General features: G+C 50.9%; 3 protein-coding genes and 2 pseudogenes across 22 annotated transcripts; 3 read left to right on the forward strand and 2 right to left on the reverse strand.

The window, feature by feature from the left end:
• Window positions 1–4607: 4607 nt before the first annotated feature.
• On the forward strand, window positions 4608–7859 carry LOC130680040 (olfactory receptor 7C2-like; annotated as a pseudogene).
• A 20715-nt stretch (window positions 7860–28574) lies between these two features.
• On the forward strand, window positions 28575–37045 carry LOC130680035 (ral guanine nucleotide dissociation stimulator-like). 4 transcript variants are annotated; one of them, XM_057489987.1, is made up of 14 exons: window positions 28575–29205; window positions 30193–30359; window positions 30499–30712; window positions 30951–31108; window positions 31249–31441; window positions 31664–31749; window positions 31889–32265; window positions 33009–33224; window positions 33562–33665; window positions 34131–34200; window positions 34930–34995; window positions 35339–35740; window positions 35849–35953; window positions 36324–37045. In XM_057489987.1, the coding sequence occupies exons 1-14, from the start codon at window positions 29075–29077 to the stop codon at window positions 36555–36557; spliced, it is 2523 nt and encodes an 840-aa protein (XP_057345970.1). In that variant the 5' UTR covers window positions 28575–29074; the 3' UTR covers window positions 36558–37045. The 4 variants fall into 4 exon arrangements, with proteins under 4 accessions (XP_057345970.1, XP_057345972.1, XP_057345969.1 ...); XM_057489989.1 differs by lacking the exon at window positions 28575–29205 and having other exon boundaries at window positions 29471–30359; window positions 35339–35410; window positions 35619–35740; window positions 36324–36459; XM_057489986.1 differs by lacking the exon at window positions 28575–29205 and having other exon boundaries at window positions 29471–30359.
• Window positions 37046–53371: 16326 nt separating this feature from the next.
• LOC118917624 (ral guanine nucleotide dissociation stimulator-like 2) lies at window positions 53372–119102 on the forward strand. Of its 15 annotated transcripts, none has more exons than XM_057490001.1 (5): window positions 53429–54047; window positions 113078–113416; window positions 117707–117828; window positions 117937–118040; window positions 118405–119102. In XM_057490001.1, exons 2-5 carry the CDS (start codon window positions 113216–113218, stop codon window positions 118542–118544), a joined length of 567 nt encoding a protein of 188 aa, XP_057345984.1. In that variant the 5' UTR covers window positions 53429–54047; window positions 113078–113215; the 3' UTR covers window positions 118545–119102. The 15 variants fall into 15 exon arrangements, 6 of the variants coding, with proteins under 6 accessions (XP_057345984.1, XP_057345986.1, XP_057345987.1 ...); XR_008993050.1 differs by lacking the exons at window positions 113078–113416; window positions 117707–117828; window positions 117937–118040; window positions 118405–119102 and adding exons at window positions 75122–75270; window positions 76692–76837; window positions 78437–78656; window positions 79398–80828 and having other exon boundaries at window positions 53552–54047; XR_008993046.1 differs by lacking the exons at window positions 113078–113416; window positions 117707–117828; window positions 117937–118040; window positions 118405–119102 and adding exons at window positions 58769–58890; window positions 76692–76837; window positions 78437–78656; window positions 79398–80828 and having other exon boundaries at window positions 53557–54047.
• On the reverse strand, window positions 69263–77429 carry LOC130680036 (ral guanine nucleotide dissociation stimulator-like). 3 transcript variants are annotated; one of them, XM_057489991.1, is made up of 14 exons: window positions 77103–77429; window positions 75949–76115; window positions 75596–75809; window positions 75200–75357; window positions 74867–75059; window positions 74559–74644; window positions 74043–74419; window positions 73084–73299; window positions 72643–72746; window positions 72108–72177; window positions 71313–71378; window positions 70568–70969; window positions 70355–70459; window positions 69263–69984 (listed from the first exon to the last, which is right to left on the reverse strand). In XM_057489991.1, the coding sequence occupies exons 1-14, from the start codon at window positions 77231–77233 to the stop codon at window positions 69751–69753; spliced, it is 2523 nt and encodes an 840-aa protein (XP_057345974.1). In that variant the 5' UTR covers window positions 77234–77429; the 3' UTR covers window positions 69263–69750. The 3 variants fall into 3 exon arrangements, with proteins under 3 accessions (XP_057345974.1, XP_057345973.1, XP_057345975.1); XM_057489992.1 differs by lacking the exon at window positions 77103–77429 and having other exon boundaries at window positions 69849–69984; window positions 70568–70689; window positions 70898–70969; window positions 75949–76295; XM_057489990.1 differs by lacking the exon at window positions 77103–77429 and having other exon boundaries at window positions 75949–76295.
• Window positions 103832–111051, reverse strand: LOC130680039 (vomeronasal type-1 receptor 90-like; annotated as a pseudogene).
• Window positions 119103–121896: the final 2794 nt, after the last annotated feature.

The raw sequence follows: 121896 nt of genomic DNA on the forward strand, positions 1-121896 counted from the left end.
ACAGTGATCCAGTTTCATTCTCTTACATGTAGCTGTCCAGTTTTGCCAGCACCATCTGTTGAAGATGCCAGCATACATCTCTTCAACATAGTATGTCCATGGCTCCTTTATCAAATATTAATTGACCATATATGTTTGGGTTAATGTCTGGAGTCTCTAATCTGTTCCACTGGTCTGTGGCTCTGTTCTTGTGCCAGTACCAAATTGTCTTGATTACTATGGCTTTGTAGAAGAGCTTGAAGTTGGGGAGTGAGATTCCCCCACTTGATTCTTCTTTCTCAGGATTGCTTTGGCTATTTGGGATCTTTGGTGTTTCCATATGAATGTTTGAACTATTTGTTCCCGTTCGTTGAAGAATGTTGCTGGTAATTTGATAGGGATTGCATCAAATCTGTATATCGCTTTGGGCAGGATGGCCATTTTGACGATATTAATTCTTCCTAGCCACAAGCATGGGATGAGTTTCCATTTGTTACTGTCCCCTTTAATTTCTCTTAAGAGTGACTTGTAGTTTTCAGGGTATACGTCTTTCACTTCTTTGGTTAGGTTTATTCATAGATATTTTATTCTTTTTGATGCAATTGTGAATGGAGTTGTTTTCCTGATTTCTCTTTCTATTGGTTCATTGTTAGTGTATAGGAAAGTCACAGATTTCTGTGTGTTAATTTTGTATCCTGCAACTTTGCTGTATTCTGATATCAGTTCTAGTAGTTTTGGAGTGGAGTCTTTAGGGTTTTTTATGTACAATATCACGTCATCTGCAAATAGTGACAGTTTAACTTCTTCTTTACCAATCTGGATTTCTTGTATTTCTTTGTTTTGTCTGATTGCCGTGGCTTGGACCTCCAGTACTATGTTAAATAACAGTGGGGAGGGTGGGCATCCCTGTCTTGTTCCCGATCTCAGAGGAAAAGCTTTCAGCTTCTTGCTGTTCAGTATGATGTTGGCTGTGGGTTTATCATATATGGCCTTTATTATGTTGAGGTACTTGCCCTCTGTACCTATTTTGCTGAGAGTTTTTATTATGAATGGATGTTGAATTTTGTCGAATGTTTCTTCAGCATCTATGGAGATGATCATGTGGTTTTTGTCCTTCTTTTTGTTGATGTGGTGGATGATGTTGATGGATTTTTGAATGTTGTACCATCCTTGCATCCCTGGGATGATTCGTACTTGGTCATGGTGTATGATCCTTTTGATATATTTTTGATAGATGTCTATTAGGTCCATCTGTTCTAGTGTGTTGTTTAGTGCCTCCATGTCGTTACTTATTTTCTGTCCAGTGGATCTATCCTTTGGGGTGAGTGGCGTGTTGAACTCTCCTAAAATGAATGCATTGCATTCTATTTCCCCCTTTAGTTGTGTTAGTATTTCTTGCACATATGCTGGTGCTCCTGTGTTGGGTGCATATATATTTAGAATGGTTATATCCTCTTGTTGGACTGAGCCCTTTATCATTATGTAGTGTCCTTCTTTATCTCTTGTTACTTTCTTTGTTTTGAAGTCTATTTTGTCTGATAGTAGTACTGTAACCCCTGCTTTCTTCTCTCTGTTGTTTGCCTGAAATATGTTTTTCCATCCCTTGACTTTTAGTCCACGCATGTCTTTGGGTTTGAGGTGAGTTTCTTGTAAGCAGCATATAGATGGGTCTTGCTTTTTTATCCATTCTATTACTCTGTGTCTTTTGATTGGTGCATTCAGTCCATTTACATTTAGGGTGACTACTGAAAGATATGTACTTATTGCCATTGCAGGCTTTAGATTCGTGGTTACCAAAGGTTCAAGGTTAGCCTCTTTAGTATCTTACTGCCTAACTTAGGTCGTTTATTGAGCTGTTATATACACTGTCTGGGGATTCTTTTCTTCTCTCCCTTCTTATTCCTCCTCCTCCATTCTTCATATGTTGGTTGTTTTATTCTGTGCTCTTTCATGTTTCCTTTAACTGCTTTTAGTGGGTAGTTGATTTTATTTTTTGCCTTTAGTTAGTATTTGGTTGGTCTGCTTTCTTTGCTGTGATTTTATTTTCTCTGGTGACATCTGTTTAGTCTTAGGAGTGCTCCCGTCTAGAACAGTCCCTCTAAAATACCCTGTAGAGGTGGTTTGTGGGAGGCAAATTTCCTCACTTTTGCCTGTCTGGGAATTGTTTAATCTCTCCTTCAAATTTAAATGACAGTCATGCTGGATACAGTATCCTTGGTTCAAGGTCGTTCTGTTTCATTGCATTAAATATATCATGCCATTCTCTTCTGGCCTGTAAGGTTTCTGTTGAGAATTCTGATGACAGCCTGGTGGGTTTTCCTTTATAGGTGACCTTTTTCTCTCTAGCTGCCTTTAAAACTCTTTCCTTGTCCTTGATCTTTGCCATTTTAATTATTATGTGTCTTGGTGTTGTCCTCCTTGTGTCCTTTCTCTTGGGAGTTCTGTGTATTTCCGTGGTCTGTTCAATTATTTCCTCCCCCAGTTTCGGGAAGTTTTCGGCAATTATTTCTTAAAAGACACTTTCTATCCCTTTTTCTCTCTTCTTCTTCCTCTGGTACCCCTATAATATGGATATTGTTCCTTTTGGATTGGTCCCACAGTTCTCTTAGTATTGTTTCATTCCTGGAGATCCTTTTATCTCTCTCTGTGTCAGCTTCTATGCGTTCCTGTTCTCTGGTTTCTATTCCATCAATGGCCTCTTGCATCTTATCCATTCTGCTTATAAATCCTCCAGAGTTTGTTTCACTTCTGTAATCTCCTTCCGGACGTCTGTAATCTCCCTCCGGCGTGTGTAATCTCCCTCCGGACTTCATCCCTTAGCTCTTGTATATCTCTCTGCATCTCCGTCAGCATGTTTATGATTTTTATTTTGAATCCTTTTTCAGGAGGACTGGTTAGGTCTGTCTCCTTCTCACGTGTTGACTCTGTTACCTTGGTCTGCCTGAAATTTTGCCTTTTCATGGCGATAGAGATAGTTTGCAGAGCTGGCACGAATGACAGCTGGAAGAAGTTTCCTTCTTGTTGGTTTGTGGCCTTCCTCTCCTGGGAGAACAGCGACCTCTAGTGGCTTGTGCTGGACAGCTGCGCACAGATAGGGCTTCTGATTCCTGCCCTGCTGCTATGGAGTTTATCTCTGCTGTTGCTGTGGCCTGACTCGGGCAGCTGCTCCGATATGGTGGAGCCGCATTGGAAGGGGAGCGGCCAGGAGGCTATTTATCTCTGTGAGGGGCCTCCGTGCTCCCTGCTGCCTAGGGGGTTAGAGTGCCCAGAGTTCCCCAGATTCCCTGCTGCTGGACTAAGTGTCCCAGGACGCTTCCGTCCGGCTGTGGGGTCCCTGTCCCTTTAAGACTTCCAAAAAGCACTCGCTTTTCTTTGTCCCCAGGGCGCCAGCCTCAGGGACCTGCTCACAGGTCTTACTGTCCTGTTTCCCTAGTATCCAGGACCCCACGCACGCACTGTGTCTGCGCTCTGGTGCAGATGGCTAGGGCTGGGTGCTTAGCAATCCTGGGCTCACTCTCACTCCCCACTCCGACTCCTCTCCTCCCGCCCGGAGCTGGGGTGAGGGGCCTCGGGTCCCCCCGGGCTGGGGCTTGTATCTTACCCCCTTCGTGAGGCGCTGGGTTCTCGCAGGTGTGGATGTGGTCTGGATGTTGTCCTGTGTCTTCTGGTCTCTCTTCTAGGAAGAGTTGTCTTTGTTATATTTTCATAAATATATGTGGTTTTGGGAGGAGATTTCCACTGCTCTACTCACACCGCCATCTTACGTGATTGCCCATTTATTATCCTTTTTATATTTCTTTTATGAATCTGTATATCGTACGCCTTCTCCTTATTAACACATCAGTGTTTCTAGGATTTATAATTAAGGCTTTATAGGTTAAAGAAATTGACTTTTGTCAGTCAAATAGATCATTTTGTGCTTTCTCATTTTCTGCATGGCACATTTTCTCATTAGAAACTCTAGGACACTACATTTAGAAATTCAATTTTGCTTATATTTACATAGGAACATTGATAATGATGTAATGGAAATCATGATTAATAGTAATATTGGTCGGGGGTTGTTTTTAGCAGAAGAAGCACCCAAAGTCCAGAGGACCTAAGATAAAGAAATAACGGAAAGGCAGCACAAGGAAAGAACCTCTCAGTGATTGCAAGACCTGCCCAGAATTAGGGAATTGCCAATTCAATGAGCACTGAGCAGAAAGTCCAAGCGTAGCCATCTGGGGTGCTGCAAAACAGATGATCAGCTCCAGAGCAGCACTCCTCAAAGTGTGTGTGCATCAGAATTCCCAGGGGGGCCTGTTAAAGCACAGGGTGTTTGCTGCATACCCAGAGTATCCGATTCAGTAGGTCAGGTGGGCCTGAAAATACACATTTCTAACAGGTTCCCAGCAATGCTGACGATCCTGACCACACTCTGACAACTACTAAACTTAGACACAGTTTTTCCAGGTAGCAACAGTAACCCCAGTTTGTCAACAGAGAGAGCCAATCATTCACCAAAATGAATGACTGCATGATCTCCCTGCTCTTAGATAAAGATATTTCTGTCATTCTAGGGAATGTCTATTTGGAGTGAATTTTGTGTTGCTTTTTTTCCTCCTTCTGGGCAAACCCCAAAACCCATGGAAAGCGGAAACCAAACAGGTGTTGGAAACTTTCTCCTCCTGGGATTCACAGAGTGAAGACCCACCGCCTGTCCTCTTTGGGCTGTTCTTGTCCATGTACGTGGTCACGGTCACCGGGAACCTGCTCATCATTCTGGCTGTCAGCTCAGACCCCCGCCTGCACACACCCATGTACTTCTTCCTCTCCAGCCTGTCCTTTGCAGACATCTGCTTCAGCTCCACCACCGTCCCCAAGGTGCTGCTGAACAACCAGACCCAGAGCAAAATCATCACCTATGCAGGATGCATCAGCCAGATTTTTTTTTCATTGTGTTTGGGTGCCTAGACAATTTACTTCTGACCTTGATGGCCTATGACCAGTTTGTGGCCATCTGTCACCCCCTGCACTACACAGTCATCATGAGCCCCTGACTCTGTGGACTGCTGGCTCTGGGGTCCTGGATCATCAGCGTCATAGGCTCCCTGCTTGAGACGTTAGCACTTTTGAGGCTGTCCTTCTGCACAAACATGGAAATCCCACACTTCTGTGATCTTCCTGAAGTCCTGAAGTGCGCCTGTTCAGATACCCTCGTCAATAACATAGTGGTGTACTTAGTGATTATTGTTCTAGCTGTTTTTCCTCTCTCTGGGATCATCTTTTCTTATTCTCAGATTTTCTCCTCCATCCTGAGAATTTCATCAGCTGGGGGCAAGTTCAAAGCCTTTTCTGCCTGTGGGTCTCACCTGTCCATGTTCTCCGTGTTCTATGGCGCAGGTCTTGGGGTCTACCTCAGTTCTGCAGCGGCTTCCTCCTCTAGGGCAAAGCTGGTGGCCTCAGTGATGTACACTATGGTCACCCCCATGCTGAACCCCTTCCTCTACAGTCTGAGCAACAGGGATGTGAAGGGGGCCCTGGGGAGACTCCTCAGCAGGGTAGCACCTCTCAGCAACGGGGGCTTCGCAGGACGCTCATGAGTAGCTGTGTGCCCAATGCTGAGGACCAGAAATCCTGGCTTCCTTTGTCCAGTGTTTTTATTTTTATCTAATTTTACACATTTTAAAGTAAAGCTCTCCTTGGGTCCTCCCTGACTTGTTTTTCTTGAGGCTGTGTCTTGGATTCTGTCTTTCACTTTGTAACTGGTCAGCTTACCCTCATATGAGTAGAATCTGGTATTTTCTCAGTTATCTTCAGTAATGGTTTGAGTTTCTTAAAGAATCAGTCAAATCTCATGTACTTAATATATATCCTTATCGCGTTCACTCCTTGTGGCGGTGACGACAGCGATATGTACACAGACCTGGTTCACTTCAGTTCTTTATTGTTGCTCGGAAGGTCGGGAGAAGGTGAGTGAGAAGAAGTAACAGCCGGAGGGAGCGAGTGAGAGGAAGAATGAGAGGAGAGATAGAGACAGAGAGAGTGAGAGAGAGAGAGAGTGAGAGTGCTTCTCTTTCCTGCTTATGCCTTATATAAAGGAAGCTGGCCTATGGTGATCAAGATCATGCGTGACCTTTAAGCTGATTGTTAGCATGCCTTCTGCATGAGTTGAGCACGAGCGCGGAAGCATGGGGCAAGCCTATAGGAGCAACTTCCTTATGCTAATGCCACCAAACCAGGCAGGGTGGCGCCCAGGAAGTGGGCACCATCTTAGGGCATTGGTCAGCTACAGTGGAAGGGCGGTGTTCAGCCATAGTGGGACTCAGCCTCGGCCGTAGGCCGTCCCCTACATCTCCCCCTTTTTTGTTTTTTAACACAATGAGGCTCGGGGACCGTGCCTGTCTTAGTTTGTCAGGGAGGCGCAGCATCCTTACCTGTCATAGGGCAACAGACAGCTAAGGTCTGCGCCCTGTCTTAGGTTGGTATGCGTACCTCCTGATCTTACCCGTCTTTGACTACTGGTCCAACATATTGTGCTACACCCTAGGGGAGATGCCTTCTTCTATAGCTGCCATGGCCTGCACCAGAGCCATCCGCACTTTCCGATGTTGCCGTTGCATGGAACAGAACACCCATGCCTGACCAGGCTTTGGTGGCATTTAGCACGGCTTCAGCAAGCTGAGCTACAGACAGCGCCTCTACCTTTTGGGGACTAACATTCAACATTTCTAGCCGTAGCTGAGTGGTGAGCACGTCAAACTCACTGGACCAATTGGTGGATAACATCTTTCCTAATTCCCTGGACAGATTGGCAGCTTTAGAGAGGTTATGAAAAGGAATGCCAGCAACACATAGAGCTGTCAAAGGGCAGATATGGGAGATTAAGTGTTCTATAGGTAGAGAAAAAGGCGGGAAAGGTATGTGCAGTTTCAGTCACCGGGAGTGGTAGAGGCCAAGCCTTCACCAGACCCCATAGTTCTCTGGGTTCCGCTATCGCCTGCTGAAGGATCAGTAGCAGGATGAGCATCAGTGCGGTCGGCATCTCGCACTTCCGGTTCTGGTCTTGCCACTCTCCGTGTCAGGTGTTCAGGCACCCAGATGGGATTGTTTCGGTCCTGTGGGAAAACACAAACAGAGCCTCGGTTCCAGATTAACACTGGATCCGGGCCTTTCCATGATCCAATACATCCTTCCACATAACTGCGGGCATGTCTTTAGGCCTGGAACGGCGATTATGCCGCTCTGCTGCACTGTGGCCATCTTTGTCCAATGTCAAAAAATTTAAAATGAATAATATGATGTTAAGTTTGTCTCTGGGGGATCTGAAGTCTGCCCCTATTCCCCCTTTTTGTTTATAGAGAGCATTTTTAAGGGTCAGGTTGGCGCGCTCTACCACGCCTTGCCCTTGAGGGTTATAGGGAATGCCCGTGGTGTGGGTGATATCCATTGTTTTTAAAAAGGTGAGGCGCGATTGGGATGTATATGCTGGTCCATTGTCAGTTTTTAAATGTTTGGGCTTTCCCCAGGCCGAAAATGCCTGGAGGCAGTGAGATATGACATCTCTAGATTTTTCTCCTGTATGGCAAGAGGCAAAAATGATGCCTGAGCAGGTGTCTACAGACACATGGACATATTTCATCTTACCGAATTCTGGAATATGGGTAACATCCATTTCCAAATCTGATTGGGGAGTAGCCCCTTTGGATTAACTCCTTCTGAGATGGAGGGTAGGAATGTGACACACCATTTGCAACTAACTACTATGGCTCTTGCTTGGTCTCTAGTAATATTACATTTTAGGCGAAGAGTATGTGCATTGACATGGAATTGTTTGTGAAATTGAGCAGCTTGTTCTACAGGGTCAAATAGAGCTAAGATGTTAAACTCACGGGTCAGGGCATCGGCATGTCTGTTTCCCTCAGCAATGGGTCCTGGGAGGGAAGTGTGGGCTCTTACATGTCCAATAAAGAAAGGTGTTGATCGATCCCAGATCAGTTGTTGTAGCTTTCTAAAAATACTGGCAACAGGGGAAGACTGGCTAATATAACTTACATTCTCTAAGATGGACACAGCATTCACTACATACTATCTGCTAAAAGGTTAAAAGGTTCCTGTGAGAAAAGTGTAAAGGCTTGTGCTACAGCCAACAGCTCTGTTTGTTGGGCTGAAGTGGTTGGAAAACTGAATGTCCAAGATTGGTCACCAGTGACCACAGTTCCGATGCCATTCTTTGACCCATCAGTGAACACCACCTTAGCCTTGGGTATGGGATTACATCTTGTGTTTTTAGGAAAGATGACGGGATTAGAGAGGCAGAACTGTAGCCAAGGATGTTTTGGGTAGTGGTTGTCAAAGGAAGCATTGGTGATGGTGTAAGCAACAGCCCACGCATCACAGCATGCAGTAAGACATTCAATCTGCTCAGCAGTATAAGGCGTTATTATTATGTTTGGGGGAATCCCAAATGTTTTTATAGCTGTCCTGATTTCCTTGATGATCAAATCAGCTATACTCTGAGGATACCATCTTAATGTTTTTCTTGGAGAGTGGGCCAGATATACCCAGAGAATTGGCCCTTCCTGCCAAAGTACCCCTGTTGGGCTATTATTACTGGGTATCACTATAAGGAATAGCAATTTGCCATAGTCTATTCTATCTACCTGGGCAAGCTGCAAGCGGGATTGGACTAGGCTCAAGGCTTCCTTGGCTTGCTTACTGAGAGAGCGCGGAGATGATAAATCAGAATCACCCTTCAGTGTCTCATATAATGGACTGAGCTCTTCATCTGTAAGCTTTAGGAATGGCCTTACCCAATTTATATCTCCAAGTAGTTTTTGAAAATCATTAAGGGTTTTTAATTGATCTGTTCTTATGGTTATTTTTAATGGCCTAGCAATAGTATCTTCCAATTTAATTCCTAAATACTGTTTGGTGCAAGTTGCCTGTATTTTCTCTGGTGCTAGTTCCAGGCCCCATATCTTAAAGTGTGCTTGCAAGAAGCAGAGGGCTTCTTCTACTTTACTATTCTTTTCATGACATAAGAGACTATCATCCATATAATGATAGATAATTACATCAGAGAACTTTTTTCTAACTTCTGCCAGGGCCTCATGCACATACAACTGGCACATAGTAGGGCTATTTGCCATGCCTTGTGGCAACACTTTCCACTCATACCGCTCATCTGGGCAATCGTGGTTGATGGCTGGTACAGTGAAGGCAAACTTTTTACAGTCCTCAGAATGAAGGGGGATGGAAAAGAAACAATCTTTGATATCTATTACAATGGTCTTCCAATCTTTTGGCAGGGCCATAGGCAACGGTAAAGCTAATTGTACTGATCCCATGAGAATCATCTGTTTATTTACAGCTCTTAGATCATGCAGCAATCTCCATTTTCCTGATTTCTTTCTTATGACAAATATGGGTGTATTCCATGGGGAAGTAGAACTTTGAAGATGCCCTGCGGCAATTTGCTCTTGCACTAATGTGTGGGCTGCTTCCCTTTTCTCTTTAGTAAGGGGCCACTGAGGAACCCACACGGGCTCCTCTGATCGCCATAATTTCAGGCAATCTCGCTTTAAATGACCCATCTGCTTGCAATAGAAGCATGCCCCGGGAGGGGTAGCCCTGCTGCGCGCATTTTGCAGTCCCTGAGTTATGGCTGCAGCCATTACCTGCCCTTGCACTACAGTGTCATTGATGTCCTTGCAAACATTGATGTAGGTATTTAACTCTTTATTTTTCCAAGGCCTGATAGCCTCTTTACACCACTTATTTGCTTGCTCATAGGCCAACTGTTTTACTAGGGGCATGGCTGTGTCAGCATCTCCAAATATACGGCCTGCGGTTTGCATCAGTGTCGCCAAGAAGTCTGCATAAGGCTCATTCGGTCCTTGGAGTACTTTAGATAATTGACCCTGTAAATCACCAGTGCCCTGGAGTGTTTTCCAGGCCTTGACAGCTGCTGTAGCTATTTGCATATACACTGCAGGCGGGTAATTTATCTGATTATGCTGTCCTAAGTAAGGTCCTGTGCCCATTAGCATCTCTAGGTTCCACTGATTGTTCCCTGCAGCAGCGTTGCGCTGGGCAGTGTCTTGTGAAAGCTCTGCCCACGCAGTTTTGAATAGCAGGTACTGACCTCCAGTAAGGCATGCTCTGGCTACATTAGCCCAATCATCTGGTGTTAGATTCTGAGTGGCTAATGACTCCACTATGGCCACAGTGAACGCTGCTTGCACTCCATAGGTGGTGGCAGCTTCCTTTAGGCTTTTAACAAGCTTAAAATCTAGGGCTTGATGGTATCTTTGCTGGGTGTTTGGATCTTCTATTACTGGGAAGGCTGCATTCCCCTCCATGGTTAGCCATTCCCTCAATCTATTCTTGCCCAATTGTTCTTGGCACCCCTGGCCACCACAACATGAGTAACTCTGGTAAAGGGGTGGCTCTGCTTTATAGGTTGGAGAGCAAAATGGATAATTTGGGGCGGTTGGCACAATCTCTTCTACCTTACTGCTCTTATTGGGGAGAGGGGCCGAACTAGTCTCTCCTTCCTCTCTGCTTATTCTCAGTTGGCTCAGTGAGGGGTACAATGTGGGCCGATGTCCTCTCTGAGCAGCCCTAGCCTCTAACTCTTCTCCTGATAATTCTTGGTCCTCTTCCTCATCAGAGGACCCCCCCCCCCCCGTGTCAGAGGCTCTTTCTTCTTTCAAGAACCTCCTCTCCTTCCCTTATGGCTTATCACTAATTTACATTCGTCGCTATACTGCGAACTTTCCTTGCTTTGTCGCTATTCTGCGAACTTTCCTTGCTTTGTCGCTATCCCGCGAACTTTCACTGGCGCCCTTTTCATAACATTTTTGACAAAACAAAACAGTACAACAAAGAACACTATGACGGACAGACAAAACAAATCCCCATCACAGCCGCTTGCTATCTCCTTTCCTACTTCTACTTTCGCTTTGCTCGTTGGTCCACTCACCCTTCTCCTCTGAGGCGCCTTCCCGAGCGATCCTTCCGAATGGGGTCCACAGGTACTGCTTCAGGGTAAGAAGCTCTATGGCGTCCGCATCCGTCAGTTTCTCCTCTGGGTGGCTGGAGAAAAATTCCCGGGTTTCGGCACCAGATATCGCGTTCACTCCTTGTGGCGGTGACAACAGCGATACGTACACAGACCTGGTTCACTTCAGTTCTTTATTGTTGCTCGGAAGGTCGGGAGAAGGTGAGTGAGAAGAAGCAACAGCTGGAGGGAGCGAGTGAGAGGAAGAATGAGAGGAGAGAGAGAGACAGAGAGAGTGAGAGAGAGAGAGAGTGAGAGTGCTTCTCTTTCCTGCTTACGCCTTATATAAAGGAGGCTGGCCTATGGTGATCAAGATCATGCGTGACCTTTAAGCTGATTGTTAGCATGCCTTCTGCATGAGTTGAGCACGAGCGCGGAAGCATGGGGCAAGCCTATAGGAGCAACTTCCTTATGCTAATGCCACCAAACCAGGAACGGTGGCGCCCAGGAAGCGGGCACCATCTTAGGGCATTGGTCAGCTACAGTGGAAGGGCGGTGTTCAGCCATAGTGGGACTCAGCCTCGGCCGTAGGCCGTCCCCTACATATCCTTGAAGTGATAGGATATGCACCTATTTTGGAAATGTTTCAAACTCATATTCAGGTAGGTTTTCTGAGGTTATGTGAATGAAATCAACTCAAAAGATTTGCCACTTTAAAAAAATCTGGTTCATGTTTCTTTCGGTCATATCCAACTTAATGAATTTCTCTACTCATCCACCATATGGAGTCCTTGAATTTCAGAACTGTATCTTATACATCTTTGAAACTGCAGTGCCTAATATATTTCTTAGGAAGGAGTTTATACTCAGTGAATATTTGTTGAGTGGCATGAGAAATAGATGGGCGCGTGGAAAAAGACAGAATCAGTCCTAGAAAAATGCAAGTGCATTAATTTAATAAAAGCTTTTGAGCTGGAAGGGAGATTCAGTTATTGATATTGATAAAAAAAGAGTAACAGCACCCAGTATGTGCCACCACTGTTTAAGCATTTAGACACATCTTCTCATGTGATATTCCAATAACATTTTTATGTGATTAGCATCATTTCCTCCTTGTAACAAATGAGGAAGTAAGAACTTACCGTATTTAGGTAAGTAAATCAAGGTCACAGATGTGGCAAAGAGGCTGAAACCTGGAACCATCTAAACCAGACAACTCTAAGGCATCATGTTATATTGCTTCTTAAAATAATAGTTCAACCTCTAAGGAAGGAGGAGTCCTCAAATATAAAAATGCTCATTTCCGGAAGTCAGCTCCCCAGTGCAGCACGCAATGTTTTGTCTCTGGAGGCTGCAGCATCAGCAATAAGTCAAACTCTAGAGTAAGATTTGGTAAGGTGTCTTTAATGTTTTAATTTACTTTCCTTGGATTATTACAGGGGTGAGCACATTTTCATGCTGATATGTTTACTTATATTTCTTATTTCTAAATTTCTGTTTATATCCTTTGATCATTTAACATCTTGGGTATTTTTATTCTAGTGGGTTTTTAAGAACCTTTCATATGTCTACATTTTATGCTTTGTAATACCCAATGTGTTCTAGATATTTTCCCTAGCTATATATACTTGTATTTTATTTTATTTATGGTTTTATCTACAGGTCTTTAACATACTCGAATATATCGATTATGTTCTCAGTTCTATCCCTTTATTTTTATTCCATCTAGATTTATGCTCAGAGGGTTGATCTATACTTTCTTCTAGGAGTCTCCTATATCATTTCTTGGACTTCATTTTATTATGGTCATTGGCATTAGGATAGAAATTTAGGAATAACTCATTGCCTCAGCATCATTCACTTCAAAACATCATTTATTTCCTTGTGGATTTGATGCCCTTTTCATAATAGCAGAACTTCTTCTTTTACTGAATTTATTGATTACTATTCTACTGCATTCATATATTTATTTATATTTAAGCCAATTTCACAATGTTTAATAAACACAGCTTTCCTACACATTTTAAATAAAGAGGTAGTAAAATCTCCCCTCTTTATTCTTCATTTTCAAAACTCTCTGCCCAGTTATTGTTTGTGGAAAACATGTCTAAGTTGCCATCCCAATATTCATTCTGTTTTTCCCTAACGGCGGAATGAAGATTTGACAGGGGTGGCAATACACCCAGATCAAAACATCAGTGCAGGGGCGATCATGCGTCTTGGTTTGTTACAGTTGCATTAACCGATTATCACACACAGCGGCTTAAAAGAACTCAAATATTTCATCTTACAGTTTTGGAGATTAGAAGCTCAAATACATCTCAATGGGATGAAATGAAGATGTCTGTAGGGCTGGGTTCCTCTCTAGAGAGTCTAAGGAGTAACCCATTTTCTTGCTTTTTCCAGCTTCTAGGGGCTCACGGCCCCTCTCCTATTGGAAGCCAGCAATGGCTAATTGCATCTTTTTTGTATCAGCTCACTCCAACGCTTATTTCTGCGTCCTTCTTCCACATTTAAGCATCCTTGTAATTACACTGGGCTCACCGATCCAGGATAATCTCTGTTTTAAAATCAGATGATTAGCAACCTTAATTCCACCTACAGCTTTAATTCCTGTTTTTCATGTAGCCTGATACAGTCACAGGTTCCAAGGACTAGGACACAGATGTCTTTGGGGAGGTGTGACACTACTTTGTCCCAACAGATGTAGGTTGAATCTGTTAGGTGGAGCTCCTAGGAAAACATGCATTTTCCTAATGAAAAAAAAAATAGGTTCACAAACATGATGTTAAACAAAAGAAGCCAAAAACACACACAAATACATGTTGTATGACTCTATTTATGTAAAATTCAGAAGTGGCAAAAAATGTTATCTATACTACTAGAATTCTAGATCGCAATTATGTTGGGGGTGAGGATAGGGACTGGAATTAAGCACAAAGGAAGGTTCTCAGGTCTGGACATGTTCTGTTTCTTGGTCTGGGTTCTGGTGAGAGAATATTCAATAAGTGAAAATCCATTGAGGTTTTAATATGGCCCTTTTTTCATCTATAGGTTATACTTCATTAAAAGGTAGGTTTTTGTTGACTCTAGACCTGTGATGTGAGGACAAATAAAGCATTAATGTGTTTAAGCCACTCCTTTGGTCCAGATTTCTGTTACTTGGGGCTGAATGCCATTCCTAACTGGAAACATTGTTCATGATGCATTTTAGAATCTATGTAATATGTGTTAGAAAAAGCATAAAACCTAAATGTGATTTATTCCCACCAGGAGGTTTACACATTTTAACAATAAGGTATTAACAAAGGGCCACGTGGTGGAAAATCTGCCAGGAAGCTGCTCAGGCTGAGATTGGGGATGAGGGGGGAATTGGTAAGGGCCTGGGTATACCTGTTTGAGTTTTTTTAAACCTACCAATGAAATTAAGACAAATGCAAGAGAAGGCCCAACGGGGATATAACTGGCTTAGGCGATGTCCAAGAATGAACGTGAACCCTGTAGTACTCAGCCAATGAGGAACCAGGGGAAGGACTCGTGTACTAGGGAATAAATTACTTGACACCAACGGCCTCAGGGGCGCCTGCTCACCAGACACCTGATCCTGCAAGAGCATCATCAAAGCCTTACTCCACTGTTCTCTTTGTCTCCGTGTCCACTTACTGAGTTTGGACCAGTGAATGTGTTTCTCACAATATGTCCTGTCATAAAAAAGCTGGTGAGTCATTTGCATAGTAAAGCCTGGGGACCACGTCTAACTGACCCAAGAATAAATAAAGCCAGAATGACTCAGAGGCAATAGAGGCCAAAATATATGGGTTGAAGACCAACTGTGTCCCTCCTTCCTGTGTGACTTTGCTGAGTTGCTTAAGCTCTCTGGGCCTGTACCCTGACCTATAAAATAAGGTTAACAGAAATAATAGGTTCTCATTGGGCCACTGTCTATTAAGGAAAAATGCATGCAGAGCACTAAGAACAATGATACTGTACAGGACTTTTAATGCTTTATTGATAAGCCTGGGGATGTAGATCAGAGAGTAAGAGTGAAACAGAAAGTTTAAAGGCATAAATCCAAAGTATCTGGAAAATTTAGATAACTTTTTTTGTGTGTTGGGATGTAGTTTAGTAATAAATTTACTCGCCAGTTAAACTACAGTGTCTTCTTTTACAAAAACACTTATTTGTGCCTGTGGAAGGAGCACCCATTTTTCAGTCTCCCTAAAGGAACTGACTTTTTTCATCCTTGAGTGCACATGGATTTGAGCTCCCAAAATCTCAGTCAGCCACTTAGGGACCCAAGGACCTAGCCAAATAGAAATTCTGACTTTTTTCACTATCTCCAAAACAAGGAGCCACTTTTCCTGAGTCATGTATAAGTCTGGACTTTATCATCAACTTCTCTAAGTTAAATGTGACCCCTGAAGGGGTCATACAGGGACAGCAGCTTTGGGGTCTGAGTCAATCACACCCATGCCCTCGAGGAAACCCTCAGTTTCACTTCAATCATAGACATGAGGTCAAATGAAGAAATGAGCCCTACACTCTGGGACAGGGCACAACCACCTAGTCCATCAAAGAGATTAGAGTGAATCTCTAATTCTACGGAATTAGGAATCTCTAATTCCTTCCCACTCCTAACACTACTAAAATGTTGCCATTGTCCCAAAGACAGTATCCCTTAGAATGGTGCCATCCAATCTAATGTAGCAGCAATTGGCCACATATGACTATAGAAATCTAAAATAATAAACAACAAATCAGTGTTTAAAAAATTCAGTTAGTTATTCTAGCTACATCAAGTAGTCAATAAGCCACATGTGGTTAGTGACTACCATAGTCGACAGCGCAGAGAACATTTCCATCATCTCATTGTAAAAAGTCCAATCAGTGAGCATGACCTTAGAAGAATATTGCCTTTTCATATAATACTCTTCAGCAATGTCCCATTGAGACCATCAGGTATGTTGATAGCAAATTTCTTCTACATCAGTTCAAAATTGCAATTGGATGCATATAGCAAAAACCAGACTACAATGGCTTAATCCAAAAGGTTTTTTTCTTTTCTCATGAAACATGGGTTCTGGAGCTAAGCAGTTTAAGATTGGCCCTCAAGTACTCAGGATCCTTCCACTTTTTTGCTTTTACTATCCTTAGCCTGGGTCTCCCACACTCACGGCCAAAAAATGGCTCCTGCTCTTGCAGCCATTGCAACTGCATCCCAGGAAGGCAGAATGGAGAAATGAAATAGTGCATCTTGTCCAGCTTTGAATTCTTGTATCTGCATCCTTTGCCTGAGGGATTTCTCTGATGGCAGAAGTCTTCTCTGCCCACACGCATAGAAAAATAATTTCCCAGGAGTCACTCCTTATCCAAGGACTCGACAGGACAGCAGATGGTGTATAAATACCTTGCTCATGGGGTGGGATAACTCTGAAGCATATCTAGTACACCAGTTCCCAGAATTCCCCAGCAGGAACCCCAGTTGACCATGATGGTAACTGGCTTGGTAAACACCCTTTCTGGCTGACCTTCCTGGCCTGACTCGCTTCTCCACTTCCTGGGACCACAGAAATCTTCATCTTAACCAGACTGAACTGAGTTCTATGTAATGGTTTGAATGAGCCATGTAATGGTTTGAATTGCCACCCACACAAAAGATATGCCTACATGGATCCTGGGAATGTGACCTTGTTTAAAAAAGATTGCCTTTGCAGAACTAATGAAGTTTGGGATCTTGAGATGATATTGTTATGGATTACCTGGGTGGGCCCTAAATCCATCCAGGTAAGATTAAGATACAGAAGAGAAGATGCAAATAAGAGAAAGCATGAGAAGTAAGGCAGACTTTGGAGGGATGAGGTCACAAGCTGAGAGATTCCTGGAGCCCCAGAGGCTGGAAGGGGCAAGGAAAGTGTAAGATAAATTTTAGCCGAAATAAGCAGGCGAAGAGAGGCAACAAAGGGCCAGGTAGTTTATTTGAATGCAACTCCCAGGTGATGTTCTGTGGTCTGGGTATTACAGGCTGGGGAAGTCACACCCGACCAGGGAGGTGGGGGCTTATAAGGGATTAGGAGGGGAGGAGTGGGCAAGCTATCCTAGGGGGCGTGGAGAGGTATGATTGGCTAAAGGTGACATACTAGACAACTAGAAACTTTCTTTCCTTCCAAGAGGGAGGAGGCTGACATCCGGGTCTTGTTGGCACATCAGAAGGATGGAATTCAGGAAGAGCTGTCCCCTTCCCATATAAGGCACGGACCTTGGGGTCTGGTCTGTTCTCCCCCTATGGCATCTCTCTCTTCTGTTTGCATGCCCTTGTTTCTCCTTCCTCCAGCCTAACACTAAGTTCATTCTTTGACTCTGCAAACAAGAACCCGGGTATCAGTTTCAGAGGTGTTCAAGGTGCTGGTGTGTTACCAGAACTTTCTTCAGACCCTGGAGGGAGACTGTGGGTGTGCAGTTGCTCAGGCTCGGCTGAGCAACAGAGAGACCTGATCCATGCATGGATCGCCGGCCTCGCAGGCAGCTCGGGGCCTCCAGAGAACAGGGCCTTTTCGGGGAGAGGGCTTCAGCAGGTGGTTCCTGGTGGCTGTGTGGTGAGGCAGGGCTGGGATGGGCTCCCCCAGCTGGGGTGGGCTGGAGGAAGAGCCACCACCTCCCCCTTGGCGGTCCTGGGCTGGGAGAGAATTGTGTCGGCTGTGCTTTGGGGAGCCCAGCCACTGGGCTGCCTGTGGCCTGGGGTGGCCACCTGCCGTCAATAAAGTTTTATTGGGATGCGGCTCAGTGGTTATGGCAGGACAGCCTCCCTTTGCAGAGAAGGCTTTCTAGACCCAAGCACTAGAACGTTCCCCCCTTGCTGTCTTCAGTTGGAGAGCTTGTAGGACCCGCTGGATGTCTTGTAGAAGGGCACGGAGTTTATGTGCCTGGCTGTGGAGTTGATGCCTGACCTCCGCTGAGCGTGGAGGGCCCCGGTGCCGGATGCCTCCCCTTTGTAACGAATCGGGGGCGCCTGCAGCCTCCCGTGCACCCTGTGGTTTCAGGGCCTTTGCAGACTCTTGCCCAATCCCTTGGTTACGGTGGGAGCTTCTAATGTGTGTGCAGAGATCACAAGCTGCACTGGCCGCTGAGTGCATTTTCTAGGCCTTGATCTTACAGATTCTCTCCTGGGCGTGTGGACAGCCACCTTCTCCCGTGTCCTCATGTGGTCGTCCCTCTGTACCACTGGGCAGCAGGGAGCACGGTGTCCCTAGAGGCTGGGTGCAGCCTTCCGGGAGGTTCTGCCACATTGTGTGGCTGTGGGTTCAGGGCCCAGGCCTTACTGTGGGGTCCACCCAGGAATGCCCCCGCGGGTGTGCGAAGGGACCCTGTGCCTCCGTGTTGCGGCTGGCCTCAGGATGCCAGGAGACCCCCGGCCAGCGCTCTGTGCAGGGGCCCGGGGTCTAATGGTACCTGGCCTTCACCTACCCCCACGAGTTCTGGGTGTCCCGGGCGCGGCGAGGCAATCCTGACATGTGAGGCTATGCATTTCTGCTGGTGCCGCGTCTCTGAGATGCCCCTGGGTCGGGCCACCCAGTGGGCTCGTCCCCTGAATGCAGGGTGCTCCTGAGGCTCCTGCACTGCGGCCACCAGCTCCCTGCCCTTCTCCTGCACGAGTTTCGCCATGGAAAGGCCAACGGGGAGCCCACGTGGGCCCTGCTACTCACAGCCCTCATCTGCAAGGCTGGCATTCTCATCGCCTCCCTGGACAGCGTGGCCCCCATCCTCTCCGTGTGTGGCCACGGGTGCGGCAGGAGATGGGGGATGTGAGGCACCTGCTCTGTGGGTTGGCCTGTAAGGGCACACAGGGATGGACACGGGGCCAGGTGTGGGACACGGTCATCCATGGGATGGTGACGTGGCCAAGAGGGAGGGTGCTTCCTGGGACATGGAGGGCAGGGGACCCGGCATACTGGAGCCTGGGCCTGCCCGCCCCCCGCCCCCCCGCCATGCTGTGCCTGATGCCCTCAGGTTTTTCCTCACGTGCTACATGTTTGTGAACCTGGCCTGCATAATGTAGACCCTGCTGCATGCACCCAACTGGCGGCCACGCTTTAAGTACTACCACTGGTAAGCACGTGGGGTGGCCCAGCGGTCCCTGCTTGTCCTCTGGGGCATGAACCTCAGCCAAGCCACTGGTCATCACCTGGGATGTCCAGGCGTCTGAGCTGTGCGGCCTTGGGCTGCTGGGCTCCTGCCTCAGCGCGTCAGCCATCCCGGCAGACACGGGGAACCAGTGTGTGTGGCGTGCAGGGGTGCTGAGCGCACTGGGGGAGGAGGGGGTGGCTGTGGAGCCCGGGGCCCGGTCGGAGGCCGTGTGGCCAAACCATCAGTGACCCTGATGGTTTACTGGGCCTTCATAACGGATTATTTGGAACTGCTGGCTGGCACTCTGGGCCTAAAGTTGGCTTTCGTCTAATGCAGTAAATCGTCCCCAGTGTGAAGAGCCTAACCTGAGCATAACTGTTAACTCTCACACGCCAACTGAGAAAACCGAGGGGCCCGTGTGCACACTTAGGACTTCCCAACAGCTCCGTCGCCCTGGATGGGGAGCCGGGGTCTGGGAGGCACAGAAGCGTGTCGCAGTCATTTCCCAGCATAGACACTTAACAGTGGACTCATCCATGCCCAGAGAGAAGACAGGGTGGGGAGCCCCCATGCCAGGGCACGTGTGTGAGATGCAGCTCAGGCTTCCTTGATCCTCTTTGTGTGGAAACCCCATGCGTAACTATCGATGTCTTTGTCTCATTACGTAAGTCTCTGAAAGATAATCAACTGTTTAAAACCAAAATGTTACCAGTGGGCTTGCTGCCTATGACCCATTCATTGCAAGTGAAACATGTGACACCAGAGCTGGGGGAGCGGGGTACAAGTGCGCAGAGGACATACGGTGGGATCGTTAAAAACATTCAGAAACAGAGAACCAGGAAAGAGCAAATGGAACAAACAGAAAACAAACACAAGCTGACAGACTTAAACAATGCAACATCACATTCAATGTAAATGGTCTAAACACCCAAACAAAAGGCAGGAATGGTTAAATTGGATAAAAAAGCAAGACCCTATGCTATGCTGTCTAAAAGAAACATACTTTAAACACAGAGACCCAAACAGGTTAAGTGGAAAAGATCTACGATGTTTGTTGATGCAAAGAAGGCTGGAAAGGCGGTTTTGACACTTGAGTCAGAGCAGAATATCACCAGGATAAATAAAGGTCATTTGTGACTTTAAGAGACTCACCCAACCTCATGCTTATGCTCCCCCAGCAGAGCCTTTGACCAAGACCAGCACTGAGGATGGGGAGGGGTCCCTCGGAGCTGGTGGGAGCTGGGGAGCAGGCATGCCTGCAGGCTCTCACCTTCCCAGTGGACTGGATGCCTCTGATGACGCACAGATACACGATCGCCCAGCAGGCGGCCAAGTGGCCCAGCAGCCGCCGTGGGACGGAGCCGCTGTCGCTGATGTCGGCCGTGACGTTCAGAGCCTGCCGGTCCCAGAAGTAGCTCATGGTACTGCTGCCCCGGCACAGGACCACAAGCCCTGGGACCAGAGGGGCCTGTCAGGGGCTGGCTACGCAGTTCATGCGGGACCGGAGCCCCACCAACCTCCAGCAGGAAGTGCAGGCTGCAGGTAACCTGCACTGGGGCTGCCAGAGCACTGGGCACAGCTGGGGATCCAGTGCCCCTGCTGCCCAGGGTGTCCAGCCGTGGCCCATGGGGCCTCGCCATCCAAGCACGCAGGGCTTTCTCGTTCAGAATGTGCCAACACTAGCTGGGACCAGCCCAAGGCAGGAGGGAAACTGGGCTGACACCGCTCCACCAGTGAACTGCCGAGCTGACGACTTCCACATCACAAAGATGTCCCCAGATCGAGCCCTCAGCTGGGGTCTGGGCCCAAAGACCCCGTGCGGTGAGGTGGCAATCCCACCTGCTCCCCTCATGGGGGTGAGGGCCCTGGTGCTGTGCTGTGGACAGCGGGGTCCCCGCGGGCCCCTGCGCCTGCAGTGGGTGCAGAGTGGGTTTCAGGTGTGCTCTCTGGGGAGCCCTCAGGGGCTCCGGTGCCCGGCGATGCCCTGGTCTTACCTGTGTGGGTGAGGTCCAGCAGGCAGGAGCTCTAGGACAGGGGGTTCTGGGAGTTGCTGAGGAATTACCACGGCACCCAACTCAGGACCATGTTGTAGGACAGGCTGATTTGGAAGGACGTGGTGAGGCAGCCCAGCCCTGCGGTCCAGCCACAGCTCCTGCTCAGCACCTGCCCACCTGCAGGCCGTCCCATGCACAGGCACCATTCCCGCCCCCCAGGGCGCCCCGGGGGCTCCCGCCGCCCGCCCCTCCAGCCTGCATCCACAGGGCGAGCCCACTGGGCCCTTCCTGGCTGGGCACAGCCCTTCTCTCCCCGGGGCTTCTAGCGTGTTTCAGGTGGGGCTTCTGGACCACAGTGGACCCGCCTGGAGGGGAGGCGTCATGTCACAGGCCCAACGGTGGCACACGGACCCCTGTACTTCAGCCTTCACCTCAAGGGCACGGGGTGTGTGTGTGTGCGCGCGGGGGGGCAGGTCTGCTCTCATCAGGGACTCCCCCAATGCGCCACGTGTGCACAGGCCCAGGGCAGTTCAGGACATCTGGCTGCTCCATTGGGCTGGGCCCCTTGCCACCCCTCCTATGCCAAGTGTACCCCACGCAGTACCCTGCTCCCACGTCCTTGCCCTCCTGGGAGAGGCCTCCTCAGAGTGTGGCCAGGTCAGCTCCCACTGGGATGCTGCCGCGTGGGTCTCCCTGCACGTCTGCGTTAGGCACCCCGTAGGTCTGCAGGCTCAAAACCACCAAATGTGTGCCGATGAGACAAGCAGGCAGACACCACCCCCGGACCTGCAACCCCAGCAACTCCCCCTCCAGGCCTGAGCAGCTGTGCGCAGGGCTCCAGGGACCTGTATACCAACTCCACCCAGGTAGGGTGAGATGGCTGTCCACACCCCGATGCTGGCCCTCCGCAGGCGCTGGCCGAAGGCAAGCTCAATGTGGAAGAGGGGGATCCCCTTGAGGGCCAAGGCGAAAAGGTAGGGGACGAGGAAGGGCCCTGCACAGACACAGAGGCCAGGCGTGGGCCCCGGAGAGGGGGACGGGCAGTGTTGGGCACCTCATTTGCCACTGTAGGGTCACTCGGCCATGTCCCAGCTCACGGCTCCAGGCTCCATGCACCAGCCCCGTGGGCTCTGCGGGCCTGTGAGCCCGCCAGGCGGGGACCTGGGCTTTGTTCAGAGTGGTATGTTGGGGTCCCCGAGCCTGGCTGGGACTTTCCCTTTGGCACCTCCCGTACCGTGTGTGGGTGTGGGGGGTGGACACCCATGGCACCTGAGGGACCAGGGCTCCCCAGCCCCCAGGGGGAGCTGCCCTGACAGGCTCCACGGAGCGGATGGTAGAGCGGATGAGGTCGATGGGGAAGGACCCCACCCAGCAAGCTGGGGGCATAAGTAGCCGGGAAGAAAGAGTGCTGGGCCCCAGGGAGCCACAGGGTGAGTGGGGACCAGGCTACCTGAGCCCGCAGGCCCAGTGTGATGGGACCGCAGCCTCTCAGCCAGGCCTGCAGGAAGACGCCATTGTCTGCACCCCGTGGGGCTACACACCATCTCCCGCTGTCACGAGAACTGAGCCCCTGGCAGCCATGGGCTGTGTCCCTGGGCTGCACCCTGACTGGGAGCCGCTTGCCTTCCCTCCGTGAGGAGCCTCCAACCCCTTGGCCCCGCAGACTCTGGGCGTCTGCATGTTGGCACCTGGATGCTCCAGGGCCGGTGGCTGCCCTTCCCCACCTGTGCACCAAGTCCGGGACGCGTGGTCCCCTGAGCTGCGGTGCTGCCGGTCAGTGCCATGGTGCCCCTCCCAGCTCCCGGCTGAGGCGGTGTGGGGCCGGCCAGCCTTTGCCACCAACCACAGGTGCCCAGAATGGCTTGCCAGCCTCTCTGTTTTTTTATGTCACCATCAGATGTCCTGACACTGACTGGGACCCTGGAGAAGGCAGGTGGCCACTGAGCCCTTGGCCCACTCTGACTTGTGCAGAGGACTCCAGGCCAGCATTTGGGGTGAAACTGTGCCTATTGGTCATTTCTGTATCAGCCAGGGGGCATTGAAGGGCAAGGTCACATTCCGGGGAGCCTCTGCCCCGGAGGTGTGGGAGCCCCAGGGACGGCCAGGGCACCTGTGGGCTGGGGCTTGGAGGTGGGGATGTGAACGAAGCCCAGGTCATGCCAGGGAACTCCTGGTGGAAAGGAGCCATCCCCAAGGCTGGGGGCCAGGACCCAGGTGGAGGCGTCCTCCCTCCGCCCCCCCCCCACCTCCACCTGCACTGTGGGGTCTCACACAGGTGTGCGGACCTCCAGCCACCTTGGGCTTTGGGCACACACCTGCCATGTGGTGAGGACAGTCACAGGGGACTGCACAGGCCTTGGAAATGGGCACCCAGCCATCGGGCAGGGATTTGGGTCCCAGCAGTTTGATCCACTGTCTAGACTAGGCTATGAGCTTCAGGCCCGCTGGGCCCCTTGGCCCCATGGACCCCATGTTCTGTGGGGAGGGCAGGCCTGGAGCCCATGGGCCAGGGACTCCCCAAAGGGAAAGGTCCAAGAGAAGGGAGTCTGCCTCTGTAGCTGAACCTGCCGTGTTTTGGGGAGAAGAGAACGAAGCGTTTCTGTGACCCCAAGATTAGAGCCGCAAGGTCGGGACCCTCAGTCTGCATGTCAGGCACACGCCTTACCCGATGCTGTGTGCAAAGCAACACCACACACCAAACGGGTCGTGGGCTGGCGGCTGGCGCCAGAGGAGCGGGGCCGTGTGACTAGAGGTTGGAACTTTCTCCCCAGGAGGGGAGAGGGTCTGATTCTGAGCTAATCACCAGTGGCCAGAACTTAACCCATCGTGCCTACAGGACAGAACTTCCATAAAAACCTTTAACTCGGAGGCCTGGGAGCTGCGGGGCGGTAGGCGCTTGGAGGTTCCTGGAGGGCGGTGCGGGAGAAGGCACAGGAGCCCCCCACCCCTCAGCTCACCCTGCCCACCTCGTTCGTCTGGCTGCTCCTGGGTCGCATCCTCTCTGAAACCCAGTGATCGTTAAGTCAAGAGCCTTCTTGAGTCTGCGAGTCAATCTAGCAAATTTTTGAACCAGGGGTGGGGATCACGGAATCCTGAGTTTCCAGCCAAGCTGGGCAATTGTGAGTGACCTGGGAACCCAGGAGCTGAGACTGGCACGTGGGGATAGGGGTATGGGGCTGTGCCCTTCACCTTTGCGCTGAGTTCACGTAGACAGCGCCAGAACCGGGACGGACCATAGGACGCGCCCTTTGCACCCGGAGATCAGGAGGCTGGGTGGGTGTGCCAACGACCTCACGCATTCGGTGTCAGAGCCCCAAGGGCTGGTCCTTCCTTTAGCACCACGCAGGTGTGACCAAATCTGCCTGTTTTGCATGTAGCTTGTCTACTGGAGACTGACAGGTCGCTGGCACTGTTCACAGTTGCTGCGAGGTGAGCCAAGGGCCCCCCGCCCCCAGCACGGTGGGTGTCGAGCACAGTGGCGGTGCGCATCAACGTCTGCCCAGGACAGAGCCTGGGGTTGCTCAGGGTAAGCAGAATAAATATGCTGAGATCTCTGTGGAGGGCATCAGCAGAGGACAGCAGTGAACACCTGGGCAGGAGAGCCGGACATGCTCCCTGTGGACTGGACGGCTCAACGTTGTCACGGTGGAACTCCTTCCCAAATCAGCCTAGAAATCCAAGGCCCTACCACTGAGACCCTTAGGGTCTTTAACGGGAAATGACAACCTAGCTGACGGTCATATGGAAACGTAACTGCCAATAACATTAAGAGGAGCATGAGCTAAAGGACAGACTGGGCACCAAGGCTTATCCTAAAGCTACAGGAATTAATACAATGCAGCCTTCAGGACAAAGAATTCATGGATCCCAGCAGATGCATGCACCCTGGTGGGGTGGAGCTGGCGGACCACATACTGAGTGACCCCTGCGTTGCCACGGCCCCGCGGCGGGTGCTTCCTGGGCTGAACCACAGCCAGTGTTTGAAGATCCTTCCACCTCCTGCTTGTGGGCTTAGTGCATCCCTTTGGCTCAAAGGCCCAAGAGTGGTGGGGGCCCTGGGGATGAGGGGAGGGGACCCAGGGGTGAGGGGCGGGGACCCAGGGGTGAGGGGCGGGGGCCCTGGGGTGAGGGGTGGGGCCCCGGGGATGAGGGATGATGGGCCCCGGGGGTGAGGGGTGGGGCCCCGGGGATGAGGGATGATGGGTCCTGGGGGTGAGGGGTGGGGCCGTGGGGGTGAGGGATGATGGGTCCTGGGGTGAGGGGTGATGGGCCCTGGGGTGAGGGGCAGGGACCCAGGGGGTGACAGGTGATGGGCCCTGGGTTCTCCCTGTGTAACTCCAGGGAGGGGAGATCCCAGGGCAAAATACCTTTGAAAGCGAAATCAGGCAAAGGGAGAAATAATGTTTAAAGGTCATTTATTGCCTACCAGCAGTCGCCCTGCATCTCTCTCTCCTGCTGCAGTAGAAGAGAGCGAATACTCCCACCAAGCTCTCTGGTCCAGATAAACCCTCCCTCGCCCACGTAATTACCCACTGACGTGGAGACGGACTACTTCTCTCCACCCCTTGGAAACACCTGTTGATACGGAGAAGCACTAAAGCCAGGTCAAGAGATTCTGGAAATATTGCAATTCCACACCCTGTCTGTGGAACACGCGTCTATGGCTTCCCTTTATGTACTTAATTAAATTTTGTTACTTTTTCTCCTGTTAGTCTGTCTCATGTCAATTTGTTTCTTAGACCAGCTAAGGGAACCTCGAGGAACTGAAGAAATTCTTCCTCCCACCACCAGTCAAGTAGCTATGTTTACTCAGGGCTGAACCAGGACCTCTCTCTTTTTGTTAAAAGGACCAGGATGGTGTGGAGAAAATGGAAATTACAGCCAGGATCCTTGCCCGGGTGTCACCCATTGTAGACCTGAAGTGCCTGTTTGCATGTCTATGGGATGTTTACCGAGAGGCTGGTCAGTCTTGGGAGTGTTAGGCAGAAAAATAGATATGAGCGGGATGAGAGACAATTAAGGCCAGTAAAGTTCACTAAACAGGGGACTCAAAAAAGCATCCTGTCCCAGGGGACTGAGGAGGAGCAGAAAAGAAAAACACAAAGCTAGTGAATCGGCGCAGGAATGTCTGCTTGGACCCTTGCAAGCTGCTGCTTCATGTGTCTGCACCCCAGCCCCTCTCCCACGATTTCCCCTCGAAAAGCCCTGACCGCTTGTGTGTCCGGAGGACGGTGGTTCTGCAAGGCAGGAGCCTGCCGCTCCCTCGTTTGCTAGCAAATCAATAAACTATTCTTTCCTTTCCTCAAAACCTTGTCACTGTCTTTTGTGATTTGACCTCAGGGACAAGGACTGGGTTTCGGTACCAGGAGCGGTCCCCCGACCAAGTGCCCGCACTGCCGCTCCCTCGGTGTCAGGGCCCAAGGCCGAGCTGCCCTGGAGGAACGCAGAGCTCCTGCCTTCCTCCTCGCTAGCCACAGGGGACTGTGCCGGCAAGGAATTCGTGCTGTATGGTAGCTCGAGCACAAGCCTCTAGGATTCCATCTAAAGTACACACTGAAAGCAGTAACGCCTTCCAGGAGAGAGTACAGAAACCGGTGTCGCCACCAAGGACTTGGAAGATGTCGGGGTGGTGATCTCCACATACCCTTGTTGAAGTCACTCATTTGGCCTACTCGGAAAACAGATGAATCTTGGAGATGCCAGTGCATGATGGTCACCGTAATCAGAGTGGCTCAGATTGCCGTTACTGCTGCACATGGGGCTTCATCACTTGATCCCCAAGCTGCCAGTGTGTAAGTATTGGTCAGGAAAATGCTCTTTGTTCTCTTCCTGTGAGTAAAGACCAGCAGGGCAGTTAGCTTTCAGCCGGCAAGGAGAGAAAACTATCTCAGAGGCATATCAGACCTCCAGACTTAGGTTGTCACTTAGTCAGAAGGAACCTTCGTCTCCTTTTCCTTCCAGAAGACATCACACTGGCCCATCACATTGATGGTATTATGCTGATTGGACGCAGTGATCAGGAAGTACAACTCCTGTGTCACCCGAGGAGCCCCGAGGTAACACAGGGCAGCCCAGAGCGGGCCACTCCAGGGCCAGGCCACAAGTGTGACCCACCTGGACTGACCTATCAAGCATATTGATAAAACAGTCACGTGTCAAAAGGTGGGAAATAAATCCAACAAAAATTCAGGGGCCTTTCTTTCGTCTTAGAGAAGTTTCTACAAGTCTATCATGTGGGCATGCTAAGCTCTCCCTTGTAAGGTGATGAATAAGGTGCTGTATCCGGCCCCTCTTCCCGCCCACATACACAAAATGCACAGCGGCCTGGTGGACCACCTCGGATTTCAGAGGCAGCAGAGACCTCATTTCCAGTGGGCTACTCTGAGCCATTTACTGATTGGTCTGAAAAGCACCTAGTTTGAGAGCAACCTGGACCTCTGGAAGGTGGAAGGCAGTAGAGGGCAACACCTGGATCTCCTCTCATTGCCACCCCTTCAAGGTGCACACCTGAAAACGGCCTAGCGTGAGACGGACCTGCCCAAGATCACAAGGCCCGGACCCCGGCCTGACCTGCGTGGTGGTCCACGCTCCATGCCAAGCCTGGCTGGCATTCTTCCGTCTCTGAGTCCGTGCGACACACACACGTGACACCAGCCGCCAGGAGCTGGAGGTGTCATCCATGTATCCCTGGGGATGTCCTTAGGGAGGAATATCTGGCGTGACCCTCCCTGTGCAGGTTGGGATGTTGGGCAGCTCCTGGGAGGTGCCGTGGCCTCAGCAGGACAGGGAACTGGTGAGAAAAAGAGGCCTGAGCTCAGCTCTTGTCTCCTCAGAGCTGGGACCCCAGTGACATTGCCAGAGAGCGTGGGGAGGGCTCTGGTGGAGATGTGTGTACTCTTGCATGGCAAGGGCCAGGAGGGGGGGCAGTCAGCAGCCCAGAGGGGCACGTGGGCGTGTCTGAATGCAGGGAGGGGCCCTTGAAGAAGTGATGTCTCTGATGACACGCCCAGTAGAACCTGAATTGTGACCCGGACGGAACCCAGCTCCTGGTCGCAGACCCCAGTCCTGCTCACTTGACCGGAGGTGCTCGACAGAGCAACATGTGGTCTTGTTGTGTGGAGCCTTCTGAAGGCGAGGAAGACAGGGGGGCATCTGAGAGTGAGAGTCCTGCTTCCTGTGGGCATTGGCTCAGTGACCTCTTTCAATGCTTCTGTCCGTGTCTCCAGGGGGAGTCCGAGGTAACACAGTGCAGCCCAGAGCGGGCCACTCCAGGGCCAGGTCACTGTGTGACCCATCCCCGGCTGACCTTCCCCGTGGCCCCTAATGTGTCTGCGGTGGGCGTGGGGAGGAGGGGGTCCGTTCTAGGGTGGGAGCATGTTGTGAGGTGGTGGCCCCCTGGTGGGGCAGTCAGTGTCACAGCTCTGGTCTCATCATTCAGGACATGGAGGTGAGTGTTGGGACCAGGTATTTCCACCCACATGTTAATCCTGAGCCCAGGGGTGTCCTCCTCTTCCCTGAGGGACTGGATGTCTACGCAGATGGCCCTGTGGGCCTTATCTCCGGTCAAGTTTGGGGCCCACACTGCCCCCTGCGGGGAGGTCCAGGCATCCCCGGGTGCCTCCTCCCCAGCTACCAGGTGCTGGCTTTGCAGAGCTCCACCCTAGGGAGCGTGGAGGAGCTGGTGGATGGATTCACCTACTCCATCTCCCTGGACCTGGGGCAGGCTGTCTACACCCCAGGACCCCGTTCCACACCTGGCAACCGGCCAGGGCCCTCCCTCGAGAGTGGCCAACAGGACCACTCCAGAGGGCCTGGAACGTTGTTCCCGGGGGCACCCCGTGCCTCTCCTTGCTCGCACCCCAGGGGGCTGGGGGCTCTCAGGTGAGCCACAAACCTCCCTCGTCCTGGTGGTTCCTGGGTTTCCCACTGACTATATCCCTGCTGCCCCCCTCAGCGAGAAGCTGAGCTAACTCTCTTTCGGAGTGAGCTCAACATGAGCAGGGTTCCCCAGATGGACGTGTGTATGCAGACAAGGCGCACAGCATGGGAGGAACGAGCTCCAAACACCAGCCGGAGCACTCCCGAGGACGCTGACCAGCCGACCACGGACCAGCGGCTCCCCCGGTGAGCACCCACCCCCCTCCTCGGCACAGTCGGGCCTCTGCCCACAGCCCGCGGTGTGTCTTGCGTGTCCCCACGTGTCTGAGCCTCAGCGTGCTCCTCTGACGGGCAGGGTGGCTGGCGATCAGCCTGTTAGGGTGCCCATGGGGAACACGGGAGGAGCCTTAGAGGGGCTCCGCTGGCGCCCGGCACTGTAAAGGATTGCCAGCCAAGCTGGGCCACTTCGGGGCTTACTTCTCTGTACCCAATGAAAAGCCTTTGGCCTCACCCGTCAGTGGCCTGGAGCCTGGCTCATTTGGAAAAGCACATGGAAAGCAGCCTTTGGAACGGAGGCTCGCGATTCCCTGTGGCTGGGCCCGGTCCTTGTCCTCGCCGTGGCCACATGAGGGACCTCTGGGGGCAGCAGAGGGGTACCTGGGAAGGTTCGGGAAGGACTTCCTTCAGCAACAATAGGTATGCAGCACCCACTTTGTGCAGACCCTTTGGGGACACTTAGCATAACTGAATGAAGGAAGCAGACACAGTACTGGAACCCTGTCCCGGGCCGAGTAGGGTAGTCACTTCAGGCGTCATCCGCAGGTCACAGCCAGGGAGCGACACGGACGATGCCATCGTGTCCTGCTTCCGTAAATGGGGGTATTTCTCCTGGACACAGGATGCGCAATCGTTCACTGGGTCCAGAGGGGAGCGCTGCCCGTCTCACAGAATGGGGGAGGGGGAAGGAGGAGTTTGGGGCTTGGGGCAGGAGGAACCCAGCAGAGCCCAGCGGTCATCCATCTTCAGATTCCCATGGGCGGACTGATGACTTGGGACTTCCTATTCGGGAGGATGGGAGAGGATGGGGTCCCAGGACAGACACGCAGGGTCAGGCAGGGGGAGGGACAGGTGTCTGGACAGGCAGGGGAGTGCACAGCGGCCAGGCCCACACAAGGGTGGGCCGGGAGGGCAGTGCGGCTGGAAAGACCAGGCTTCTCACTCTGCCACCCCCAGGCCGTACTCCAGCCCCGTGGAAATAAAGTTAAACCACTATATCGAGAAGCAAGGGAGGGAGGTCCACGTGATCAATGGCGGACGGCGTTCATTCCCCGAGAAGGGCCAAGTCCTCCACCACTTGGTCCAGGAGGAGCACCTGGGGCCCACGGTGGCGGTGCTGGAAGGTGAGGGGCTGCAGCCAGGGGACCGTCTAGGGTGGGCTTCCCGGACTGGGGTTCCCTTCAAGGCACTGAGGGCTCTTCTGTCATTGTAAGGCGCGGGGAATCAGCCCCGGGGTGACCCTTTCTCTGTGTCCCGCTCCAGACCCACGGCAGAGGCAGCTGGCTCCAGAGACACGGGGAGGGCCAGCTTCGTGGCTAGAGCCCATCCAGGAGCTCCCTGAGACCCCTGTTCTGGAGATACGGCCGGTGACACCTGCCTCAGCCCCTGCAGAGCTGGAGGATGTCCCAGCAGTGGCCTCAGCCTCAGAGCCAGGCCCCGAGCTGGAGCCCTATGAGCACACAGCAGAGCCCAACAGGTCACTCATCTTCGGATTCCCATGGGCGAACTGACGACTGGGGACTTCCTGTTCGGGAGGATGGGAGAGGATGGGGTCCCAGGACAGACACGCCGGTTCAGGAAGGGGGAGGGAGGGACAGGTGCCTGGACAGACAGGGGAGTGCACAGCGGCCAGGCCCACACAAGGGTGGACCCGGAGGGCAGTGTGGCTGGAAAGACCAGGCTTCTCACTCTGCCACCCTCCGGCTTTCCCCCAGCCCCAAGATGGGACAGGCTAGTCGCCTTCGTTTCTGGGATTTAGAGGAGGTGCTCCGCTTCATCTATACCAGTGAGTGCATACCCACCTGTGAGGGCCAAGTCCTCCACCGCTTGGTCCAGGAGGAGCACCTGGGGCCCACGGTGGCAGTGCTGGAAGGTGAGGGGCTGCAGCCAGGGGACCGTCTAGGGTGGGCTTCCCGGACTGGGGTTTTCCTTCAAGGCAGTGAGGGCTCTTCTGTCATTGTAAGGCACGGGGAATCAGCCCCGGGGTGACCCTTTCTCTGTGTCCCGCTCCAGACCCACGGCAGATGCAGCTGGCTCCAGAGACACAGGGAGGGCCAGCTTCGTGGCTAGAGCCCGTCCAGGAGCTCCCTGAGACCCCTGTGCTGGAGCGACGGCCGGTGTCGCCTGCCTCAGCCCCTGCAGTGGCCTCAGCCCCGCTGGCAGGCCCTGAGCTGGAGCCCCATGAGCCCACAGCAGAGCCCAGCAGGTCACTCATCTTTGGATTCCCATGGGGGGGCTGACGACTGGAGACTTCCTATTCGGGAGGATGGGAGAGGATGGGGTCCCAGGACAGACACGCAGGGTCAGGAAGGGGGAGGGGCAGGTGCCGGGACAGGCAGGGGAGTGCACAGCGGCCAGGCCCACACAAGGGTGGACCCGGAGGGCAGTGCGGCTGGAAAGACCAGGCTTCTCACTCTGCCACCCCCAGGCCTTACCCCAGTCGCAGGATGGGACGGGCTAGGCACGTTACCTGGCAGGACGAACAACTGGGGCCCACGGTTTCAGAGCTGGAAGGTGAGGGGCTGCGGCCAGGGGACCGTCTAGGGTGGGCTTCCCGGACTGGGGTTCCCTTCAAGGCAGTGTGGGCTCTTCTGTCATTGTAAGGTGCGGGGAATCAGCCCCGGGGTGACCCTTTCTCTGTGTCCTGCTCCAGACCCACGGCAGAGGCAGCTGGCCCCACAGAGACGGCGAAGGCCGACTCCGCGGATAAAGCTCGTCCAGAGGCCCTATGAGACCCGTGTGCCGAAGCTACGGCCGGTGTCACCTGATTCAGCCCCTGCAGAGCTGGAGGATGTCCAAGCAGTGACCTCAGACATGGACCTTGTCCCGGAGCTGGAGCCCCATGAGCCGTCGGGCTCGGGGCCCATGGCATCTGCAGGAATGGCACCGGTCCTAGTAGAGCCATACCCGGGCCCGGAGCCTGCCCACCCCTGTGCTGCGAGCACCTGGGATGTGACAAGAAAGGAGGAGTGGACCATCCTGGTGTTTCCCTCCCGCCTGGTGGCCGAGCAGCTGACCCTGGCCTTTGCGGTGAGCGGAGCGGGCTCTCAGGGTCGGGGGTGGGCCTGCCCTGTGTCACGGTCTGCCGCCGACCTCCTGCCCCTGACGTGGACTCCTGTGATCTCGGCCCACGTTCCAACTTCCCCCCGGACTCACCATGTGCCACGAGAGACTCTCCTCACCCCCAAGCCCTCACTGACTACAGGGGGACAGTAGGGCTGGCACTTAGGGGTCCTTGCAGACCAATGATTTGGAGCGGAGGGAAAGGGGGCAGGGCCTGGTGGGCTGGGAGGGGTGCTCAGGGAGGTGCTGCCAGGGCCTTAGGTCCTCGGGCCATTGGCCTGGCAGGCTTCCATGGCCTCTGCACTTCAGAGGCCGCTGCCATGGATCTGACTGCGTGGGAGACACAGACACCAACAAAGGCCCTGGGTGGAGTTGTTTAGGGTGAAACTGCACCTGAGTGGGCAGCGGGACCCACGGGGTGGCAGAATGGGAGGCAGATGCCCCAGGATGGGCAAGCGTGAGCTGCCTTGGGCGGCAGGGAGGAGGTGAGTGAGGGTGCCTACGAGCAGAGCCCCTCCGCTCCCCACGACTGCGGGGTACTGTGCATCCAGTCCTCGGCGCCTCCTTGGACGGTGTCCGAGGCCTGGACGGCCACGAGGCTCACAGCACGTCCCCACCTGCCTGGGCTCCAGGTCTGACCGGTGACCCTGCCTGGGCACGGGGGCACCAGGGGCACAGCTGGATGACCCTCCCTCCCTTCTGATCCACAGACGCTGTACAGCAGGATAAACTATTCTGAATGCAAGGCCTACCTACAGAAGCAGTCACAGACGGGAGACATTGAGCACCTGGCCCCCACCATGCATAGGGTCCTGAGGGAATTTGACACCTTGGTTGAGTTGGTCACCACCACCTGCCTCAGGACGCCAAGCATGACAGCCCAGGATAGGGCCCGAGTGGTGGAATTCTGGATCCGGGTTGCCAAGGTGAGTCATGGGACAGCCCCCCGGGTCCATCTTGGCATCCTGGTACCTGCTCCCCTCCTTGGCCAGCTCTCAGGATGGGTTCCTACGGTCTGCCCTGCACCGTCCCTGGGCCCCTCCTGCCAGGGATGTGTGGACCTGGACTCGCAGGCCCCAGGGGTGGGACAGCCATCCCTGGCCCCTTCCTTGGGTTGAGCTACAGTCCTCCACCCAGGAGGGCTGCTCAGCAGGTACCAGGCGTGCTGGGCTCCCTGGGTGTCCGTCTCCTTAAGGACAGGAGTTCATGGGGGGATAGAAGCAGAGAAGCAGGCCACGCTCTCAGCTCTGTCTTCCCTCCCAGGAGTGTCTGGCCCTCAGGAATTTCGCGGCACTCCATGCCATTCTCTTGGCCCTGCAGAGTCGTGCCTTAGGTCGCCTGGAAAGGACCTGGGAACATGTTTCCTGGTGGGTAGTCCTGTCTCTGGGACCGGGGTACCTGAGTGGACAGGGACACCCCTATGTCTGGGACTTCCTGGGAGGCGGCAGAGCCTAAGGACAGGGATGGCAGGCTCTTGGGGCCCCCTGTGAGTTAGGACAGGAGTACCCCTGCAGGCATCAGTTTCCTCCAATGTCAGGTGTGGGTTGAAGCCCATTGGAGATCTTGAGCTTATGTTCTGCAGCAAGAGGTCTCTGCCCCAAGGACAGCGACCTTGCCCAAAGCAGATTCGCCCCTGGGAGAACTGGGAATGGAGGCCCTGGGTGGAAACATGGAGCCCTCTCCCCAGGCCACAGATTCCCCAGGGCTCAGGGCCGTGGTGGAAAGCCTCCTGCAGGCTAGTGAACCTTCTAGGATCTCCAGGAAAAGGGGTCGGCCCCAAGACTCTCCACCTGCTGGCCATGTATCTCCCTACTCCTCTCCCCTCCCCTTAGGAAGAGCACCAGGACGTATAAAAACCTGACAAAGAAGGTCAAGTGGGTTACCAGGAAGCATCTCCTCAAGGTAAATGGGGGCTGGAGGTCTGGAAGGGAGGGGTCCTCGGGGCAAGTCTTCTACCGTGCTGTGGCACAACTTTGGGGAGGACTCCAGGTGTGCGGGGTGAGAGGGGGAAGCTGATGGTGAAAGTAGGGTCCCCCAGGCCCCAAGGGCCTCGTCTATCTCCCTCCCTGGCTCCACTTGACTGGGGGCCTGGCATCCAGTGAGGACCCAGAGGACAGGCCCCCGTCAGGGCTGGAGCTGGCCTGGGGTCGGCAGCAGGGGTGGGGCCTGTGGATGAGCAAGGTTGGCTTCTCCCCTGGGACCCCTGAGCTTGTCACTGCCCCTCTGTGACCTCGGGCTCCTCATGTGGACATGGAGGGTTGCCGTCACCCTGGGGTGTGGGCCTCCCTGGTGAGCAGGGTCCAGGGAGCCCAAGACGCGCTTCAGCTTTGTGCCCAGCCCACCTGGTCATGTGAGGGGAGCCGTGCTGATAGCCGGGTGACAGTGAGTGCTCAGGGCACCCTGGGAGGCAGAGGGACCTCCCCTGACCCTCTCAGGGCGGCGGCTGTGGCCCAAGGACCCCCGTGAGTTTGTGTGTGTTGGAGCTGGGGTCGCTCTAGGCTGAGACCCTGCTGGAGGTGGGGACAGCGTAGGTGCCAGGGGGCTCGGGCAAGGCATCCATCCACCACGGTCTGGTTGCGGGAGGCCGCGTGGGAGGGGAGCATGAGCACCCGAGTGTCCTGGACCTTGCAGGAGCTGGACTGTGTATTGAGGGAAAGGCAGCGGGACCGCATGGGACCCGAGGAGAGGAAGAGGAAGGTGAGAGAGGCGTGCCGCGGGTCACGGGCGGTGGGGGCGACCCTGCACCTGCTCCTGGTGCCACCAGTCCTGAGCTGCCAGCATTGGTGTGACCAGAAGGAGGGCGAGAGCAGCTGGGTACAGGGGGAAGTTGGAGGACAGGTGCAAGGCCCACAGGTCCTGGGATTGGCCAAAAGCCAGCCCTGGGAGGGCCCGGGAGGGGAGAGCTGGGCGAAGGGAGGTGGGGAGGCAGCACAGGGTGGTCCAAGGGAGCTGAAGGCTGAGGGTGTGGGGTTCAGGGGAGGCTCTGTGGGCTCCCCTGGGGCAGGCGGGGACTCATCACCTCCTCACCCCGGTGGCACAGGGCATGGTCCCCTACCTCGGACTGTTTCTTGCTGACCTGCCTAAAGAGAAACTCCTGGAGCATAATGAGGACGTGAGTGAGCCCAGAGGGGCACGGGGGGACAGGATGGTGAGCTTTAGGGAGGAGAGAGCCCCCAGTGAGCCTGGACCTCAGCACCGGGCCACCCCTCCGTCCCCCACCTTTCCTGAGAGTGGGTTCCCGTGTGAGCAAAGATCCAGCACCATCCAGTGCCCCACTCCTCACCCCCGCTTGTCTGCATCCTGTCCTTCCTCTGCCCCAGGTCGCTACCCTCCAGGACGAGATCATGGTGCACAAGCACATGGCCGCGGTGTACGACCTGGAGAGGGACGAGCACTTCATGTCCTTTGTCCAGGCTGTGGAGCCCCTGGACGAGGAGCAGAGGTGAGGCCGGCCGGAGTCAGGCGTGGGCTGCAGCTGCCGGCGGGCTCTGGGGGAAGGGACCCCTGACATGTGCCTCCAGGGGCTCACAGGTGTCCCTGTGTCCTGCAGCTACACGCTGTCCTGCCAGCTGGAGCCCCCAGGCCAGAGGGCCGGCAGAAAGGGACTGTTACAGTTCCTCAGGTCCCACGTTTAAACGTCCTGGGCCAGGGCCAGGTGAGTTTCTGGGCTGGGGCGATCGGCAGGGGGGTGGGCTGCTCGCTCCTCAGCCTCAGGGAAGCTTCGGGCCATGCTGGGTGTGGGGGCGTCCTAAAGACCGGTGCGGCTGGGGTCCCAGCTCCACGGCCGACCAGTCCTGTCAGACTGAAGGGTGGTTCCCCGCCCCCTCTGGGACCCAGCCTCCTCCTCTGTGAGTAGGTGACGCTCAGGAGCCTTCCCGTGACAGGGACCCCCCGGGTGCTGGTGATGGACAGGACCCTCCACACAGGGCCCGGAGCCCAGAGGGCAGTGGGGACGGGGTGGAAGCAGGATAATGGGGGGAACCCGGGATAACCTGCCTCTTCTGCTCACCCGCGTGGCCCTGTAGCTGCTGTCATCGGGCCCGCGGCCCTGCTGGTGTCCTGGCTGCATGTGGAGGAGAGCTGCTTCCCCTTCGGGCAGGCGGCGCTTGGCGCCCCAGGACCCCAGTCTGTTTGCTGCTCCTCCTCCTCCCGCTGCTCATCCTGAGCCTCTGCTGGGGCAGCTGCTCTGGCACCTCCTCCGTCGGCCGACTTCGGCATCTCCCCACGCTGCCGCTGCCTCCTCAAGGGCCTGTACGTAGCCACTGCCAACCTGGCCGCCTTCGTGCTGTGTCCTACCCTCTGCTCGTGGCCCGCTGGACAAAGGCGAGCCACCCCACCGTGTGGAGGGTTTTCCCCTTTGAGTAGGTGGCCTCCCACCGTGACGCCAACTGCTGCCTGGGTGCCATCAGCCACAGAGTCATGGCCACAACGGTCCAGGAAGAGCTGGGGCCCGTCCTCACCATGGCCAGCCTTTCCCAGGATGGACACAGAGACGGCGCAGTGCTGCATGGGACCACCGCCCCCTGGGTGCCCAGCGGAGGCATCCGAGGCTGCAGGGCCGGCCGGCCGACGCAGGGTCCCGGGACATGCTCCCAGCGGAGCCCCTGTGCAACTCCCTCCCCTCATCCCTGAGAAATAGCCTCCCCAGGCACAGTGTGGTCTCGGTGTTGTGTCTGAGGTTAATGGTTCCTGGGGGTTGGGGTCATCCCTGTGCAGAATGTAATAAATGATGAACGGATTGCCACCACACTGCTCTTTCTTCTCAAAGCTCTGCCCCTCCTGCAGACATCGTGTGCCCCAGCCCACCGCACCCCCAGCCCTCAAACTCTATGACGCAGGGGGGCCCTGACCTCCGCCAGGTTATCCTCCATCCTCAGTCCTCTCCCCGTAAGGTGCTCAGGAAGAGCAGGGCGCTCTAAGCCACAGGCTGGCACACTTTGGCAACACTGGGGAGGGCGGTTCAAACAGAAACTGGACCTTCCTTCCTGACCCCTACAGGTTATGATCAGACACCAAAATCTACTGAATAGACGCCCCGGGGTGTCTCTTCACGTCTTCAACACCACTGCAGATGTCGTAACCCAAGCAGATCCCAGGGCTGCAAGGCACCAGTCTAGCACTGTCCCATTTAATGACACACAGCTGCCCCACACATTCCAAGAAATTCCTTTTCAAAAAATGTTGAACTTGGTCTCAAAGCACCTCCAAGATGTGCACTCCTTCCTTTGGGGGCCTTTCTCTGAGCCCAATTTTTCCATGCTTCACACCTCAGAGCACCCACCAAAGCTCCCAGGTCTCCAGTCCTCCCCCATGGTGCCCCTCAGCCGTCCATCCCCGGGCCAGGCTGGTGTGAGGCCCCTGGTATCCCGCTCCTGGATCCTGGCTGAGCGGCCTGACGTCTGTGACAAAAGGCTGGGGAGGCTGAGCGGAGGCACTTGGCTCTTGACTCTCCCCATAATGCTCTCCCAGGGCTCTCAGGATGTGTTCACCCTCCCAGGAGGGGAGGTCTGGCCTGCAGCGGAGCTGCAGGATCAGCACAAATACCCCCTTGGGGGGCTCCACGCTGGAGACAGTCTCCAGGCCTTATGCTGCAGGTGAAGCCCCAGACTGGGGACTGGAGAAGCGGAAGTGGGCCCTACTGACAGCCTCAGGTGACCGGATGACAGGAGGTAAAATCAGGCCACCCAGGCCACCCTCCTCCTCCTGGCCCTGCCCACAGCACCCTCAGAGCCATCTGCCTGCACGGTGGTCCCAGGGATGACCTCAGGCTCCCCGGCCACATAGGGAAGGAGGTTTGGGCAGAAGGAGGGCAGATGGGCCTCTGGCAGGGCGGTGGCCCAGGTCAGACCTGTCTTCCTGCACGGCCCACCAGCCTCAACCCTAGAGAGATGAACTTCTGGGCCCAGAAACAAAGCAGTAGCCCTGGGAGTGCTGGGTGGTCACTGTGGTCAGAAGTCCGTCCTGCCCCGGTGTGTGCAGGTGCCCAGGGCATGCCAGGCCCTGGACTGCTGCTGCTGGGACACCAGGCTCACACGGCTGCGTGGCCACCCTGACTGTGGGCTGCAATGCACCTGCCCACCCGATGTGTGCTGTGGAGATGGCACGGCCCTCTGGCACCAGGTGCGCGGCTCTGTGCCCAGGCACGGGGCTCTGGGGACTCCCCGTCTTCGGGCTCCTCAGAGAAGCTAATGCTGGATTTCTTGTTCACGGAGTCGAATAACGAACTCCGGAAACACTAAAGGTAGGAGAGCAAGTGCGAGGCTTTTATTTAGAGATGAAGCAGACAGGCAGAGCTCCTGGCTTGCACGTGCCCGGAGGGCTCAAGACAGCCCTGGGTTTCTGCGTCGTCTAGGGGATTTACAGGTGGTTGAGAGACAAAGGGTAGGGATGCAGACCGGCTAAATGGCCCCCAAATGCTTATTTTTGAAGAGACAGTTAATTTCTTATCAGTCTTCCAGATTATTTTGCAGAGTTAACACAAGAAATTTACTGCTCGGATTCTTTCCCAGAACAGCAGCTTCTTGGTTTGCGAGCATATCAATCAAGACTGCCTGTCCTGCTCCCAAGGTGGGCTGAGTCATTGTCCGCTATGTTAAGAAACCCATTTTTTGACTTCTTGGGTTTTAAAATGCAATCTTATCTTGAAGATGGAATCTTTCCTGATTTTACTATGTTGTTTGTGACTGGGCTCACTTGCCATTATGAGTTGCCTAGGATGCAAATCGTTTGATTAGGGCTAGAGGAAGAAAAGCAGCATCTGGGTAAAGTTAAAGAAACTAAGCTGGGCCTTTTAGCAGGCTAAAGTAAATTTTACAATAGTGTCATTTAACTGACACAATGAAGACATGGGCTATGCTGAGGTATTTTCCTTCCTATCTGGGGGATATTCAAACATTTCAGGCCAAGTTACTCCTGGGCTTTTTTAGCTTTCATCAATCTCCCAGAAGAATGCTTGTATTACATTAGAGAATTAATGTGACTGACTTTCCTTAATTGTTTCATGTGGAATTTCAGTAGGGGGTTTTATTCCGGAGGCCTCCCTACTCGGTCTGCACCCACAGTCCCTTCCTCACTACCACTGAGGCTCCGTGGCTTCCCTCCCCAGCTGCTGCCATTCTCTCCTTGTTCTTCCTCCAGGCTCTGTGTTCCCATGCTTGGGGCACCCCTCTCTCCCTGCCCTCCCAGCGGACTCCTTCCCCCATCCCTCCCCTGGCCTGGGAGTCCTGCTGGGAGGGCGTTGTGTCTTTTCCTCGGTTCTTGTCCCTGCCGCAACCAAGAATTGAAGGGCAGGAACACACTAGTGTGGGCTACCTCAGAGAGAGAGGCACACTGAAAGGTTGGCGGTTCCCCCTTTTAAGGATTTCTCAGGAATGTGACAAAGGGCTAGGGGTGTGGACTTGTTAAGTGGTCTCAAGGTGTTTTTCTTTGATGAGACATGAAGTTTCTCATCAGTCCTCTGGGTAATTCTGCAAAATTAGCTTAACACAAGAAATGCACTGCTCGGATGCATGTGGGAGCATATCAATTAAGACTGCCTTCCTTACCTCTAAGGTGGGCTGAGTTATTGTATGTTCGCTAAAGAGTATGTTAAATGTGGATAAAATGGAAGTTCCTGTGTCCAGGATTCTCCCCTGGGCCTAGTCGGCTAGCTCACTACACGTGTTTGGGCAATATGTTGCTATTGACTCTATAGAAAGAGCTTCCACCCAGTGCTCTGGGTGACACGGTGACACGGCTGCGAGGCTGCAGGAGAGCAGAGCAGAGGCTGGAGTGGTGGCAGCGCTGAGGTCAGAGCCCCAGAGGATGGCTGTGTGGGATGGCTGTGTAGGCAGAGTCCCAGAGGACTTGCTGCATGCAGACTCGCTCTGATTGGATGAGATGTTAGTGATTGACCTGCCACTGTGGAAATAAAGTTCGGTATGACCCTTTCACCCCAAGAACATTTTACTGTCATTTCTTTGGTCACATTGAATCCATAGTGAACTTGCCCAGGGTTGAAACCCAGTGGCAGGACATTAAAAATCTTACTTCTTAACTTCCTGGGTTTTAAAATGCAATCTTAGCTTTAAGATAGAATCTTTCTTGTCTTTACTATGTGCTGTTTATGGCTGGGCTAGCTTGCTACATTAACTGTCCAGACCGCAAATTACTTGATTATGGGATGAAGGAGGAAAAACAGCATATAGGTAAAGTTAAAAAAATAAGCTGGGCCTTTTAGCATGCTAAAGTAAATCTTACACATGATTACAAACAATTAGCATAATAAAAACACGGACTATTTTCCTTCACCTGGGGAATATTAACTGATCTCACTGTGCATAATGCTTAACACAGAGTTCTGATAGGGGCTTTCCTTCCATGTAGTCACACACTGCTCTGACTGTAATTATCCTGCCTTGCTTTTTCCAGAGGCCCTCACCCTCACCCTATTGTGTCTAAGCCGAGGGTCCCTGTCTCAAGCTGAGCCTGGGCAGCGACGCAGCCATGGGAGGAGGAGACTTTGCTCGGAGATGGTGAAGATTCAGGCCTCTGCAGAGTCGGGGGGGGCGGGGTGAGGATCTGCGCCTCACCTCTGTCGGCCCCCAAGTTCTCTCCTGATGGCCCCTCTGCGACTGTGCCTGTCTTAGGTTGTTCCTCCCTTGAGGAATCTTACCCGTCTCTGGCTAGCCAGCCATCCTCCGGGGCCAATCAGGGCGAAGTGAGGCATGTGGGTGAGAGAGAGGCGGCATCGGTTTTCTGTCTCCTTGGCTGTTTCTGCCTCCGCGGCCTCCGTGCCCAGTACCTGCTTTAGGGATCCCTTGCCAGCCGGCACGGTCCCAGCTCAGGTAATATATTTTGAGGAACTCAGGCCATTTTTTATAACGTAAGATACTTCTTCCAAAACAGCACAGTAGTGAAGTTTCAGAAAAAATCTGGTTTGAGAAGGAAGGAGAAAGATCACAGAACCAGAAAACAGGAAAAAAGGTGAAAAGATTGGAAAAACCTCAGGGCAAAACGCTGGGCATAGCTGGGAGCTCTCCCCTCCTTCTCTCTTTAACTGAAGTTGTAGGTGATGTTGGGTGCCGAGGGAGGCAGACTTCTGAGGCGGGGGGGTTTTCACCCTCATTTTGGGAGCTGACCGCTGTGTGATGACGTTTGACCAGCTGTGTGGGGAGCCAGCGAGGACCTGTAACAGACACGACCTCGCCCCCAGATAAGCACCGCTGCTGGCATCTAGTTCTTTACCAGTTTAGGAATAAGAAACTATAAATGACAAAAGACTTGCAATTTACAGTGGTTAAAGAGCTGAGGAGAACTTACAATAAGGCAGTGGATATAAGGATATTTGGAAATATCTGTAATGTAAAACACTGAATAAAGTTTAGCATTATTCCTTTGACAGTGCTTTCCAGGTAATTACAGCTGAGATAAATGTAAGCCAAATTAGCCAAATTTTCCCTAATGAGGAGAAAAAATTCCTCTGTCATGTTCCAGGAGGCCTCTGGAAAATAACAGGAGTTACTCAGAGGTAAGAGCACCGTTCTGAATTTGGTGTTGGTGAGACAAGGGACCGTGGGGTTAGGCAGAGTAGGGTGAGGGCCTCCGGAGAAAAAGCAGAGCAAGATCATTACAGTCAGAACAATGTAACAATGTGCATAGGAGTCCCTAGCGAAACTCTGTGATAAGCATTACGCGGTCAGTCACACTAACTCTCTAGGGTAAAGATACCAGAGTAGGAATATAGACATTCTTCAGTGAAATCAGTTCAAGCTCAAAAGGCCAGGAGCAACTCGGCCTGGAATGTCTGAGTGTTCTGCAGATGAAGAAGAGTATCTCAGCATAACCTGTGACTTCTTTGTATCAGTTAGATCATGACACTGTAAAATTTACCTTAGCCTGCAAAAAGGCCCAGCTTATTTGTAACTGTACCTATATGCTGTGTTTCCTTCTCTGATCCTAACCAAGTAATCCGCAACCTGAGCAAAAGATTCATTTAGTAAACAAGCCAGGCTGTAAACATCTCAAAAAGTTAAGAAGTAAGATTCTTAACACACTTTAGCAAACAGGGAACAACCCAGCCCACCTTGCGGGCAGGGCACGTGGTCTTAATTGACATGCTCCCAGAGGGACACTGCTATCCTGAGAAAGAATCACAGCAGCAAATTTCTTCTGTTACTCATCAGAAATGAGCATTCTGGGACCACTCAACAAGTCTGCACCCCTAGCCCTTTACCCCCATTCCTGAAAATCCTCAACTGCGCATACATCCCCTAGACAATGAGCCAACCACGGACTCTCGTGTCCCCCTCCTGGCGTGAGCTAGGAGCTCTCTGTCCAGTCACTTTAACTCTAAATTAAAGCCTCTAACCTTGCTCTCCTACCTTGAGTGTTTGCGAAGTTCATTCTTTGGCTCAGTGAACAAGAACCCCGGCACCAAAGGCACCACGAAAAGGCAGGGACTCATCCTCACTACCCCGCCAGACTGGTCAAAAATTAGATATAGAGCAAAGAAAACTGAGTATGATTACAGTGCTTTCTTAGTACGCAGAACTAACGACCGCAGGAGGCTCGCACTCCCGTGAAAAGCCCGCCAACTGAATCACACCCAGTAAAATAATGAATACCCTCTGTGTGTTCCAGTTGTACTCTTCCTGTCTTCCTCCACCTCTAGTGGAAAGAGCCAAAGCGTGTATTCCCCTATCAGAGGAAACAAAGCAGGAAATTCCACCTAAACTGGAGAATTCAAATCCCCAGGCACAGCCAAGCACGATGTCAAAGGTCACACCCCACATTTGGCCAAACAAAAATACTGTTACTCTATTTGTAGCCCAAATGAGTAACTGTAAAATCCAACAGCTACAAGCCGATGGAAGGTGGAAGGGGCATAAAATCCCAGTGTTTAAGCCGACACAGGCACACGGTCCTAGTGCCGTTCCAGTTCGTCTGCACAATAAACATGCTCTAACACGTCACTACGCTCCTGTCAGCGGCCTGGGCGGCGATGTAAGTGGCGCGGCCCAGCTGGCTGCTAACTCGCTTCAGGCCAGAGTAACAGAATAGCAGCCCGTGGGAACAGGGACACCTCACCGGGAGAGGGGAGCTTTTGTGCAAAAGGCAGGTCACAGATGTGAAAGTTTGCTTCATAAAATTCAATGTCATTTTTTAAAGTGAGTCCCTGAAAGTCCCAGCAAGCCACCCAGAAACAAGCTTAGTAAGGGCCCATGACCCGGGGGGGGGGTCCCCATTTCCAATCCCAGCGTGCATTCACACAGTTAAGGGGCACAAAGAACTCAGGGAAGGAACCTGCGGGTGCATTTCCTTAGATTCTGAAATGCTGTCACACTTCATTTTCTCTCTCAGATTTCATTACTCCTCCTCCCAGACCTCTCGGAATATTTATCTGAAACACAAATGGGGGCGGGCAGTGTGAACGAGGTCTAACTTGGGGCTCCGAATGGCCAATTGCACAAGAATCGACCTCAGCTATGGCTAGCCTAAGGGCCAAAGCCATCAAGGGCTTGTCTTTGTTTAAAGTATCTCCATAATTTCATCACAAAAGAAGTAAGTAGGATTTTTGGATGAATACAGTCAGCATCTGACAGAACCCAAGAACATGTCCTCTATTCAGGGGAATCACATGGCACAATAACCATACGTCTCAGATTTTTTTCCTTAGAACTACAACTTAGAAAGCATGCAAGCTAATGGCAATGAATTCTGAAGCTGACTGACTTCCAACAGGCACCCTCCCGTGGCTTAAGCGGAAAAAAGCATTCAGCGTTAAGGCGGCGTCATCCGTATCAATGTAACATTTTCTCCATTTTACTTTCTATCTCCCTTATCCTCCACCGTTAGCTCAAAATAAACCAGTCACGCTAAGGAATGCATGGCACCAATTTTAATATTCATACTAATTAAGTAGCTTGAAGCTCAACTAAGATGAACAGATGAAGACTATCTACTTCAGAGCTAGATGCCACTGTGAAAAATTCAGACGAGAAAGATCATGAGAGGGGGCAGTCTCTAAAACGGAGGTGACAGGTGGTGCGGGGACCAGCGCTCTAACAGGAGATGTAGAACCTGAAGAATCAAAAGTTAGCATAAGCACAGCCATCTTAAAGGCTCAAACACCATTTTCTAACCTAGAAGGAGAAAAATTACTAGAACTTTGAAAAACAAGTTAGTCAGCCAGTGTTAATTGTAGTGACCTTTAGTTAGCCAACCTCAATCAGTTAAGCTTATCTTGCTAGAACCACCCTAAACATTCCGAAAGTGATTTTATTTAACCAGACCCCCAGGATGAGGCGTCAGCTGAAAATTTATGTGTCTATGAAAAAAAACCACTGTATTGTGACTGTAGAAAATACTGCCCCTTTGAAAATGCTATAAAAACTTCTGGCTTTGTGTGTTCGGGGTCCTTGTTGAGACCCGCTGCGTCGGGCTAACACATGGACCCCAGCTAGCTGGCCTCTGAATAAATTCCTCTTGCTTGTTGCATCAAGAGACGCCTTCCGTGAGTGATTTGGGGCGGCATCCTCCTCTGGGAGAATCCAACAGAGACACCCCCCAACAAACACTACAGTGCGGGCACGGGAATTCTCACAGCTTGTGATAACCATGCTTTAAAGCTTTTGTTTTTAATAATCCAAATTCTGCTTTCTTTTTATTTATTTTTTTAAACTATGTTCTCAGTATAACTGATTATCAAAGGTATCAAAATGACATGCACAGAAATAGAAAGCACCTTAAAGGAACATTCCAGGAACACTGGAATATCATCCACAAGACCACTACAAAGCAGTGTGGTCCCAGCTGGGAAGTGTCCACTCAGAGCCAAGAGAGGCTGTAAGTCACACCAAAACATGCCTAATTACTGGACTTTTTAACCCTAATACGTGTTCTTAGCATTAAGTTTTTTCATTGCCCCAAATAGCTCAGACAAGAACAAAAACAGCAATAAAAACCTTTGGTGACATCTTCTACAACATAAAGCCATGAAATACCGTATTTAAAATCAGCCCTATGCCATAACCTGAAAGCCTGCGTGTTAACAAAAATACATACAATAAATATAAATTTAGACCCCGCATAATTGAATGTTTCCTGAATTCTAAAGGTTCAAGAAACCATTTCAGGGGGAGCCTAGTAAACATAATGTTCTTCATGTAATTGTAGATTAATGATAACAAAAGGGAGGGAGGGAGGGAGGGAGGGAGGGAGGGAGGGAGGGAGGGAGGAAGGAAGGAAGGAAGGAAGGAAGGAATGAAGGAAGGAAGGGCATCAGAGTTAATACCATTACCTTGGTGGTAAGATACAGCTAAATTTAACATAGTGCTCCACTTACTGTTATAAGGCCACAGATTAACTGGTGAATAGCCTTAGTTTCTTCACTTCTAAAATAGGGAAGGATAACAGAGCCAACCTCATAGTATATAATTTAACAGGATTAGCACAATTCCCACTGCACAGCAAATACGCAATAAGTATTACCATGTATCTATTCTAAGTGCTTCCTATCAAACATGAACCCACGAAGGTAAGTTTTTGATGGAGATTATAGGGCCAACCTTAGATAGGCTGGTGAAGACCAGACTCTATTCAATACCCTGGAGATGTTACTTTTGCAAAGGCAATGTGCTATAAAGAATTTTTTTCCTTCTCTTTATTTTTCCAGTCAGCTCACACAATACACTTATTGTTACTGAGAGCCACCAGTAGGAAAGCTCACTGTAATTAAAAGATTGATCTTCTGGAAACAATGCTTAATAACAGGCACAAAAAAGTGTGAGTAATTCTGCATTTTCAAACACTGTCCTCAAGTTAATTTAACCTGAGCTCTTTGTGAATCACCTAGAAAGTCTAGAATCAGTATGTACAGGCTGAAATCAATGGACCAGAGAGAAGAGGAGACAAACTCCAATTGGCCACTTCATTAAGATCAGGGGAGCCTTGTGCAAAAAAAAAACCAGGTGAACAAACATTTTATATGCTCCAGATGAAAACAGTTCAGATTTACAATGGCAATATTTTGTATTTTGTGTGTTCTCTAAAGGAGAAATCTATCTTTACGCATATATATATATATATATATGTGTGTGTGTGTGCTGCAGGTATACTGGGAAAAATACTTGGTATATTGCAAAGACAAAAAATAAAAGTGGTTCTGAGAAAAAAAAAAAACTGCAAAATATTGGCACACCAAATCAAAAAATACATCAAAAAGATCATCCATCATGAACAAGTAGGACTTATTCCAGGGAAGCAAGGATGGTACAGTATTAGAAAATCCATCAACATCATCCACCACATCAACAAAAAGGAGGACAAAAACCACACGATCACGTCCACAGATGCTGAAAAAAACATTTGACAAAATTCAACATCCACTCATGATAAAAACTCTCAACAAAATGAGTATGCAGGGCAAGTACCTCAACATAATAAAGGCCATATATGACAAGCCCACAGCCAACGTCATACTTAACAGCAAGAAGCTGAAAGCTCTTCCTCTGAAATCGGGAACAAGACAGGGATGCCCACTCTCCCCACTGTTATTCAACATAGTACTGGAGGTCCTAGCAACGGCAATCGGTCAAAACAATGAAATACAAGGCATCCAGATTGGTAAAGAACAAGTCAAACCGTCACTATTTGTAGATGACATGATATTGTACATAGAAAAACCCTAAAGACCCCACTCCAAAACTACCAGAACTGATATCTGAATTCAGCAGAGTTGCAGGATACACAATTAATACACAGAAACCTGTTGCTTTCCTAGACACTAATGATGAAGTAGCAGAAAGAGGAATCAGGAAAACAATTCCATTCACAACTGCATCAACAAGAATAAAAATATCTAGGAATAAATCTAACCAAGGAACTGAAAGACCTACCATACCCTGAAAATACAAGATACTCTTAACAGAAATTAAAGAGGACACTAACAAATGGAAACTCATCCATGCTCCTGGCTAGGAGGAATTAGTATTATCAAAATGCCCATCCTGCCTAAAGCAATCTACAGATTCAATGCAATCCCCATCAAAATACCAACAGCATTCTTCAATGAACCGGACACATTTTTATTAGATAAAAAGTACGGGATTTCGTCAGGAATAAGAGCGAAGCATGGATCTCCTACCTTGCGGTGCTGAGCATCGGGGTCCGTGGCACTGACGAAGTTAGAGGCACACATCGAGCGAGTAAAGGAAGTAAAGAGCACCCTTGCCTCACCCAGAGGCTGGGGCGGCCTGGAGAAGCAGTCTGGAAGACAGACAGACAGAAAGAGAGACACTCCTCACGGATACCCAGACGGGCTGTCGGGTTCTGATTCCAGACACGCGGGCCTTTGAGAAGCCACTGAAGCGCATCCTCAGCCTAGGCTCTCGCAGGTGCCCACGGCCTTCCTCAGTCCCTCGCATCCAGGGAGATGCCTCTGAAGGGGAATCCTGGCCTCCACTCAGGTGACTTTCCCAGCTCCCAAGGGAGACGGGGGATTCCACTGAGGGAGACGCAGGGGTACATGTCGCTCGAGACTTTTAGATCGGCAGCCGGGCTAGTCCCATTTAAGTGGCTGACGAGCACCCGATGTTGTGTGCCATAGACGGCTTCCTTCTATAAGGACAGTGAAAGAAAAGGGAGGCTCGGATGCCTATACTCACCTCCGAAGTTATCCCAGACGAGCCCCCCAAAATGATGCACCTTCTCACACCACAAGGGTATGAAACTAGAAATAAATTACGCAAATAAAACGAAAAAGCCTACCACCGCATGGAGGCTTAACAACATGCTCCTAAATAACCAACGGATCAATGACTGAATAAAAACAGAGATCCAGCAATATATGGAGACAAATGACAGCAAGAACTGAACAATGTAAAATCTATGGGACAGAGAAAAGGCGGTGCTAAGAGGGAAGTACATTGCAATACAGGCCTACCTCGGGAAAGAAGAACAATCCCATATGAACAGTCTAAACTCACAACTACCACAACTAGAAAAAGAAGAACAAATGAGGCCCAAAGTCAGCAGGAAGCGGAACATAATAAAGATTGGAGCAGAAATAAATAAAACCGAGAAGAATGAAACAATACAAAGAATCCATGAAAGCAGGAGATGCTTCTTCGAGAAAATAAACAAAATGGATAAACCCCTAGCCGGACTCATCAAGAAAAAAAGAGAGCCTGCACACATAAACAGAATCAGAAATGAGAAAGAAAAAATCACTACAGAAACCACAGAAATACAAAGAATCATGAGAGAATACCATGAAAAATTATATGCTAACACACTGGATAACCTACAAGAAATGGACAACTTTCTAGAAAAATGCAACCCTCCAAGGCTAACCAAGAAAGAACAGAAAATCTGAGCAGACCAATTACTAGCAACAAAATTGAACTGGTAGTCAAAAAAATACCTAAGAAAAAAACACCTGAACCAGATGGCTGCACCGCTGACTTTAATCAAACATGTAGTGAAGATCTAATAGTTATCCTCATTAAACGTTTCCAAAAAGTAGAAGAAGGAATACTTCCAAACCATTCTACGAGGCCAGCATCACCTTAATACCAAAACCAGGCAAAGACAGCACAAAAAAAGAAAATTACAGACCAATATCGCCGAGGAAAATACATGCAAAAATACTCAACAATCCACTTCTAGGAATTTACCCTAAGAATGCAGCAGCCCAGTTTGAAAAAGACAGATGCACCCCTATGTTTACCGCAGCACTATTTACAACAGCCAAGAAATGGAAGCAACCTAAGTGTCCATCCGTAGATGAATGGCTAAAGAAGGTGTGCTACATATACACAATGGAATATTACTCAGCCATAAGAAAAAAACAGATCTTACCATTTGCAACAACATGGATGGAGCTAGAGGGTATTATGCTCAGTGAAATAAGCCAGGGAGAGAAAGACAAGTACCAAATGATTTCACTGATATGTGGAGTATAAGAACAAAGGAAAACTGAAGGAACAAAACAGCAGCAGAGTCACAGAACCCAAGAATGGACTAACAGTTACCAAAGTGAAAGGGACTGGGGAGAATGGGTGGGAAGGCAGGGACAAGGGCGGGGAAAAAGAAAGGGAGCATTACGATTAGCAAGTATAGTGTGTGTGGGGGCACGGGGAGGGCTGTACAACACGGAGAAGAGAAGTAGTGATTTTATAGCATCTTACTATGCTGATGAACAGTGACTGTGAAGGGGTATGTGGGGGGGGACTTGGTGAAGGGGGGAGTCTAGTAAACACAATGCTGCTCCTGTAATTGTAGATTAATCGTACAAAATATAATAATAATATTAATAATAATAAATTTTCAAAAAAGATTATCATTTAAATTTGAAGGAGGGATTACACGATTTCCAGTTAAGCAAAAGCTGAGAGAATTCAGCTCCCACCAACCATCTGTACAGTGTATTTTGCAGGTAGTGCTATAGATGGAAGTGTTCCTAAGATTAAATAGCTGTCACCAGAGGTAATAACAATGGATAGACAAAGAGTACAGAATATGATACCTAATATATAAATATTGAGGAGGAAAAAAAAAACAACCTTTAGATTGTGTTCGTAATAGCATACTTAAGTGAGTTAAGTTAGCTTCTTAGATAGTAAGGAAGGGACCCTTTAACCTTTGGTAACCATGAATCTAAAGCCTGCAATGGCAATAAGTACATACCTATAGAGAATCACCCTAAATGTAAATGGTCTGAATGCACCAATCAAAAGACACAGACTCACTGAATGGATAAAAAAACAAGACCCATCTAGATGCTGCCTACAAGAGACTCACTTCAAACCCAAACACATACACAGACTAAAAGTGAAGGGATGGAAAAAGATATTTCACGCAACTAACGGAGAAAAAAGCAGGGGTTGCAGTACTTGTATTGGACAAAATAGACTTTAAAACAAAGAAAGTCACAAGAGACAAAGAAGGACATGACATAATGATAAAAGGGTCAATTCAACAACAGGATATAACCATTATAAATATATATCACCCCAACACAGGAGCACCTACATACGTGAAACAAATAGAAACAGAATTAAAAGGGGAACTAGAATACAATGCATTTCTCTAGGAGTCTTCAACACTCCAATCACTCCAAGGAACAGATGCACCAGAGAGAAAGTAAGTAAGGAGACAGAGGCACTGAACAACACATTAGAACAGACGGACCTTACAGACATCTACAGAACTCTCCACTCAAAAGCAGGAGGATACTCATTCTTCTCAAGTGCACACGGAACATTTTCAAAAATAGATCATATAGTAGGGCACAAAAAGAGCCTCAGTAAATTGAAAAAGATTGAAATTACACCAACCAACATCTCAGATAACAAGGGTATGAAACTAGAAATAAATTACACAAAGTGACGAAAAAGCCTACAGTCCCGTGGAGGCTTAACAACATGCTCCTAAAGAATCAATGGATCAATGACCAAATAAAAAGAGATCAAGCAATATATGGAAACAAATGACAACAATAATTCAACAACGCAAAATCTGTGGGACGCAGCAAAGGCGGTGTTAAGAGGGAAGTATACTGCAACACAGGTCTACTTAAGGAAAGAACAACAATTCCGTATGAACAGTCTAAACTCACAATTAACTAAACAAGAAAAAGAAGAACAAATGAGGCCTAACGTCAGTAGAAGAAGCGACATAATAAAGATTAGAGCAAAAATAAATAAAATTGAGAAGAATAAAACAACAGAATCAATGAAAGCAGGAGCTGGTTCTTCGAGAAAATTAACAAAATAGATAAACCCCTAGCATCAAGAAAAAAAACAGTCTACGCACATGAACAGAATCAGAAATGAGAAAGGAAAAATCACTACTGACACCACTGAAGAAGAATAGAGAATACTATGGAAAGTTATATAGTAACAAACAGGACAACGTAGAAGAACTGGTCAACTTTCTAGGAAAATGCAACCTTCCAAGGGTGACCCAGGAAGAAACAGAAAATCTGAACAGACCGACGACCAGCAAGGAAACGGAACCGGTAATCCCAAACGACAAGGACGACAGAAGCCTCAGGAAACAGTTGTTAATCCTGGAGGCGCTGCCTTCGGCGGCCTCTCCCCCGCCGCCCCGCCGCGGGTCCCACCCGACCCTCGACTCGCCCGGCCCTCGCCCCCGAGGCCGCCGCCGGAAAACGGCGCACACGGCAAGACGCCCGCCGGCCTCCCCGTCTGCGCGGCACGGCCCGGCCCCTCCGCCTGCGGCCCCGGCACGGGCAGCGGTGGCAGGTCGGCGGCGCGGCCCCAGGCCAGGCCCCGCGAGCCCCCCACCCGCGTCGGCCGCTCCCCGACCCGCGGGCCCCGCGCGGCCCGCCGAGCCCCTCGCACGGCCGCCCCCTCACCGGTCCGCCGCGCCCACAGGCGGAGGCAGTGGTCCACGCGTCCCCTGCAGGCCCCGCGGCCACGTACCTTCCGGCCCGCAGAGCCGTTGCTGTCGCCTTCACCCCTGAAGCGGGCCCCGCTCTGGACGCTCCGCTGCAGTTCCGACGGTGCAAGGCTGGAGGCGGCAGACCTGGACGAGCGCAGGTCCGGCCGGGGCGGCGGGTCCAAGTCCTGGCCGATCGCCGCCCTCCGCGGGCGCGGGAGAGTCGCGAAGGGCCGAGGGCAGCGACGGGGCCCAGCCGGCTCGAGGAGGCGATCCGAGGCTGGGGAACGAGGTCGGTGCAGCCGGGGCCTGCGCGCCGGGAAGAAGGCGCAGCCGAGCACAGCGAAGGTCCACCATCTGGGCTCCGCCGGGCTCGCTGCGCGGACGGGACGGAGGGCGGACCGGAGCACTGACTGAGCCCCGGAAGCAGCTCCTCCTGGCGGCGCTCGCGAACCTACCGACTCTTCAATATGGCGGCTGCAGCGCCTGCAGCTACTACTCAGCGCCGGAGTTTCGTTTTCTGCGCGCGCGCCCAACGGTTACCTCCACCGCGGAACCGCTCCCTCACAGGCCTCGAGTGCCGTCAGTCGGGGGAGGGAGTGAGCCTGACGCCCCACGCTCACTGGCCGCCACGGACTTCATACGGGTGCGGGGCTGCGGGGGACGCTGCACGCTCATTGGTCGCCAGGGCTGTCAGGCGGGGACTTTGATTTTGTTCAAAGTACTTTCTAATTTTTCATGAGTTGACCCACGTGTTATTTTTATTGATTGATTGATTGTGGTGTCATTAATACACAATCACATGAGCAACAATGTGGTTACTAGATTCCCCCCATTATCAAGCCTCCCCACAAACCCCATTACAGTCCATCAGCGTAGTGAGACGCTGTAGAGTCACTACAGGTCGTCTGCGGGTTGTATCGCCCTCCCCGCGCCCACCCTGCATTATTTGTGCTGATCCCGATGCCCCTCATTCCCCTTCTCCCTCCCCACCCACACTCCCCAGTCCCTTTCCATTTGGTAACTGTCAGTCCATTCTTGGGTTCTGTGAGTAGTCCGTTGTTGTTTTGTTCCTTCAGTTTTTCCTTTGATCTTATGCTCCACAGATGAGTGAAATCATTTTCTGGTAGTTGTCTTTCTCCTCCTGGCTTATATCCCTGAGCATAATACCCTCTAGCTCCCGTGCATGTTGTTGCAAATGGTAGGATTCGTTTTCTTCCTATGGCTGAATAATATTCTTTGAGTACATGCACCATCTCTTCTTTATCCATTCATCTACTGATGGACAGTTAGGTTGCTTCCATTTCTTGGCTATTGTAAATAACTCACGTGTCATTAAGTTACTTTATTTTCAAGTGACTGGAGATTTTCTACCTATCTTTCTAAAGGAACAAAACTACAGCGGACTCAAAGAACCCAAGAATGGACTGACAGTTACCGAACGGAAAGGGACTGGGGAGGTGGGTGGGAAGGGAGGGATAAGGGGGGAAACGGGCATTACGATTAGCACACATAATGTAGCGGGGGGACACGAGAAAGGCAGTAAATACAGAAAAGACAAGTAATTACTCTACATCTTACTACCCTGATGGACAGTGACTAATGGGGTGTGTGGGGAGACTTGATAATGGGGAGAATTTGGTAACCACGTTGTTGCCCATGTGACTGTGTATTAATGACACCACAATCAATAAATAAGTAAATAAAAATAACACGTGGGTCATCTCAAGAAAAATTAGAAAGTACATTGAACAAAATGAAAGTCCCGGCCGGACAGCCCTCGCGGCCATTGAGCGTGCAGCGTCCCGCGCGGTCCCGCCCCATCAGAAGGCCGTCGCGGCGAATGAGCGTGGCACGTCAGGCCCAGGCCCTCCCACGACTGACGGCATTCGAGGCCAATGAGGGAGCGGCTCCGCGGAGCAGGTACCCATTGGGCGCGCGCGCAGAAAACGTACCTCCGGCGGCTGCGTAGTAGCTGCAGGCGCCGCGGCCGCCATATTGAAGAATCAGTAGGCTCGCGAGCGCCGCCAGGAGGAGCTGCTCCCTCGGCTCCGTCCGTGGTCCGGTCCGCCGTCCTTCTCCGGGCGCCTCCGGCCCTCCGGCCCTCCGTCTCGTACGCGCAGCGAGCCCGGCGTAGTCCAGATGGTGGACTCGCGCTGTGCTCGGCTTCGCCTTCCTCCCGGAGCGGAGGCGCCGGCGGCACCGACCTCGCCCGTTGGGCTCCTGGCGCCGCACTCCCACTTCGCCAAGGCCTCCGAGAGCCCGGCCGGGAGGAGGCTCCCGCCACCGTGGACCTGCGGCGGAGCGTCCAGAGCGGGCCCCGCTTCAGGGGTGAAGGCGACAGCGACGGCTCTGTGGGCCAGTAGGTACGTGGCCGCGGGGACCCCTGCCTCCGCCTGTGGGCGCGGTGGAGCCGGTGAGGGGGCGCTCGTGCGAGGGCTCGGCGGGCGGCGCGGGGCCCGCGGGGCCGTGGAGCGGCTGACGCGGGTGCTGGGTCCTCGCTGGGCCCGGCTCGGGGCCGCTCCGCCGACCTGCCGCCGCCGCCGGGGCCGGGGCCCCAGGCGGAGGGGCCGGGGCCGCGCAGGCGGGGAGGCCGGCGGACGTCTTGCCGCGTGTGGAGGTTTTCGGCGGCGGCCTCGAGGGCGAGGGCCGGGCGAGCAGAGGGTGAGGCGGGACCCGCGGCGGGGCGACGGGGGAGAGGCCGCCGGAGGCCGCGCCTTCGGAATGAAAAGTGTTCATGTGTGTAGACTCTCTCTTTTTCTTGATAAGTCTGGCTAGGGGTTTACTATTTTATTTATTTTCTCGAAGAACCAGCTCCTGCTTTCATTCTCTCTATTGTTCTATTCTCTATTTTATTTATTTCTGCTCTAAACATTATTATGTCCCTCCTTCTCCTGACTTTGGGCCTCACTTTTTCTTCTTTGTCTAGTTTGGTTAATTGTGAGTTTACACTGTTCATATAGGATTGTTGTTCTTCCCTGAGGTAGGCCTGTGGTGCAATATGCTTCCTTCTTACCACCGCCTTCGCTGAGTCCCACAGATTTTTGCCTTGTTGAATTATTGTTGTTATTTGTTTCCATGTATTGCTTGATCTCTGTTTTTATTTGGTCATTGATCTACTGGTTATTTAGGAGCATGTTGTTAAGCCTCCATGTGATTGTAGGCCATTTCGTCGTCTTTGTGTAATTTATTTCTAGTTTCATACCCTTGTGGTCTGAGAAGCTGGTTGGTACAATTTAAATCTTTTCAAATTTTCTGAGGCTCTTTTTGTGGCCTAGTATATGTTCTATTCTTGAAAATGTTCCGTGTGCACTTGAGAAGAATGTGTATCCTGGTGCTTTTGAGTGGAGAGTTCTGTAGATGTCTAAGGTCCAGCTGTTCTAATGTGTTGTTCAATGCCTCTGTGTCCTTACTTATTTTCTGTCTGGTTGATCTGTTCTTTGGAGTGAGTGGAGTGTTGAAGTCTCCTAAAATGAATGCATGACATTCTATTTCCCCTTTGAATTCTGTTAGTATTTGTCTCACATATGTAGGTGCTCCTGTGTTGGGTGCATAGATATTTATAGTGGTCATATCCTCTCGTTGGATTGACCCCTTTATCTTATGTAATGTCCTTCTTTATCTCTTGTGACTTTCTTTTTTTGAAGTCTATTTTGTCAGATAGTAGTACTGCAACACCTGCTTTTTTCTCCCTGTTGTTTGCATGAAGTATCTTTTTCCATCCCTTTACTTGTAGTCTGTGCATGTCTTCGGGTTTGAGGTGAGTCTCTTGTAAGCAGCATGTAGATGGGTCTTGCTGTTTTATCCATTCTGTTACTCTGTGTCTTCTGGTTGGTGCATTCAGTCCATTTACAATTAGGGTGATTATCAAAAGATACGTGCTTATTGCCGTTGCAGGCTTTCGATTCGTGGTTACCAAAGGTTCAAGGGTAGCTTCTTTACTATCTGACTGTCTAACTTAACTCTTGTTACTATCTGACTGTCTAACTTAACTCTTGTATTAGGCTATTATAAACACAGTCTGATGATTCTTTATTTCTCTCCCTTCTTATTCTTCCTCCATTCTTTATATGGTAGGTGTTCTATTCTGTACTCCTTTGTGTTTCCTTTGACTGCTTTTGTGGATTGTTGATTTTATTTTTTTGCCTTTAGTAAGTATTTGGTTGGTTTGCTTTCTTTGCTGTGATTTTATTTTCTCTGGTGACACCTATTTAGCCTTAGGAGTGCTTCCATCTAGAGCAATCCCTTTAAAATATCCTGTAGAGGTGGTTTGTGGGAGGCAAATTTCCTCACTTTTGCCTGTCTGAGAATTGTTTATTCCCTCCTTCAAATTTAAATGACAGTCATGCTGGATACAGTATTCTTGGGTCAAGGCCCTTCTCTTTCTTTGCATTAAATATATCATGCCATTCTCTTCTGGCCTGTAAGGTTTCTGCTGAGAAGTCTGATGATAGCCTGATGGGTTTTCCTTTGTATGTGGTCTCATTTCTCTCTCTGGCTGCTTTTAAAAGTCTGTCCTTATCCTTGATCTTTGCCATTTTAATTATTATATGTCTTGGTGGTGTCCTCCTTGGGTCCCTTGTGTTTGCAGATCTGTGCACCTCCATGGCCTGAGAAACTATCTCCTTCCCCATATTGGGGAAGTGTTCAGCAATTACTTCCTCAAAGACACTTTCTATCCCTTTCTCTCTCTCCTTCTTCTGGCACTCCTGTAATATGAATATTGTTCTGTTTGGATTGGTCACACAGTTCTCTCAGTATTCTTTCATTCCTAGAGATCCTTTTTTCTCTCTGTGCCTCATCTTGTTTGTATTCCTCTTCCCTAGTTTCTGTTTTCATTTGTCGTCTCCTCCACCGAATCTAATCTGCTTTTAATACCCTACAGTGTGCTCTTCAATGATTAGATCTCCTTCCTAAATTCTTTCCCGAGTTCTTGAATATTTTTCTGTACCTCCATGAGCATGTTTATAGTTTTTATTTTGAAATCTCTTTCAGGAAGATTTATTAATTCAGCCTCAGTCCTTTCTCTGGTGCTGAGATTTTGCTTTGAACCAGGTTCCTTTGACGTTATATATTTGTATGTGGCGCCCTCTAGTGCCCAGAACCTCTTCTCTCTGGAGCTGCTCACCCAGTGGAGGGATGTCCTGGGTCTCAGGGGGAGTGGTGCTGGTGCCCTGTTCCGTGAGATCCGCTGCTTTCTCCAGGTATATGCAGTCTGCTGCAGCCTTGTTTCCCGGTGCTCTTTCAGGACTAGTTGTGTTAATTATATTTTCACATTATATGTGGTTTTGGAGGGGATCTCTGTCTCACGTCTCACACCGCCGTCTTTAATCCAGTCTCAGTTTTGATGCTCCGCCTAGAACTTGGAGTTATGACTTGTCAAATCTGGATGGCTCTGTTGGTTGCAGTTAATTTACTGTCAGGAGAGGAGCTACTATGGTATCTGGGATTTACCTCTCCGCATCAGAGTGAAGAAGTAGTAAGATTCTTAACTTATTCTTTAGCAGATAGACAATAACTCAGCCCACCTTGCGAACTGGGCGGGCAGCCTTGAATGATATGCTCCCTGACCAAGACGCCGGTATCCCAGGGAGAAACCAGAGCACTAAATTTCGTGTGTTAAGTTGATTTTAAATATTCAGGGACCCCTTAACAAGTCCACACCGTTAAGCCTTTATAGGGTCCCCCCAAATCCTCAACTGCCTATAAAAATCCCTAGGCAACGCACAACTATGGGCTCTCTTGACCCCTCCTGGCGCCGCGAGCCAGGAGATCTGTCCTGTCACTGTATCTCTCACTAAAAGCGTCTCCTACGTTGGCTTGGGTGTTCTCTAAGTTCACTCTTCCCCTCCGCAGACAAGAAAAACCCCAGCATCATTTTGGGTGGCTCGTCCGGGATAATGTGGGAGGTGAGTTATCAGCATCGAAGCCTGCCTTTTCTTTCACTGTCTTTATAGAAGCCGTCGGTGGCACACAACATCGGACGCCCGTGAGCCACTTAAGTGGAACTAGCCCGGTTGCATTTTACTAGAAAGTTGTCCATTTCTTCTAGGTTATCCAGTGTGTTAGCATATGATTTTTCATGGTATTCTCTCATAATTCTTTTTATTTCTGTGGTTTCTGTAGTGATTTTTCCTTTTTCATTTCTGATTCTGTTTATGTGTGCAGGCTCTCTTTTTTTCTTGAAGAGTCTGGCTAGAGGTTTATCCATTTTGTATGTTTTCTCGAAGAATCAGCTCCTGCTTTCATGGATTCTTTGTATTGTTTCATTCTTCTCGGTTTTATTTATTTCTGCTCCAATCTTTATTACGTTCCTCCTCCTGCTGACTTTGGGCCTCATTTGTTCTTCTTTTTCTAGTTGTGGTAGTTGTGAGTTTAGACTGTTCATATGGGATTGTTCTTCTTTCCTGAGGTAGGCCTGTATTGCAGTGTACTTCCCTCTCAGCACCGCCCTTTCTCTGTCCCACGGATTTTGTGTTGTTCAGTTATTGCTGTCATTTGTCTCCATATATTGCTGGATCTCTGTTTTTATTCGGTCATTGATCCGTTGGTTATTCAGGAGCATGTTGTTAAGCCTCCATGCGGTGGTGGGCTTTTTCGTTTTATTTGCGTAAATTATTTCTAGTTTCATACCCTTGTGGTGTGAGAAGCTGCGTCGTTTTTGGGGGCTCGTCCGGGATAACTTCGGAGGTGAGTATAGGCATCCGAGCCTGCCTTTTCCTTCACTGTCCTTATAGAAGGAAGCCATCTATGGCACACAACATCGGGCGCTTGTCAGCCACTTAAATAGGACTAGCCCGGCTGCCGATCTCAAAGTCTCGAGTGCCAGGTTCCCCTGCGTCTCCCTCAGTGGATCCCCCGTCTCCCTTGGGAGCCAGGAAAGTCACCTGAGTGGAGGCCAGGATTCCCCTTCAGAGGCATCTCCCTCGATGCGAGGGACTGAGGAAGGCCGTGGTCACCTGCGAGAGTCTAGGCTGAGGCTGCGCTTCATTGGCTTCTCAAAGGCCTGTGTGTCTGGAGTCAGACCCTGACAGCCCGACTGGGTATCCATGAGGAGTGTCTCTCTTTCTGTCTGTCTGTCTTCCAGCCTGCTTCTCCGGGCCGCCCCAGCCTCTGGGTGAGGCAAGGGTGCTCTTTACTTCCTTTACTCGCTCGATGTGTGCCTCTAACTTCGTCAGTGCCACGGACCCCGATGCTCAGCACCGCAAGGTAGGAGATCTACGCTTCGCTCTTATTCCTGATGAAATGCTGCACTTTTTATCTCATAATAATGTGTCCGGTTCGTTGAAGAATGCTGTTGGTATTTTGTTGGGGATTGCATTGAATCTGTAGATTGCTTTAGGCAGGATGGGCATTTTGATAATACTAATTCCTCCTAGCCAGGAGCGTGGATGAGTTTCCATTTGTTAGTGTCCTCTTTAATTTTTGTTAAGAGTATCTTGTAGTTTTCAGGGTATGGTAGGTCTTTCAGTTCCTTGGTTAGGTTTATTCCTAGGTATTTTTATTCTTGTTGATGCAATTGTGAATGGAATTGTTTTTCTGATTTCTCTTTCGGCTACTTCGTTAGTGTATAGGAAAGCAACAGGTTTCTGTGTATGTATTGTGTATCCTGCAACTCTGCTGAATTCAGATACCAGTTCTAGTAGTTTTGGAGTGGGGTCTTTAGGGTTTTTCTATGTTCAATATCATGTCATCTACAAATAGTGACGGTTTGACTTGTTCTTTACCAATCTGGATGCCGTGTATTTCTTTGTTTTGACCGGTTGCCGTGGCTAGGACCTCCAGTACTATGTTGAATAACAGTGGGGAGAGTGGGCATCCCTGTCTTGTTCCCGATCTCAGTGGAAGAGCTTTCAGCTTCTTGCTGTTAAGTATGATGTTGGCTGTGGGCTTGTCATATATGGCCTTTATTATGTTGAGGTACTTGCCCTGCATACTCATTTTGTTGAGAGTTTTTATCATGAGTGGATGTTGAATTTTGTCAAATGTTTTATTCAGCATCTGTGGACGTGATCCTGTGGTTTTTGTCCTCCTTTTTGTTGATGTGGTGGATGATGTTCATGGATTTTCTAATACTGTACCATCCTTGCTTCCCTGGAATAAGTCCTACTTGTTCATGATGGATGATCTTTTTGATGTACTTTTTGATTTGGTGTGCCAATATTTTGCTGTTGTTTTTTTTTTCTCAGAACCACTTTTATTTTTTGTCTTATCAATATACCAAGTGTTTTTCCCAGTATACCTGCAGCACACACACACACATATATATATATATATATATGCGTAAAGATAGATTTTTCCTTTAGAGAACACACAAAATACAAAATATTGCCATTGTAAATCTGAACTGTTTTCATCTGGAGCATATAAAATGTTTGTTCACCTGGTTTTTTTTTTGCACAAGGCTCCCCTGATCTTAATGAAGTGGCCAATTGGAGTTTGTCTCCTCTTCTCTCTGGTCCATTGATTTCAGCCTGTACATACTGATTCTAGACTTTCTAGGTGATTCACAAAGAGCTCAGGTTAAATTAACTTGAGGACAGTGTTTGAAAATGCAGAATTACTCACACTTTTTTGTGCCTGTTATTAAGCATTGTTTCCAGAAGATCAATCTTTTAATTACAGTGAGCTTTCCTACTGGTGGCTCTCAGTAACAATAAGTGTATTGTGTGAGCTGACTGGAAAAATAAAGAGAAGGAAAAAAATTCTTTATAGCACATTGCCTTTGCAAAAGTAACATCTCCAGGGTATTGAATAGAGTCTGGTCTTCACCAGCCTATCTAAGGTTGGCCCTATAATCTCCATCAAAAACTTACCTTCGTGGGTTCATGTTTGATAGGAAGCACTTAGAATAGATACATGGTAATACTTATTGCGTATTTGCTGTGCAGTGGGAATTGTGCTAATCCTGTTAAATTATATACTATGAGGTTGGCTCTGTTATCCTTCCCTATTTTAGAAGTGAAGAAACTAAGGCTATTCACCAGTTAATCTGTGGCCTTATAACAGTAAGTGGAGCACTATGTTAAATTTAGCTGTATCTTACCACCAAGGTAATGGTATTAACTCTGATGCCCTTCCTTCCTTCATTCCTTCCTTCCTTCCTTCCTTCCTTCCTTCCTTCCTCCCTCCCTCCCTCCCTCCCTCCCTCCCTCCCTTTTGTTATCATTAATCTACAATTACATGAAGAACATTATGTTTACTAGGCTCCCCCTGAAATGGTTTCTTGAACCTTTAGAATTCAGGAAACATTCAATTATGCGGGGTCTAAATTTATATTTATTGTATGTATTTTTGTTAACACGCAGGCTTTCAGGTTATGGCATAGGGCTGATTTTAAATACGGTATTTCATGGCTTTATGTTGTAGAAGATGTCACCAAAGGTTTTTATTGCTGTTTTTGTTCTTGTCTGAGCTATTTGGGGCAATGAAAAAACTTAATGCTAAGAACACGTATTAGGGTTAAAAAGTCCAGTAATTAGGCATGTTTTGGTGTGACTTACAGCCTCTCTTGGCTCTGAGTGGACACTTCCCAGCTGGGACCACACTGCTTTGTAGTGGTCTTGTGGATGATATTCCAGTGTTCCTGGAATGTTCCTTTAAGGTGCTTTCTATTTCTGTGCATGTCATTTTGATACCTTTGATAATCAGTTATACTGAGAACATAGTTTAAAAAAATAAATAAAAAGAAAGCAGAATTTGGATTATTAAAAACAAAAGCTTTAAAGCATGGTTATCACAAGCTGTGAGAATTCCCGTGCCCGCACTGTAGTGTTTGTTGGGGGGTGTCTCTGTTGGATTCTCCCAGAGGAGGATGCCGCCCCAAATCACTCACGGAAGGCGTCTCTTGATGCAACAAGCAAGAGGAATTTATTCAGAGGCCAGCTAGCTGGGGTCCATGTGTTAGCCCGACGCAGCGGGTCTCAACAAGGACCCCGAACACACAAAGCCAGAAGTTTTTATAGCATTTTCAAAGGGGCAGTATTTTCTACAGTCACAATACAGTGGTTTTTTTTCATAGACACATAAATTTTCAGCTGACGCCTCATCCTGGGGGTCTGGTTAAATAAAATCACTTTCGGAATGTTTAGGGTGGTTCTAGCAAGATAAGCTTAACTGATTGAGGTTGGCTAACTAAAGGTCACTACAATTAACACTGGCTGACTAACTTGTTTTTCAAAGTTCTAGTAATTTTTCTCCTTCTAGGTTAGAAAATGGTGTTTGAGCCTTTAAGATGGCTGTGCTTATGCTAACTTTTGATTCTTCAGGTTCTACATCTCCTGTTAGAGCGCTGGTCCCCGCACCACCTGTCACCTCCGTTTTAGAGACTGCCCCCTCTCATGATCTTTCTCGTCTGAATTTTTCACAGTGGCATCTAGCTCTGAAGTAGATAGTCTTCATCTGTTCATCTTAGTTGAGCTTCAAGCTACTTAATTAGTATGAATATTAAAATTGGTGCCATGCATTCCTTAGCGTGACTGGTTTATTTTGAGCTAACGGTGGAGGATAAGGGAGATAGAAAGTAAAATGGAGAAAATGTTACATTGATACGGATGACGCCGCCTTAACGCTGAATGCTTTTTTCCGCTTAAGCCACGGGAGGGTGCCTGTTGGAAGTCAGTCAGCTTCAGAATTCATTGCCATTAGCTTGCATGCTTTCTAAGTTGTAGTTCTAAGGAAAAAAATCTGAGACGTATGGTTATTGTGCCATGTGATTCCCCTGAATAGAGGACATGTTCTTGGGTTCTGTCAGATGCTGACTGTATTCATCCAAAAATCCTACTTACTTCTTTTGTGATGAAATTATGGAGATACTTTAAACAAAGACAAGCCCTTGATGGCTTTGGCCCTTAGGCTAGCCATAGCTGAGGTCGATTCTTGTGCAATTGGCCATTCGGAGCCCCAAGTTAGACCTCGTTCACACTGCCCGCCCCCATTTGTGTTTCAGATAAATATTCCGAGAGGTCTGGGAGGAGGAGTAATGAAATCTGAGAGAGAAAATGAAGTGTGACAGCATTTCAGAATCTAAGGAAATGCACCCGCAGGTTCCTTCCCTGAGTTCTTTGTGCCCCTTAACTGTGTGAATGCACGCTGGGATTGGAAATGGGGACCCCCCCCCCGGGTCATGGGCCCTTACTAAGCTTGTTTCTGGGTGGCTTGCTGGGACTTTCAGGGACTCACTTTAAAAAATGACATTGAATTTTATGAAGCAAACTTTCACATCTGTGACCTGCCTTTTGCACAAAAGCTCCCCTCTCCCGGTGAGGTGTCCCTGTTCCCACGGGCTGCTATTCTGTTACTCTGGCCTGAAGCGAGTTAGCAGCCAGCTGGGCCGCGCCACTTACATCGCCGCCCAGGCCGCTGACAGGAGCGTAGTGACGTGTTAGAGCATGTTTATTGTGCAGACGAACTGGAACGGCACTAGGACCGTGTGCCTGTGTCGGCTTAAACACTGGGATTTTATGCCCCTTCCACCTTCCATCAGCTTGTAGCTGTTGGATTTTACAGTTACTCATTTGGGCTACAAATAGAGTAACAGTATTTTTGTTTGGCCAAATGTGGGGTGTGACCTTTGACATCGTGCTTGGCTGTGCCTGGGGATTTGAATTCTCCAGTTTAGGTGGAATTTCCTGCTTTGTTTCCTCTGATAGGGGAATACACGCTTTGGCTCTTTCCACTAGAGGTGGAGGAAGACAGGAAGAGTACAACTGGAACACACAGAGGGTATTCATTATTTTACTGGGTGTGATTCAGTTGGCGGGCTTTTCACGGGAGTGCGAGCCTCCTGCGGTCGTTAGTTCTGCGTACTAAGAAAGCACTGTAATCATACTCAGTTTTCTTTGCTCTATATCTAATTTTTGACCAGTCTGGCGGGGTAGTGAGGATGAGTCCCTGCCTTTTCGTGGTGCCTTTGGTGCCGGGGTTCTTGTTCACTGAGCCAAAGAATGAACTTCGCAAACACTCAAGGTAGGAGAGCAAGGTTAGAGGCTTTAATTTAGAGTTAAAGTGACTGGACAGAGAGCTCCTAGCTCACGCCAGGAGGGGGACACGAGAGTCCGTGGTTGGCTCATTGTCTAGGGGATGTATGCGCAGTTGAGGATTTTCAGGAATGGGGGTAAAGGGCTAGGGGTGCAGACTTGTTGAGTGGTCCCAGAATGCTCATTTCTGATGAGTAACAGAAGAAATTTGCTGCTGTGATTCTTTCTCAGGATAGCAGTGTCCCTCTGGGAGCATGTCAATTAAGACCACGTGCCCTGCCCGCAAGGTGGGCTGGGTTGTTCCCTGTTTGCTAAAGTGTGTTAAGAATCTTACTTCTTAACTTTTTGAGATGTTTACAGCCTGGCTTGTTTACTAAATGAATCTTTTGCTCAGGTTGCGGATTACTTGGTTAGGATCAGAGAAGGAAACACAGCATATAGGTACAGTTACAAATAAGCTGGGCCTTTTTGCAGGCTAAGGTAAATTTTACAGTGTCATGATCTAACTGATACAAAGAAGTCACAGGTTATGCTGAGATACTCTTCTTCATCTGCAGAACACTCAGACATTCCAGGCCGAGTTGCTCCTGGCCTTTTGAGCTTGAACTGATTTCACTGAAGAATGTCTATATTCCTACTCTGGTATCTTTACCCTAGAGAGTTAGTGTGACTGACCGCGTAATGCTTATCACAGAGTTTCGCTAGGGACTCCTATGCACATTGTTACATTGTTCTGACTGTAATGATCTTGCTCTGCTTTTTCTCCGGAGGCCCTCACCCTACTCTGCCTAACCCCACGGTCCCTTGTCTCACCAACACCAAATTCAGAACGGTGCTCTTACCTCTGAGTAACTCCTGTTATTTTCCAGAGGCCTCCTGGAACATGACAGAGGAATTTTTTCTCCTCATTAGGGAAAATTTGGCTAATTTGGCTTACATTTATCTCAGCTGTAATTACCTGGAAAGCACTGTCAAAGGAATAATGCTAAACTTTATTCAGTGTTTTACATTACAGATATTTCCAAATATCCTTATATCCACTGCCTTATTGTAAGTTCTCCTCAGCTCTTTAACCACTGTAAATTGCAAGTCTTTTGTCATTTATAGTTTCTTATTCCTAAACTGGTAAAGAACTAGATGCCAGCAGCGGTGCTTATCTGGGGGCGAGGTCGTGTCTGTTACAGGTCCTCGCTGGCTCCCCACACAGCTGGTCAAACGTCATCACACAGCGGTCAGCTCCCAAAATGAGGGTGAAAACCCCCCCGCCTCAGAAGTCTGCCTCCCTCGGCACCCAACATCACCTACAACTTCAGTTAAAGAGAGAAGGAGGGGAGAGCTCCCAGCTATGCCCAGCGTTTTGCCCTGAGGTTTTTCCAATCTTTTCACCTTTTTTCCTGTTTTCTGGTTCTGTGATCTTTCTCCTTCCTTCTCAAACCAGATTTTTTCTGAAACTTCACTACTGTGCTGTTTTGGAAGAAGTATCTTACGTTATAAAAAATGGCCTGAGTTCCTCAAAATATATTACCTGAGCTGGGACCGTGCCGGCTGGCAAGGGATCCCTAAAGCAGGTACTGGGCACGGAGGCCGCGGAGGCAGAAACAGCCAAGGAGACAGAAAACCGATGCCGCCTCTCTCTCACCCACATGCCTCACTTCGCCCTGATTGGCCCCGGAGGATGGCTGGCTAGCCAGAGACGGGTAAGATTCCTCAAGGGAGGAACAACCTAAGACAGGCACAGTCGCAGAGGGGCCATCAGGAGAGAACTTGGGGGCCGACAGAGGTGAGGCGCAGATCCTCACCCCGCCCCCCCCGACTCTGCAGAGGCCTGAATCTTCACCATCTCCGAGCAAAGTCTCCTCCTCCCATGGCTGCGTCGCTGCCCAGGCTCAGCTTGAGACAGGGACCCTCGGCTTAGACACAATAGGGTGAGGGTGAGGGCCTCTGGAAAAAGCAAGGCAGGATAATTACAGTCAGAGCAGTGTGTGACTACATGGAAGGAAAGCCCCTATCAGAACTCTGTGTTAAGCATTATGCACAGTGAGATCAGTTAATATTCCCCAGGTGAAGGAAAATAGTCCGTGTTTTTATTATGCTAATTGTTTGTAATCATGTGTAAGATTTACTTTAGCATGCTAAAAGGCCCAGCTTATTTTTTTAACTTTACCTATATGCTGTTTTTCCTCCTTCATCCCATAATCAAGTAATTTGCGGTCTGGACAGTTAATGTAGCAAGCTAGCCCAGCCATAAACAGCACATAGTAAAGACAAGAAAGATTCTATCTTAAAGCTAAGATTGCATTTTAAAACCCAGGAAGTTAAGAAGTAAGATTTTTAATGTCCTGCCACTGGGTTTCAACCCTGGGCAAGTTCACTATGGATTCAATGTGACCAAAGAAATGACAGTAAAATGTTCTTGGGGTGAAAGGGTCATACCGAACTTTATTTCCACAGTGGCAGGTCAATCACTAACATCTCATCCAATCAGAGCGAGTCTGCATGCAGCAAGTCCTCTGGGACTCTGCCTACACAGCCATCCCACACAGCCATCCTCTGGGGCTCTGACCTCAGCGCTGCCACCACTCCAGCCTCTGCTCTGCTCTCCTGCAGCCTCGCAGCCGTGTCACCGTGTCACCCAGAGCACTGGGTGGAAGCTCTTTCTATAGAGTCAATAGCAACATATTGCCCAAACACGTGTAGTGAGCTAGCCGACTAGGCCCAGGGGAGAATCCTGGACACAGGAACTTCCATTTTATCCACATTTAACATACTCTTTAGCGAACATACAATAACTCAGCCCACCTTAGAGGTAAGGAAGGCAGTCTTAATTGATATGCTCCCACATGCATCCGAGCAGTGCATTTCTTGTGTTAAGCTAATTTTGCAGAATTACCCAGAGGACTGATGAGAAACTTCATGTCTCATCAAAGAAAAACACCTTGAGACCACTTAACAAGTCCACACCCCTAGCCCTTTGTCACATTCCTGAGAAATCCTTAAAAGGGGGAACCGCCAACCTTTCAGTGTGCCTCTCTCTCTGAGGTAGCCCACACTAGTGTGTTCCTGCCCTTCAATTCTTGGTTGCGGCAGGGACAAGAACCGAGGAAAAGACACAACGCCCTCCCAGCAGGACTCCCAGGCCAGGGGAGGGATGGGGGAAGGAGTCCGCTGGGAGGGCAGGGAGAGAGGGGTGCCCCAAGCATGGGAACACAGAGCCTGGAGGAAGAACAAGGAGAGAATGGCAGCAGCTGGGGAGGGAAGCCACGGAGCCTCAGTGGTAGTGAGGAAGGGACTGTGGGTGCAGACCGAGTAGGGAGGCCTCCGGAATAAAACCCCCTACTGAAATTCCACATGAAACAATTAAGGAAAGTCAGTCACATTAATTCTCTAATGTAATACAAGCATTCTTCTGGGAGATTGATGAAAGCTAAAAAAGCCCAGGAGTAACTTGGCCTGAAATGTTTGAATATCCCCCAGATAGGAAGGAAAATACCTCAGCATAGCCCATGTCTTCATTGTGTCAGTTAAATGACACTATTGTAAAATTTACTTTAGCCTGCTAAAAGGCCCAGCTTAGTTTCTTTAACTTTACCCAGATGCTGCTTTTCTTCCTCTAGCCCTAATCAAACGATTTGCATCCTAGGCAACTCATAATGGCAAGTGAGCCCAGTCACAAACAACATAGCAAAATCAGGAAAGATTCCATCTTCAAGATAAGATTGCATTTTAAAACCCAAGAAGTCAAAAAATGGGTTTCTTAACATAGCGGACAATGACTCAGCCCACCTTGGGAGCAGGACAGGCAGTCTTGATTGATATGCTCGCAAACCAAGAAGCTGCTGTTCTGGGAAAGAATCCGAGCAGTAAATTTCTTGTGTTAACTCTGCAAAATAATCTGGAAGACTGATAAGAAATTAACTGTCTCTTCAAAAATAAGCATTTGGGGGCCATTTAGCCGGTCTGCATCCCTACCCTTTGTCTCTCAACCACCTGTAAATCCCCTAGACGACGCAGAAACCCAGGGCTGTCTTGAGCCCTCCGGGCACGTGCAAGCCAGGAGCTCTGCCTGCCTGCTTCATCTCTAAATAAAAGCCTCGCACTTGCTCTCCTACCTTTAGTGTTTCCGGAGTTCGTTATTCGACTCCGTGAACAAGAAATCCAGCATTAGCTTCTCTGAGGAGCCCGAAGACGGGGAGTCCCCAGAGCCCCGTGCCTGGGCACAGAGCCGCGCACCTGGTGCCAGAGGGCCGTGCCATCTCCACAGCACACATCGGGTGGGCAGGTGCATTGCAGCCCACAGTCAGGGTGGCCACGCAGCCGTGTGAGCCTGGTGTCCCAGCAGCAGCAGTCCAGGGCCTGGCATGCCCTGGGCACCTGCACACACCGGGGCAGGACGGACTGCTGACCACAGTGACCACCCAGCACTCCCAGGGCTACTGCTTTGTTTCTGGGCCCAGAAGTTCATCTCTCTAGGGTTGAGGCTGGTGGGCCGTGCAGGAAGACAGGTCTGACCTGGGCCACCGCCCTGCCAGAGGCCCATCTGCCCTCCTTCTGCCCAAACCTCCTTCCCTATGTGGCCGGGGAGCCTGAGGTCATCCCTGGGACCACCGTGCAGGCAGATGGCTCTGAGGGTGCTGTGGGCAGGGCCAGGAGGAGGAGGGTGGCCTGGGTGTCCTGATTTTACCTCCTGTCATCTGGTCACCTGAGGCTGTCAGTAGGGCCCACTTCCGCTTCTCCAGTCCCCAGTCTGGGGCTTCACCTGCAGCATAAGGCCTGGAGACTGTCTCCAGCGTGGAGCCCCCCAAGGGGGTATTTGTGCTGATCCTGCAGCTCCGCTGCAGGCCAGACCTCCCCTCCTGGGAGGGTGAACACATCCTGAGAGCCCTGGGAGAGCATTATGGGGAGAGTCAAGAGCCAAGTGCCTCCGCTCAGCCTCCCCAGCCTTTTGTCACAGACGTCAGGCCGCTCAGCCAGGATCCAGGAGCGGGATACCAGGGGCCTCACACCAGCCTGGCCCGGGGATGGACGGCTGAGGGGCACCATGGGGGAGGACTGGAGACCTGGGAGCTTTGGTGGGTGCTCTGAGGTGTGAAGCATGGAAAAATTGGGCTCAGAGAAAGGCCCCCAAAGGAAGGAGTGCACATCTTGGAGGTGCTTTGAGACCAAGTTCAACATTTTTTGAAAAGGAATTTCTTGGAATGTGTGGGGCAGCTGTGTGTCATTAAATGGGACAGTGCTAGACTGGTGCCTTGCAGCCCTGGGATCTGCTTGGGTTACGACATCTGCAGTGGTGTTGAAGACGTGAAGAGACACCCCGGGGCGTCTATTCAGTAGATTTTGGTGTCTGATCATAACCTGTAGGGGTCAGGAAGGAAGGTCCAGTTTCTGTTTGAACCGCCCTCCCCAGTGTTGCCAAAGTGTGCCAGCCTGTGGCTTAGAGCGCCCTGCTCTTCCTGAGCACCTTACGGGGAGAGGACTGAGGATGGAGGATAACCTGGCGGAGGTCAGGGCCCCCCTGCGTCATAGAGTTTGAGGGCTGGGGGTGCGGTGGGCTGGGGCACACGATGTCTGCAGGAGGGGCAGAGCTTTGAGAAGAAAGAGCAGTGTGGTGGCAATCCGTTCATCATTTATTACATTCTGCACAGGGATGACCCCAACCCCCAGGAACCATTAACCTCAGACACAACACCGAGACCACACTGTGCCTGGGGAGGCTATTTCTCAGGGATGAGGGGAGGGAGTTGCACAGGGGCTCCGCTGGGAGCATGTCCCGGGACCCTGCGTCGGCCGGCCGGCCCTGCAGCCTCGGATGCCTCCGCTGGGCACCCAGGGGGCGGTGGTCCCATGCAGCACTGCGCCGTCTCTGTGTCCATCCTGGGAAAGGCTGGCCATGGTGAGGACGGGCCCCAGCTCTTCCTGGACCGTTGTGGCCATGACTCTGTGGCTGATGGCACCCAGGCAGCAGTTGGCGTCACGGTGGGAGGCCACCTACTCAAAGGGGAAAACCCTCCACACGGTGGGGTGGCTCGCCTTTGTCCAGCGGGCCACGAGCAGAGGGTAGGACACAGCACGAAGGCGGCCAGGTTGGCAGTGGCTACGTACAGGCCCTTGAGGAGGCAGCGGCAGCGTGGGGAGATGCCGAAGTCGGCCGACGGAGGAGGTGCCAGAGCAGCTGCCCCAGCAGAGGCTCAGGATGAGCAGCGGGAGGAGGAGGAGCAGCAAACAGACTGGGGTCCTGGGGCGCCAAGCGCCGCCTGCCCGAAGGGGAAGCAGCTCTCCTCCACATGCAGCCAGGACACCAGCAGGGCCGCGGGCCCGATGACAGCAGCTACAGGGCCACGCGGGTGAGCAGAAGAGGCAGGTTATCCCGGGTTCCCCCCATTATCCTGCTTCCACCCCGTCCCCACTGCCCTCTGGGCTCCGGGCCCTGTGTGGAGGGTCCTGTCCATCACCAGCACCCGGGGGGTCCCTGTCACGGGAAGGCTCCTGAGCGTCACCTACTCACAGAGGAGGAGGCTGGGTCCCAGAGGGGGCGGGGAACCACCCTTCAGTCTGACAGGACTGGTCGGCCGTGGAGCTGGGACCCCAGCCGCACCGGTCTTTAGGACGCCCCCACACCCAGCATGGCCCGAAGCTTCCCTGAGGCTGAGGAGCGAGCAGCCCACCCCCCTGCCGATCGCCCCAGCCCAGAAACTCACCTGGCCCTGGCCCAGGACGTTTAAACGTGGGACCTGAGGAACTGTAACAGTCCCTTTCTGCCGGCCCTCTGGCCTGGGGGCTCCAGCTGGCAGGACAGCGTGTAGCTGCAGGACACAGGGACACCTGTGAGCCCCTGGAGGCACATGTCAGGGGTCCCTTCCCCCAGAGCCCGCCGGCAGCTGCAGCCCACGCCTGACTCCGGCCGGCCTCACCTCTGCTCCTCGTCCAGGGGCTCCACAGCCTGGACAAAGGACATGAAGTGCTCGTCCCTCTCCAGGTCGTACACCGCGGCCATGTGCTTGTGCACCATGATCTCGTCCTGGAGGGTAGCGACCTGGGGCAGAGGAAGGACAGGATGCAGACAAGCGGGGGTGAGGAGTGGGGCACTGGATGGTGCTGGATCTTTGCTCACACGGGAACCCACTCTCAGGAAAGGTGGGGGACGGAGGGGTGGCCCGGTGCTGAGGTCCAGGCTCACTGGGGGCTCTCTCCTCCCTAAAGCTCACCATCCTGTCCCCCCGTGCCCCTCTGGGCTCACTCACGTCCTCATTATGCTCCAGGAGTTTCTCTTTAGGCAGGTCAGCAAGAAACAGTCCGAGGTAGGGGACCATGCCCTGTGCCACCGGGGTGAGGAGGTGATGAGTCCCCGCCTGCCCCAGGGGAGCCCACAGAGCCTCCCCTGAACCCCACACCCTCAGCCTTCAGCTCCCTTGGACCACCCTGTGCTGCCTCCCCACCTCCCTTCGCCCAGCTCTCCCCTCCCGGGCCCTCCCAGGGCTGGCTTTTGGCCAATCCCAGGACCTGTGGGCCTTGCACCTGTCCTCCAACTTCCCCCTGTACCCAGCTGCTCTCGCCCTCCTTCTGGTCACACCAATGCTGGCAGCTCAGGACTGGTGGCACCAGGAGCAGGTGCAGGGTCGCCCCCACCGCCCGTGACCTGCGGCACGCCTCTCTCACCTTCCTCTTCCTCTCCTCGGGTCCCATGCGGTCCCGCTGCCTTTCCCTCAATACACAGTCCAGCTCCTGCAAGGTCCAGGACACTCGGGTGCTCATGCTCCCCTCCCACGCGGCCTCCCGCAACCAGACCGTGGTGGATGGATGCCTTGCCCGAGCCCCCTGGCACCTACGCTGTCCCCACCTCCAGCAGGCTCTCAGCCTAGAGCGACCCCAGCTCCAACACACACAAACTCACGGGGGTCCTTGGGCCACAGCCGCCGCCCTGAGAGGGTCAGGGGAGGTCCCTCTGCCTCCCAGGGTGCCCTGAGCACTCACTGTCACCCGGCTATCAGCACGGCTCCCCTCACATGACCAGGTGGGCTGGGCACAAAGCTGAAGCGCGTCTTGGGCTCCCTGGACCCTGCTCACCAGGGAGGCCCACACCCCAGGGTGACGGCAACCCTCCATGTCCACATGAGGAGCCCGAGGTCACAGAGGGGCAGTGACAAGCTCAGGGGTCCCAGGGGAGAAGCCAACCTTGCTCATCCACAGGCCCCACCCCTGCTGCCGACCCCAGGCCAGCTCCAGCCCTGACGGGGGCCTGTCCTCTGGGTCCTCACTGGATGCCAGGCCCCCAGTCAACTGGAGCCAGGGAGGGAGATAGACGAGGCCCTTGGGGCCTGGGGGACCCTACTTTCACCATCAGCTTCCCCCTCTCACCCCGCACACCTGGAGTCCTCCCCAAAGTTGTGCCACAGCACGGTAGAAGACTTGCCCCGAGGACCCCTCCCTTCCAGACCTCCAGCCCCCATTTACCTTGAGGAGATGCTTCCTGGTAACCCACTTGACCTTCTTTGTCAGGTTTTTATACGTCCTGGTGCTCTTCCTAAGGGGAGGGGAGAGGAGTAGGGAGATACATGGCCAGCAGGTGGAGAGTCTTGGGGCCGACCCCTTTTCCTGGAGATCCTAGAAGGTCCACTAGCCTGCAGGAGGCTTTCCACCACGGCCCTGAGCCCTGGGGAATCTGTGGCCTGGGGAGAGGGCTCCACGTTTCCACCCAGGGCCTCCATTCCCAGTTCTCCCAGGGGCGAATCTGCTTTGGGCAAGGTCGCTGTCCTTGGGGCAGAGACCTCTTGCTGCAGAACATAAGCTCAAGATCTCCAATGGGCTTCAACCCACACCTGACATTGGAGGAAACTGATGCCTGCAGGGGTACTCCTGTCCTAACTCACAGGGGGCCCCAAGAGCCTGCCATCCCTGTCCTTAGGCTCTGCCGCCTCCCAGGAAGTCCCAGACATAGGGGTGTCCCTGTCCACTCAGGTACCCCGGTCCCAGAGACAGGACTACCCACCAGGAAACATGTTCCCAGGTCCTTTCCAGGCGACCTAAGGCACGACTCTGCAGGGCCAAGAGAATGGCATGGAGTGCCGCGAAATTCCTGAGGGCCAGACACTCCTGGGAGGGAAGACAGAGCTGAGAGCGTGGCCTGCTTCTCTGCTTCTATCCCCCCATGAACTCCTGTCCTTAAGGAGACGGACACCCAGGGAGCCCAGCACGCCTGGTACCTGCTGAGCAGCCCTCCTGGGTGGAGGACTGTAGCTCAACCCAAGGAAGGGGCCAGGGATGGCTGTCCCACCCCTGGGGCCTGCGAGTCCAGGTCCACACATCCCTGGCAGGAGGGGCCCAGGGACGGTGCAGGGCAGACCGTAGGAACCCATCCTGAGAGCTGGCCAAGGAGGGGAGCAGGTACCAGGATGCCAAGATGGACCCGGGGGGCTGTCCCATGACTCACCTTGGCAACCCGGATCCAGAATTCCACCACTCGGGCCCTATCCTGGGCTGTCATGCTTGGCGTCCTGAGGCAGGTGGTGGTGACCAACTCAACCAAGGTGTCAAATTCCCTCAGGACCCTATGCATGGTGGGGGCCAGGTGCTCAATGTCTCCCGTCTGTGACTGCTTCTGTAGGTAGGCCTTGCATTCAGAATAGTTTATCCTGCTGTACAGCGTCTGTGGATCAGAAGGGAGGGAGGGTCATCCAGCTGTGCCCCTGGTGCCCCCGTGCCCAGGCAGGGTCACCGGTCAGACCTGGAGCCCAGGCAGGTGGGGACGTGCTGTGAGCCTCGTGGCCGTCCAGGCCTCGGACACCGTCCAAGGAGGCGCCGAGGACTGGATGCACAGTACCCCGCAGTCGTGGGGAGCGGAGGGGCTCTGCTCGTAGGCACCCTCACTCACCTCCTCCCTGCCGCCCAAGGCAGCTCACGCTTGCCCATCCTGGGGCATCTGCCTCCCATTCTGCCACCCCGTGGGTCCCGCTGCCCACTCAGGTGCAGTTTCACCCTAAACAACTCCACCCAGGGCCTTTGTTGGTGTCTGTGTCTCCCACGCAGTCAGATCCATGGCAGCGGCCTCTGAAGTGCAGAGGCCATGGAAGCCTGCCAGGCCAATGGCCCGAGGACCTAAGGCCCTGGCAGCACCTCCCTGAGCACCCCTCCCAGCCCACCAGGCCCTGCCCCCTTTCCCTCCGCTCCAAATCATTGGTCTGCAAGGACCCCTAAGTGCCAGCCCTACTGTCCCCCTGTAGTCAGTGAGGGCTTGGGGGTGAGGAGAGTCTCTCGTGGCACATGGTGAGTCCGGGGGGAAGTTGGAACGTGGGCCGAGATCACAGGAGTCCACGTCAGGGGCAGGAGGTCGGCGGCAGACCGTGACACAGGGCAGGCCCACCCCCGACCCTGAGAGCCCGCTCCGCTCACCGCAAAGGCCAGGGTCAGCTGCTCGGCCACCAGGCGGGAGGGAAACACCAGGATGGTCCACTCCTCCTTTCTTGTCACATCCCAGGTGCTCGCAGCACAGGGGTGGGCAGGCTCCGGGCCCGGGTATGGCTCTACTAGGACCGGTGCCATTCCTGCAGATGCCATGGGCCCCGAGCCCGACGGCTCATGGGGCTCCAGCTCCGGGACAAGGTCCATGTCTGAGGTCACTGCTTGGACATCCTCCAGCTCTGCAGGGGCTGAATCAGGTGACACCGGCCGTAGCTTCGGCACACGGGTCTCATAGGGCCTCTGGACGAGCTTTATCCGCGGAGTCGGCCTTCGCCGTCTCTGTGGGGCCAGCTGCCTCTGCCGTGGGTCTGGAGCAGGACACAGAGAAAGGGTCACCCCGGGGCTGATTCCCCGCACCTTACAATGACAGAAGAGCCCACACTGCCTTGAAGGGAACCCCAGTCCGGGAAGCCCACCCTAGACGGTCCCCTGGCCGCAGCCCCTCACCTTCCAGCTCTGAAACCGTGGGCCCCAGTTGTTCGTCCTGCCAGGTAACGTGCCTAGCCCGTCCCATCCTGCGACTGGGGTAAGGCCTGGGGGTGGCAGAGTGAGAAGCCTGGTCTTTCCAGCCGCACTGCCCTCCGGGTCCACCCTTGTGTGGGCCTGGCCGCTGTGCACTCCCCTGCCTGTCCCGGCACCTGCCCCTCCCCCTTCCTGACCCTGCGTGTCTGTCCTGGGACCCCATCCTCTCCCATCCTCCCGAATAGGAAGTCTCCAGTCGTCAGCCCCCCCATGGGAATCCAAAGATGAGTGACCTGCTGGGCTCTGCTGTGGGCTCATGGGGCTCCAGCTCAGGGCCTGCCAGCGGGGCTGAGGCCACTGCAGGGGCTGAGGCAGGCGACACCGGCCGTCGCTCCAGCACAGGGGTCTCAGGGAGCTCCTGGACGGGCTCTAGCCACGAAGCTGGCCCTCCCTGTGTCTCTGGAGCCAGCTGCATCTGCCGTGGGTCTGGAGCGGGACACAGAGAAAGGGTCACCCCGGGGCTGATTCCCCGTGCCTTACAATGACAGAAGAGCCCTCACTGCCTTGAAGGAAAACCCCAGTCCGGGAAGCCCACCCTAGACGGTCCCCTGGCTGCAGCCCCTCACCTTCCAGCACTGCCACCGTGGGCCCCAGGTGCTCCTCCTGGACCAAGCGGTGGAGGACTTGGCCCTCACAGGTGGGTATGCACTCACTGGTATAGATGAAGCGGAGCACCTCCTCTAAATCCCAGAAACGAAGGCGACTAGCCTGTCCCATCTTGGGGCTGGGGGAAAGCCGGAGGGTGGCAGAGTGAGAAGCCTGGTCTTTCCAGCCACACTGCCCTCCGGGTCCACCCTTGTGTGGGCCTGGCCGCTGTGCACTCCCCTGTCTGTCCAGGCACCTGTCCCTCCCTCCCCCTTCCTGAACCGGCGTGTCTGTCCTGGGACCCCATCCTCTCCCATCCTCCCGAACAGGAAGTCCCCAGTCGTCAGTTCGCCCATGGGAATCCGAAGATGAGTGACCTGTTGGGCTCTGCTGTGTGCTCATAGGGCTCCAGCTCGGGGCCTGGCTCTGAGGCTGAGGCCACTGCTGGGACATCCTCCAGCTCTGCAGGGGCTGAGGCAGGTGTCACCGGCCGTATCTCCAGAACAGGGGTCTCAGGGAGCTCCTGGATGGGCTCTAGCCACGAAGCTGGCCCTCCCCGTGTCTCTGGAGCCAGCTGCCTCTGCCGTGGGTCTGGAGCGGGACACAGAGAAAGGGTCACCCCGGGGCTGATTCCCCGCGCCTTACAATGACAGAAGAGCCCTCAGTGCCTTGAAGGGAACCCCAGTCCGGGAAGCCCACCCTAGACGGTCCCCTGGCTGCAGCCCCTCACCTTCCAGCACCGCCACCGTGGGCCCCAGGTGCTCCTCCTGGACCAAGTGGTGGAGGACTTGGCCCTTCTCGGGGAATGAACGCCGTCCGCCATTGATCACGTGGACCTCCCTCCCTTGCTTCTCGATATAGTGGTTTAACTTTATTTCCACGGGGCTGGAGTACGGCCTGGGGGTGGCAGAGTGAGAAGCCTGGTCTTTCCAGCCGCACTGCCCTCCCGGCCCACCCTTGTGTGGGCCTGGCCGCTGTGCACTCCTCTGCCTGTCCAGACACCTGTCCCTCCCCCTGCCTGGCCCTGCGTGTCTGTCCTGGGACCCCATCCTCTCCCATCCTCCCGAATAGGAAGTCCCAAGTCATCAGTCCGCCCATGGGAATCTGAAGATGGATGACCGCTGGGCTCTGCTGGGTTCCTCCTGCCCCAAGCCCCAAACTCCTCCTTCCCCCTCCCCCATTCTGTGAGACGGGCAGCGCTCCCCTCTGGACCCAGTGAACGATTGCGCATCCTGTGTCCAGGAGAAATACCCCCATTTACGGAAGCAGGACACGATGGCATCGTCCGTGTCGCTCCCTGGCTGTGACCTGCGGATGACGCCTGAAGTGACTACCCTACTCGGCCCGGGACAGGGTTCCAGTACTGTGTCTGCTTCCTTCATTCAGTTATGCTAAGTGTCCCCAAAGGGTCTGCACAAAGTGGGTGCTGCATACCTATTGTTGCTGAAGGAAGTCCTTCCCGAACCTTCCCAGGTACCCCTCTGCTGCCCCCAGAGGTCCCTCATGTGGCCACGGCGAGGACAAGGACCGGGCCCAGCCACAGGGAATCGCGAGCCTCCGTTCCAAAGGCTGCTTTCCATGTGCTTTTCCAAATGAGCCAGGCTCCAGGCCACTGACGGGTGAGGCCAAAGGCTTTTCATTGGGTACAGAGAAGTAAGCCCCGAAGTGGCCCAGCTTGGCTGGCAATCCTTTACAGTGCCGGGCGCCAGCGGAGCCCCTCTAAGGCTCCTCCCGTGTTCCCCATGGGCACCCTAACAGGCTGATCGCCAGCCACCCTGCCCGTCAGAGGAGCACGCTGAGGCTCAGACACGTGGGGACACGCAAGACACACCGCGGGCTGTGGGCAGAGGCCCGACTGTGCCGAGGAGGGGGGTGGGTGCTCACCGGGGGAGCCGCTGGTCCGTGGTCGGCTGGTCAGCGTCCTCGGGAGTGCTCCGGCTGGTGTTTGGAGCTCGTTCCTCCCATGCTGTGCGCCTTGTCTGCATACACACGTCCATCTGGGGAACCCTGCTCATGTTGAGCTCACTCCGAAAGAGAGTTAGCTCAGCTTCTCGCTGAGGGGGGCAGCAGGGATATAGTCAGTGGGAAACCCAGGAACCACCAGGACGAGGGAGGTTTGTGGCTCACCTGAGAGCCCCCAGCCCCCTGGGGTGCGAGCAAGGAGAGGCACGGGGTGCCCCCGGGAACAACGTTCCAGGCCCTCTGGAGTGGTCCTGTTGGCCACTCTCGAGGGAGGGCCCTGGCCGGTTGCCAGGTGTGGAACGGGGTCCTGGGGTGTAGACAGCCTGCCCCAGGTCCAGGGAGATGGAGTAGGTGAATCCATCCACCAGCTCCTCCACGCTCCCTAGGGTGGAGCTCTGCAAAGCCAGCACCTGGTAGCTGGGGAGGAGGCACCCGGGGATGCCTGGACCTCCCCGCAGGGGGCAGTGTGGGCCCCAAACTTGACCGGAGATAAGGCCCACAGGGCCATCTGCGTAGACATCCAGTCCCTCAGGGAAGAGGAGGACACCCCTGGGCTCAGGATTAACATGTGGGTGGAAATACCTGGTCCCAACACTCACCTCCATGTCCTGAATGATGAGACCAGAGCTGTGACACTGACTGCCCCACCAGGGGGCCACCACCTCACAACATGCTCCCACCCTAGAACGGACCCCCTCCTCCCCACGCCCACCGCAGACACATTAGGGGCCACGGGGAAGGTCAGCCGGGGATGGGTCACACAGTGACCTGGCCCTGGAGTGGCCCGCTCTGGGCTGCACTGTGTTACCTCGGACTCCCCCTGGAGACACGGACAGAAGCATTGAAAGAGGTCACTGAGCCAATGCCCACAGGAAGCAGGACTCTCACTCTCAGATGCCCCCCTGTCTTCCTCGCCTTCAGAAGGCTCCACACAACAAGACCACATGTTGCTCTGTCGAGCACCTCCGGTCAAGTGAGCAGGACTGGGGTCTGCGACCAGGAGCTGGGTTCCGTCCGGGTCACAATTCAGGTTCTACTGGGCGTGTCATCAGAGACATCACTTCTTCAAGGGCCCCTCCCTGCATTCAGACACGCCCACGTGCCCCTCTGGGCTGCTGACTGCCCCCCCTCCTGGCCCTTGCCATGCAAGAGTACACACATCTCCACCAGAGCCCTCCCCACGCTCTCTGGCAATGTCACTGGGGTCCCAGCTCTGAGGAGACAAGAGCTGAGCTCAGGCCTCTTTTTCTCACCAGTTCCCTGTCCTGCTGAGGCCACGGCACCTCCCAGGAGCTGCCCAACATCCCAACCTGCACAGGGAGGGTCACGCCAGATATTCCTCCCTAAGGACATCCCCAGGGATACATGGATGACACCTCCAGCTCCTGGCGGCTGGTGTCACGTGTGTGTGTCGCACGGACTCAGAGACGGAAGAATGCCAGCCAGGCTTGGCATGGAGCGTGGACCACCACGCAGGTCAGGCCGGGGTCCGGGCCTTGTGATCTTGGGCAGGTCCGTCTCACGCTAGGCCGTTTTCAGGTGTGCACCTTGAAGGGGTGGCAATGAGAGGAGATCCAGGTGTTGCCCTCTACTGCCTTCCACCTTCCAGAGGTCCAGGTTGCTCTCAAACTAGGTGCTTTTCAGACCAATCAGTAAATGGCTCAGAGTAGCCCACTGGAAATGAGGTCTCTGCTGCCTCTGAAATCCGAGGTGGTCCACCAGGCCGCTGTGCATTTTGTGTATGTGGGCGGGAAGAGGGGCCGGATACAGCACCTTATTCATCACCTTACAAGGGAGAGCTTAGCATGCCCACATGATAGACTTGTAGAAACTTCTCTAAGACGAAAGAAAGGCCCCTGAATTTTTGTTGGATTTATTTCCCACCTTTTGACACGTGACTGTTTTATCAATATGCTTGATAGGTCAGTCCAGGTGGGTCACACTTGTGGCCTGGCCCTGGAGTGGCCCGCTCTGGGCTGCCCTGTGTTACCTCGGGGCTCCTCGGGTGACACAGGAGTTGTACTTCCTGATCACTGCGTCCAATCAGCATAATACCATCAATGTGATGGGCCAGTGTGATGTCTTCTGGAAGGAAAAGGAGACGAAGGTTCCTTCTGACTAAGTGACAACCTAAGTCTGGAGGTCTGATATGCCTCTGAGATAGTTTTCTCTCCTTGCCGGCTGAAAGCTAACTGCCCTGCTGGTCTTTACTCACAGGAAGAGAACAAAGAGCATTTTCCTGACCAATACTTACACACTGGCAGCTTGGGGATCAAGTGATGAAGCCCCATGTGCAGCAGTAACGGCAATCTGAGCCACTCTGATTACGGTGACCATCATGCACTGGCATCTCCAAGATTCATCTGTTTTCCGAGTAGGCCAAATGAGTGACTTCAACAAGGGTATGTGGAGATCACCACCCCGACATCTTCCAAGTCCTTGGTGGCGACACCGGTTTCTGTACTCTCTCCTGGAAGGCGTTACTGCTTTCAGTGTGTACTTTAGATGGAATCCTAGAGGCTTGTGCTCGAGCTACCATACAGCACGAATTCCTTGCCGGCACAGTCCCCTGTGGCTAGCGAGGAGGAAGGCAGGAGCTCTGCGTTCCTCCAGGGCAGCTCGGCCTTGGGCCCTGACACCGAGGGAGCGGCAGTGCGGGCACTTGGTCGGGGGACCGCTCCTGGTACCGAAACCCAGTCCTTGTCCCTGAGGTCAAATCACAAAAGACAGTGACAAGGTTTTGAGGAAAGGAAAGAATAGTTTATTGATTTGCTAGCAAACGAGGGAGCGGCAGGCTCCTGCCTTGCAGAACCACCGTCCTCCGGACACACAAGCGGTCAGGGCTTTTCGAGGGGAAATCGTGGGAGAGGGGCTGGGGTGCAGACACATGAAGCAGCAGCTTGCAAGGGTCCAAGCAGACATTCCTGCGCCGATTCACTAGCTTTGTGTTTTTCTTTTCTGCTCCTCCTCAGTCCCCTGGGACAGGATGCTTTTTTGAGTCCCCTGTTTAGTGAACTTTACTGGCCTTAATTGTCTCTCATCCCGCTCATATCTATTTTTCTGCCTAACACTCCCAAGACTGACCAGCCTCTCGGTAAACATCCCATAGACATGCAAACAGGCACTTCAGGTCTACAATGGGTGACACCCGGGCAAGGATCCTGGCTGTAATTTCCATTTTCTCCACACCATCCTGGTCCTTTTAACAAAAAGAGAGAGGTCCTGGTTCAGCCCTGAGTAAACATAGCTACTTGACTGGTGGTGGGAGGAAGAATTTCTTCAGTTCCTCGAGGTTCCCTTAGCTGGTCTAAGAAACAAATTGACATGAGACAGATGAACAGGAGAAAAAGTAACAAAATTTAATTAAGTACATAAAGGGAAGCCATAGACGCGTGTTCCACAGACAGGGTGTGGAATTGCAATATTTCCAGAATCTCTTGACCTGGCTTTAGTGCTTCTCCGTATCAACAGGTGTTTCCAAGGGGTGGAGAGAAGTAGTCCGTCTCCACGTCAGTGGGTAATTACGTGGGCGAGGGAGGGTTTATCTGGACCAGAGAGCTTGGTGGGAGTATTCGCTCTCTTCTACTGCAGCAGGAGAGAGAGATGCAGGGCGACTGCTGGTAGGCAATAAATGACCTTTAAACATTATTTCTCCCTTTGCCTGATTTCGCTTTCAAAGGTATTTTGCCCTGGGATCTCCCCTCCCTGGAGTTACACAGGGAGAACCCAGGGCCCATCACCTGTCACCCCCTGGGTCCCTGCCCCTCACCCCAGGGCCCATCACCCCTCACCCCAGGACCCATCATCCCTCACCCCCACGGCCCCACCCCTCACCCCCAGGACCCATCATCCCTCATCCCCGGGGCCCCACCCCTCACCCCCGGGGCCCATCATCCCTCATCCCCGGGGCCCCACCCCTCACCCCAGGGCCCCCGCCCCTCACCCCTGGGTCCCCGCCCCTCACCCCTGGGTCCCCTCCCCTCATCCCCAGGGCCCCCACCACTCTTGGGCCTTTGAGCCAAAGGGATGCACTAAGCCCACAAGCAGGAGGTGGAAGGATCTTCAAACACTGGCTGTGGTTCAGCCCAGGAAGCACCCGCCGCGGGGCCGTGGCAACGCAGGGGTCACTCAGTATGTGGTCCGCCAGCTCCACCCCACCAGGGTGCATGCATCTGCTGGGATCCATGAATTCTTTGTCCTGAAGGCTGCATTGTATTAATTCCTGTAGCTTTAGGATAAGCCTTGGTGCCCAGTCTGTCCTTTAGCTCATGCTCCTCTTAATGTTATTGGCAGTTACGTTTCCATATGACCGTCAGCTAGGTTGTCATTTCCCGTTAAAGACCCTAAGGGTCTCAGTGGTAGGGCCTTGGATTTCTAGGCTGATTTGGGAAGGAGTTCCACCGTGACAACGTTGAGCCGTCCAGTCCACAGGGAGCATGTCCGGCTCTCCTGCCCAGGTGTTCACTGCTGTCCTCTGCTGATGCCCTCCACAGAGATCTCAGCATATTTATTCTGCTTACCCTGAGCAACCCCAGGCTCTGTCCTGGGCAGACGTTGATGCGCACCGCCACTGTGCTCGACACCCACCGTGCTGGAGACGGGCGGGGGGCCCTTGGCTCACCTCGCAGCAACTGTGAACAGTGCCAGCGACCTGTCAGTCTCCAGTAGACAAGCTACATGCAAAACAGGCAGATTTGGTCACACCTGCGTGGTGCTAAAGGAAGGACCAGCCCTTGGGGCTCTGACACCGAATGCGTGAGGTCGTTGGCACACCCACCCAGCCTCCTGATCTCCGGGTGCAAAGGGCGCGTCCTATGGTCCGTCCCGGTTCTGGCGCTGTCTACGTGAACTCAGCGCAAAGGTGAAGGGCACAGCCCCATACCCCTATCCCCACGTGCCAGTCTCAGCTCCTGGGTTCCCAGGTCACTCACAATTGCCCAGCTTGGCTGGAAACTCAGGATTCCGTGATCCCCACCCCTGGTTCAAAAATTTGCTAGATTGACTCGCAGACTCAAGAAGGCTCTTGACTTAACGATCACCGGGTTTCAGAGAGGATGCGACCCAGGAGCAGCCAGACGAACGAGGTGGGCAGGGTGAGCTGAGGGGTGGGGGGCTCCTGTGCCTTCTCCCGCACCGCCCTCCAGGAACCTCCAAGCGCCTACCGCCCCGCAGCTCCCAGGCCTCCGAGTTAAAGGTTTTTATGGAAGTTCTGTCCTGTAGGCACGATGGGTTAAGTTCTGGCCACTGGTGATTAGCTCAGAATCAGACCCTCTCCCCTCCTGGGGAGAAAGTTCCAACCTCTAGTCACACGGCCCCGCTCCTCTGGCGCCAGCCGCCAGCCCACGACCCGTTTGGTGTGTGGTGTTGCTTTGCACACGGCATCGGGTAAGGCGTGTGCCTGACATGCAGACTGAGGGTCCCGACCTTGCGGCTCTAATCTTGGGGTCACAGAAACGCTTCGTTCTCTTCTCCCCAAAACACGGCAGGTTCAGCTACAGAGGCAGACTCCCTTCTCTTGGACCTTTCCCTTTGGGGAGTCCCTGGCCCATGGGCTCCAGGCCTGCCCTCCCCACAGAACATGGGGTCCATGGGGCCAAGGGGCCCAGCGGGCCTGAAGCTCATAGCCTAGTCTAGACAGTGGATCAAACTGCTGGGACCCAAATCCCTGCCCGATGGCTGGGTGCCCATTTCCAAGGCCTGTGCAGTCCCCTGTGACTGTCCTCACCACATGGCAGGTGTGTGCCCAAAGCCCAAGGTGGCTGGAGGTCCGCACACCTGTGTGAGACCCCACAGTGCAGGTGGAGGTGGGGGGGGGCGGAGGGAGGACGCCTCCACCTGGGTCCTGGCCCCCAGCCTTGGGGATGGCTCCTTTCCACCAGGAGTTCCCTGGCATGACCTGGGCTTCGTTCACATCCCCACCTCCAAGCCCCAGCCCACAGGTGCCCTGGCCGTCCCTGGGGCTCCCACACCTCCGGGGCAGAGGCTCCCCGGAATGTGACCTTGCCCTTCAATGCCCCCTGGCTGATACAGAAATGACCAATAGGCACAGTTTCACCCCAAATGCTGGCCTGGAGTCCTCTGCACAAGTCAGAGTGGGCCAAGGGCTCAGTGGCCACCTGCCTTCTCCAGGGTCCCAGTCAGTGTCAGGACATCTGATGGTGACATAAAAAAACAGAGAGGCTGGCAAGCCATTCTGGGCACCTGTGGTTGGTGGCAAAGGCTGGCCGGCCCCACACCGCCTCAGCCGGGAGCTGGGAGGGGCACCATGGCACTGACCGGCAGCACCGCAGCTCAGGGGACCACGCGTCCCGGACTTGGTGCACAGGTGGGGAAGGGCAGCCACCGGCCCTGGAGCATCCAGGTGCCAACATGCAGACGCCCAGAGTCTGCGGGGCCAAGGGGTTGGAGGCTCCTCACGGAGGGAAGGCAAGCGGCTCCCGGTCAGGGTGCAGCCCAGGGACACAGCCCATGGCTGCCAGGGGCTCAGTTCTCGTGACAGCGGGAGATGGTGTGTAGCCCCACGGGGTGCAGACAATGGCGTCTTCCTGCAGGCCTGGCTGAGAGGCTGCGGTCCCATCACACTGGGCCTGCGGGCTCAGGTAGCCTGGTCCCCACTCACCCTGTGGCTCCCTGGGGCCCAGCACTCTTTCTTCCCGGCTACTTATGCCCCCAGCTTGCTGGGTGGGGACCTTCCCCATGGACCTCATCCGCTCTACCATCCGCTCCGTGGAGCCTGTCAGGGCAGCTCCCCCTGGGGGCTGGGGAGCCCTGGTCCCTCAGGTGCCATGGGTGTCCACCCCCCACACCCACACACGGTACGGGAGGTGCCAAAGGGAAAGTCCCAGCCAGGCTCGGGGACCCCAACATACCACTCTGAACAAAGCCCAGGTCCCCGCCTGGCGGGCTCACAGGCCCGCAGAGCCCACGGGGCTGGTGCATGGAGCCTGGAGCCGTGAGCTGGGACATGGCCGAGTGACCCTACAGTGGCAAATGAGGTGCCCAACACTGCCCGTCCCCCTCTCCGGGGCCCACGCCTGGCCTCTGTGTCTGTGCAGGGCCCTTCCTCGTCCCCTACCTTTTCGCCTTGGCCCTCAAGGGGATCCCCCTCTTCCACATTGAGCTTGCCTTCGGCCAGCGCCTGCGGAGGGCCAGCATCGGGGTGTGGACAGCCATCTCACCCTACCTGGGTGGAGTTGGTATACAGGTCCCTGGAGCCCTGCGCACAGCTGCTCAGGCCTGGAGGGGGAGTTGCTGGGGTTGCAGGTCCGGGGGTGGTGTCTGCCTGCTTGTCTCATCGGCACACATTTGGTGGTTTTGAGCCTGTAGACCTACGGGGTGCCTGACGCAGACGTGCAGGGAGACCCACGCGGCAGCATCCCAGTGGGAGCTGACCTGGCCACACTCTGAGGAGGCCTCTCCCAGGAGGGCAAGGACGTGGGAGCAGGGTACTGCGTGGGGTACACTTGGCATAGGAGGGGTGGCAAGGGGCCCAGCCCAATGGAGCAGCCAGATGTCCTGAACTGCCCTGGGCCTGTGCACACGTGGCGCATTGGGGGAGTCCCTGATGAGAGCAGACCTGCCCCCCTGCGCGCACACACACACACCCCGTGCCCTTGAGGTGAAGGCTGAAGTACAGGGGTCCGTGTGCCACCGTTGGGCCTGTGACATGACGCCTCCCCTCCAGGCGGGTCCACTGTGGTCCAGAAGCCCCACCTGAAACACGCTAGAAGCCCCGGGGAGAGAAGGGCTGTGCCCAGCCAGGAAGGGCCCAGTGGGCTCGCCCTGTGGATGCAGGCTGGAGGGGCAGGCGGCGGGAGCCCCCGGGGCGCCCTGGGGGGCGGGAATGGTGCCTGTGCATGGGACGGCCTGCAGGTGGGCAGGTGCTGAGCAGGAGCTGTGGCTGGACCGCAGGGCTGGGCTGCCTCACCACGTCCTTCCAAATCAGCCTGTCCTACAACATGGTCCTGAGTTGGGTGCCGTGGTAATTCCTCAGCAACTCCCAGAACCCCCTGTCCTAGAGCTCCTGCCTGCTGGACCTCACCCACACAGGTAAGACCAGGGCATCGCCGGGCACCGGAGCCCCTGAGGGCTCCCCAGAGAGCACACCTGAAACCCACTCTGCACCCACTGCAGGCGCAGGGGCCCGCGGGGACCCCGCTGTCCACAGCACAGCACCAGGGCCCTCACCCCCATGAGGGGAGCAGGTGGGATTGCCACCTCACCGCACGGGGTCTTTGGGCCCAGACCCCAGCTGAGGGCTCGATCTGGGGACATCTTTGTGATGTGGAAGTCGTCAGCTCGGCAGTTCACTGGTGGAGCGGTGTCAGCCCAGTTTCCCTCCTGCCTTGGGCTGGTCCCAGCTAGTGTTGGCACATTCTGAACGAGAAAGCCCTGCGTGCTTGGATGGCGAGGCCCCATGGGCCATGGCTGGACACCCTGGGCAGCAGGGGCACTGGATCCCCAGCTGTGCCCAGTGCTCTGGCAGCCCCAGTGCAGGTTACCTGCAGCCTGCACTTCCTGCTGGAGGTTGGTGGGGCTCCGGTCCCGCATGAACTGCGTAGCCAGCCCCTGACAGGCCCCTCTGGTCCCAGGGCTTGTGGTCCTGTGCCGGGGCAGCAGTACCATGAGCTACTTCTGGGACCGGCAGGCTCTGAACGTCACGGCCGACATCAGCGACAGCGGCTCCGTCCCACGGCGGCTGCTGGGCCACTTGGCCGCCTGCTGGGCGATCGTGTATCTGTGCGTCATCAGAGGCATCCAGTCCACTGGGAAGGTGAGAGCCTGCAGGCATGCCTGCTCCCCAGCTCCCACCAGCTCCGAGGGACCCCTCCCCATCCTCAGTGCTGGTCTTGGTCAAAGGCTCTGCTGGGGGAGCATAAGCATGAGGTTGGGTGAGTCTCTTAAAGTCACAAATGACCTTTATTTATCCTGGTGATATTCTGCTCTGACTCAAGTGTCAAAACCGCCTTTCCAGCCTTCTTTGCATCAACAAACATCGTAGATCTTTTCCACTTAACCTGTTTGGGTCTCTGTGTTTAAAGTATGTTTCTTTTAGACAGCATAGCATAGGGTCTTGCTTTTTTATCCAATTTAACCATTCCTGCCTTTTGTTTGGGTGTTTAGACCATTTACATTGAATGTGATGTTGCATTGTTTAAGTCTGTCAGCTTGTGTTTGTTTTCTGTTTGTTCCATTTGCTCTTTCCTGGTTCTCTGTTTCTGAATGTTTTTAACGATCCCACCGTATGTCCTCTGCGCACTTGTACCCCGCTCCCCCAGCTCTGGTGTCACATGTTTCACTTGCAATGAATGGGTCATAGGCAGCAAGCCCACTGGTAACATTTTGGTTTTAAACAGTTGATTATCTTTCAGAGACTTACGTAATGAGACAAAGACATCGATAGTTACGCATGGGGTTTCCACACAAAGAGGATCAAGGAAGCCTGAGCTGCATCTCACACACGTGCCCTGGCATGGGGGCTCCCCACCCTGTCTTCTCTCTGGGCATGGATGAGTCCACTGTTAAGTGTCTATGCTGGGAAATGACTGCGACACGCTTCTGTGCCTCCCAGACCCCGGCTCCCCATCCAGGGCGACGGAGCTGTTGGGAAGTCCTAAGTGTGCACACGGGCCCCTCGGTTTTCTCAGTTGGCGTGTGAGAGTTAACAGTTATGCTCAGGTTAGGCTCTTCACACTGGGGACGATTTACTGCATTAGACGAAAGCCAACTTTAGGCCCAGAGTGCCAGCCAGCAGTTCCAAATAATCCGTTATGAAGGCCCAGTAAACCATCAGGGTCACTGATGGTTTGGCCACACGGCCTCCGACCGGGCCCCGGGCTCCACAGCCACCCCCTCCTCCCCCAGTGCGCTCAGCACCCCTGCACGCCACACACACTGGTTCCCCGTGTCTGCCGGGATGGCTGACGCGCTGAGGCAGGAGCCCAGCAGCCCAAGGCCGCACAGCTCAGACGCCTGGACATCCCAGGTGATGACCAGTGGCTTGGCTGAGGTTCATGCCCCAGAGGACAAGCAGGGACCGCTGGGCCACCCCACGTGCTTACCAGTGGTAGTACTTAAAGCGTGGCCGCCAGTTGGGTGCATGCAGCAGGGTCTACATTATGCAGGCCAGGTTCACAAACATGTAGCACGTGAGGAAAAACCTGAGGGCATCAGGCACAGCATGGCGGGGGGGCGGGGGGCGGGCAGGCCCAGGCTCCAGTATGCCGGGTCCCCTGCCCTCCATGTCCCAGGAAGCACCCTCCCTCTTGGCCACGTCACCATCCCATGGATGACCGTGTCCCACACCTGGCCCCGTGTCCATCCCTGTGTGCCCTTACAGGCCAACCCACAGAGCAGGTGCCTCACATCCCCCATCTCCTGCCGCACCCGTGGCCACACACGGAGAGGATGGGGGCCACGCTGTCCAGGGAGGCGATGAGAATGCCAGCCTTGCAGATGAGGGCTGTGAGTAGCAGGGCCCACGTGGGCTCCCCGTTGGCCTTTCCATGGCGAAACTCGTGCAGGAGAAGGGCAGGGAGCTGGTGGCCGCAGTGCAGGAGCCTCAGGAGCACCCTGCATTCAGGGGACGAGCCCACTGGGTGGCCCGACCCAGGGGCATCTCAGAGACGCGGCACCAGCAGAAATGCATAGCCTCACATGTCAGGATTGCCTCGCCGCGCCCGGGACACCCAGAACTCGTGGGGGTAGGTGAAGGCCAGGTACCATTAGACCCCGGGCCCCTGCACAGAGCGCTGGCCGGGGGTCTCCTGGCATCCTGAGGCCAGCCGCAACACGGAGGCACAGGGTCCCTTCGCACACCCGCGGGGGCATTCCTGGGTGGACCCCACAGTAAGGCCTGGGCCCTGAACCCACAGCCACACAATGTGGCAGAACCTCCCGGAAGGCTGCACCCAGCCTCTAGGGACACCGTGCTCCCTGCTGCCCAGTGGTACAGAGGGACGACCACATGAGGACACGGGAGAAGGTGGCTGTCCACACGCCCAGGAGAGAATCTGTAAGATCAAGGCCTAGAAAATGCACTCAGCGGCCAGTGCAGCTTGTGATCTCTGCACACACATTAGAAGCTCCCACCGTAACCAAGGGATTGGGCAAGAGTCTGCAAAGGCCCTGAAACCACAGGGTGCACGGGAGGCTGCAGGCGCCCCCGATTCGTTACAAAGGGGAGGCATCCGGCACCGGGGCCCTCCACGCTCAGCGGAGGTCAGGCATCAACTCCACAGCCAGGCACATAAACTCCGTGCCCTTCTACAAGACATCCAGCGGGTCCTACAAGCTCTCCAACTGAAGACAGCAAGGGGGGAACGTTCTAGTGCTTGGGTCTAGAAAGCCTTCTCTGCAAAGGGAGGCTCTCCTGCCATAACCACTGAGCCGCATCCCGATAAAACTTTATTGACGGCAGGTGGCCACCCCAGGCCACAGGCAGCCCAGTGGCTGGGCTCCCCAAAGCACAGCCGACACAATTCTCTCCCAGCCCAGGACCGCCAAGGGGGAGGTGGTGGCTCTTCCTCCAGCCCACCCCAGCTGGGGGAGCCCATCCCAGCCCTGCCTCACCACACAGCCACCAGGAACCACCTGCTGAAGCCCCCTCCCCGAAAAGGCCCTGTTCTCTGGAGGCCCCGAGCTGCCTGCGAGGCCGGCGATCCATGCATGGATCAGGTCTCTCTGTTGCTCAGCCGAGCCTGAGCAACTGCACACCCACAGTCTCCCTCCAGGGTCTGAAGAAAGTTCTGGTAACACACCAGCACCTTGAACACCTCTGAAACTGATGCCTGGGTTCTTCTTTGCAGAGTCAAAGAATGAACTTAGCAAACATGCAAAGTAGGAGAGCCAGAGAGAGGTTTTTATTTAGAGATACAGTGAGAAGACAGAGCTCCTGGCTCACGCCAGGAGGGGACAAGAGAGTCTGTGGTGGTGCGTTGTCTAGGGGGTTTACAGTCAGTTGAGGATTTTCAGGAATGTGGCTAAGGGCTTGGGGTGCAGACTTGTACCAACCGCCCTGCCCCCAAGGTGGGCTGGGTTGTTGTCTGTTTGCTACGGCTGTTTGTAGTTGGGATACAGTGAAGTCACAGGTTATGATGAGATACCCTTTTTTATTTGTGGAACACTGTGGGTAAAAGTATAACATTTCCAGAATATCTCGCCTGACTTTAGTACATCTGCAGATCAATAGGCATTCAGAGGTGGCAAGAAGTATGGCTTTAGTGCTTTTGCATCACTCCTCAGGGGTGGAGAGAGAATCTCTATATGAATGGGTAATTACCTGGGCAGGAGGGCTTATCTGTACCTGAGAGGTTAGGGTGGGGGGCGGGTACTGCTGCTGCTGGAGCAGGAGAGAGAGATGAGCCAGACTGCAGTTTTGTAAGCAATAAATGAGTTTTAAAGTTTCTCTCCCCCTTTGCTGATTTCGGTTTTTAGAGGTATTTTGCCCCTGGATTTCCTTTCCCGTACTTCCAAACACTCAAACATTCCAGGCCAAGTTGCTGCTGGCCTTTTGAGCTTTAACTGATCTCACTAAAGATGTCTATATTCCTAGTCTGGTACCTTTACCCTAGAGAATTAATGTGACCTTGACTTTGCATAATGCTTAACAGAGTTTCCATAGGGACTTCTTTGCACATTGTTAACATTGTTCTGTCTGTAATTATCTTTCTTTGCTTTTTCCAGAGGCCCTCACCCTGCTCTGACTACACCCAACTCCCTGTTTCATTCCCCCATCTACAGAAGGAGACCCTAACTGCTTCTAGGGGAAGGGGGCCAACAACCGCTCTGGCTACTTCACGGTGAGAGGGGGCGCAGTAAGGGGTGCAGTTAGGTTTCCATCAGTGGTCAGTGAGAGGGCATCAGAAAGTGGGTGCTTCTATCTTGGTTTCCATTTCTATTACTATTTGCAGTTTTATGGCTTCTAGGCAAGACAGAACAAATTGTGTTAATAGGTTAAGTAGTGTTAGGCAGAAAAATCGATGGGTGGAAAGAGAAAAAGGCCAGGAAAGTCCACTAAAAAGACCCCAAATTAATCAATTGAAACTCAAAAAGCCAGGAGCAACTTGGCCTGGAATGTTTGAATATTCCCCAGGTGAAGGAGGATCCCTCAGCACAGCCCATGTCTTCATTGGGTTCATCATACAGGCCCAGCTTTTCTTTTTTTTTTTCATAAAATTAAGATTTTTTTTTTGAGAGGGTGTCTCTCATATTTATTGATCAAATGGTTGTTAATAAAATTCTGTATAGGGGACTCAATACACAATCATTAATCAACCCCAAGCCTATTTCTCAACAGTCTCCAATCTTCTGAAGCATAACGAACAAGTTCTTACATGGTGAACAAGTTCTTACATAGTGAATAAGTTCTTACATGGTGAACAGTGCAAGGGCAGTCATCACAGAAACTTTCGGTTTTGCTCATGCATCATGAACTATAAACAATCAAGTCAGATACGATTATTTGTTTGATTTTTATACTTGATTTACATGTGAATCCCACATTTCTCCCTTATTATTATTATTATTTTTTTTTTTTTACTAAAATGCTGAAGTGGTAGGTAGATGCAAGATAAAGGTAGAAAACATAGTTTACTGCTGTAAAAGGGCAAATGTAGATGATCAGGTCTGGCCTATTGACTAAGTATTAATCCAAGCTAGACAAGGGCAACAAAACATCCACGGATGCAGAAGATTTCTCTCAAAACAGGGGGGTGAGGTTCTAAGCCTCACCTCTGTTGATCCCCAATTTCTCACCTGATGGCCCCCCTGCGACTGTGCCTGTCTTAGGTTGTTCCTCCCTTGAGGAATCTTACCCGTCTCTGGCTAACCAGTCATCTTCCGGGGCCATACAGGGAAATGTGAGGTTGGTAAGTGAGAGAGAAGCAATATTGTTTGAAAAGGTTAGCTTTTTACTTCTTTGCAGATTTATGCCCTGTGGCTTCTATGCCCAGCATTTGTCTTGAGGTATCTTTACCACTTGGAAGAATTATGATACTCGGTAATTTCAATATGAGGCACGAATTCTACTTAAGGGTTGTAATTAGGAAGAAGAAAAGCTATAGAACTAGCAGACGGAAGAAAACATGGGAAGATTGATTATTTCTTTGACATATCTTCTTGTAGAGTAACATAGCATGTATAGGTTTTAAACTACTAATTAAATTGCGTACACACATTAACATAATAGGAATAGAGCTACATAACCAAAGCATACCTGTAATTACCAGCCATCTCCAGTGAAACCAAGAAAACCAGTTAGGCACCCTAGGCATTTGTGAAAACTTATCAATGATATGATGGATATTGTCTAACTGAATTTGAATAGTTTGAGAAAAATCAGACAAATTAAAACAACACATTCCTGGGAACTGTTCACATCCCATATGTTCTTTTAACAGTAGATAGTCTGTACTTGCAAGATTTTGGAGCACTGCAACTTGCACTTTTCCTAATTCTTGGTTGAGTTGCAACAGTATACATCCAGTCAAATTTGTTGTTTTACTGTGTGCACAGGCCAGCTTAGATATCTCCTTCATTCCAATGGCAAGTCCAGGAACCAGTGGGATGAATGCAGTTACAACTGCAACAGTGACAGGATCTTTGCTGAAATTTTTTGATGATCATCTTCTGGAATGACTCTTCCAGAGGAAGTTGATGTTGGAAGTTCTTCATATCGTATCTTAATTCGTTTTCTGGGTAGCCAAATTAGACTTTGATCCTCTGTATAAAAACAAACAAACCCTTTACCCACACTTTCATATGACCTTCATACCATTGTGAAGAACCTATTGAAGACCACCACACAGGAACTGCTTTTTTTTTTTTAAGAGAAAGGAATATTATCAGAAAAATGTACTCCCATAGCTGATCATCTGACACCCTTAAAAAGATCAAAATTAAGGATATGTAAAGCATGCATTAATCGTTGATTTGCAGTTAGTTTTATCCTATCAGGGAGAAATCCCCCCCTTTTCTTTCTTTTTTTTTGTTATCATTAATCTACAATTACATGAAGAATATTATGTTTACTAGGCTCTCCCCTACACCAAGTGCCCCCCACAAACCCCATTACAGTCACTGTCCGTCAGCACAGCAAAATGTTGTAGAATCACTACTTGTCTTCTCTGTGTTGCACAACCCTCCCCTTTCTCCCACCGCCCCATTATGCATGCTAATCATAATACCCTCTTTCTTCTTCCCCCCCCTTATCCCTCCCTACCCACCCATCCTCCTCAGTCCCTTTCCCTTTGGTAACTGTTAGTCCATTCATGGGTTCTTTGATTCTGCTGCTGTTTTGTTCCTTCAGTTTTTCCTTTGTTCTTATACTCCACAGATGAGTGAAATCATTTGGTATTTGTCTTTCTCCACTTGGCTTATTTCACTGAGCATAATACTCTCTAGCTCCATCCATGTTGTTGCCAATGGTAGGATTTATTTTCTTCTTATGGCTGAATAATATTCCATTGTGTATATGTACCACATCTTCTTTATCCATTCATCTACTGATGGACACTTCGGTTGCTTCCAATTCTTGGCTATTGTAAATAGTGCTGCAGTAAACATAGGGGTGCATATGTCTTTTTCAAACTGGGCTGCTGAATTCTTAGGGTAAATTCCTAGGAGTGGAATTCCTGGGTCAAGTGATAAGTCTATTTTGAGCATTTCGAGGAACCTCCATACTGCTTTCCACAATGGTTGAACTAGTTTACATTCCCACCAGCAGTGTACGAGGGTTCCCCTTTCTCCACAACCTCGCCAACATTTGTTGTTGTTTGTCTTCTGGATGGTAGCCATCCTTACTGGTGTGAGGTGATATCTCATTGTGGTTTTAATTTGCATTTCTCTGATAACTAGCGATGTGGAGCATCTTTTCATGTCTGTTGGCCATTTGAATTTCTTTTTTGGAGAACTGTCTGTTCAGTTCCTCTGCCCATTTTTTAATTGGATTATTTGGTTTTTGTTTGTTGAGGTGTGTGAGCCCTTTATATATTTTGTATGTCAAGCCTTTATCGGATCTGTCATTTACAAATATATTCTCCCATACTGTAGGGTATGTTTTTGTTCTATTGATGGTGTCTTTTGCTGTACAGAAGCTTTTCAGCTTAATATAGTCCCACTTGTTCATTTTTGCTTTTGTTTTCCTTGCCCGGGGAGATATGTTCAAGAAGAGGTCACTCATGTTTATGTCTAAGAGATTTTTGCCTATGTTTTTTTTCTAAGGGTTTTATGGTTTCATGACTTACATTCAGGTCTTTGATCCATTTCGAATTTACTTTTGTGTATGGGGTTAAACAATGGTCCAGTTTCATTCTCTTACATGTAGCTGTCCAGTTTTGCCAGCGCTATCTGTTGAAGATGCCAGCATACATCTGTTCAACACTGTATGTCCATGGCTCCTTTATCAAATATTAATTGACCGTATATGTTTGGGTTAATGTCTGGAGTCTCTAATCTGTTCCACTGGTCTGTGGCTCTGTTCTTTTGCCAGTACCAAATTGTCTTGATTACTATGGCTTTGTAGTAGAGCTTGAAGTTGGGGAGTGAGATCCCCCCTACCTTATTCTTCTTTCTCAGGGTTGCTTTAGATATTCGGGGTCTTTGGTGTTTCCATATGAATTTTTGAACTATTTGTTCCAGTTCGTTGAAGAATGTTGCTGGTAATTTGATAGGTATTGCATCAAATCTGTATATTGCTTTGGGCAGGATGGCCATTTTGACGATACTAATTCTTCCTAGCCAGGAGCATGGGATGGCTTTCCATTTGTTAGTGTCCCCTTTAATTTCTCTTAAGAGTGACTTGTAGTTTTCAGGGTATAGGTCTTTCACTTCTTTGGTTAGGTTTATACCTAGGTATTTTATTCTTTTTGATGCAATTGTGAATGCATTTGTTTTCCTGATTTCTCTTTCTATTGGTTCATTGTTAGTGTATAGGAAAGCCACAGATTTCTGTGTGTTAATTTTGTATCTTGCAACTTTGCTGTATTCCAATATCGGTTCTAGTAGGTTTGGAGTGGAGTCTTTAGGGTTTTTTATGTACAATATCATGTCATCTGCAAATAGTGACAGTTTAACTTCTTCTTTAGCAATCTGGATTCCTTGTATTTCTTTGTTTTGTCTAATTGCTGTGGCTAGGACCTCCAGTACTATGTTAAATAACAGTGGGGAGGGTGGGCATCCCTGTCTTGTTCCCGATCTCAGAGGAAAAGCTTTCAGCTTCTCGTCATTCAGTATGATGTTGGCTGTGGGTTTATCATATATGGCCTTTATTATGTTGAGGTACTTGCCCTCTATACCCATTTTGCTGAGAGTTTTTATCATGAATGGATGTTGAATTTTGTCCAATGCTTTTTCAGCATCTATGGAGATGATCATGTGGTTTTTGTCCTTCTTTTTGTTGATGTGGTGGATGATGTTGATGGATTTTCGAATGTTGTACCATCCTTGCATCCCTGGGATGATTCCCACTTGGTCATGGTGTATGATCCTTTTGATGTATTTTTGAATTCAGTTTGCTAATATTTTATTGAGTATTTTTGCATCTACATTCATCAGGGATATTGGTCTGTAATTTTCTTTTTTGGCGGAGTCTTTGCCTGGTTTTGGTATTAGGGTGATGTTGGCTTCATAGAATGTGTTTGGAAGTATTCCCTCCTCTTCTATTTTTTGGAAAACATTAAGAAGAATGGGTATTATGTCTTCTCTGTATGTCTGATAAAATTCCAAGGTAAATCCGTGTGGCCCAGGGGTTTTGTTCTTGGGTAGTTTTTTTTATTACCGTTTCAATTTCTTTGCTCGTAATTGGTTTGTTTAACTTTTGTGTTTCTTCCTCGGTCAGTCTTGGAAGGTTCTATTTTTCTAGGAAGTTGTCCATTTCTTCTAGGTTTTCCAGCTTTTTAGCATATAGGTTTTCATAGTAGTCTGTAATAATTCTTTGTATTTCTGTGGAGTCTGTCGTGATTTTTCCATTCTCATTTCTGATTCTGTTGATGTGTGTTGATTCTCTTTTTCTCTTAATAAGTTTGGCTAGAGGCTTATCTATTTTGTTTATTTTCTCAGAGAACCAGCTCTTGGTTTCATTGATTTTTCCTATTGTTTTATTCTTCTCAATTTTGTTTATTTCTTCTCTGATCTTTATTATGTCCCTCCTTCTGCTGACTTTAGGCCTCATTTGTTCTTCTTTTTCCAGTTTCGATAATTGTGATGTTAGACTATTCATTTGGGATTGTTCTTCCTTCCTCAAGCGTGCCTGGATTGCTATATACTTTCCTCTTAGGACTGCTTTTGCTGCGTCCCACAGAAATTGGGGCTTTGTGGTGTTGTTGTCATTTGTTTCCATATATTCCTTGATCTATATTTTAATTTGTTTGTTGATCCATTGATTATTTAGGAGCATGTTGTCAAGCCTCCATGTGTTTGTGAGCCTTTTTGTTTTCTTTGTAGAATTTATTTCTAGTTTTATACCTTTGTGGTCTGAAAAGTTGGTTGGTAGAATTTCAATCTTTTGGAATTTACTGAGGCTCTTTTTGTAACCTAGTATGTGGTCTATTCTGGAGAATGTTCCATGTGCACTTGAGAAGAATGTATATCCTGTTGCTTTTGGATGTAGAGTTCTATAGATGTCTATTAGGTCCATCTGTTCTAGTGTGTTGTTCAGTGCCTCCGTGTCCTTACTAATTTTCTGTCCAGTGGATCTATCCTTTGGGGTGAGTGGCGTGTTGAAGTCTCCTAAAATGAATGCATTGCATTCTATTTCCCCCTTTAGTTCTGTTAGTATTTGTTTCACATATGCTGGTGCTCCTGTGTTGTGTGCATATATATTTAGAATGGTTATATCCTCTTGTTGGACTGATCCCTTTATCATTATGTAATGTCCTTCTTTATCTCTTGTTACTTTCTTTGTTTTGAAGTCTATTTTGTCTGATACTAGTACTGCAACCCTTTCTTTCTTCTCTCTGTTGTTTGCATGAAATATCTTTTTCCATCCCTTGACTTTTAGTCTGTGCGTGTCTTTGGGTTTGAGGTGAGTTTCTTGTAAGCAGAATATAGATGGGTCTTGCTTTTTTATCCATTCTATTACTCTGTGTCTTTTGATTGGTGCATTCAGTCCATTTACATTTAGGGTGACTATTGAAAGATATGTACTTACTGCCATTACAGGCTTTAGATTCGTGGTTACCAAAAGTTCAAGGTTAGCTTATTTAGTATCTTACTGCCTAACTTAGCTCGCTTATTGAGCTGTTATATACACCGTCTGGAGATTCTTTTCTTCTCTCCCTTCTTATTTCTCCTCTCCCATTCTTTATATGTTGGTTGTTTTATTCTGTACTCTTTCATGTTTCCTTTAACTGCTTTTAGTGGGTAGTTGATTTTATTTTTTGCCTTTAGTTAGTATTTGGTTGGTCTGCTTTCTTTGCTGTGATTTTATTTTCTCTGGTGACATCTGTTTAGTCTTTGGAGTTCTCCCGTCTAGAATAGTCCCTCTAGAATACCCTGTAGAGGTGGTTTGTGGGAGGCAAATTCTCTCAACTTTTGCTTGTCTGGGAATTGTTTAATCCCTCCTTCATATTTAAATGATAATCGTGCTGGATACAGTATCCTTGGTTCAAGGCCCTTTTGTTTCATTGCATTAAATATATCATGCCATTCTCTTCTGGCCTGTAAGGTTTCTGTTGAGAAGTCTGATAATAACCTGATGCGTTTTCCTTTATAGGTGACCTTTTTCTTCTCTCTAGCTGCCTTTAAAACTCTGTCCTTGTCCTTGATCTTTGCCATTGTAATTATTATGTGTCTTGATGTTGTCCTCCTTGGGTCCTTTCTGTTGGGAGTTCTGTGTACTTCCGTGGTCTGATCAATTATTTCGTCCCCCAGTTTGGGGAAGTTTTCAGCAATTATTTCTTCAAAGACACTTTCTATCCCTTTTCTCTCTCTTCTTTTTCTGGTACCCCTATAATGCAGATATTGTTCCTTTTAGATTGGTTACACAGTTCTCTTAATATTGTTTCATTCCTGGAGATCCTTTTATCTCTCTCTGTGTCAGCTTCTATGTGTTCCTGTTTTCTGGTTTCTATTCCATCAATGGTCTCTTGCATCTTATCCATTCTGCTTATAAATCCTTCCAGAGTTTGTTTCACTTCTGTAATCTCCTTCCGGACGTCTGTAATCTCGCTCCGGACTTCATCCCTTAGCTCTTGTATATTTCTCTGCATCTCCGTTAGCATGTTTATGATTTTTATTTTGAATTCTTTTTCAGGAAGACTAGTTATGCCTGTCTCCTTCTCAGGTGTTGACTCTGTGATCTATGTCTGCCTCAGATTTTGCCTTTTCATGGCAATAGAGATAGTTTGCAGAGCTGGCATGAGTGACGGCTGGAAGAACTTCCCTTCTTGTTGGTTTGTGGCCTTCCTCTCCTGGGAGAACAGCATCCTCTAGTGGCTTGTGCTGGGCACCCAGCTTATTTTGTTACCTTTACCTATGTGCTGGTTTTTTTTTCCTTCTGGCCCTAATTAAGTAGTTTGTAACCTAGGCAACTCATTTAGCATGCAAGCCCAGCCTTACACAACATAGTGAAAGGCAGGAAGGATTCCATCTTAAAGATTGTATTTTAATGCCCAGGAAGTTAAAATATCTGCACCCCCAGCTCTTACTCACATTCCTAAACAATCCTCAAAAGGGGGAACCCCCAGCCTTTCAGGCCGCTCCTCTCTCTGAGGTCACCCACACTTTCTAAGTGTGTAACCTTTTTTTTTTTTTTTGGTATCATTAATCTACAATTACATGAGGAACATTATGCCAGGCAAGATATTCTGGAAATGTTACAATTTTACCCACATTTCTCATACCCCTTTGGAAAAGTGTCTATTCACTTCTGCAATTTTTTTTGAAATTTAATTGACTTGACAGTTATGTGCACTACTAAATGCTCACCATATAAGTTGTATTTCCATTTGTCAACATACAAAGAAATTATAATATAAGTGGCTAGATTCCCTATGTTATACTTACATCTCTGTGACTGATTTATTTTATAATTTGAAGTTTCTACCTTTTACCTGCTTGACCCATTTCACTTACCCACCATCCGTCACTTACGGTAAACAACACTCAGTTCTCTGTGTTTGTGAGTTCACCTCTGTTTTGCTTCTTTGTTCTCTTTTTCAGATTCCACATAGAAGTGAAATCATAAAATATTTATCTTTCCCTGTCCAACTTAATTCACTTAGCATAATACCCTGTAGCCTCATTAGTGTTCTCACAAATGACAAAATTTCACTCTTTTTATTATCCAAGTAATATTCTCTTGTGTATGTATGCACATATTCTTTACCCATTGGTCTATAAATGGACACTTAATTGCTTCTATATCTTCAATATTGTAAATAATGTTGCATTAAATGTAGGGGTACATATGTCTTTTCAGATTAGTGATTTTGTGTTCTTTGGATAAATTCCCAGGATCGGAATTGCAGGGTCATATGGTATTTCTATTTTTAGTTATTTTAGAAATCTCCATCTCCTTTCCATACTAGCTGCGCCAATATACATTCCCCAAAACAGGGTACAAGCTTGTTAAAACCTATACATGCTTATGTTACTCTACAAGAAGTTATGTCAAAGAAATAATCAATCTTCCCATGCTTTCTTCCATCTGCTACTTCTATAGCTTTTCTTCTTCTTCCTAATTACAACCCTTTAGTAGAATTCGTGCCTCATATCAAAAATTACCGAGAATCATAATTCTTCCAAGTGGTAAAGATGCCTCAAGACAAGTGCTAGGCCTGGAAGCCACAGGGCATAAATCTGCAAAGAAGTGAAAAGCTAACCTTTTCAAAGAATATTGTTCTCTCTCATTTACCAACTTTACATTTCCCTGTATGGCCCCAGAAGATGGCTGGTTAGCCGGAGACGGGTAAGATTCCTCAAGGGAAGAACAACCTGAGACAGGCACAGTTGCAGGGGGGCCATCAGGTGAGAAATTGGGAATCAACAGAGGTGAGGCTTAGAACCTCACCACCCCCTGTCTTGAGAGAAATCTTCTGCATCTGTGGATGTTCTGTTGCCCTTGTCTAGCTTGGATTAATACTTAGTAAATAGGCCAGACCTGATCATCTACATTTGCCCTCTTACAGCAGTAAACTATGTTTTCTACCTTTATCTTGCATCTACCTACCACTTCAGCATTTTAGTAAAAAAAAAAAAAAAAAAGATACGGGAGAAATGTGGGATTCAAATATAAATAAAGTATAAAAATCAAATGGATAATCATATCTGACTTGATTGTTCATAGTTCATGATGCGTGATCAAAACCAAAAGTTTCTGTGATGACTGCCCTTGCACTGTTCACCATGTAAGAACTTATTCACTATGTAAGAACTTGTTCACCATGTAAGAATTTGTTCATTATGCTTCAGAAGATTGGAGACTGTTGAGAATTAGGCTTGGGGTTGATTAATGATTGTACATTGAGTCCCCTATACAGAATTTTATTGTTGTTAACAACCATTTGATCAATAAATATGAGAGATGCCCTCTCAAACAAAAAAAAACAGGGTACAAGCATTCCCTTTCTCCACATTCTAGCCATGTTTGTTATTTTGATATTAGCCATTCTGACTGGTATAAGGTGATATCTCATTGTGGTTTTGATTAGCATTTCCCTGATTATTATAGAGATGTAGAGCATCTTTTCATGTGCCTGCTGGACATCTGTATATCTTCTTCGGAAAATGTCTGTTCAAGTCCTCTACCAATTTTTTTAATTGAGTTACTTGGTGTTTTTGGTGTTGAGTTATATGAGTTGTTTACATATTTTGGATATTAGCCCTTTATTAGATATGTCATTTGCAAATATATTCTTCCATACAATAGGTTGCCTTTTTGTTTTGTTGATGGTTTCCTTTGTTGTGCAGAAGCTTTTTAGTTTGACGTAGTCTTTCTTGTTTATTTTTGCTTTTGTTTTCCTTGCCTAGGGGAACATATCCAGAAAAAAATTATTCATGCTTATGTTAAAGAGATTTTGCCTGTGTTTTCTTCTAAGAGTTTTATGGTTTCATGTCTTATATTTAGGTCTTCCATCCATTTTGAGTTTACTTTTGAGTATGATGTTAGAAAGTAATCCAGTTTCATTCACTTGCCATTTCCCCAAGACCATTTATTGAAGAGACTGTCTTTTCCCATTGTATATTCTTGACTCCTTAATTGACTGTATATGTGGGAGTTTACTTCTGGGATTTTTATTCTGTTCCACTGGTGTATGTGTCTATTCTTGTGCCAGTCCCATACTGTTTTTATACTGATAGCTCTGTAGTACAGCCTGAAATCAGGGAGCTTAATGCCCCCAGCTGTGTTTTTCTTTCTCAAGATTGCTTTGGCTATTCGGGGTCTCTTGTGGTTCCACACAAATTTCAGAATCATTCACTCTAGTTCGTTGAAAAATGCCATTGGTATTTTGATGGGGATTGCACTGAATCCATGAATTGCTCGGGCAGGATGGCCATTTTGACAATATTCTTTTTGACAAAATTCTTCCTAACCGTGAGTATGGGATAGATTTCTATTTAATTCTGCCTTCAGTTTCTTTCAGCAATGTTTTATAGTTTTCAGAGTATATTTCTTTCACCTCCTAACCAGGTGTATTTCTAGGTTTTTTATTCTATCTGATGCAATTGTAAATAGAATTGTTTTCTTGATTTCTCTTTCTGCTACTCCATTATTAATATATAGGAATTCAGCAGATTTCTGTATGTGGACTTTGTATCCTACGACTTTACCAAATCCATTTATTAGTACTAATAGTCTTTTGGTGGCATCTCTAGGGTACTCTATATATAGTATCATATCATTTGCAAATTGTGACAGTTTTATTTCTTCCTAACAAATTTGGATTCTTTTACCTCTCAAGTCCAGTGAGCATCTTTATAACCATTGTGTTGAACTCTTTATCCAGTAGCTTGCTTAACTCCGCTTCCTGAAGTTTTGTCTTGTTCTGACTTTTGGAGCACATTCTTCTGTCTTCTCTTTTTCTTGACTCTCTTTGCTTGTGCCTATGAATTTAGTCAAAAGGGTTACCTAACCCAGTCTTGAAGGATTCGCCTTGTAGAAGAAGGTCGGGGCAAACTTCATGGCGTGTACCTAACCCAGTCTTGAAGGATTGGCCTTGTAAAAGAAGGTCAGGGCAAAGTTCATGGCATGGTGTTTTTAGCTGACTGGCAGGAGGATGAGTAAGCATGAGATGGGTGTGTTCTGGTGCCAGTACTCCTAGGACTGTGAGACAGTCTGAGGGGCCTGGCCAGAGGGGCTCCTGAGTGGACACCAGTGGTCTGCACTGCAGCAGGAGCTTGTGGGTGGTGGGCTGGAGGCATACTCTGGGGATCTCCTGTGTCAGCACCATGTGGGTCCACACCTGGGGGGGGTATCTCAGGTCAGTGATGAGTGGTTTCGCATTCTGGGGATCTCCAGGATTAGGTTCATGGGGAGCACACTGGTGGATGGCGATAGGTGCAGGGTGGTATGTTCTGGGTATCTTGGCAGAGGCAGGGGTTGCTTCCCAGCGCAAGCAGGGTGAACTTCAACAAGAACTCCCACTGGTGCAAACCTCTCGAACTGATAGTTCTCCAGCAGAGCTGTTTGGGTGAGGGCACAGACTGAGAGGCCACCTAGTCCAATTCTGGAATTGGATTGTGCACCCACACCCTGCTCCTGGCTGTGTATGCCGAGTCAAACAGTGGTGCTCACCAGGACCTTTGATCCCAGAGAGAGTTCCAGCATTTCCCTACACCGAATGTACTTTAAACTACAACTTTTTTTCTCTTCCCAGGGCAGGTGAATTTTGTGCCTGGATCCTTCAGTGACGACCCTCCCGACTACAGGGCGCAGCACTGGGGTTGGGTTCCCACTATTACCACGGCTCTATCTCTCCTGACATTTCCTATACGGTCTCTCTGTCCTTCGTTATATAGAAGATGTTCACTCGGGTGTCAGTTCACCCTCAGGAACAGAGCAAATGACCTGTATTTAGGAGTAGATTCAGCATTTAGGGGGGAGGAGGTAGGTTTAGGTTCTTCCTACACCACTATCTTCCTGCTCCTCTGCCCCTCTGCCCATTTTAAAATTGGATTTTTGGGGGATTCCTATTGAGTTGTATGAGTTCTTTATGTATTTTGGATATTAACTCCTTATCAGACATGTGATTTGTGAATATTTTCTCCCATTTCTTATGTTGCCTCTCTATTTTGTTTAATTTTTCTTTTTGTTGTGAAGGAACATTTTCATTTCATGTAGTCCCACTTATTAATTTTTGTGGTTTTTGCCTGTGCGTTTGGTTTCATATCCAAAAAAAGCATTGCCAAGATGACATCAAGGAACTCTCCTTATGTTTTTGTATATGGATTTTATGGTTTCCGTTCTTAGGTCTAAGCCTGTAGTCATTTTGAGTTAGTTATCGCGAGTGGCACGTGATGAGTCCAATTTTATTCTTCTGCATCCCACCGCATTTTTCTTCTTCCTTGACTTACAACATGGTTTTGTCCCAGTATACCCATCGTTAATCAGACATTCATTTAATTCACATCACCGACTGAACATCATAGTTTACCTTTGTTTACCTTAAATGTGATCAGAATACTTACATTATCTTACATTGGGCAATATCACCTATCAAAAAGCCTATGTTTAAATAAATGTTGAATATCTCATGCAATTTATTGAATACTGTACCAAAAGTGAGAAACAGAACAGTTGTGAGTGTATCGATTGTTTGCTTTTGTGATTGCATGACTGACCCAGGACCTGTGGCTGGCTGCCAGTGCCCTTCCTCATGAGACAGTATCATACCACATTACCACTAGCTCAGGAAAAGATCAAAATTCAAAACTTGAAGTAGTATGGTGTCTACTGCATGCCTATTGCTTTATCACCATCACAAAGTCAAAAAACTAAATTGAACCATTGTAGGTCAGGGATCTGTAGTGGGTAATAGAACCTTACGTGTTCTGGACTGATCCCATGTGTTTTACTCTTTATTTTCCCATATAATATCTTAGCAAGACATGCTTTACAAAAATGTCCATTTACTGAGGGTTTTGATGAGTAGTCATAGCATGCTATATTTTCTATGGATTCAGAATTGCACCTGGTAGTAAATCCTGATACAGAGTCAGAGAGGGGGAATGCATACACAATTGTGGGACTTCCTGGTTCAGTAATTAGTGGACATGACCAGTACCTGACCATGGAGACAGATGATCCTTGATGTATACTTTTATTAATTCTCTAATTGTCAACATTAAAATATTTGAAAAAAATTAAAAATTAAAGAGTAGATGTATTATATAACTCACAACACAATATCTTAAGTTTAAATATTTTTATTTATACCAAGGCCAGAAATGTTTTCAATTGACTTTCTATTTTGTTTATTTTCAAATTCAAAGTATATCCATATGACCTGTTAAAGGTACACATTCATTTAATGTGCTTCCAGATTTACTTTTACTCCTTGGCTGTAAACAAGGGATAGGCTGTCTAATCATCATGCTGTTTCCCACATCATCAGGAGTTTTCCTTGGAGAGCTTTTTTATTATTTCTGGTTGGTTCTCAGAATCATCCCACACTTTTTTGCTAAAATCCTCTATACTTTTGCATCAATAGGCTTGTGATTTCAGGATAGTGTGTCTCCTCATTTGGCATTCCATATATAATTATTTGATCATTGTTCATTTTGGTAGAAGGGTCTTGATTCCATTTAAGCCCTTTACCAGGGTAGCACAAAGGAAGAACTCTGTATCCTGTAACCCCCAAACACTGCTACATGGGGTGGCTGTCTGTCAGTAGCAAGTCAGTTCTTCCTACCCTCATAGACATTAATTTACACCAACAAAATTCTACCTGAATAAGTCAGAGCAATTCTCCCCAAACTCTGTCCAAGCATTTCTCTGCATGGCCCTTGAAAAACACATTCAGGGACTAACTCAAAGGAGCCAGAGAAAAACTGGAACTGAGGCACAAGTTTCCCTCATCCTTTCCCAAAAGAAACAGTGATTCCGTAGGGTCACTTTGTACAACTGGAGGAAGCCACTGTCCATGTAAATCACCTTCTCCTTGGCCTTAATTTGTGGCTAAGGTATCAATCTTCAGAATACCTAACAGAGGAAAGAAAGGCTTCCTGTGGAAAAATGGAATTTAAAAACTCACTCTTTCTCTGTGTTCTCAGAATCATTCCTGATACCAAAAACACAGTCAATATGAATATAATATTCATACATTGCATTCTAAAGAAGATGAAGATTCTTACATAGAGCATTGTGCTTCCCTATTAGTTCAACTGGGTTTTAGTAGGGCTTCTCCTCTACAACAAAGTTTGAGATCAGATCTCCTTTAATGGTATACTATTGTCATGGTCATTTAGAAGAGGATTTCCAATATTGAAACTTTTAGGAAGCTTGCAAAGCCGTACAAAGTAGTACTGATATCCCTCATTAGGGGAGGTCATTGAGAGGATGTGACCTCTGATTTATCAGAGAGCTGGACTCTGGCAATCTGAAGCTCCTCCCCCTCTCTTCTGTCCATGGAATGTGCATTCTGGTCTATTGTGCTCCCAGCAGCTGCCCCAAGGACCTCTCCTTGAGACAGTGATATCGTATTGAGACCATCTGGAGGGTATACATTACTGAACCTTACAGCCTCTATATAAGCATGTAGGATATGGCAGGCAGGTGCGCAGATCTCATCTCAGGCCCTTAAGAAAGGGATCCTGTGTAAGTTCCCTTGCTTATTAAACCATCCACCTATCAATCTGGAGTGGCCTGACCCTTTCTGCAGTCGTTGCATGCACAGCTGAGCTCAGAATGCACCCGGGAACCAGCTGAGGAGCTCGGGTACCAACACGCCATCACAAAGATTCTTCATTAGCCATTTCTCCCTTCCCTTAAAATACTCTGGTGTACTTGTGCCTGTTAGAGGAGCCTTTACCAAGTGACTCCTACAAAACCCCTGATCATGAAATTATGACTGTGGATAATTCAGTATAAGCCCACTTCAGATTTCAACAATTATATAAGAAATATCCAGTCCTGAGATTTTCCCCTCATTTTCATGACCTTGACAGATTTAAGGAGCTCAAATGACCACAGTCAAGTCTGGTCAGCACCTCCCCCTAAGCACGCTCAGGCACTGGATTCCCAGCAGGAACACCCCGCCCAGATGCTGCGCTCTCCTCAGCGTACCGCATCAGGGGGAACGGGAAACCACCTGCACCACCACTAGAGATCGCCTTGATGACTGCAGGAAATACATGCTGTGTAACTCCACACAGCAAAAAGTATTTCCCTTTGAACGGGATTTTACGTGGCGTGATTCCAGGATCCTGTCTACACCTTGCTTCTTTCTGACTCACTCACCAGACTCGGTAAAGGTTGACTATTCCCATTGGATCAGCCATCAGCACACTGGCTGGACATTTGTGGTCTTCCATTTCCACCGCTGCTCCTATGTTTATTTGGCTTTCTACCATAATGAAGACTTTAAACATCCCCTTCATTATTATATCATCATGGACTCACGGCTTCCTATTTTATCCACTGGGTTCCAATCTAGTATTACTGACTTTGATGCTCAGAATGTTCCAGATTTGACCAGCTGGATCCTAACCAATCTGACTGCAGCAGGCCTCCATTAAGTCGTCTGAATTTGGTCCAGGTGGTGTCCAAGAAGGGAGGGTCAGTTATGCCACAGGGATCAAAGTTAATAGGTTTAGCAGAAAGGTCATTTCATATTTTTATGGGACGCTGGGAGCATATTCTATATACCATGATTAGTCATTTTGAAGTCAAAATACTGGCTCATCTTAAAGGAAGTTATCTATCAATGAAGGATTAAATTAAACATTTTCTGTCCTTCCCCCACATGGATTTTAAGACACTGATTATTCTTTTTTCAGTACTGAGCAGCACCAAAGGACTGCTTGTGGCATAGAAGTTGCCCACAAGCAATTGGACACACAGATGAACTGGTTCATCGCTCCACAACGTTCCTGACGAGGTGGAGATAGCACAGTCCACAAAGTACACGACCACAAAGAAACACATGAGTAACAGAATGGCCTGCATGGCCCTGCTCTCCGGGGAGGCTTTCGGAGAAAGCTTGGTGCTGTGAAGATGCCAGGACTGCCTCTGGTGCCTGTACAGGAGCATCACCACGCAGCCGCTCGGGATGCCCATGAGCTCTACAAGGGCAACATCCCGGAAGGTCACAAGGACAAAACATGTGCGCTTTAGGAGGTAGTTCACAGCCACAGAGAGCAGGATTCAGTGACAAACAGAACATCGGCGGAGATCACATTGGGGGTAGAAATAGTGGAGAATATGTAACGTCCACTAATAAACATATTGAAGAGCCATAGGAAGAGAAAGAAATACATGTCTTGACTTGAGGATTTATGTTTGAACTTTGCCAAACAGGAGCTCCTGGGGCTGAGGGTGACGGCCTGGAGGACACTCAGCAGGCATGTGGTGCAAATGGAGAGGCCCCGTATCAACCTGCTCAAGAAGATGACTGCTTTACATTTGATGATATGCCAAAGTTCCTGAGACCCAAAAATATCTGTAGCCATGAGCCCCATGGTTAGGAGCATCACTGTGTGGATCAGGGCCAAGTGACCGACGGTCAGGTCCGTGGGCTTGGCCCTGTGCTTGAGGAGGAACGTGCGGAAGCAGGAGGAAGGTCTTGGCTGAGAACCCAATGCTGACTTTGGAGTAAGAGACATTATAAATACAGACACTACTAAAAATAAATACATATAAATAAATAAATATAAATGAATGAATGAATGAATGCATGAATACAGACACTACTGTAAAGTGTAAACCATCCTGCGTTAAGATGTTACTCCCATTCATCAACTCAATAATGAAATAACAGCCAGTCTGACTTTCTCCCTAAGCACATTTTACTTTGTTATCATTTCTCTGTGGCTTAGTAACAAGGAATCCTGATTAGTTCACATTCATCTGTTCATGTTAAGTGCATATGATACAGTTTGGAAGAAAAATGTCGAAACCCAAGCAAAGAGATCAAGGCCAAGCCAAGGTCATTGTGTCCTAAGTTTTCTTCTCTAAATGGGTTCTGGTGTATCTATTTCCAATGAAAGGAAAAAGAGTATTTTGAATAAAATAGTATATGGAGAAAAATTAATTGCCACAAATTCTCTTTATCCGATTCCCAGTAATTATATTATTACATCCCTGGAGTCAGGAAGGAGAGATCGCTACTGTCACCACTTTGTTTTGTTTACTTTTAATGTAACTGCAGCCTCATTCTCACTGCCTCCAATGTGAAATTTCTCAAATATTAGAGCATATGCTTAAGTGCTAACACCATCAACTGGAAATGTATGATTGAAACTGATACAAGGAAGATCTTCATGAGAAAATACTGTTGGGTATTTTTGTAGAGTATGAGGTTAAACTCTCTATGTAAGAGGATTCTTTGAATAACAACAACCTCATTTCCCCCTGAAGAACTTTAAATTGTTTGTATATTTACTTACTGTCTAAATTAATGAAACAAAATTGAATATGTAAATGAAAATTTAGAATTTAAAAGCATTACCCACCCATCCCCCATGAATGTTAAGTTTTAAAATGCATTTGTAAAGCTTTAGTCTAAAATAGAATATTCATATACTAATATGTATCTTGAGAATTGATGAGGCAAGTTGACAAGTCATGTTTACTCAGAGAAATAAATGGGAACCAAAATTAATTATCTCATACCAAAATATATTAATTTTTGTGAGTCTTCAGAGGAAAGATAAAGATGAAAATTTCCCTATTGTGTTATAAATAAAACACTTCTCTGAGCTTGAGGCTGTTGGCTTATCTGAATTTGAGGCTTCAAATTTGAGGCTTCAAAAAAAATTCACTCACAGGCCAAATTTGCTTCCTTCCATGACCCGCCTAGGATTCTCTCCTACCCACTTATTCTGAATCAGTGGGATAAGGAGACACTTACCCAGAGAGAGGTGTGAGCTGATTTAGTTCATGTAAAAAGAAGCTGCATAGTTTTATGGTAAACACATCATGAGCTCATCTCTTTTGCAAGCCTGTAGCTTCAGTGTCTGCAGAACCTTGGAGTCTGAAGTCGGCATTTTACCTGTCTCCTGTTTTTCATTGTTCTCTCCTATATATGAGGAAGAGTAACATTTTAGCTGAGTTAGATATCACAAATGTTTTCTCCCAGTTTGCCAGTTGTAATTTAACTTCAAGTTTTGGATGTTTCATTTCTATGCAAAAGTTTTTTTTGTTTGTTTGTTCTTGTTAATAATTCCTAGTTTCACTACATTGGGAGCACGGAATGTTTGTACAATTTCTTGTTTTTAGTTCAATAGTTAAATGTACTTAAAATATAATAGTATTTACACTAAGGAATGCCACATCGACCCTTTCAGTTAATCACGAGGCTGCTTGGGCTTCAACTCGATGTTCTGTCCTCCTTAGGAATGCTCTTTCTGGGGCTCCTTCTTATTACAGTCCTCACACGTCTGAATGTCTAGGAGTTTTCATCACACCTTGGATGTTGCATTGAGTTTGGTTGGTGCCTTCGGTGATCTACTTGCAAGGATAAGTTTGTTGGTCATTTACCGCTTAGACTCGGTAAGCCGTTCCTCACTCCCAGGCTCTGTAATTAAGCCTTTCTGATTGGAAACATGGGGTTATCCATTTTCCCTCCTTTTTTCTTGAACTGTTGCAGCTTTTCTTACAACTGATGCTTTATAGAATAACCTTAAAAACGCTCCTTGCATTCTACCACTGATTCAGCTCCTGTTTGTTTTAATTGAATACATTTGACTCCTGACATTGTATAAACTTAAGGTGCACAGCATGTTGCTTTGACACATTGATATACTGTAATGTGACTGCTGGGGTAGCAATATTTGTCACATTAAAAATTATAGCACGATATTATTGTCTATGTTCATTACACTGTGCATTAGATCTCTATGGCTTACTTAGTTCTTATTTCAATTTGTGCCCTTAAATAACGTAAGTCTTATTCTCCTCCTCCCCAACGACCAACCCTCTGGTAACTACTATTTCACACAGTTTTTTATAGGTTTTATTTTTTTGTTTTCAGATGCTTCATATAAGTGATATTATACGGTACTTGTCTTTCTTTGTCTGACTTACCTGGCTTAGCATGTAACGTTTATTCTTTATGGAACTTACTGATATTTTCTTTGTGCTTGATACATAATTCACTTTGTGAATGATCATTATACCTTGAGAAGAAGTTGTATTTTGGAAAAGCTGAATATATAGCTGTAAGCTATGCCTTGTTGATTATGTTGTTTAGCTATTTTATACTTTTTTTTACGTTTGGTTCATCAGATCCGTCTTGCTCTGAGTGATATTAAAGTCTCCCATTATTAGTGTGGTCTTACTGATGCTACTTTGCATTTCTTGTAATTACTGCTTTATTTGTTGCATTATTTGATCTGTGGCTAGTTATAATGGAAATAGTTTCATTATGATCTGTGACTTGTAACTTTAAAAAGGGTAAACTTTTAAAGAAAAGCCTGTTGTGCTTTCTTCCTGGAATGCTTTCTGCACCCCACCTACTTCACATGGATAGTTACCACTTCTCTTTCCCTGTGGTGTCTGTATGTCTTACCGTTCCCTACTTCGTACACTTTAATTTGTCCCTGTATTATAATTTCTCATGATGATTCTATGCATATTAAATTTACACTATGTGCCAGCCAAGATTTGAGGTACTGGGGAAGCGGCTGTGAATAAGAAAGCCAGGAACTGCCCTCACTGTTTATTTTTCTTTCCTAACACTTAATGCAATTGTAATTTGATATTGTTTGCCTGTTTATCTGTAATTCATGAGAAAAAGGACTGTATTTGTTTTGTTCACTGTGGAGTTCCCAGTGCTTCATATAGCGGGTGCATATGGTTGGCATTCAGTAACATGTAGTAAATGAATCTACACATGTGTTTTATATTTATTTTTATATTTTATATATCTTATATTTCAGGCTAGTGGAAACTAGTCACAATTACATGAGAGTCACTACGGACTGGCTCACCCGCCTCAGTCACCACAGACTGGCACTCCTTTGTTCCTGGAGCCCTTCTAGCGTCTGAGGCTGTAGAACAGTCCAGGCAGATGCCAGTGGGACCCCGCAGAGGGTAGCAGGCGTGCCACTGGTAGCCCTTCCTACTCCTGATGGCTAGAAAGAACATGACTACATACAGGAATTGTCAACCACATAAGCGTACCCCAGCAGGGCCAGGGCTGGAAAAAGCAAGCCAGGTGCCTGAGACTGAAAATGTTAAGGGGCGTTTGTTCTCAGGGTCAGGTGAGTGCAAGGTGGGCGCCCTTTTAATTCTGTGCCCGTGGCAGCTCCCTTACCTCACCTTAGCCCTAGCTCTGATCACATTAAACCCAAAGGAAATGTCTCCCCAACTTCACTTTGCTTGGTTTGACCTAAATTGTCCATGGCCACTTCAAAGCCACTCAGTATGAGGGGAGTTAGAGTAAAGAGACAGTGGACTTAACTGGCGGTGGTTCAAACATACTATTTTGCCAAATCTCCAGGCGCCCTGGAGATGGGTGTGAGCGTGGTCCGGTCCTTCTGGCTCTGCGTGTCAATGGCACGGGCGCCCGGGCACTTGCAGAGCGCACCTGCTGTTGCTGGGGAGCAGCGAGGGACGCGCGGCAGCAGGGTGCCCAGGGCGGCACGTGGCCTGGGGCGGTCGGCCCACTCCGTGCCCGGGGTGGGGGGCGGGGCTCGGGCCACAGACACCAACCTCGGATGGTGGGCGCACCCAGGGGCCCAGGGATGGTGGTCCCCTCCTGTGGGGCTGGGCCTGCCCTACCTCCCTACCGTGGCCAGGAAGGGGAAAGTCCTGCTTCTGGGAGCGCAGCCCGGCTCGGGGACAGGGGGTCTAAGGCCTGCGCTGGCCGGCGGGTGGGGGCGAGTGGAGCACAGGGCTTAGGGGCTCCCGGACTGTGGAGGGAGCCCAAGGCCTGCCTGCGGGGTGGGGGACCCGCCGGCCTGCCCGCGGGTTGGCACTGCCTCTGGGCGGGGATGCCCACCGCCACCCCCAGCCCCCGGACGCGTGTCGGGGTGGGGGACGAGGCCCGGCAGCAGCAGGTGGTCACGGTGGGGCCGGGAAGGGGCTGGGCGAGGGGGGGCACCCGCTGTGAGCGGGCGGAGGGGCAGGCGGCCGCGGACTCTCCTGTCCGCCCCCACCCCGGCAAGCCCCAGGAGCTCTTTCCTCCCACTTTCTCTCTAAATAAAAGCCTCCCTGGCTTTCTTTCCTAACTTGAGTGTTTGCGAAGTTCATTCTTTGACTTGGGGAACAAGAACCCTGGTATCATTTTAGTCTGTTAAAATTCCCCTTTGTGCCCTCTCATTGTTTCTGTGTGTCCCATCAAGTATTTTGTTTATCAAACGTTTCCTGTTTTATATTCCCGTGAATTGCTTCCCTTTCCCCCCTCACCCCTTCTCCTTGGTTCAGAATGACACACAGACCTCATTCTCCCTGTGTAACTCCAGGGAGGGGAGATCCCAGGGCAAAACACCTTTGAAAGGGAAGTCAGTCAAAAGGAGAAATAATGTTTAAAAGCCGTTTATTGCCTACAAGCACTCACCCTGCGTCTCTCTCTCCTGCTGCAGTAGAAGAGAGCCAATACTCCCACCAAGCTCTCTGGTCCAGATAAACCCTCCCTCGCCCACGTAATTACCCACTGACGTGGAGACGGACTACTTCTCTCCACCCCTTGGAAACACCTGTTGATACGGAGAAGCACTAAAGCCAGGTCAAGAGATTCTGGAAATATTGCAATTCCACACCCTGTCTGTGGAACACGCGTCTATGGCTTCCCTTTATGTACTTAATTAAATTTTGTTACTTTTTCTCCTGTTCATCTGTCTCATGTCAATTTGTTTCTTAGACCAGCTAAGGGAACCTCGAGGAACTGAAGGAATTCTTCCTCCCACCACCAGTCAAGTAGCTATGTTTACTCAGGGCTGAACCAGGACCTCTCTCTTTTTGTTAAAAGGACCAGGATGGTGTGGAGAAAATGGAAATTACAGCCAGGATCCTTGCCTGGGTGTCACCCATTGTAGACCTGAAGTGCCTGTTTGCATGTCTATGGGATGTTTACCGAGAGGCTGGTCAGTCTTGGGAGTGTTAGGCAGAAAAATAGATATGAGCGGGATGAGAGACAATTAAGGCCAGTAAAGTTCACTAAACAGGGGACTCAAAAAAGCATCCTGTCCCAGGGGACTGAGGAGGAGCAGAAAAGAAAAACACAAAGCTAGTGAATCGGCGCAGGAATGTCTGCTTGGACCCTTGCAAGCTGCTGCTTCATGTGTCTGCACCCCAGCCCCTCTCCCACGATTTCCCCTCGAAAAGCCCTGACCGCTTGTGTGTCCGGAGGACGGTGGTTCTGCAAGGCAGGAGCCTGCCGCTCCCTCGTTTGCTAGCAAATCAATAAACTATTCTTTCCTTTCCTCAAAACCTTGTCACTGTCTTTTGTGATTTGACCTCAGGGACAAGGACTGGGTTTCGGTACCAGGAGCGGTCCCCCGACCAAGTGCCCGCACTGCCGCTCCCTCGGTGTCAGGGCCCAAGGCCGAGCTGCCCTGGAGGAACGCAGAGCTCCTGCCTTCCTCCTCGCTAGCCACAGGGGACTGTGCCGGCAAGGAATTCGTGCTGTATGGTAGCTCGAGCACAAGCCTCTAGGATTCCATCTAAAGTACACACTGAAAGCAGTAACGCCTTCCAGGAGAGAGTACAGAAACCGGTGTCCAGTGAGGGCTCTTCTGTCATTGTAAGGTGCGGGGAATCAGGCCCGGGGTGACCCTTTCTCTGTGTCCCGCTCCAGAACAACGGCAGATGCAACTGGCTCCAGAGACACGGGGAGGGCCAGCTCTGTGGCTAGAGCCCGTCCAGGAGCTCCCTGAGACCCCTGTGCTGGAGCTACGGCCGGTGTCACCTGCCTCAGCCCCTGCAGAGCTGGAGGATGTCCCAGCAGTGGCCTCAGCCCCGGTGCCAGGCCCAGGGCACCTGCAGGATGGCACCGGGCCTAGCAGAGCCAAAGGCAGACCTGGAGTCCACCAGCGCCTGTGTCGCGATCACCCAGGACGTGCCGAGGACAGAGGAGCGGACCTTCCTGCAGTTCCCTGCCCATCTGGTGGGCCAGCAGCTGACTCTGATCTGTGCGGTGAGTGGAGCGGGCTCTCGGGATCGGGGGTGGGCCTTCCCTGTGTCACGGGCTGCCCCAGACCTGCCGTCCCCTGACGTGGACTCCTGTGATCTGGGCCCACGTCCCAGCTTCCCCACAGACTCACCATGTGCCCTGAGAGACTCTCCTCACCCCCAAGCCATCCCTGACCACAGGGGAACAGTAGGGCCATCCCTTAGGGATCCTTGCAGGCCAATGAGGTGGAGCGGAGGGAAGGTGGGCAGCACCTGATGGGGCTGGGAGGGGCAAGGCAGGGGAGGGGTGCTCAAGGAGGTGCTGCCAGGGCCTTAGGTCCTCGGGCCATTGGCCTGGCAGGCTTCCATGGCCTCCGCACCTCAGCGGCCCCTGCCATGGACCTGACTGTGTGGGAGACACAGACACCAACAAACTCCAAACGCCCTGGGTGGAGTTGTTTCAGGGGAAACTGCACCTGAGTGGAGAGCGGGATCCACAGGGTGGCAGAATGGGAGGCAGATGCCCCAGGATGGGCAGGTGTGAGCTGCCTTGTGCTGCACGGAGGAGGTGAGTGAGGGTGCCTACGAGCAGAGCCCCTCTGTGCCCCATCACTGTGGGGTTCTGTGTATCCGGTCCTGGGCACCTCAGTGAACAGGGTCTGAAGCCTGGACGGCCACAAGGCTCACAGCATGTCCCTAGCTGCCTGGGCCCCAGCTCTGACCAGTGACCCTGCCTGGGAACAGGGGCACCAGGGGCGCAGCTGGATGACACCCCGTGTCATCCCCAGGAGCTGTACAACAGGATTGAATACGACCAATACAAGGCCTACTTAGAGAGCCAGCCACTGATGGAAGGCATTGAGCTCCTGGCCCCCAACGTGCAAATGGTCATCAGGCAATTCGATGCCATGGTTAGCTTGGTCATCTCCTCCTGCCTCGGGACCGTCACCATGACGGCCCAGGACAGGGCCCAAGTGGTGGAGTTCTGGATCCGGGTGGCCAAGGTGTGTCATGGGACGGCCCCCGGGATCCCTCCTTTGCCAGCTCTCAAGATGGTTGTCTGCAGTCTGCCCTGCATGGTCCCTGAGCCTCTCATGCCAGGGGCATGAGGACGTGGACTCGCAGTCCCCAGGGGTGGACAGCCATCCCAGGCCCCTTCCTTGGGTTGAGCCACAGTCCTCCACCCAGGAGGGCTGCTCACCAGGTACCAGGTGTGCTGGGCTCCCCGGGTGTCTGTCTCCTTAAGGACAGGAGTTCATGGGGGGACAGAAGCAGAGAAGCAGGCTACGCTCTCAGCTCTGTCTTCCCTCCCAGGAGTGTCTGGCCCTCAAGAATGTCGCTGCCCTCTGTGCCATTCTCTTGGCCCTGCGGAGCCGTCTCATAGGTCGTCTAGAAAGCACCTGGGGACGTGTTTCCTGGTGTGTAGTCCGGGCCCTGGGACCAGGGCACCTGAGTAGACAGGGACACCCCTACATCTTGCAGTGTCCCTCAGTGGGCTGAGACTTCCTGGGAGGTGGCAGAGCCTAGGGGCAGGGATGGCAGGCTCTTGGGGCCCCCTGTGGGTTAGGCCATGGGTACCCCTGCAGGAATCAGTTTTCTGCAATGTCAGGTGTGGGTTGAAGCCCATTGGAGATCTTGAGCTTGTGTTCTGCAGCAGGAGGTCTCTGACCCAAGGACAGCAACCTCGCCCAAAGCAGATTCGCCCCTGGGAGAACTGGGAATGAAGGCCCTGGGTGGAAACATGCAACGCCCACCCCCAGCCACAGATTCCCCAGGGCTGTGGTGGAAAGCCTCCTGCTAGGCTAGTGGATCTCGTGGATGCCCCAGGAAAATGGGTCTACCCCCAAACTCTCCACCTACGGCCATGTGTCTCCCTCCTCCTCTCCCCTCCCCTTAGGAAGAGCTCCAGGATCTAGAAAAAGCTTCAAAAGAGGGACAAGAAGCTCAAGACAAATGCTGGGCATAGAAGCCACAGGGCATAAATCTGCAAAGTAAAAAGCTAACCTTTTCAAACAATAAGGCTTCTCTCACTTACCAACTTTACATTTCCCTGTATGGCCCCAGAAGACGGCTGGTTAGCCAGAGACAGGTAAGATTCCTCAAGGGAGGAACAACCTAAGACAGGCACAGTCGCAGGAGGGTCATCAGGAGAGAACTTGGGGGCCAACAGAGGTGAGGTGCAGATCCTCACTCCCAAACAGAAGGCTAACAGAGAGTGGCTCCTTGAGGTAAACGGAGGCCAGAGGTCTGGAAGGGAGGGGTCCTCGGGGCAAGTCCTCTGCCGCGCTGTGGCACAGCTTTGGGGAAGACTCAAGAAGTGCGGGGTGAGAGGGGGAAGCTGATGGGGAAAGTAGGGTTCCCCAGGCCCCGAGGGTCTTGTCTGTCTCCCTCCCTGGCTCCAGTTGACTGGGGACCTGGCATCCAGTGAGGACCCGGAGGACAGGCCCCCGTCAGGGCTGGAGCTGGCCTGGGGTCGGCAGCAGGGGTGGGGCCTGTGGATGAGCAAGATTGGCTTCTCCCCTGGGACCCCTGAGCTTGTCACTGCCCCTCTGTGACCTCGGGCTCCTCATGTGGACATGGAGGGTTGCCGTCACCCTGGGGTGCAGGCCTCCCGGGTGAGCAGGGTCCAGAGAGCACAAGATGGGCTTCAGCTTTGTGCACCCCCCTGGTCATGTGAGGGGAGCCATGCTGATAGCCAGGTGACAGTGAGTGCTCAGGGCACCCTGGGAGGCAGAGGGACCTCCCCTGACACTCTCAGGGTGGCGGCCGTGGCCCAAGGACCCCAATGAGTATGAGTGTGTGCTGGAGCTGAGGTCGCTCTAGGCTGAGAACCTGCTGGAGGTGGGGACAGCATAGGTGCCAGGGGGCTTGGGCAAGGAATCCATCAACCACGGTGTGGTTGCTGGAGGCCACGTGGAAGGGGAGCATGAGCACCTGAGTGTCCTCGACCTTGCAGGAGGCGAGGGCCATGGTGAAGGAACAGATGTGGGCCCTCAGGGGATGCCAGTGTATGAAGAAGCAGGTGAGAGTGGCGTGCCGCGGGTCACGGGCGGTGGGGGCGACCCTGTACCTGCTCCTGGTGCCACCAGCCCTGAGCTGCCGGCACTGGGGTGACCAGGAGGAGGGCGAGAGCAGCTGGGTACAGGGGGAAGTTGGAGGACAGGTGCAGGGACCACAGGTCCTGGGACTGGCCAAAAGCCAGCCCTGGGAGGGCCCGGGAGGGGAGAGCTGGGCGAAGGGAGGTGGGGAGGCAGCACAGGGTGGTCCAAGGGAGCTGGGGGCTGCGGGTGTGGGTTCAGGGGAGGCTCTGTGGGCGCCCCTGAGGCAGGTGGGGACTCATCACCTACCCACCCCGGTGGCACGGGGCATGGTCCCGTTCCTCGGACTGTTTGTGCATGACATGCCCGTAGACCAACTCCTGGAATACAATAAGGATGTGAATGACCCAGCAGGGCTCTTGAGGGCAGGATGGTGAGCTTTATTTAGAGAGGAGAGAGCCCCCAGTGAGCCTGGATGTCTCAGCACCAGCACCCCCACTCCTGAGTCCCCCCTCCACCCCAGGACCTGGGCTTCTTGGAGAGGAGAGGACTGCCAGAAGGACCCACCGAAGCCCCGGTCCTGGCCCCAGGGCAGGTGGGGCTGAGGGCTCCAGGGGGCAGCATCTGGGCAGGACTGGTCTCCCCCTCAGGCCCTGCCCAGCGGGAGGGATGCTGCTCCTTCAGGGCAGGAAGCACATCGGGGGTCTGGCAGTGCCTTCCCACCTGAGGCCTAAGCTCCCCAGTGCAGTCCCCGCTTCTTGGTAGCCCCGAGCCCGGGCCAGGCCCGGGTGCTGTTTCTGGGCAGGCCTGCCTCTTGGAGGGCCTTGGAGGTCCTCCAGCTTGAGAAAGGCTGGGGACGTTCCGGCCTCGTTCTGGGCTCAAGGGACTGTTTCTGATGCACTTTGGTTGCCTTCCTGCCTTCCAGGGTGACAGGATGAGAGAGAGAGAGTTGAGTGCCCAGTCATGGAAGGTGAGGGATGGAGTCAAGACCCCCTGGGCAGGACCCTGTCTGGCCCATCCCCTGGGTGTAACGTGTCTTTAGAGAGTTAAGACACGCAGAGCTGAGGATACTAAAGGTTTTGTCAGGTGGGGGATGGGGTGGCATCAAGGCCTCCTTCCTGGAGGAGGAGCTGGAGACCCAACAGTGGGAACAGGCAGGGCTGGATGGCATTGGAGGGTAGGCGGGTTCCCATGTCAGCAAAGATTGATCTGGGACCATCCTAGTGCCCCACTCCTCACTCCACTCTTGTCTGCATCCTGTCTTTCCTCTGCCCCAGGTCGCTACCCTGCGACTGGAGATCATAATCCACAAGCACATGGCTGGGCTGTATGACCTGGAGCCCGATGAGCACTTCGAGTCCTTTCTCCAGGCCGTGGAGCCCCTGGATGAGGAGCAGAGGTGAGGCCGGCCGGAGTCAGGTGTGGGCTGCAGCTGCCGGCGGGCTCTGGGGGAAGGGCCCCCTGCCATGTGGCTCCATGGGCTCACAGGTGTCCCTCTGTCCTGCAGCTATACGCTGTCCTGCCAGCTGGAGCCCCCAGCCCAGAGGGCCGGCAGAAAGGACTGTTACAGTTCCTCAGGTCCCACGTTTAAACGTCCTGGGCCAGGGCCAGGTGAGTTTCTGGGCTGGGGCGATCGGCAGGGGGTGGGCTGTTCCCCAGCCTCAGGGAAGCTACGGGCCATGCTGGGTGTGGGGGCGTCCTAAAGACCGGTGGGGCTGGGGTCCCAGCTCCACGGCCGACCAGTCCTGTCACGCTGAAGGGTGGTTCCCCGCCCCTCTGGGACCCAGCCTCCTCCTCTGTGAGTAGGTGACGCTCAGGAGCCTTCCCGTGACAGGGAGCCCCCGGGTGCTGGTGATGGACAGGACCCTCCGCACAGGGCCCGGAGCCCAGAGGGCAGTGGGGACGGGGTGGAAGCAGGATAATGGGGGGAACCCGGGATAACCTGCCTCTTCTGCTCACCTGCGTGGCCCTGTAGCTGCTGTCATCGGGCCCGCGGCCCTGCTGGTGTCCTGGCTGCATGTGGAGGAGAGCTGCTTCCCCTCCGGGCAGGTGGCACCTGGCGCCCCAGGACCCCAGTCTGCTTGCTGCTCCTCCTCCTCCCGCTGCTCATCCTGAGCCTCTGCTGGGCAGGTGCTCTGGCACCTCCTCCATAGGCAGACTCAGGCAGCTCCCCAAGGCTGCCACTGTATCCTGAAGGACCCGTACATAGCTGTGGCCAACCTGGCCACCTTTGTGCTGTGTCATCCCTGCTGGACAGAGGCAAGCCGCCCCACCGTGTGAAAGATGTTCCCCTTCAGGCAGGTGGCCTCCCGCCGTGTCGCCAACTGCTGCCTGGGCGCCATCAGCCACCAAGTCATAGCCACAAGGTTCCAGGAAGAGATGGGGGCTGTCCTCACCAGGCCCGACCTTTCCTGGGTGGACACGGACACAGCGCAGTGCTGCATGGGACCACCGCCCCCTGGGTGCCCAGCGGAGGCATCCAAGGCTGCAGGACTGGCTGACTGTCGCAGGGTCCCGGGACATGCTCCCAGCGGAGCCCCTGTGCAACTCCCTCCCCTCATCCCTGAGAAATAGCCTCCCCAGGCACAGTGTGGTCTGGGTGTTGTGTCTGAGGTTAATGGTTCCTGGGGGTTGGGGTCATCCCTGTGCAGAATGTAATAAATGATTAACGGATTGCCACCACACTGCTCTTTCTTCTCAAAGCTCTGCCCCTGCTGCAGACATCGTGTGCCCCAGCCCACCCCACCCCCAGCACTCAAACTCTCTGATGCAGTGTGGTCCTGACCTAGTCCCTGGCAACATTGCTTTCACTCTGTGTTTCTACCTTTTTTACTATTTTAGAAGCCTCATGTAAATGGAGTCATGCAATATTTGTCATTCTGAGACTGACTTATTTCAGTTAGCATAAAATGCCCTCAAAGCTCATCCACATTTTAGCATATGGCAGGATTGCCATATTTTTTTGAGGCTAAATGATATTCCACTGTATGTATATCCCAAGTTCCTTTATCAAAGTATATTTAGGTTTTGTCCATATCTTGGCTCATATGAATAATGCAGCAATGAACATGGAATTCAGATGTCTTTTTGACAGGAAGTATGAGGCGATATCTCATTCTGGGTTCTTCTGTGCCTTACTGAGCTGCATCTGATATGTAACATTGTGTGCATTTTAAAGTGCACAATGTGATGATTTGATACATGTTTGTTTATGTGTGAAATTTTGCCACAATAAGGTTAACATACCCTTCACCTCACATAATGACCATTTTCTTGTTACACTGAGAACACAAAATTTACTATCAAAGCAGCTTTCAAGTATACACTTCAGTGTCATGAGCTATAGTCACCATGCTGTACATTAGGTCCACAGAAATTATTCCTCTTATAAATGGAAGCTTGTAACCTTTGATGAACATCTCATTTCCCCAGGCTCTGCCCCTGGCAACCAGCAGCCTACTCTCTTGAGTTGAGCTTTTTTTTCGATGTTACATAAAAATGAGATCATACCCATTTGTCTTTCTCTGTCCAGCTGATTTCACTTAGCTTAATGCCCTGAAGGTTCGTCCATGTTGTTGCAATTGGCAGGATTTCCTTTTTTATGGTTGAGTAGTATTCCATTGTGTATGTTTACCACATGTTCTTTATTCCTTCATCCATCAGCAAACACTTAAGTTTTTATGCCTTGGTATTTAGAAGATACTGCAATGACCATGGTGGTACATATACTTCTTCAAGATATTTATTTTGTTTCCTTCAGAAAAACACCCGGAAGTGAGATTGCTGGATCACATGGTAGTTCTAGTTTTAATTTTTGAATGAACCCACCATTCTGTTTCTCACAGTGACTGTAGTAATTTACATTTCCATCAACAGTGCACAAGGGTTCCCTTTTCTGCACATCTTCACCAGCATTTATCTCCTGAGTTTTTGATGATAGCCCTTCTAACAGGTGTGAGGTGATACCTCACGGTGGTTTTTATTAGCATTTCCCTGATGATTAGTGATGTATTAATTGTATTTTTATTTTCATTTTCCTGATGATTAGTGATGTGTTAATTGTATGATTGGGGGCTTTTGCTATTGAGTTGTATGAGTCCTTGTATATTTTATATTAAATACCTCTTATTTGATACATAGTTTGCAAAGAAAGGCAGGACGCCCCAGCTGTCAACATAACGTGTCCAGGACATTTTTCAAGTCCCCTTTCTGCTGTAGGGGTCGCGCGGTGCCGGATGCCGGAACGCCGCGCCAGACGCGCTGTGACCGCTCGAGGCCGAGAGAATTGCTCTAAGGGCATCGCGACGAGGTCGGGCGCTGCTCCCTCGCCCGCCGGCCATCTGGATCCGTCCCACTGGCGTTTGCGCCGGTTATCGGGTGCCACCTGGCGGGAACTTGTATGTAGTGTTTATTCCGAGCTCAGCAGAGCTGTGGCGTCGGTGCCGGAGGCGGAGCTCCAGGAGGGGCGCAGCGACCGCAGGTGTCCCGGCCATGCCAGGGCGTCGCCTCATCCACCCGCCGGAGACTGGACGTGCAGGTGCATGGCTCCGTCGTTGCACCCCCAGACCAGGATTGGGGGTATCCAGGTGGGTCCACCAGCACACGCAGGTGCCCCTGCACCCCCATGGCAGGACTGGCGTGCCAGTGTGTGCCAGTGAGATAGGAGGTACTGTGTAGCTGAAGGTGACAGAATGTGGTGCCCAGGAGAGGAAGTAGCAGGGAGCTGCGCTCAGGTCTGCGGCAGGAGGAGAGGCAGGTGGCCAGCTGGGGGAGCAGGGAAGGGGCAGGCACCAAAAGCCCACCGCAGCCGGGATTCTCATGGGGGCGGTCTCCCACCCAGGTCCTATTTAAACTTGACCCCATTTAGCTTTGAAGGGAGAGGAGACCTGGCACGTTCAAGTCGGTATGGCTGTTGTCTTTGGGGGCGTTGACCTGTGCCCTCCGGCCTGCTGCCAGCCTCCTTCCCAGCCCCACCTTGGCCCCGGTGCGGTGAATGCACTCACGGGGCTCCAGCCCAGCCCTGCCTCTGTCCTCCGTGCCACCCAGTCCCCCAACCCTGACAAGAACCCTGACGACGGGCGCCCCCAGGACTGTATAAAAACGAGAACTTTTCCTGTTGGAGAGGCCAGCTCCCCCCCCTTGCAGGGGGCTCGCATTCAGGCTGGCCCAGGAGAAGGGAGTCCTGTGAACGTCAGCCTTCAGGTGGGGTTGCTCCAGGACCTTGCAGCCACAGTCTCCTGGGCTACTTTCTGCTCCCCTTGCTGCCCAGCCCTAGAGGAGAACTTACCGACCCCTAGGATGAGGGGGTGAGGGGCAGGAGGTCTTGTTTTCTTTCCACCTGGGCCCCTCGTTTCTTAAAAGCAATGGCTAAAAGCAGGTCCAAGGGACCCAAGGCCCTCTAGGTCTTGTTTCCGCCTGACTAGAGTCCAGGGTGCATCTGTGTGATGGGACCCGAGTGCTAAGGGAT

Source organism: Manis pentadactyla, chromosome 12 (genome assembly GCF_030020395.1).
Source record: "Manis pentadactyla isolate mManPen7 chromosome 12, mManPen7.hap1, whole genome shotgun sequence".
NCBI lineage: Eukaryota > Metazoa > Chordata > Mammalia > Pholidota > Manidae > Manis > Manis pentadactyla.

What these genes read in the sequence shown, in the direction of transcription:
- LOC118917624 (XM_057490001.1), top strand. Translation starts at nt 113,216, where the DNA reads ATGTCCCAGCAGTGGCCTCAGCCCCGGTGCCAGGCCCAGGGCACCTGC. An exon ending in AGCTGACTCTGATCTGTGCG is followed by an intron (nt 113,417 to 117,706) that starts GTGAGTGGAGCG and finishes CCTCTGCCCCAG; the next exon opens with GTCGCTACCCTGCGACTGGA. An exon ending in ACGTCCTGGGCCAGGGCCAG is followed by an intron (nt 118,041 to 118,404) that starts GTGAGTTTCTGG and finishes GTGGCCCTGTAG; the next exon opens with CTGCTGTCATCGGGCCCGCG.
- LOC130680035 (XM_057489986.1), top strand. Translation starts at nt 30,041, where the DNA reads ATGGGGTCCCAGGACAGACACGCAGGGTCAGGCAGGGGGAGGGACAGG. An exon ending in AGCTGACCCTGGCCTTTGCG is followed by an intron (nt 32,266 to 33,008) that starts GTGAGCGGAGCG and finishes TCTGATCCACAG; the next exon opens with ACGCTGTACAGCAGGATAAA. An exon ending in CCAGGAAGCATCTCCTCAAG is followed by an intron (nt 34,201 to 34,929) that starts GTAAATGGGGGC and finishes TGGACCTTGCAG; the next exon opens with GAGCTGGACTGTGTATTGAG.
- LOC130680036 (XM_057489990.1), bottom strand. Translation starts at nt 76,267, where the DNA reads ATGGGGTCCCAGGACAGACACGCAGGGCCAGGCAGGGGGAGGGACAGG. An exon ending in CACGGTTTCAGAGCTGGAAG is followed by an intron (nt 74,420 to 74,558) that starts GTGAGGGGCTGC and finishes GTCCTGCTCCAG; the next exon opens with ACCCACGGCAGAGGCAGCTG. An exon ending in CCCCTGGACGAGGAGCAGAG is followed by an intron (nt 70,460 to 70,567) that starts GTGAGGCCGGCC and finishes TGTGTCCTGCAG; the next exon opens with CTACACGCTGTCCTGCCAGC.